At 32.0% G+C, this 114062-nt stretch overlaps 2 protein-coding genes across 4 annotated transcripts; both read right to left on the reverse strand.

Moving 5' to 3' along the window:
* Positions 1–14905: 14905 nt before the first annotated feature.
* On the reverse strand, positions 14906–40857 carry LOC148612166 (ATP-dependent zinc metalloprotease YME1L-like). Of its 2 annotated transcripts, none has more exons than XM_088593368.1 (20): positions 40713–40857; positions 37961–38125; positions 37159–37300; positions 36455–36559; positions 33580–33674; positions 32907–33183; positions 31111–31202; positions 29612–29702; positions 28671–28730; positions 27531–27623; positions 26578–26710; positions 25997–26059; positions 25074–25186; positions 24045–24089; positions 23636–23746; positions 22628–22779; positions 20184–20310; positions 19842–19915; positions 19055–19174; positions 14906–16390 (listed from the first exon to the last, which is right to left on the reverse strand). In XM_088593368.1, the coding sequence occupies exons 1-20, from the start codon at positions 40743–40745 to the stop codon at positions 16244–16246; spliced, it is 2238 nt and encodes a 745-aa protein (XP_088449494.1). In that variant the 5' UTR covers positions 40746–40857; the 3' UTR covers positions 14906–16243. The 2 variants fall into 2 exon arrangements, with proteins under 2 accessions (XP_088449494.1, XP_088449493.1); XM_088593367.1 differs by having other exon boundaries at positions 32901–33183.
* Positions 40858–45833: 4976 nt separating this feature from the next.
* Positions 45834–92496, reverse strand: LOC148612167 (glycosaminoglycan xylosylkinase-like). Of its 2 annotated transcripts, none has more exons than XM_088593369.1 (10): positions 92383–92496; positions 85412–85756; positions 69393–69516; positions 57994–58077; positions 57025–57134; positions 54464–54635; positions 52815–53003; positions 51785–51844; positions 50261–50489; positions 45834–49715 (listed from the first exon to the last, which is right to left on the reverse strand). In XM_088593369.1, exons 2-9 carry the CDS (start codon positions 85698–85700, stop codon positions 50264–50266), a joined length of 1254 nt encoding a protein of 417 aa, XP_088449495.1. In that variant the 5' UTR covers positions 85701–85756; positions 92383–92496; the 3' UTR covers positions 45834–49715; positions 50261–50263. The 2 variants fall into 2 exon arrangements, with proteins under 2 accessions (XP_088449495.1, XP_088449496.1); XM_088593370.1 differs by lacking the exon at positions 92383–92496 and adding an exon at positions 86784–87334.
* Positions 92497–114062: the final 21566 nt, after the last annotated feature.

Here is a 114062-nt window from a genome sequence, read left to right on the forward strand (position 1 = left end):
AAAATGAATCTCAGTAAAATACCAAGTATTTATATTGCCCATGTCATGAAATTATGCACGTTTTGACAATGCGAAAGGAACAAATATCACTGTTATACAATTCCATCGGGCGTTCATAGACAAAATATGCATCAGACATAATTTTGAGTCGAGTAATTCTTCCAAGAAGCAGGGATTGCTGAACTATCCCAGTCATCCAACCCTCATTTTTGTAGGGTTCACGCTGATTTTTTTAATGAGAATTTTCAAATTATTTATTATTTCATATCGGTGAAAAATCCAATTCGGTATTGACTGCGACAGCAATAATGACCTCACCTGCTGCTCGGGCATTATCGCTGTCTTAGTCAATACCACTGTCCTATGGGCAGTCTAAAATATCACGATATTGACGGGTTTATCAACAACTATTATATTTGTATACCGTATTACGCTGGACTGGTACTTTAGCTGTTGTTACTTTATTTTGCATTGTTGGATCCTTTGGTGTTTCATAAACAAGACGATATTCCTACATACTTTTACAATGGTACTATTTGTAAAGGTTCATAATACTCTTTGGCTATTCTCCTTTTCAGAAATATAAAAAAAAACATTTATGACATTTATAATATTTATGTTTTTTTATTATTATTTTTTGTTCAAATGCAAGATGCATGCATCATTGGAAGGGTTACAGATTTAACAAAGTTCAGCAAAGAACGTTACTGAGATTTAGCTTCCCGTTATTCTTTTGTTTTGAGTATTTCTTATATACAATTATTTTTTATTATAGAGCTTCCTATTTTTTGGTATTTGGTTCTAATGCTGCTAATGAGATGTTACTCTTGAAGCACGTGTACAGCATACCGAAATTTGCAGTATTCATTTGATTGGTATTTTTTTTATCTGCATGTATAGAATTTCATGTGTATTATTCAAATCTCAAAAAGAGACTATTTACGAAAAATAAGTAGACTCTACACTAACTACATATGTAACTACTCTCCGAACAGAACAGCAAATATTTTTAAATATAATATAACTCTGTCTGATCTGATCCGAAAGAAAGAATATCGTTTAGCTAGATTCTTTAATCTCAGTTTCCGCTATATAGATGACGTATTAGCTTTAAACACTCCTAATTTGGGGGATTTGATACATCGCATCTACCCCAAAGAACTTGAGATAAAGTATTCTACAGACACTGTGAAGTCAGCCTCATATCTTGACCTACACTTAGAAATTGACGGTAAAGGAAAACTATTGACCAAACTTTACGACAAACGTGATGACTTTTTATTCAAAATTGTCAACTTTCCTTTCATCTGTGGCAACATCCCATCACACCTGCGTATGGAGTGTTCATATCACAACTCATACGTTATGCCAGAGCTTGCCGAAACTACGCAGACTTTCTGTATCGCGCAAGAACTCTAACAAATAAGCTTCTGGAACAGGGTTATGTTGCTACAAGTTTGAAGTCATCACTACAGAAGTTTTATGGTCGTCATCATGAACTCGTGGATCGTTATGGTGTATCCATCTGCACCATGAAAACTGATTTATTCAACGGGTCATAGTTTTCCTTTCCTCGTTTGTTTATCCCGGACTTGACTTTTTATGAGCAACTCAGCGGGTGTTTCTAGAAAAGCAGAGGACGCTTAACCAACCGGTGCACTTGTTCCCAGTGCTCCCAGTTTTTAGTGGAGTCCGAGTTGCTCATTTGTTTTTGTTACTTTGTATGTATGATTTTAGTTACTTTATGTTCTTTGTTTTGTATGTCTGTTTTCCATTTCTGCTCTTTGTCCCTGGATTACATACTTTTGATTACCGCTATAACCTTGGTTCCCTTGATTACTCTTTCTGGTTAGTGGAAATGAATTTAATTATCAAACGACTCCTTCAATATAATGTGGACAATACTTTTGGCATTTTTACACCTAAACCTCTTCTGGTAGCATGCCATTGAAACAGAACTAACAAAAGCTTGACTTGCGTTGTCAAATATTATTGGATACCTATTTGTAACCAAAATTTTAATTTTCTGCTTTTCGAAAAAAAAACAACGTAAATCTTTAACCAAATAATTGAACTTCATAACTCATTTAAATGCCTTTTTTTTCGTTTGTTTCAGATAATAATAAAATTAACAAAATATTTCACCACCATTTTGCAAACTGGTACAGCAAGTTAAAGATCTTTTTTTCCTTCAATTTTCAATGCAATCAAGATGAAGAAGAGGTGTATTTTAAGTACTTTAATATAAATTATTTATGTTTCAATCGCAACAACTAACATCGGCTTTTTTCACTTTAACACCCCATCTCACCAACATATAAAAACTTAAGCTTTTGATGTTCAATACAAGTTTCTCTGACATTGAGGTCTCTAATATGAAAGGTTTTAGTGTCATCTTCAAAAGCAACGTTAATTAGTTAATTTGTTTAGAAGGCGGCTCGTCGCATTATACTTAATGTCATCAATATAATGACTCCATCACAAAGCTTATTTTCTGTACTTAGATGGAAGCCGATACCTGACTATTTTATATTCAGAAAGGTTAGAAAGGTTACTTTAGATTTAAAAGTACTTAACATTTTAGCACCTACATATATATAGATATATTTAGATATGTACATGAAATTAGTTCTAGCCAGTGTGTTAATCATTTGTTTTTTTACTTCAAGATCTTGTACTGAATATCATAAACATTCTCTAACAGTGTATGGTACCAGTCTATGAAACAATTCATTTGAAAACGTCAGAAATTGTAATACATTATCGTCTTTTAAAAATCGTATTTAGAAAAGTATTTTTCTAAATAAAGATATAGACGTCAGTTAATATGTTTGTATGAAAACCCATGATACAATTAACATTGTTTTACTGTATTTTTATGATGTATATATGTATTATAATACAGGACCATTATGTGAACTAGTATAATGTACTAATATGCGTTGATCCTGTCTAAATAAAGGCTGTTATTATCATTTTTATTATTATTATTATTATTATTATTATTATTATTATAGAATTATTGTGCTATACTTTTTTCATTATTCTTACTGTATTAAATATATTCCAACCCTCAAAAAAAAAAACAAATGATGGAAACATTAAAATTAATTTCATAAACGAAAACTGTCCAGTTTCGTGAATTTGTGTTTCAACAAATTAAAACAAAAGACTATAGGTATGAAATCGGATAAAATTATGTATAACATACTTCATTTGGGCATTTAAACAACTTTATAATAACATTCCTCAATATAGATTTACGTCTGTTTAATTTCACCTTGATACGCGTATGGAATGTATTTTAATAACAGCGTGCGTTGTCTCCGTTTGACCTGAATTTTTAAGTTAGTCTAACTTAAGTTTCTTAATATTTAAAGTAAAACTGGTCAATGTCTGAAAATCTGTTTGTCCTTAACAAAAAACAAAACACAACAAAATTAATTTAGAAGCGTTCATTGTCTAACGTTTTCAAATTATACCAAATGAAAATGTTCATAAGTGCAGAGTTCTATAGCTGAGATTACCTGTTTCGAACAGTCAGTATTAAGATTACGTACCAGAAAAGGCATAAGAAGACAGCATTTGACATATAATTAATTAAATTACAATTTACTAATTCACCTTTCATGAAGACGTCATAACGATATACTAACAAATTTGATTTTTCCTATCTAAACTTCGAAGTTTTCATGTTAATGTTTAAAAAAGTTACACTGCTAGATGACTCAATCATTTTGAAATATTACATAACATTCACTGTTTTGATTCTGCTATTCGTCCTCTCATTTTCCTTTGTTTGTTTGGGTTTTTTTTCTTTTCTTGGTTGGTGGTTGGGTTTTCTTCTGTTTGTATGGTTGGTTGGTTTTTGTTTTGTTTTGTTTTAGGGGAGAAACTGCCTTTCTTTCCCTTTTATACAATTATTAATACATTGTAAGAGTATTCAAGGGAACTAAGAGTATAGTGGAAATCAAAAGAATGCAATCCAGGGACAAAGACCAGACATAGAAAACATACAACAAAGAACATAAAGTAACTAAAATAATACATACAAAGTAAAAAAAAAGAAAACGAGCAACTCGGACTCTACTAAAAACTGGGAGCATGGACTAAGTGCACTGATAGGGTAAGCTTTTTAGAAACACCCGGTGAGTTGCTCATGAAAAGTCCGGGGTAGACGAAAGAGGAAAGGAAAACTATGACACGTTGAAAAAATCAGTTTTCATGGTGCTGATGGATACATCATAACGATCCACGAGTTCATGATGACGACCATAAAACTTCTGAAGTGAAGACTCAAACTTGTAGCAACATACCCTGTTCCAGTAGGCTAATTGTAGGAAGTCGCGATACAAAAAGTCTGCGTAGTTACGACAAGCTCCGGCATAACGTATGAGTTGTGATATGAAAACTCATCTGTATAGCGGAAACTGAGATTAAAGGATCTTGCTAAACGATATTCCTTCATTCTGATCAGATTAGCTATAAAGTCAGCCTCATAAGAGTAAAGGAATGAGTCAGCAAGTAGAGGAGCACAATTTGTTCCCACTGGAATGCTGATTGTTCACGTAACAATTTTTTCAACATACAGGAAACAACCGATTATTTATTATCAGTTTGGTCCACAGTTTTAAAGTCGAACCCCACTATCTAGAAATTCGATGTATCTTATTTTTATTTTAGTGGTCTAGCCCTTTTCGCAAAGGTCAGATTTGCTTATACATGTTCATGCATATATAAGTAGTCACCAATTTTGTGTCAACAACAAAAGGTATAAATAACGAAATTTCAATATTCATATATGTTTGATATTTATATAACAAGATATTCATATTGATGATCTTGTTTTATTTTGTTTTTTTGTTTTTGTTTATTCAATTCAAACTAATTCACTTGATTTTATGACAATAAATAAATAAATGATTCTTAAGTGTAAGTATTTGTACAAATCATGCAAATGGGAAAAAATGAGAAACATGCATGTCAAAAAATCCACTAATCTGGTAATATAATTTTGCTCAAGGATCGTTTCCCTTCCTGAAAAGACCACTACCTGATCTCTGTATCATTAGATTATGTTCAGAAAATTTTAAAAGCATGTAAGAATAAATTGTTTTTCAATGCATTTCAATAAAATTATAACTCAATTTACTAAAATGATATTGAAAACTTTGTCCTTTTTTTCCTTGGTTCTGATGGTACAAATAATTCAATTACTCTTTCAAAAAATGGTAGGATTTTTCATTCTATGTTTCATCCTCTGCCTGATTATTACACCTACACTTAATCTTCATTCATGATAATCTACAATTGTTGTATACAGTTTATACATTTCTGATATTTTTTGTGTCAAGTTTACAATTTAACGTCCTGACACGATGGCTTTTGACTAAAGTCTACTTTAATTTTCGTATTTCTAAATTAAGTTGTACAGATTGCTTTGGGGATTCTCATAGAAAAATGCCAAATGAGAAAAATGTTAACATTGTGTTTGTTTATATTTACCTCAAATTGAAATGTTTGATTAAGGAACTTCGTAAACAACAACAACGCAAAGTCAGTGTCATCTAGAAATTTATCTACACATTTTCTCCATGACTAGTAGACAGATTTCTGTTAAAATAGGCAAAATTCCACATTTATTTATTACTTAGATCAGCTTTTTATGGTGAGAACTAATGTTTGTAGTGATGTAAAGTAACAAGTTTGAATATCACTAACTTTTTTTGACAATTTATTTAGTTATTGCATAGTTCAACTTTATTTTTCAATGCAAACAGCGTTTTATTGCACATTCTGCCAAGTATAGCACTGAACCCCTTTCTCAGTTTTGATCTGGACAGCTGTTGAACTTGTTCTTAAAAGTTGGGAAAAGTTAAGTTGCTATGCTAGAAACAGGATTAATCAAATGTGTATTTGAAAAGCTTGAAAAAAACTTGTTGAGAATTCTAGTATTTTCGAATGCAAGAGCACAATCACATTTAATATCTCTACTCATCATACTTGTGTTCTGTTGTTCCATATAAATGACTAGTGAAGAGCAGATCAAAGATATTAATTCAACACTGCCTTTCTAAGAAAATTGGTAAACGCAAATACCAATACATGGTTAAAGGTAAAGATTATGCATACTTTATAACAAATACAAAAATAATGAAACTACCACTTTGTTGATTTCTTTTTGTAGACAACACATTTGTTTATTTTAGTGGATTAGAATATCAAATTGGTACACATTGTGCACCTCTTCTGGCCGATTATTTTGTACATTCATACAAGGCCGACACCACCCACAGTTTACTGGTCCAGTTGTTTTATGTTTTATTTAAATGAAATTCTTTCACTAAACATTACTAGATTTTGTGATTATATTCATCTTAATTATCCCTTTAAACTTTAAAAATCGTCTTTTTTTTTCTCTTGACTACAAATCTAGAAATATTCGAATTCATAGCAGAAAGATTTTGAGTTTTATAATGTTTATGGGATTCAAATTTAATAATTTCTTATATGAATTTAAATAAATCTAGATTTTATTCTGTCGATTTTTTTTCTTAAGTAACCCTTACCTGTATTTGTGGAGCATATTAATAGATTATTTACGTTATTAACGATTTGGTAGCTATACAATGATAGATAAAAAGATGAGGTATGGTCTTCAAGTTATGATATTGCATATAATTTATATAGCAGGATCAAAATCAACCACAGCTGTTACTATCTAAAGTATTCACATTAAAGATTTTTTCAAACCAATGTCATAATTAAAACCATTTAAAGAATGGAATTCTTATATCCTATTTTTGTTTTGCATGATACCAAGGTTACGTTATACTTCAGTAGTAGTCTTTGTAAGAATCATGCAAAATCTGAAAATGTGATACATCCCAAAAAAAAGGCTACATATTTTGTAATTAAGTTGTTTTATGGGTCTATATTATGAAATGTTCAATTATTCATTCCAATCTGCCTGCTTTTAGATGATAATCAACATTGAAAATCCTATAGATTCTATAGTATTTGAGTGCCATTTATAGAGTTATCTCCCTTATTTTGAAATCAACAGTGCATTCTATATAATTTTTTATCTCGTAATAACACAGATTATATGGAAAACCATATGTTAATTTCTGTTTGCTATGGCAATTCAAACAAAATATCAAAAATAAAAATATGTAGGCTTTTCTCCAATGAATCACATTTTGCATGATTTTGGCTGGAGTGCTACTTAATATCACAGACTTGTACGGTAAAACTTGTCAAACACTGTAGAACTTTACAATAGTTCTAACTTTCATTTAGAAACTGATATCGCTAGAAAACTTTAGACCTCGAGAAAGCATCAATCATAAATCGAGCAACGATGTTTTCATCATAGTCATAGTTTTCGTTTCCTTATTTGTCTACCCCGGACTTTACTTTTTATGAGCAACTCGGCGGGTGTTTCTAGAAAAACAGAGGACGCTTACCCTATCGGTGCACCTGGTCCATGCTCCCAGTTTTTGGTGGAGTCCGAGTTGCTCATTTGCTTTTGTTGCTTTGTGTGTATGATTTTGGTTGCTTTGTGTTCTTAGTTGTGTATGTCTGTTTTTCATTTCTGGTCTTTGTCCCTGGATTACATACTTTTGATTACCGCTATAACCTTGGTTCCCTTGATTACTCTTTCAAAGGTGTTTCGTTACGTAGAACGAAAAAAGAAAAGTACTTTACAAAAAGACAGCGGTCAGACCGTACGATATAGTCGACAATGCGGTAAACACATGTGCAGAACACAAATACAAATGTACGTACATGCAACATTCACAAACGAACGTCGACCAACCGACACTATGGGAGTGAGTATTAACGAAATCACTTTCAAGTACACATCGCGAACAACGAAGCCTTCAGGCCTAGTGGTGTATATTGGAGGAACTACGTTCCGTACAACAAAAACAATACTGGATCAAGACAGGATTAAATTGTGTAAATTATTTGTAACATATTTTTGTTGCCTTTGCCATGACTATGTGCATGGAATATGAGGGAAGCCATGTATGGCACAACATTTTTTTAATTTATGTTAGACAGTTCAGATATTAGTTTATTAACAGAATATTGGTTATATAAATCGGAAGTCTCATTTAAAAAAAAAATTATGATACTTTTGAAACTATTTGTTACTTTGAAACTGATATTCAAAGACGATCTTAAGGGTCAGGTGTAAAAATAATGTACAATTATAGGTGATTTTAATGTTAATATTAAAAACAGTCGTTACAGTAAAAAAGGTAGGTATATTTCAATGGTTTTTATTTTAGTTTTTAGTGGAATTCGAGTTGCTCATTTGCTTTTGTTACTTTGTATGTATGATTTTAGTTACTTTATGTTCTTTGTTGTGTATTTCTGTTTTCTATGTCTGGTCTTTGTCCCTGAATTACATTTTTTATATAACACTGGTTCACCTGATTACTCTGTAGCACTGACCTTCTTAAAATATCAACCAATTAGCGTAGAAAAATGTGTTTAAATGGTCTAATTCAAATGAATTTGAGTTTAAGATCAGACTGCGATGAGGAAAACTTTTGAAGTTCGAAATATAGTGCAAAAATGTGAATAATAACGATGTAAAATTTTAGACCTGTGTGTTCACTAATGTCTGTCATGTTTCCGCCAAAACATTCATTCCATAGCTTGCCGAAACTACGCAGACTTATTGTATCGCGCAAGAACTCTAACAAATAGGCTTCTGGAACAGGGTTATGTTGCTACAAGATTGAAGTCATCACTACAGAAGTTTTATGGTCGTCATCATGAACTCGTGGATCGTTATGGTGTATCCATCTGCACCATGAAAACTGATTTATTCAACGGGTCATAGTTTTCCTTTCCTCGTTTGTTTATCCCGGACTTGACTTTTTATGAGCAGCCCAGGGGGTGTTTCTAGAAAAGCAGAGGACGCTAACCCTACAGGTGTACCTGGTCCATACTCCCAGTTTTTAGTGGAATCCGATTTGCTTATTTGCTTTTGTTACTTTGTATGTATGATTTTAGTTACTTTATGTTCTTTGTTGTGTATGTCTGTTTTCCATGTCTGGTCTTTGTCCCTGGATTACATTCTTTTGATTACCGCTATAACCTTGGTTCCCTTTATTACTCTCCCAAAAGGAAAATTCCGCCCATGTTTGAAACCTTCCTGGAAACCGAACAATCTGAATGACTTTCACTTAGACAAAGGGAAGCTAGGCAACAATGGATTTCCGAAGGACGTCCTAGAGAACACAAACACGATAGTTTTGTGACTTACAAGCATCATAGACGGGTATTCAGGAAACAGAAAAGAACCACACAAAAGTGATGGGAAGATGAAAAGTATGAAGAAATACCAACGGCAGTAGAAATTGACATTGAATATTTTTTTACCAGCGCGGAAGAAAAATGAAAAACAATAAGTCATCTTTACCGAAACTAGTTTACGGTGACATAACTGATACTGTCTACGTAAATATCTGCGAACTTTGGGGGCGATTATTTCCATGATCTTTTTGCTGATTTGCTGATGATACCGATTCGGACGATCAGTTTGACGACATAATTTACTCGGACATTTCTGCTTGTTTAAACTTACCTTTCCTATCAGACCATAGTATTCAAAATCCGATACCTTATGGCCCTATTACGTTGGGGGGGGGGGTGGTTCAAGAAAAATTATTGCAAGTGGGGAAGGCTCCAGAACCAGATCATATTTGCAATGAACATTTCATTTATGGTGGAAAAGTTAGCGTTAACTCCATTTGTAGGTTATTTAATTTGGTCCTTCAGACTGAATATGTCCCGATGTCTTTCAAATACGAAACAATCATTACTTAGTTTAAAGGAAACAACAAAGACAGATCTGTTCCAAATTGCTACCGCGCAATAATGTTGACATCAGTTATTGCAAAAGTATTAGAGGAGATAGTGCTTAATAGAATTCAAGAATCTTTAAAGCAGACAAAAACAGTTATACCACACCCACCTTTGTCAAAGAACACGGTTCTATCTCCGCAATTTTTACTCAAAGAATCTACAAACCTTAACAACGAATGTAACTCCCAAGTCTATGCAGTATTTTAAGACAATGAGAAGGCATTCGATCGAATTTGGCAAGGCGGATTACTTTAACAACATTGGGAAATAGGAATATTTTGGACAATCTGGAAAATCATTTACATTTGGTACAAATAACCATAGTACTCGTGAGATACAAACATTTGTATTTCGTCAGGGACGCGTTATGTCTGCCTGTTATTTTCTCTTTTATCAACGACCTCATACAACATGTATGGCCTTTTTATTGAGCACTTGCATATTCCCTGTAGTTTTCTTGTGGATGGCACTACTCTGTTAAGTGGGACAACAGTGCACTGCAATCATTTTTGAACATTCAACTTCAGTATTCGACTAAACGTCAAAGAATGAATTTTCGTTTAATTTTGGAGATTAAGTAATAAACATGTGTGACCAATTGATTTATGTCGCAACTTTACTAGACAGCACTGACAGAACACTCGATAGAACTGAACAAGCTTGTAAAAAAGCTCAAACGCAATCTACATTCTCTTTATAATATTTGTGTTATCCGAACGAAATTACAACGATAACAACGATACAACCGTCTGTAAAGGAGTTATACTTTCGACTGAAATGAAATGCCAGAACAGACACAACGTTACTTCACTCGATTTGCCTTATGCATTGAAAAATGGTTCCCAAAAGACTCACGTATCAGTAACCTTGGCCTCTGGTCAATCTGTGGACTTATGGACAAACTTCAACTGCTCTTTTTCAGAAGGTTGTGTAGGGCGTCCGTCAACACAACACACAAGCAACCTTTCAACTTACGTCTTCATAAAATACTGCATGGTGACTATACTGAAACATCTTTAACAGATAATTTGATTGAAACTCTGGCGAAAGATGACATGCTCTCCTTTCTTGAAAAAGCTGCTCAACTGAAAGGATACATTTATATCGTTAAGGTGTTTCCATCTGCACAATTAGAATCGATTTGTTCAATGTGTCATAGTTTTCCTTTCCTCTTTCGTCTATCCTGGTGTTGACTTTTTACAACTACTCGGTGGGTGTTTCTAGGAAATCAGAGGACGATTACCCTAACGGTTCATCTGGCCCATGCTCCCAGTTTTCGGTGGAGTCCGAGTTGCCCACATTTACTCTTTTTTTTACCTTGTATGTATTATTTGTGTTATTTTATGTTCTTTGTTGTGTGTGTATGTTGTCCATGTCTGGTCTTTATCTCTGAATTACATTCTTTTGATTACCGCTAGAATCTTGGTTTCTTTGATTATTCGTTCATAACAGGATTTTAAAATTGAACACGACTACCGAGTATTTAAATACAAAAATATAATATTGATACATTTTTACCTTTCCCTTTTAGCTCGTTTAATGCCATTCAACATACCTAGTACAAAATGTTAAACAGCAGATTATGCCGGGTAAGTTCTAAAAAAAATGAAATGAATGCAACGATACTTTATTTACTTTCATTCATAAAAAATCGTACCTGTCGATGCAAAGCTGGCTACTTCCAAGCCAAATAAATATGATGGTTTGAAAGTACAGCCTCACAAATGAAATTTACGCTTGATTGAACATGGATTTGCAATTTCTTTTTTATTTGGATCGGTTACTAGACATAATAGTTGTTTATTTGAGTTATGTTTTGTTTTTTGTTCGTTTGTTTGTTTTGTTTTTATTTTTATTGTAGTCTCTGTCTTGTATTGTTTCATTGTAGTACTTTTATTTCAATTTTTTTTGTTCCAATTGTTTTCTATGTTCGCTTGTTTGTTGACGTCCCCTTTCCAATATCTCTGTTCTTGGCTAGATTTTATTTCCTTTGCATTCTATGTACTGTGGTTTGACCCTTTTAAGATTTTTGGACTACTATTAATCTGTTTTGCATATACATGATATATACGTCGAATTAATACAGTTAAATTTCTTTTTTTATGCAATGGCACTTTAGTCTATTTTCGACTCGATAAAAAGGCTTCAAATAAACTTGTCTGACTGAGCTTGTTCTTCAGCTGTCCTGATGTACACACACATTTTTGCCGTGTGTGTGTGTACATCAGGACAGCTGAAGAACAAGCTCAGTCAGACAAGTTTATTTGAAGCCTTTTTATCGAGTCGAAAATTCCGCAGAGGTGACAATGACCTTGAAAAAACACGTCTTATCATTATTATACAGTATCTTTTTCGCCAGATATGACCTTAAACTGCACTACGACAATTGTATTCGAATACTTCTTGGGCATTCGGGTTGTTCAGCTTTTATCCATTTATTTTCCAATTCAACACTGACTAGGCAACAGCAGTTGCAACTGAAACACTGAAAAGAAGTCCACCACTGCATATTACATTCATCACAAGAACATGCATGATCTGCGCTTATTGCATGGAATGTTACACTTCTTCACTTCTTAATAACAGTATATGATCTGTAGTAGGTCAACTAATGAATTTAAACGTGACAATCACTATATGAGTGTTAAAAGTTCAATCACTTTATCAATGTTAACGTTGCAATCCCTATAGATGAGAGAATCACACTGAAAACATCTCCAAATTAATGAGTTTTCATTGTAGAATTGGCATTTCATATGTTTCTGTATCAGGCTCTGAATATTCGGGCAACTTTACGAATCTTCTTGTCTAATTATAATTACCATCATTTGAACTTGAACTTCGGAGTTTACACCATTTTACACCTCCTACCTTGTTAAGACATCGTATAAGTGACCTGATAAATCATCTAAGCTAAGGGTTTATTGAGATAAAGAACATATTTTGGGGTGTGATGTTGTGATAAAAGCGCAATGATTTGTTTTCTTAATTTGATTTAAAGTGACCATATCCACTCTTCCTTCAGTCCCGTCCTTCCTCAAGCTTTCGAGGATTATCAACTTTCGGGGAGTGATTATAGGAAATACCTTTTGATCATGTCTTTTTTCATTTTTGAGCAAAATGAAAGTGGACGTTTTTAGTATTACTTAATCTGTGCCATTGACTCTAGAGGTGTACCCTATGATATCTGAACATTTGTGGAATTCCTTTTGAAATTTGAACTTTAATGGTTTAATGGATAGTCTAGAAAGCCTACAAGCATGTCACATGGGTGTGGGATATCCTTCATTGAGCTAAGACCACAATAAGTCTAGATTATTCGGTATTTGCGTAATCTATTTCAATCATCATGACTATGAACAGTTAGCAATAATATATAGACCCACCAACAGCATTAGTTTGAAAGAATTTGTAATATCCATTTTCTCGACAAAAAACTTCATAACCTCTATTGTAACATTTATTCCAACAGCTGCTTTAAACGTATTAGTTCATTATCTACCCTTACATTAAAGGGGGTGGTTTATGCCTTATATAACTAGTTTAACACCCTCGCAAGTGCGTCTCTGTCCACGGTCAGAAAATGTTGCACAGTGGTGTATGTGACTTTGTATCCTTACTTTTTAGTTTTATTCTTAAGAAGTGTCATCGTTCTTTTCCCATGGATTATATAACTTTAGTTGTCAGGGACTTTCAGAGCTTACTTCAACGCTGAAGACCTTTTTGTGATCTCTTACGTATTTACTATTTTGTACATAGGTTATAAGCTGGTACATTTGTTACTTTTTACCATACCTGTTCTTTTTTCAGTTTTAATCTAAATGTGTTCTAACAATATATATTGAACATACTTCAACACTGATTTTTTTTTCATAAAAAACCAAATATTACATCCTTTCCTTCACAAAATTAAGTGTGCATTTCGAGTTGAAATGTTCATTTGAACATAACAATAATTTTATGCACACAAAAATGCATTTAAACCAGTGTAAATCTTTCAGTTCAAAAGGTGTTCAGACAGGCTTCATTGTATGCTTTTCCATTTTCCAAGTGAGAAATTTTGTATAGGTTGGTACTTAGGGAGCAACCATTTGATTTCTAGGGGGCACAGAATATCCTGACTTGATAATTTTGATTCCAGACTGTCTGAATTTTTTTTCATAATTAACGGTGAAAGTACTTGCATTTGTGGATACCAATTTTCATGGATCTGGGAAGAAATACAAATTTGTGGATTCTTGAATTCGTGGTTTTGAAGTTTTCATTATACACGTCAATGGGAATCCCTTATTTGTTAGGAATCAAATTTCATGGTTTGGACTACCCACAAACAATAATACTTTCACAGCATACAAATATAACAAACAATTGAAACATTTAAGTTTTTACAAAACAACATATAATCATTTCTTTCAATAGATGCATCCTGCCTTTTTTTACCTGAATGGTCATCCTGGATTTTTTTTAACCATATGCTACCATCCTGCATATTTTTTTTTCAAATTTAATCCTAGTCCTCCCCATAAAAATAAAAATGGTTGCTCCCTTTATAAAAGAACCAATTCATACAAAATTCAGACACAAGTTATATAAGGTGCAGAAAAACCCACAGAAAAAAATGCTGGCAGTCTACATATCCTATATTTTCATGAATACATTTTCTCTTCTGAATAAAAAAATCTGTATTTTGGAGAAAACCAAATATCATCTCCCTCTTAAATAAACCACATCAAACACAACAACTGTTACCAAATGTCAGTTTGATATACAATCTCTTCGACCATATTTTTTATCTCATAAATACAAAAACTCAATGACAAACTAAGACAAGTTATGCAGTCTATAACCATTTCTGAATTAGTAATTAAAGTGAATTGTGTGGGTTATTGACATGAATGTTTCACCTCCTGTCAGTTATTTCAAGGAGTTTAAAAAGGGGTTATGAACTATTTTTAACTAAATATTGTGAAGATTTTTTTAACACTTCAGCAGGTATAAGGAACAGAAAATTGTCAGATTTAAATTTATGTTTTATTACAAACAAAAACAAGTATTTAATTTCTTTTAAAATACATAGTTTAGTAACTTACCATAAAATCAGTTCTTCATAACTTTCATTATAAACATTGAAGTCAGACATGGTTAACTCAGACATGGTTTTATGGAGCTAACCAATAAAGCGGAAATTGCCAATATTGTTTGAAAACATACAGTAAAAAAAAGAACTGTAATTGTACATTCTGAAATTTGAAAAGCAGATTTCCACTTCAAAGCAGAAGAATACCAGGTCGGTCAGAACTTCATACTCATTAACAAGAGATAGATTTGACTTAAATAAGAGAGTGTATTTAAAAAAAAAAAAAAAAAAAAAAAAAAAAAATTCATAAAATTTCTACCAATGACATAAACATGAAGTTTAACATTTTCATCAAAAATGAAAAAAAAACAAAAACAAAAAAAAAAACGGAAAAACTGTGAGCAGAGCTAATAAAGGATACTCCTAGTCAACTAACCACATGATTAATATATAAACTAAGTGGTCGAACAGGAAGTAGATATCGCTTCAGTCTATCATACAGATATAAAGCTTCTGTCAAAATATCAAGTGGCTGCGATAGGAAGTTGCAGAGAAAACTGTAACTAAAAAAATGTTGCCCAATGATTGGAAGGAAGGATGGACAGAGATCATGATCACTATTTATCTCCTGCAAAAACGGGGAGCAGGGTGTATAAATTAGCTTTTGCCTTATTTCAACAGTGTACACCTGACATTACACACAAGACTAGTAAAAAAATGATTTATAAAGAATATGTGAAATAACAACTGTCACTTCAAATGCCAACCCCCTCACCCTAATAAGTCTATTTGCAAAGTCTTCCATTAAAAAATATAAATAAGAATCATATTTCCTTGATTAACGCATCATTTCACAAAAACAACATGCCCCATCATTGAAAACATTTTTTATATTACTAAATTAAAATTTTACTAAATATCACAAAGAAAAAATATTATAAAAGACCAGCATCAGAAAAAAGTTGAAAGTGTAAAATTGACTGTAAGTCACAATGCTATTTCATATTGTGTCAACATAATTTTAAATTAACTTTACACTTGTAACTTATTGTGAAATTGACACCTGCCCATCATGAAAGGTTGTCAATTACAATGAAATCAACAAATATGCATGAAACAAAGATCAATGTACCTTACAATGTGATCACTTCCCTCTATATCATGCTGACACCATGACCTTTGAACCAACAACCTAGTTCAAGAGTATTATGGACCAATTTTTACAGTGATTAAAATGCATTGTTTTTTTTTTATTCTGATTAAAATCTTCTAAATCCATCAACTGCTCTTCTTCAATGGTTTGCCTTCTATCACAGCTTTGATCTCTTCTTTACTTAATGTCTCATATTTCATTAACATCCTGGCAAGTTGTTTGTGTTGGTCTGAGTGGGATGATATTATTCTCTTGGCTCGTTCATATGACTCCTGAAAAATGTAGATGAACAAGAAGTTGCATGCACTATCATACTAGATACACCATCACTTACACAGGAAGATGATACCATATAGGGGTCATTTTTGCAAGATGCAAAACTAGGCATATTTTAGTGGTCTGACTACAAATACCAAAATAAATTCTGTGAAATATTTACTGTGGGCTTAAGTACTAAATGCACATTCATCATCCGCCAAAATTTTTTGTATACCTTCTTGCCTTGAAATCTCCTTAATTTTACACACAGCTAAATAATCCACTATACATTATTGGACAGCAACTAATCAACTTATCATAAGGATCATGTCATCAATTAAAAGTTTCATTCTCTTTATTATAGTTTTCAAGATAATGGCTGAAAACTGCTAAAAACGTAATTTTTTGCCTTTCAAGGGCAATAACTCCTATATGGAGTCATCTGACAATTTTGATCCCTGAAGACTTTTGTAGGCCTTATAATAAGAATCATTTCAGCAACTGAAGGTTTCATTCTATCTATCATAGTTTTCAAGATATTGGCTGAAAATTGTTAAAAAAAAAGAAGTCATTTTTCATCTCTCAAGGGCAATAACTCTTACAGGGAGTCGTTTAACAACTTTGATACCAGGGAGACTGTTGTAGGCCTAATAATAAGGATCATTTCAGCAATTGAAAGATATTGGCTAAACCTAATCGTTTTGGAGATATATGCAAAAAAGTACTCTCTGACCCCCATATGTTCCATTTTTAGTAACAGCAGCCTTGTTTTTTTAACAGATCAAAAATCCTAACAGTCATTTCGTTTAGGATACCCTAAAAAACAAAAATACCAACTTTCATTGAATTCTGTAGAGTAGTTTCTGAGAAGATTTTTGAAAGCAAAAACTGCAAAAAAACCTACAAAAAAGGACAATAACTCCAACATGGGTTAACAGATTTTCACCAAAATTTGACCATAGATAGACCTTATCATGTTGAATACTTTTACCCTATGTCAGAATTAAACCTAATGGTTTTGGAGATATATATGCAAAAAAAAACTGCTGTCTGACCCCTATGTTCTATTTTTATTAACGGTGGCCAAATTTTTGAACAGATCAAAAATTGAAACAGTCATTTTGGGCAGGATACTCTAACAAACAATCATATTAAGTTCTATCCAAATACATTCAATAGTTTCTGAGGAGAAGAAGTTTGAAGAAATGTTAATGACGACAGACGACGCCGACAAGTGATGGCAATAGCTCACATGGCCTATGACCTGGTGAGCTTAAAAGGTAAGGGCCACTTACAAAAAAAATCTTCTTTAAATTCATAGAAGAAAATATCAAATTTGAGACATATAAACACTATAAAACTCAAATCTGATACTTTTTGCCATGCATTGAAATAATTAAAAAAATATGTATTTATTTTGATCAAAAATAATTTTTTAAAAGTGGCCCTTGACTGTTTTTGTGGAGAGTATTTACAGCCAGAAATCAATCCATCACTCAGGAGTCGAGATATATGGAATCTAATTTCGGACACAAGGTTGGAATGACTGATGAACAGAGGGACAAGGTTGACTCCGACGTACCACCCACTTGTTGAAAAGGGGGGGATAAAATATATAGTTCTGTTTGTAATGAGAAAATAACTTAATGATTGTAAATTAAATAACACTTATCAAACATTTTAAATTCATATAGTTTTTTTTTTATTTTGTTTTGTTAACTGCAGCAAACTAAAATTGTTCCCATATCTGAAATGTCACTGAAAAAGGTGAAACATACTGTTCTTTTTTTTCAAGAACAGCTACACCTAACCTTGTAGTATTAATTTGTGCATATTTGAATTTACTGGGGCTTCCATTTCAGTGTTGAAAGTAATACTGGTATACACACATACAATATATCAGGTGAGTATATTATTTTCAAAGTTAACAATCTGTCCTTTACTTATTTTTATTAAGTACTCAAAAAAAATGCATCAGAATACTGTATAGGATTTTTTATGGGTCTCAATTTTTGTGTGGTAAGTTAATTCTGTATTTCTGTGAGTTTTGAATTTGCAAATTTGTGTTTGAGCCTGTACATTTCAAGTGGAAATTTAATAGTCTTGGGAATTTAAAAAATTATGGATTAACCTGACAATGAAAACCACATTAATCACTAATCTTTAATTTGAGATTTAGGGCTGAAACGATTCAGTCTCCTCAAGATGCAATATGTATTATTGTTTCATTTTTCAATGAGAATTTTCAATTCAATATGATACACTTTCATATTTAAGGATTAAAATCATACTTGGGGAAGTTTTGTGTATTATTCCATCTTTGTTTAAAATTTTGAATTAAAAATACTACATGAGAGATCTAAAGGTTGCAGGTAGACCTTTCCGTTTAGTTTTATCAGAAATGAGTCCTGACTCTGCAACCAGGCTGTCAGAGTTTGCAATTTGGTTTATTTTACCTCCAAATTAAAGTTACCAAAATAAGTACTATATGCCCTACATAAGTTGCATCATTCATCAAAAAAGATCAAATACTCATTAATTTTCTGTATCTCCAGGTATCAAATCACCACTATTGAGATTATCAAGAAGTAATCCTTCTATTCTCAGTAAGTATCCTATTAATAGCCAATCAACTGTTTTTAAGTTCAATTTTTTTTTTTTCATGCTGTAATTCTCACCTGTAATAATCGTTTAATTTCAGCATCAATTTCTTTGTTGACAGATTCACTATAGTTGTTGATTTTCACAAAACTTAGACCAGCATCTTGTGCATCAGAGTCAAATACCCGTACACCAATCTGAAAATGTACCAAATGATTTAGGTTTTCTAGAAAGAGTAGTATTCCAGTAACTGACCTGGTTAAATGACAGTATGGCAGTACTGCAGAGCATTTATCAAAAAGTATCTGAAAAGCTGCTTTGAGACAAAGTACAAAATTATGTTTAAATGTAAATTTGGGTGAAAAACAGAAACAAATCTTTCTGCTAACAAAATGTTTAGGGTAGGTTTTTAGCTAGCATTGCTTGTGGAAAAAAAAGGGTTTTATCATTTGAAACATAAGAAGGTTTCTTGGAACTGTTCATACATTTCTTTGCTTTCAGCTTATAACCATTTCTTAATGCACAAACATTAGAAATTAAAATTCACATTATTGACATACTTCTTTTTAATACATGTACAAAAGTAGGACACTAATGGAACATTCAGTGAGAATGGCAAAATATTCAAAATGGCCTAATTTGAAAGCTAAATTTTGGATTTTGCTGAAAATTGAACTAAACCTGTATTTTAAGAAACATAACAACTTTGCAAAGTTTCACAACAATTCACTGGTCCGTTCTTAATTTATCATCTGGAAACCTTAAGGGGACAGTCAGACATAGAGGAATCTTTTCAAAGGGTATTGCAACACTGAAATGAAGTTTTAAAACTAAACAAAATTCTTGCTGTAAATCAAAACCAACCTTTTCAGACATTCCAAATTTTGTCACCATCAGTGACGCTATCTTAGAAGCTTGAGAGAAGTCACTCATTGCACCTATAAATGAAAAATGAACTTCAAATCTAAGTTCGATGTATTAGAATCACAATTCATAAAACTGGAAACATGAACACCTTAAACAACTAAATACACGTATGCTTTCAATCAAAGAAGTCTTTTTCATTTGAATTGACCATCACTAAATCTCTACTTCATGAACATGATAGAACTGTTATAAATTTTCCAAAAAAAAAAGTCAGAACATTTAATTTCTAAAAGTCTCACATCTGAAGAAATAAACTGATTACTTAATACTAAATCTGACCTGTTGTAACATTGTCACTACCAAACAGGACTTCTTCAGCCACCCTCCCACCCATACTGACATCCATCTGTGCTAATAACTCAGCCTTTGTCTCATTGTATTCCTCTTTATCAGGTATAAATGATGTCTGAAATAAAGTAATAGAATACAAGTTGTTAATAAATCATTTTCCTCTATTTTTCTTTATCACTCTTCCAAGTAGGTAATAATCCAACAAAGGCCAATCATCATAACCAGCGATCAAATTCATCAATCTGAAGGCCTAGCCCCTTCAACCTATTATCATATAGCAAATGATACCAATTTTTTGTTGTTGTCGGAAAATATTGCATTGTAAAAACTAGCAAATTTATTTCCATGTTAGTCAAACTTTAAAATTACAGAAAAAAACATATACCACATAATTTAGAGTGTCAATTTTGTGATTAAAATTGGTTACTGAAATGGTGTGAAGATGATAGGATAACCACTTATCAGAAAAGGCATGCAAATATTCCTTGAAATTATCAATTTCCTTCATGTCTCATTTGAATTTCATAAATATTCAGTGTAGCAAAATTAATGTTATCTTGTACAATAAAATATCAAAACATAGCACATGCTAAAAATCAACTCAATATTTTCCATCATATTAAAAGTGAAGAAAACTGTTTGTCATGGGTAACAGAATGGCAACACGACAGACAAGGGTAGATCTACATGATATGGGCATAAAATTTAAGGAAAATGTATTAATCCTTGTACAGCATGGAAGTACAACAGTGCAAATTGATTGGCAAATACAAACACCTAACCATTGCAGAATCCAGCAGCCCTTTTCACAAAAAAATCGTAAGATTAAAATTAGTCGTAAGTTGTGACGTCACAATTTCTTAACTCTATTATGACATCATAACTTATGACTAATTTTAAACTTAAGATTTTTTGTGAAAAGGACCCCAGTACACTGTAATCACACTTCATTTTGTGAAAAGGACCCCAGTACACTGCAATCACACTTCATTTTGTGAAAAGGACCCCAGTACACTGTAATCACACTTCATTTTGTGAAAAGGACCCCAGTACACTGTAATCACACTTCATTTTGTGAAAAGGACCCCAGTACACACTTCATTTTGTGAAAAGGACCCCAGTACACTGCAATCACACTTCATTTTGTGTAAAGGACCCCAGTACACTGTAATCACACTTCATTTTGTGAAAAGGACCCCAGTACACTGTAATCACACTTCATTTTGTGAAAAGGACCCCAGTACACTGTAATCACACTTCATTTTGTGAAAAGGACCCCAGTACACTGTAATCACACTTCATTTTGTGTAAAGGACCCCAGTACACTGTAATCACACTTCATTTTGTGAAAAGGACCCCAGTACACTGTAATCACACTTCATTTTGTGTAAAGGACCCCAGTACACTGTAATCACACTTCATTTTGTGAAAAGGACCCCAGTACACTGTAATCACACTTCATTTTGTGAAAAGGACCCCAGTACACTGTAATCACACTTCATTTTGCTTGGGATTCATTTTCTCTAATTTCACAAGCAAGAAAAAATCCCCCAAAAATTACCGCACTCACATGTTAGTCTCTTCATATCAGAATAAATTAAAAAGTCACACAATTGGATGATTTCATTAAGTAAGTAAAGAAGTATCTGCAAAAATAACAAATATCTGACCATTTTTTTACACTTGAAAAGTTTTTCAAATCAATGTTTTCTAACAACTAGTCTGATCTAATGTAACTTTATAATCATATGATGTAAAAGATTACAAAGGTTTACAGGATAACATATGCAAGGATGTTTTTTTTTAAGTTGGTGGAAAATATCGCATTGTAGAAACTGGCCACTTTATTTTCATATTATTTAAATTTTGAGATCACAGAATAAACCATATGCCACATAAGGAGGAATGACTCTAAATGGTTTTGGGTCGTATCATAATTTATGTAAGGGATCATACTTACATGACCAAGTGAAATGCCTCTTGGTCGTATCGTAACTTTACGTAAGGGATCATAATCACATGACCAAGTGAAGCGCCTCTTAGTCGTATCATAACTTTACGTAAGGGATCATACTCACATGACCAAGTGAAGCGCCTCTTAGTCGTATCGTGACTTTACATAAGGGATCATACTCACATGACCAAGTGAAACGCCTCTTGGTCGTATCGTGACTTTACGTAAGGGATCATACTTACATGAGCAAGTGAAACGCCTCTTGGTCGTATCGTAACTTTACGTAAGGGATCATACTCACATGACCAAGTGAAACGCCTCTTGGTGGTATCGTAACTTTACGTAAGGGATCATACTCACATGACCAAGTGAAATGCCTCTTGGTTGAATCGTAACTTTACGTAAGGGATCATACTCACATGACCAAGTGAAACACCTCTTGGTCCTATCGTAACTTTACGTAAGGGATCATACTCACATGACCAAGTGAAACACCTCTTGGTCGTATCGTAACTTTATGTAATGGTGTAGCCTCCTTGGTATAGTAAGCTACAATTGTGTGACCAGCTTCATGGACTGCTGTATACCAATTTGTTTTCTCATCAGGTATCTTTGACTTATTTTCTGGTCCTGAAATAGAAAAGATGTAATATATGTGCTCTATCATAGAGTTAAGTCAATATTATTAACAAAATACTTCTGTCAATTTTCTACTACTTCTCTTTCATCAAAAGGTTGAATGAAGATGCTGAAATGTCTTTCTTTTCTATACTTGTGCCCTGAATTTAAAGACATAGTCAAAATGTGAAAACTAGATAGACAATTCTCAATGTAGACAGCAGAATAAAATACAATTACATATGAAAAAAAAAACAAGTGGATTGTCAATCTTGTACAGAGAATGAAAAGTAATCATGTTGCTCAATACATATGACAATCATATAAAAATATACATTTCAGTCATATATGTATGATCATCATATGTTTGGTAAAAAACATAATAATCATGAGGTAATCAAATGTAAACTGAATCACATGTTAATCATCTCAACACTCAATTTATGTTACAATCATAGGTTGAACTTCATAAGATTTACTTAAGCAGCACTTTTGACTGTGTATAGGTTTCATTTTACTCATACAACTAATGACATGCCCATGAGGACTTTATCTCTGGCCCAGTACACTTACCTATAAGGACTTCATCTCTAGTCCATAGCCCTGTACACTTACACATGAGGACTACCTCTGGCCCAGTACACTTACCCATGAGGACTTTACCTCTGGCCCATTACATTTACCCATGAGTACAGTATCTCTGACCCAGTACACTACCCATTAGAACTTTATCTCTGGGCCTGGCTCTGTATACTTATCCATGAGGACTTTATCTCTGGACCTGGCCCAGTACACTTACCTATGAGGACCTTCTTATCTCTGGCCCAGTGCACTTACCCATGAGGATTATCTCTGGCCCAGTACTTACCCATGAGGACTTTATCTCTGGCCCAGTACAGATGTTTATCTGAGACAGCATCACTTTTATCTAGAGCTGCTTTCAATGCTGCAGTATTTACCAAATTTTGTATGTCAGCACCTTGAAATACAGACATTTTGTTATAGAAATGTGAATTCTTTATTGAACTTCTTTTTGTTGTTAGTATCAATTTTATAAAAGAAAAACGTAGTAGTTCAGTGTGTTTACATCATTTTTTTCTCTTTAGAACTCCCATAAAAACAATGTAAATTGGTATTCAACAAAAATACTTATAGTTTTTACATTTGCAATACACTCATGAATATGATTTTTAACTAAGTAATAGAGTAACTATATTGTGTCTTCAACAATAAGATTTCTATAGGTGACAGTACTCAAGAATCTGATTGATTCTTACCTGTAAAACCTGTGGTACCTTTTGCTAAACCATCTATATTTATGTCTGTAAAAGAATCAAATGACTTATCACATTTTAATAGTAATATGTAGAATTTTACATGATTCATTTGTCATATTTTGCCCCCCTCCCTCCAGCCTCATATTGATTCACTATAGGTAACCCATAAATGCCTTTTTGAAAATACATTACATGCTATTTCCTTATCCCAATACTATCCCTCAACCTAAAGACCTGTCTGATTTGGGGGTCTTGAGATGATTTTAAGGTTAATATGGAAAATGGCATGATGTAATAATCTATAATCATATGCATTGAACTTCAAGGAATCTACACAACACACTTTGATAGGAAACAATTTCCAAGTAGGACCAGCAGACTTCCTGTCTTTAAAGTAGATAGAAGTCTGAACTTGCCTTATTTGGTCAATTGGTATATTCAGTGATAATTTTATGAGGTCTACAAAGGGGAAATTGGCAAAATCAGAAGTAAATATACAGTAAAAAAAAGAATCGTAATGGTTAAATCCGGATTTGAAATAGCGTAATTCTGCTAAAAAGTAGAAAAAAATCATGTCTGTATATTCTTGTGGTACATCAAACTGTTTAAATACTGCAAAATTTTATAGAATGGTAACAGAATAGTTATATCTTAAAGAATTCAATATGAAGATTAGGTTCAACCAATAATATAATCCTGTAATATTGTGTAATCCTCAAATATACAGTATAGTTTATGAAATGTACATATATGAGGATATTTAATGCATTTCAGATGAAAAGGAACATGCTTTGAAGTCAATTAATACAATGGACAGGCTTTCTTAAAATGCAATGCCACTGTTGCAAAAGCCAATGGGAAAGAATAATACCACATATAACTGGTACAGAAACAGTGACTTCTTTACATGTATGATTAGAATCATGATCAACCCTAGAAGATATAGAATTCCAGACAACCATGCTACCATTAAACCATACAGATAGCTTATTGTCAGTAAAAAAATTTCTCACTTTGACAAACACTTACTAGGATCAGCCTTCACTTTACTAAGATACAAGTTAATTATTTCTTTCCTTCCTTTCAGATCTGGTGGGAACACTCTCACTTCTACATCAAATCTTCCTTTTCGCCGTAAAGCTCTAAAACAGAAATACTTAGCATAAGTTTCAACAGTATCACTAACTACTACACTTCTAAGGTAACTTTAAGTATTATGAAACATCAAAATTTCGGTCAACTAAAATATTGAGGGTTTTTTTTCATACATCTGTACACTGAATTGTAAAAAAAAACGTTTGTGTAAAAAATAGCATTGATCTGTTGAGTATTGTCCAAGAAATTTGAAATTGATTAAGTATTCCCTCCCGTAATGCACATAATTTTAAAAACCAACATTTTTACCTTATCAGGAAACATTTTGTGCATGAAAATTTCTTTGGGAAAAAGAACAGTCAGATATGGTGAAACGAAACAAAAGCACCATCATATAACCTGAATCAATAAATAACAGAAATAAAAATCAGCTACTGCTAGTTTCACAGGAATCACTTGATAAATAAATGAGCAGAGTAGGGTAAGTAATTTATTATAGTGTCACAGTCTAATGCACACAATCATATACATTGTTACAAAATACTTAATATATTAGATTCCTAACTTTAAGGCATATAAAACACTTTCATTCAATACTATAGTAAAAATAAATCACATATTCATACAATGCAGTATACATATTTACTATCATCATTAAAATAATAAAAGCATAATTAAAGTGGAAGTAAAATTTCAAAACAATCTACGTTCATAATGATAAATTAACTATGTATGTTCAAATTATAAAATGTAGAGAAAATTATGATGCCGATAAGAATTATCATACAAAAAATTTAATTCATACCACGATGTACATGTGTACTAAGTACTGCACTGAGAAGCTTTGTGGAACTTACTTGTCTAATTGGTCAACTCGGTTAGTAGCACCCAATACTATGATGTTTTCATTCTGTGAGAATCTTTAAAAATAAAAATATATATGCATAAGGCCATTCAAATCAAATTCCTTGGTTCAATGGCCATTTTCTTTTACCTTTTAATTATCCCAAAAAAGTGATGGCGCTTTTAGTACATATTTTATGAAGTAATGAAGTGTCCAAAAGAGTAACAAGGTAACAGTTGGATCTGGAAACTGAGAAATTATTTTATTTTACTTAAAAAAAAAATCCAGATTGTACAAGATTCTGATATACTCAAGGCTGTACCAATATCAATTTCAAGCATGAAATCTATAAACCAAGTCTTACTAGCGATAACCCCATCCTCCCTTATACCAACTTGAGGATTTGATAAGTTTTTGTCCCCAAAGCCAAAAATGGTATCCCTTTATATGACTAACCTATGTTAAGCTTGTAATATCATATACAGTTGCTCAGAATCACTGTTTCAAAAAAAGAGTGCAGAAGATAGACAGACAGATGGACAGGGCTAAAACAGTGTACCCTTTCTTTCAAAGTGGGAGTATAGTAATAATTACCCATCCATTTCTGAGAGAAGCTGATTAATGGTTTGGTTAGCATAAGGATGCATCTCAGTACTTGTTCTTTTGGCGCCTACACTATCTATCTCATCTATAAATATTACACAGGAACCTCTGGCCTTGGCATTTTCTGGAATTATGGACACAGAATGAATGACAACATGAAGAAACACATCCCCTAACCATGTAAAAATATGCACTAATCATGTATTTGGCAATCAATGAAGGTAAAAGTCAAATTAAGAAATAAATCACAGAAACTACATTTTATCATTGTTTCACATGAGCTGGGCATATTTGTTACCCGACGATAGAGAGGGGTTAATTAACGACCTAAATGGCCAGCCTGTGGCAAAATGATGATGAAATGAAGTTTTCCGTGATTTATTTATATTAGCTTCTTCATATTTTTAATAGACCCAGCCTATGTGTTGCATAAAATCTTGGATGTGTGTTTATCACTTTTTTACTATTGCCGAGTCTAAAGAGTTTTGAAGCACATCACAAAAGAATCATAATTAGACATTAGACCTTGTGTATTTATTACTTTCCTATGTGCAAAATAAATAGAAATTGGAAGGGCTAATTTTAAATAAGCTCTAAAGGTTGGTTCTCGAATGTTTACAAGGGGGATTGAAGTGTTCTCTTAGCAACTTAGTGTGGAGAAAACAAATATTTAGAATACCAAACCTGCTATTCCACTGACTTGTCTTGTTAAGTATGAAAGCATCGATAAAATGTTTTACAGTTCAAATATGACAGTTTCTTACTTCAAAAAAAAAAATCATGATTTTTCGCAATACCTCAAAAATATATATGAAGATAAAAAAAAAATTATATATGTGCATATACAGCATTGGAGTAAACCCTCCGTTCTTTTCACATATAGAACTGTTACAATGACTTTCTAAAGCACCCAAGTAAGCACTAGTAAGAATGTAAATACTCACTGAACAATTCTCGGATTCTCTTAGCACCAAGACCAACAAACATTTCATCAAACTCGGATCCAGAGCATGAGAAGAAAGGTACACCAGCCTCTCCTGAAAGCAAATTTAACTTTTGTTTTAGTTTAAGACTAATGAAGGCAGCACATGGTAAAAGAGTTCTGTAATAATAATGATGTGTAATAATGTCTTATGACTAAAGTATTTGTTCTCATGTGTATGTACAGTCAAACATTGGTAGCTGAAACTTCCATAGGAACATTAAAATGTGTTCAAATACTGGCACCCCTCCTTTTCAAAGCGTCTTGATCCGCCCCTGCTCTGCTTGGTTGTAGTCCAACAGGCTGTGCTGGATTTTTCCATGAGCTAGCATATAGAAGCAACAGCCCATGGATGACATACTATCCTACATTATTTTGACTTAAAACCAACCAGTTGTTACTCCACAGCCTATATGCCTCATGCCTCTTGCCAAGAACTACTGACTACACATTATTTGGTTTTAACCAATCAGGGATTAAGTCAATATCCTCTCCCACTGAAGATGAGCAAGATACCATGAGACAACTGAGGCAGTTCATGCTGTTGACAAATAGGGGATGTAACAAATTAAAGCATAGAACAAGACCTTAATTAGGCAAAAAAAATGTCTGTTTAGGGTTACATTCCTCCCAAAAATAGGGTAGATCGATAGGCATTTTCATTTTTTTTTTTCATTTTATTTTTTCTCGACTAAAGTTGAGCCTATATTTGTAAAATAGCATCATGTTTAAGTCATGAAAGAGTATAGTTTTAGGTAGAAAGTTTAATTTTTATCATACACACCTATTAATCATGTCTTTTATTACAATACACTTATTTTTTGTAGGAATTTTGAACAAAATATAAGTACACTGTATTTACGCTTGGATTTAGGTGATATAAATCAGTCTCCTATTCAAACAATATTGTGACCTGGTTTTAAACTTACTTTCGGTTTTACCAGAAATGACCTGTATTATACCTGAAATTGGCAGAAATTAACAATTTTGTCAATTTTGGAGAAAAAATGTATTAGGGTCGGGAGAAAAAATTAGGGTCCGTCGGGAAACCCGAAACAGACATATTATTTTTTGGCCTTAGTTTTTTTTCTCTGATTCATACCTGCAACTGCTCTAGCAAGAAGAGTTTTACCGATACCCGGTGGTCCAACTAACAAGACACCTATTAAAAAAAATATATACATTCAATGTGATTGAATCAAAACTAGAGCTGCACTTTAAGGAACTATAACCTACTCCTGCAGCATGCATAATGCCCAAGTCTATAATCATACTTATTGAAACCTAAATCTTTAAAATTTGCACATTCCAATATAGTGAACTAAATGAAGTTTCATAAAAGTTTAGCAAAGTGATTTAGAAGATGATATTAAGGTGGTAGACCTAGGGTAAGGGACATAACTCTTGGAAACGGTGATATGTTTGCATCATACTAAATTTTACCAAAGCCTATCAAGGTTTCATTTGAAATAGAATGAAATCAATCCAAGTTACTTTGATGCTTAGATGACACTGATGTAAAATGCTTAACACAAATGTTCCAATGATTGGTAAGAGTTATGTCCCTTACCCTAGATCTACCTCCTTAAGTCTGACAGAAAGGTAAAACAAGTTCACATCCAGTCATATCTTAGACATAACTTGAAGAGTCTTAAATTTCTAAAAATATGAAGCTATCCACACATTTACCGAGCAATGAAAAAGTTTATGAAAATCCAGTAAGTAATAAGTTGGACAATGTTATGTCGAAGAGAAAGTAAGATTGACTAATATCTACCGATATAAAATTTGAAATTTGTTTGCATGGAGTATGATAATTCAAAATAAAAAAGTTTCAAAATTTGCAAAAAATAAAATAAATTTATGATTTTTCAATAACAATCAAAATTAATGAATGTCATTTAGTATTTTGAAAGTCCACTTTTAAACAATACATTTATAAAAAGTAAATGATACGGGTGGCAAAAATTCACCCAAAACATTTTATGTCAACTCACTACAAGAAGTTTCATTAGCCATTACAAATTACTAAGAATACCAAACCTTTGGGCAGTTTTGCTCCTAAAGCTGTATATTTTTCAGGATCTTTCAAATAATCAACAACATCTCTCAATTCATCTTTGGCAGTGTCAATCTACCACATCAAAAAAAACATGCATGAAATATGCTGTTAAAATTACTTCCTTCTATTCTGACTCCACAAGAATCATTAAATGTCAGTGTTAAAATGGTGATGGCACTGTAATTTGTGGATATCAAGTTCTTGTTATACAGTGAAAAATGAACCCCTTTTTGGACCTTAATATAAATGAAATTTGGTTTGGTTTAGACGGGTGTTCAGTTCACTAACATTCATAACACATTTAACTTGATGTATAGAGACCTTGAAGCGTCTGGTTTAGACAGGTTTCAGATTATTCATAGGGTGAAACAATAATCTGAGGTACTGACAAATAACAGTATTTCCATTTTCGGTATACAGTGCAACTAACCACGTTTCTAATTGGGTACATGCTCGGGACTGGAAGTAATTATTTTTTGTAGTTCCCTATGAAACTTCTTCAAAGCAGAGGTTAGAATGAAGTTAAATAACAAAATGGTGACCTCAAATGGCACATCAGAGCTGGGGATGATCATTTCTGATCAAATAAAAAAAAAAAAAAAAAAAAGGATCCTTCTGCTACTTGTGATCGCACGTTTGGAAGTACTTCGGATTCAAATTGATTACGGAGGATAAAATAATTCAATGAAAACCCATAAGTATAGGTACAATCACAAAATGATAAAATGTATCATATTGCATAGAAAGTATGGTTTGGAAGTAAAACAATATGTATTGTATCATGAGGTAACTGTATTGTTCCAACCCTAATTATTCTGGGTTTGTTTTCACTGTATAGCAGAGTTCTGTTGGTTCTTGGTAGTAGAGTCAGAAGATGTCATTATAAACATGTCACTATGCATGTTTTTAAAACAAATTTCCATATGGGTGAAAACTTCAATAAGTACTTTGATCCAGTCACAACAACATTTAAAACAGGTGTCAAACAAAAAACATTTCACAGTATTAGAGAAATTAAGTCTGCTCAGGACTATATTGTCACAGGAACTATTTCACTGTTAGTACAGCTGATATATGCAGAATATTAAAAGTATACAACTTTATATATTGTTTTGGATGAATCCCATTTTCAAAATTCCAAAATGGTTGTCATTTTCAAGATAAATCTGATGTCTTCTGATACATCTGGAGGTACAACTTGAGTGTCAATGAATATCACTCATATTATGTAACCATGAAATTTTTGCAGCATTTTTATTTTAGGTATGTTCAGGTTAATACATGTAACACAAAAATTAAATTGGTATGAATATTTTCTTAAAAGAACATTACAATGCCATCTGAGGAACAGTGGCATATTAAACTGCTTAAATGTAGATTGATCTCAGAAGCTGCTATAAAAGATGATGCAATAATAACTACTATGCTGAACTTTGACTCCTATGGTATTATCCAATTAAACATCTTTATAAGTACTCACTCCTTTAACATCATCAAATGTAACATGAACATCTTCTGGCATAACTTCATATCCATCTTGTTTCATAATACTCAATCCTGGTACACCAGTACCTAAACCAAATATATAATAATTCAATGAATACATCATTCATTAAATCTTGATCTCTAAGACACTTCAGAATATTTTTTTTTTGTTCTCAGGCCAATCAGGGAGGAATAAAATTGAATCCATTTTATCCTAACTAAATTTTACAATGTGTCTCCCTCTTCCTCCAGGTTACCAAACCTAACTTTCAATTTTCAGATTTATCTTTTTTTAACCAATATGCATTTTATTATCATCTACTGGTTAACTTAGCAACCTCTTTTATGACATTTGAACACCGTCAATGTTTACATTTTAATGGGAATTCAAATATTTGATTGCACTGAAAAAAACAACAAAAGAAAGTAAGTACTCCTCTTATGACATTTTAAAACGATTAATATTTAATTTTTGTTGGGAGTTCAAATATTTCATTGAACTAAGAAACCACAAAAATCGGTACTCTACAAGTAATAGTTTTTTTCACAGTTTGAGTAGTCAATACAATGCACCATGACTAAATTGTATGAATGTAAAGTTTAATGTCACTGATCAGTTAACTCTTAGATAGCAATAACAAAGACTATATGGGTAGCTAATTCCTGGAGTACTAGTACATGTACATCTATGCCATGGTCTCAAACTAGTAATACTGTAACCCAACTCACAAGGTGAATTTCCCCACTTCAAGCGGAATTATATTATGATAAATCTTTAAACAAGATTATCTCTCCATGCAGAGACCTGACATTATTTATCTTCCTTCATGCACATTTCTACATATGATGGCTGAACTGCCTATAAAGTTTCATCAAAACCCATTGAGCAGAATAGGAGTTCCACTTCCAAAATTTTAATGTATAAAACTCTCAAGTCAGATTTATCTCCTATCAGAATTATCACACAATTATACACATTTACACTTCTTGTCCAAACTACATGTACCTATAAAGTTTAATCAAAATCCATTAAGGGATGTGGAAGGAGTTAGACTCCCAAGGTTTCAACATTTAAAACCATGAAATTGATTTATTTCCTCTGAGTAAGACAACTCATTAGTTATATTTGTTCATGCACGTCTTCATATGATGTCCAACCTTCCAATAAAATTCATCAAAATCTGTTTGAGTGGCTAAAGAAAAGTTGCAGTTACAAGACATATGGAAAGACAGACAGACAGACAGACAGACGGGTGATTCATACATGTAAATACTCCATAACTTAGTTTGATGGGATACAATCAGACCAACTATTTGTCCCATTCAGTTACTGCATGTAAGATCTAACAACACTTAATTACACTTTCCTCAAATGACCTTTCTGATCAGCCAATGATATTTAAGTTCTCATGATTGCGAAAGGATGATTTCAAGGAAAAATCCCAATGTTTCTGAAAAGTCAATCTAAACAGTATTTTTAGACCCTACATGCAGTGACTGAATGGAAAAATTAGAAGTAGAAGGTCCAATTTTAGTTGGATTGGGGTTTTCCAGGAGTATGAGCCAGGGATGCCATTTACTTTTAAAATAATATGCGAAATTACAAAGAGCTGCAAAGAATTAACAAAGAAAGTGAGCAAAATCTTCATGATAGAGAACACAATTTTCAAAAGCAGACAGTTGTATAGCAGTAAGGGGTGTCAGTTTTCCTTGCTATTAGCAATTAATGACATCCCTGTTAGCCATTGCTTAACTCAAATTTTCTCCTTCATAAGTATTACATACCCATACCCACTGACACTGAGAAAAAAGCCCTCAGTAGGAACAGAAATATGATGATGGTTAGGACTGTTCCTATCTTGTTGCTCAACTGCTGCATGAAATTTAATCGTTGCGGTACTCTGTCCTTTGCCATGTAGCCTTCGGCGAATGAGACTTTGATCATTTTTTGCATATCTTTATCATCTCTGTGTTGTGTCAGCATTTCGTCCAGTTTTTCTCCTGATGATAATTTGTTTGTTTTTCCTTTATGACTGAAGTCCCATTTTTCCTGCAGCTGTTCTCCAAGCTACAATAAAAGAATAAATACTTATTTCCAAAGTTAAAATAAGAGGATGTTTAAACAGCAAGGCTTTCTAACATACACAATATATTTTTTTTCTCTTAAAAAAAATTGATTTAAAGTTTGTTTTAAAAAATTTTTTTTTTTAAATTCAGTGGATCATAAATTCCTGCTAAACTACATATCATGTTCTACCCACCAACAAAGTTTCAGTGCAATAGTAAAAATGAAAAGTAAAAAGAAGGAACATCGCCATCTATGACTTTGGAATTCATTAGTTCAGCTGCATGTGTGAGCATATTAATTTAAGTTCTATTAATTTCTTTATACTGTCGGAAAATTTTAGTCAAAAGACTTCGTCAGTAATAATTTATTGACATACCGATCTCATGAATAACTTACTGTTTTCATTTCATAATCAATACCAGTCCTCTTTGAACTTCCCAAACCAACTGATGACATTCGTTTTGTTTTAAAGCCCCTAGTCTGTTGATAAACTAGAAAAATAATATACTCTAATGAACAAATTTAATAACATATAGAAACATAATTGAAAAAAAAACTTTTATGTTCCATCAATTCATTTTACAAGAAACATGTCCACTTCCACCAGGAGTACTTTCATTCAATACTTGGATTTTGTTGGATTTTAACTACTTTTTCATATAAACTTAATTATAAGGAATGACAAGTAATTTTAGTCTTCATACTTCAGTGATTGTATAGCAAGAACAGACAAAAATTTCCGTATAACTCAATGAAAAAGAAATTCTGTGAGTGACAGCACACTATACTCGGCGTCACATAAATAACATACTGTTAAAATTTGAATAAAAATATTTTCTATGACTTTATTGACACCAACCGTCGTTTAAATTGTCTTAAATGACTTGCTCATTCGTTTAGCCAAACAGCTTCTCAAAAACAAGTCGCTTATAAGCTTAAATCATGCGTAACAAATCCTTACGGGAAAATCCCATACTAATATCCGCCATGTTGGTTTTTACAGGACGATTTGTTTACAAACGAAGTTCGTAAGTTCCTGTCGAACTCCGGTGACAATCGTCTGCTTGATCAACTTCTCGGTATTGTACGTTGTTCGCGTAAAATAAATCCGAGATATCTGAAATAACGCCGAAGTGCATTCTGGGTTCTTCGGTTTTTGGACAAACCATTTAAACGTAAACAACGTCTCCTAGCAACCCGATCACTGTAAACATGGCCGACTTTTTAGAATGTAAATATTGGCACCTAGAATTAAAATCTGACCGGAATTTAACGATTCAATGTTTAGGGAGAAGCCGTTTGGCTAAACGAATGAGCAAGTCATTTAAGACAATTTAAACGACGGTAGGTGTCACTAAAGTCGTAGAAAATATTTTTATTCAAATTTTAACAGTATGTTATTTATGTGACGCCGACTATAGTGATACCCCATTTTCCATGGCAATAGGAAAAATATTTGTGTTTTTTTGTTTTTTGTTTATTTTTTGGCAAATAAGTAAAAGTTACACAGTGGATTCCTGTTAATCGCATCACCAATTTGTCTAAAAAAAAAATGCAATTAACAGAAATTGTCGTTTCAAGGTAAAATACATGATAATTTCAATGTTTAAGTGGGGTATATTCTTTCCTCATGTCTTAATAGTTTTCTGCTTTAGTGTCTAGTCAAAAGAATGGAAAAATATTATTGTTAAAACAAATTTCTTAAGAAAACTGACGTATTTTACTAACAATGTATTGTTTTACTCATTTAGGTACATTTTTTAGTAAGTTTTGAAAAAAAAACATTTATGCAATTAAGAGGAATTTTCTCATTTTTGGCCTTATGTTACACAAGGAAGAGGATTTTTTTGCATCAATAAGATGGGAAATTTTTTGTTCTTTGAGTTTTTATACAGTTAACAAAAATATGCAATTAACAGGTATGAAATTAGGTTGAATACACTGTATTAGTACAAAAATGTATTACAGGATCCAACATCCATATAGTAAGCTTAGCAGGATATATCAGCAATTTGTGATTAATAGTAGACAAGATAAATGTGACAAAAGTTTTGTATATTACCATTGTATAAGGAAATTTCAAGTTTTTTTGGCAAACAGGAAGTAGATGTCATGCACATATGAAAAGGTATTCCACTTTTTCTGTATACATATGTACCCATATGCAGCTTTGTATAAAATGTCATTTACAAAAGCTGTGAATTCTGTTATGAAAAAATATGTTAGGGAGACACAGATAAAACATTTCCCCCTCTTCCAGACTCGGAAGTGTCGAAATCTAGAATGATTTCAACTTATTTCAAAGTTCCAGAAAAAATCACCCTACTCCAATACATTTTAACTTCCGATGACTCGAAATCTTGGATAACTTTTAACGTTTTCAATCAGTCCCCTTGAAAGGACTTCGACGGTTCATTAACCCTGATGTCTTGAAGTCAACTAATTAGTCCAAAAACTGACTGCTTAATTACAAACAAAGATCGAAGTGTGTTTTTACAATGATTAGCATGGCTTTTGAATTTATTTGTTGACACTTTTTACTGCTCAACTTATCCAATGTAGTGTATGTAGTGAAAACAGACAAACTTTATTTATAACAAATCAGAATTCACACTAACAGTGATATTGGATATCATGATAAAAAATTTAAAAATTACAAATGAATTGTAATGGTACACTTATCTGAAATTTAATTAAATATAACACTCGGATCCGTTCAGTTTTTAAATCATGATAAACGACACACAAAGTATCTTCTGATGTGAAACACAAGTCATCACAAAGACCCCAGTAAAGTGAAGAACAGGACCTGTCAGGTACATGAATAAGCATGACAAATGATGTAAATGCAGAAACAATTATCTGTCAAACTATTTCCAGGTTATACTTGACCTCGAATTACTCAAACCTTTGATAACTCCAACATTTTTGCCTGGTCCCTTCAACTTTGGCTTAATGAGGTTCAACTGTAATTAAAACTTTGAAAGTACAGAGAAGGATGCAAATCCAATTAAAATTCGTTCTTCTCTGGGATAAAACACTAATTTAGTATCCTATTACACTCATCTCTGAAAAGCATAGGTGTAAATTTGGTTCTTACATGGAACCTTCAGTTTGGTCGACTGATAGAAGTTCCATCACTACTATCTTTATCAATTAAATTCGATTGTTAAAGATATTCTTCCTTTCTGAAAATTTCTCAAGTACATTTACATTTTAACACAAAAATAAACATCCTATGATGCATATAAACCTGTATCTGAAGACTTACATAAATTATTAACACTGGCTTGAAAGAGATTTCGAAATGGTTCTGATCTTATAATTCTTCTCACTTCAATCTGCACATCCTTATGCAACATAGTTTCTGAGAAACCTAGAATAAAAATATGCATACATATAGCTAAGCCAGACATAAAAAAATTGTAAAATTGTGAAAAATAGATTTCGCAGATGACTTTTTATATGGCATATCCATATTGGTAAATGATACTCTGAGGTACCAAAAAACAACTACATTTTCATTACTTTTAGTTTACACTAGAGCTTACCGCTGATCACTTAAAGGTTGAAGTACTTATTTTTGGTAATTGCTTTAAGAAATTTTCAATGGGGATAAAAAATAAACAAAATGGTGACCTCAGATGGCCAATTCACAGTCAGGACTCATTTCTGATCAAATTAAACAAGAAAATCTGCAAGCTTTAGATCTCACATAAGAAAATACTTTGGATTCTGTAAGTACAAAAAAAGTACATGTAATACACAAATTTCCTCAAGTACAATTTTAATCCTAAAATATGAAAATGTATTGAATCCTATTGAAAGCAATAACACCACTGAAAAAAAATAAAACAATACATGTCATACTATGAAGTGACTGTATCATTTAAAATTTTTGCAGCAATGAGCTAGTTTGTTAAGGAAAATGTACATGTACATTTGTATAATATCAGAGAAATACAGGAAACATACCAGATTTATTCTCAAAAAATGTTTCAGCTGATACATGTGATGGGACATGCTTATTGTTGACGCAGGTCAAAAGGGGGCATAATTTATCAATGTTGATCCTCTCTGGCAGCTGAAGTAATTCATTCACATCAATGTTGCAGTTCTAAGAATAAACAAAAATTACTTCATAAAGAAAATATTATTGTTATTTCATACAACAATATTATTTGAGCTAAAGGAAACTGAATATAATTTTAAAACAGCAGATCAAAAACACACAAGCACATGAATGACGTTGAAGCTTGCTCTTTTGCCAAGGATCAAATGGTCATTTAGAGTAGTAGAAAAATGAATTGTACTTGCCTAATGACCATTTCAAGACAAGCTTATATCATTTTCGGGCAAGTCAAATTACTTTCAGAATGTCCAATTGGAACTTTTACAAAAAGTTTATATTATTTACTTCCTACTCATTGGACAGAACATGTATGCTTTACTAGCATTAACACAATGTATATTGGAACCTGTTTCCGGACTTGACTTTTTATGAGCAACTCCGTGTTGGCCCATTTACTTTTGTTACTTTGTATTATTTTGGTTATTTCATGTTCTTTGTTTGGGTGCCGTTTTCCATGTCTGGTCTTTGTCCCCGGAAAACATTCTTTTGAAATCTACTAGAATCTTGGTTCCCTTGATTACTCTTTCACCAGAGTGTTGAAATTTTTGTCTCAATTTTTTTTTCAATTTTGACATTGTCCTTTGAAATTCCTCTTCCAAAAAACTATATACATAATATTTTCAACTCGATCATACTTTACATTACCTCATTTGTTTTTTTAATATTATCTTTCTCTTTGTCTCTTGAAGCAGTAGTGTGTTGAACTTTTCTGGAGGTTCTTTGGGCAGTAACTCTTCTGTATGATCTTGTATTAGTTCCTGATCTTGCAGATGCAAGTAAATTTGAAAACTGTGAAAGGGCAGCAACAACCTAAAAACATATACAACAAATTTATTGCGATGTTTATTTTTTTTCTTTCCATACATAAGCAATCAGTACTCACCAAACCATGTTGTTGCCATATCATTAAGCAACAGTGAATTTTCATCCAATATCTCCTCCTCACCTACTTATAAAGTATATAATAGTATAGTACATGTATAAATATACGACATAAAATGAGACAGTAACAGGGGTTGGGAAGGCAAGGGACCATGAGCCATTCACCCTTTCAGGCTGGAATTGGCCCCTTCACCTAAAAGAAAACTACATGGTTTCTTAACAAATTTTCCCTTCAGATTGTAAATACATGTATTTTTGAAAAATCCTGAAAAAAGCCCCTCCTCAATATTTCCTTCCCAATCACTGCAGTAACAATTTAATCCCCTGACTAATGCTTGACAACGACTAGTGCTTGATAATAAATACTTTGTTTTGTATTCTTCCTAAATCGAAGTGTAATTGTCCTCCCATTCTAAGCCAGTGATTACAAAATGCATGTGACTTTGTAACCACCAGGTGGTGATTAAATTAAATAAGAGTTTTCCTGCTATTTTACATTATCTAGTTTTCTGGAGTTTCATGGGAGAAACAGATTCTCCTCCAATGCAACTCTGGGATAACAAGATTTTTCTCCAATCTCAATACTTAATGAAAGATTTAATCCACTATCTGAAGATTTCTCTACTCTCGATACTTAATTTAAGATTTAACCCACTACAGAGTTAAATCATAAAGCTAAATAGCATGGTGTGGATGCCATGCACTTTTTCCAACATGCAAAATGCCCTTTTCAGTCGCGAAAATGTTCCCGTTAGAATTTATGCCTTCTCAAAACAACGAAACTTTGCCACCATTTCTGTTGTTTACCCAACACGATTTTTAGTCAAATTTGACACAAAACCCAATTTTGTCAAAATTACCTGAAAACTCTGAAATCGAGCTCCTAATTCACATTTCAATCTCATTTCTTTAATTAAAGGTCATTAATCTGACAAAAGGGTACATTTTAGTGACTACCTAAAGATTTCTCCACTCTCGATACTTAATTTATATTATCATGTTCATATAGTCCCTAATTTTAAAGCATAATCATTGTTGACCTTTGTCCTTTGTGGTCTAATTAAGTTTACCTTAGAATATAATTCTGTTTTTTATTTATAAATCTTCAACAAACTTGATTCTTTTTTTCAAGTGGTAAAATTTCTAGCAAACTAACATTGACCATTAATTGTGTCCCTTTTCAATTATCTTGAATTCTATTTATCTGAATATAATTAGAATTTGGGAATCCCCATCAAATTGTTTACCGATAAAAAAAAGGCATATGACAAAAGTGTAAACAAATGTCATCCATTGTCTTTTATCAATTTTTGCTTTTTAAAGTGTTTTAGACACTTCCTGATCATGGCTGATGGGATAATCATTGTTAATTGGATTTAATTTATTCCATTATAAGGTAAATCTGTTTCTGAATGTATCATGGTTTAACAGGGCTGTGAAGCTTGTATGTAGCCACGTGCACATGGCCATAATTGCATTTACCTTTGACCAGAGGATAGGAGTTTTGATTGGCTCACTAATATATTTGCATCTGATTGACACCTCCCAGGAGAATTTGTGAGTCATGATCACCTGCTCTAATTACTTATGATTGGTTTCAGTCGTAAATTGGTTATGGTCAATTAACTTTGACTAGGTGTCAACACAATTGTTTACTTGGAGAGAATATCCATTGCTGATAAACTTTGTCAATTTTCATATACAAAACCTAGGCACCAAGAAAATCTCCAACTTGTTATTTTTATCGCCAGATCAAATAAAAAATCTCAAATTGCAACATTGGCGAAGCCCAGCGCGATCCCTGAATGGGGTTGGGATTTTGGAAAAACATTTTTTTCATGTTACTCATTCATTGAAAAAAAAACTCCCCCATTATTTTACAAGGCAGATTTTCAAATAAAATTACGGATTTCGCTTGTTGCTTAAATAAAAATATTGCATAAGGACCCCCTCTTTGTAATGTCCTTTATTAATTTTACGAGTCTCACAAAGACAGCACATGTATGGTAAAGCTCACAGTGCTCGCTGATTTAGGAATTGCCTACTCCAAATTATCATTATATATTACAGGATGTTTTCTTTCCTGTATGTTCTTCAAAGTTGATAAAAAGTGCACTATCTAAGAAGTCAAATACAAGTATAATAAGCAGTTTTATTTTGTGTTTGGCTCACTGTCCCAACCCTACTGGTACTACGTTTACTTGAAGTGAACATTTCAATCATTTGAATATTGAACTAAATATCAAAATCACTCCACATGCCACTGTCAGCTGAAATTTTCCTAAAACGTGTAATAACCTCGATTCTTCCACGAAGGATAACAACCCTTTTTATCCTTCTTGAAAATAAAAACATCGATCCACGGATTGGGGGTTACGAAACCATTATTGGCATCAGCCATCAGGCATCACATGCAACAATCCGAATCGTTGTATTTTGATATAGACAGGAGTTTAAACGTAAATGCGGCAAACAGCATTGATATTTACGACTGCTAAATGGTTTTAATCATTACCTGTGGCTGATAAATACTGTGGCTAGAAAACATCTTGAAAAATATTCAGATGTCTTTCGTCAGTCAGGCCGGATCGGCAACCTTAACCTTATATTTTGTAACGTCTTCTTTCATTGGTCAAATCTTTCCCAAGATAAACCTAATAACCCAAAACCATTTAGAAGTATAACAACTACGCAATTTTATTACGTAAAAAAAGTTACACAAGATTGCCATTAGCAGATTGTTAAAAAAAATAATAAAAAAGTAGAAAAAAGTTATTAAGTCTTCTTTCTTTTTTCATCTGTTCTTATTTTACATATTCTAGACGATATTTAAAATAATAATAAAAAAAGAAAATAGGTGTGGTCTACTTCGATCTGGGGCTACTATAAATATCCTTAACTAAATATAACTGTTGTTTTATTAGTCCAGGCTTGGATATATTGACAAATCATATCTTTTTCAATCAAAATTAAATTCCAGTGACAAATTCAGAGAGTGCAGGGGATTGGCACCCCTCCTTTTTATTAGAAATTTCATCATTTTCAGTTGTAAAATTTACATAAAATTGTAGATCCTAGCACCCCCTTGTCTGAGGACCCCTCCTTTTCAAAGTGTCTGGATCCGCCCCTACATTCCAAATACTCATAATAAATATTTCTGTCAATAAGTCGAAGCCTACAAGGTCGCAAAAACAAATATTAGGAATATTTTTGTCCGACTATACTCATCTTCATTCTTCCTCAAGCTAATAATAATAAAAAAAAATAAATAAAACATTCAATACATTTGATCATATACTGCACAATAGGACTCTTTTATACATAAATGTATTAAATGATGATTCTTGTCACCTCTTACTAAAAATATTTGGTTCAATTTAACAGAAAATATAGTTGTTTGGTTCCCTTAATTACTCTTTCAAACTCCAAATCTCAGTTTTCTAATTTGTTAGTAATATAGCGATGCCATTAATAGCTTTTGAGTTTGAATCAGATGCAAATAAAAAAAGCGACTGAACTATTATGCACCAATGGAGTATTTATGCTTGAGTGAAAAAAAAAGGCTGTACTTGCATGGTACTTATTCCTTTTTTTTGTTTTAGTAGTACATCGCAATTGTTTAGTCCATGGGCTCGGAAATACTCTCGGATTCTTTTTCAGTATAATAATGATCTTGGAGGATCCACTGTGCAGCCTTCCTCATTAACTTCAGGATACCTCCCATTGACTTCAAAAATATTCTGTGTTTTTGGCAGCTGAAAACATGTCAATATAAGCAATTTTTCGGGTTTTTAGGGTTACATGTTTTTTATTTTACTCCGAAACCACCAAGTGTTACCACCACTTACGTTGGTACCATTTGAAAGCTGAGATATTTGGCTGCCAGATAATATCTCGATATGTCAAGTTACTTCGTTTTTGTAGATAGTAAAAGTTAGGGGAAAAATGGATTTTTCTCTCAACGAGGTACAAAAAGTGACAAAATTTTAAAAATGATTCAGTTTAATTTTTTGGCGACAAAATAATTCATAAATGGGAGGTATGAAGGTATCTGAAAATCAAATTTTGGATGATGAAAGGAGCTAGGGAGTGCCTCGAGGGGTTGTCTCAGCATATGTACTATAATGGCATATAAAAGAAAAACTGAAGAACAAAATTCCCCAAAAAAGTACACATGGGGATAACAAAAGCAAAAACAAGAGGCTCCCAGAAGCCTGAATCTCTCACCTGCTTGAATTTTGCCTGTCAAGGACAATAAATTTAACAAGAAGTTGTCCAACGACTTTGACTCAAGAAGTCTTTAGTAGGACTTATCATAAGGATCATTTCAACAATTGAAATTTTCTTTCAATCTATCATAGTTTTCAAGATATTGACTGAAAACTGTAAAAAAAGTCATTTTTTTCCTTTCAAGAGCAATAACTCTTACAACTTTTATCCCTGAAGACTTTTGTAGTCCTAGTAATAGGATAATTTGAAACTATTGGAACTATTTCTTTTGGAGATACATGTATATGCGAAAAACTACTGTCTGATCCCTATGTTCTATTTTTAGTAATGGTGGCCATGTTTTTCGACAGATCAAAATGAGCACATCAGTTCTATGCAGGATACCCCAAGGAACATTCATACCAATTTGGGTTTCAATTGGTCAAGTAGTATCAGAGATTTTTGAAAGAAATAACATTAAAAACAGAAAAAATCGTTGAAAAAGGTAATAACTCCAACATGGCCTACCGAACTAAAACCAAAGTTTGACCAGAAATAGACGTCATCATGCTGAATACTTTTACCCACTCAGAATTTAGCTAAACCTAACGGTTTTGGAGATATATGCGAAAAACTATTGTCTGACGTCTATGTTCTATTTTTAGTAACGGCGGCAATGTTTTTCGACCAATTACAAATTCCCACAGCAGTTATATGCAATATACTCCTAGGAACAGTCATACCAAGTTGGTTCTAATTAGTTAAGTAGTTTCAGAGGAGAAGACTGAGTTTGGTATAATAGCTAACGACAACAGACGCCAATTGATGGCAATAGCTCACATGGCCTTTGACTAGGTGAGCTGAAAAGGAAAGCCATGGCCAAAACACGTTCAAGAACAATGTTTAGACAAATATATAAAGCAAGCTGTAAAAGGTCCCGAAATAAATGATGTGAAACATTCGATAAAGGCGAAATTTGACTAATCTGTAGAATAAAACATAAAACGAATAAGAATGAACATAAAAAACAACGACAACCACTGAACTAAAAATTTCTGGCTTGGGACATGCACATTAAGTATGTGGCTGGTAAGACATGTTAGTGAGAGCTTAACCCTCCCCTAACCTGGGACTATTTGTAATTGGATTTTGAGGAACATCTTATCTCTCCATGGTATTTATATCTGCCATAACCTTATTGCATCAAAGCAACGATGAGTTAAAACATTTATTGAGGAATAGTAGTATAGATGGAAGAGAAAACAAAAATTTTGATATCCTTGTATTCAGAAAGTGATACAGATGTAAGCTTATCTGCAATTTAATTCCTTCAGATTTTTTATCCACATTTTATTAATCAAGTGTGCATCCAGAGGGCTGCATGAGGTTGTCACCACCTTTTTATTGGAAAAATTGTCATTCTAATGTGTAAAATTGACAGTGTCCTAGAACCCCCTTTTTCTGAGGAACATCGGCTGGCACCCTACCTGTTCAAAGTGTCTGGATCTCATGGATTGCCTAGTGTACCACTTATTGCAAGTTCTTTATAATAAAAAATAATATAATGTATTTTACAAACACTGTTATTGAGTGCTTTATCTGCAGGGACAACATAATTTTCTGAAAGGTTGTTATTGTTTCATTAAACAACATTGATTTTTAAATTTTGACATTTCTTATGTTATAAACAAGTATTTCATTCATATGGTGAGGAAATTAAGAAGGGATGTGGATATCATTATAATGACTAAATGGCCTTGAATGATTTCATATATATTCATTAGACTCAGTCTAAATTGATAAAAGCTAAGACAACATAGAAGTATGTTTTATCATGTACGAGTTTGTTCAAAATTTTATAATTGGGAAAATGTCAATATGCAGTGAGATGGAAGATATCTGAATTTCATTATTAAGTCAAAATTGAAACTACCTAACAGATAACCAAGAGTGTGACATGAAGCCATTATCTTACCTATCTTGTTTCTTGTATCAGCAGACAAAAATTAACTTCAAACTAATGGAGACAGAGGAATTTGATAGGATCAAGTTACATCTTGAAGAATTTGAACAGATGCCCTTGTTATTCTTTCAAAAAAGCATCAAGACAACACTCATCACCTAAACTAAGTGACCATGTAGACAGGCTTGTATATCAGCACAGTCCAAAATAAAGTCATGGCCATCAATAATATCCCAGATTCACCAGTCAACAGCAACAATTTAACAATTAGGTGTAAGTTTATTTAAGAATCAGGCAAAATGAGAAAAATCTGAAACATGCATGTCTAAAACCCACCAATTTGACAGTATAATTTCACCCAAGGATGCTTTCTTGAATTAAAAAGACTATTATTTGACCTCTGCATCTCTTGATTTGCTCAGATAATTTTCAGCAGAATGTTTGAAAAATGAGGTTTTTGACAGAGTTATCTGCCCTTAAAATGATCATTTACAGTGCATTTCAATGAAACTATTACTCAATTTAAAAATAAGATATGGAAAATCTTTTCTTTTTTCCTTGATTTGATGGTGCAATTAGTCAAATTGAACTTTCAAAATAGTGGGTTTATTTCATATCATGTTTCACTCACTGCTTGATTCTTCCAGACTGACAGTTGAGTATATATAAGTATACTTGTATGACTAATTTGCATTGAAACACAGCACAAAACAACATAGTCAACTTGCCAAGGCTAAAAATGCATTTGTAATCTTGTGACAAATAAAAACCCAGCCAGTACTCTACTTACTGAAAACCAAGATAAGGCTGTTCAATGATTGTAAAGCCTGTGCTATTGGAAGGCTCTGATTTTTCGTAACCAATACAATCTCACATGAAAAAAAAAGTTTTTAAAAAAAATGTCTGAAACCAATATGCAAAGTATGATGGAGACTCTATTTACCTGAAAAAAAAAAAAGAACTTAGAAGGCCTAATACAACCTGAAAAAAAAACACAGTATAAGCAGAGCAGAATAATTTTTTAAATGATTAAATGGTTGGTGCCATTACCCCCAATATCAAAACAAATTATCCGTTGTTAGAAAAGATTCCTTGACTGCAGAGATTCAAATTTACTTTAAATAGTAAAAGATTTTGGACCTTTTTGCATCTTAAATGAGAGGTCATCCAGGAGGTAGCGAAAGGTCCCCAATAAGAGTAAACATAAAGTATGGTAGGTGGAGGACATAGTTAAATTTAATTTCAATGGTTCTGCATAAAAAAATTAGGAGTCCCAGACCTAGGATCAGCACTTAAGTTTGAACCCCTGTTGTGCTACAACTTAATACAGATTCAATTACTGAAGTTATCCCACTGACATGGCAAAGCCCTGCAATATAACACTGAATTGTTTGCAGTTCCATAAAGCATCATATTGTATGAATTGTTAGGTAAAGAAGCAAATCAATAAAAGTCAACTCTTAATTCTGGTTTCATGTACACATTGTGTACATGCATTTACTTTAAAAAAATCATTTGAGATCTCATACATGTAAGTATAATTTGATTTCAATATCCCCAATTTCATGATCCTAATAATCACACATGAAAATTTACAAATACCATTCAATAAAATAGTGAAGTAAAGAAAAATGACAAATGTTTTAACATGTTTTGATTATTATGTATTAAAATAACCAAATGAAAAAAAATGTCACTTTGTAAATGACACAAAAAAGCATGAAAATTTAAAATAATTTTCAGGAGCATGATCATTAAAGTATTGTTTTGGTCCTACTATATACAATCAACCTAAAATTCCACATGGTTGTACAAATCCAGTGTAAAAAGTCAACATTTTTCATTGAGGGTGGTTTGCAATAAGATAAACCCTCCAGCCACCAAAAAAATATTTTATTAAAAACTAAAAATCTTCATTACATAAATAAATTGTTTAACTAAAAATTTTTGCAGCAATATAGTTTTGGCCTAATTTTGCAGTTACATGTAGCAAGAGAATATAAAAATTACAATAATAAAATACCAGTAGTTTCAATTAATCTTCATAAAAAGAAGATTGATATTTCTGACAAAGTTACAAGACAATGCTATTGAAGGCAAAATTTTGATTCTTATACAATTAAATACACATTTTTAAACCAAATATCAAAAGTTTCATCCCAGAATTATTTACAGTACACTAGTCAAACAATCTTACATGTCTTAGTGACCATCTGCATTCAGCAATAACCTGTCTTAAGGAGGTAGACCTAGGGTAAGGGACATAACTCATGAAGTCAGTGATATGTTTGTGTCATGTTCAATTTCACCAAAGCCTATCAAGTTTTTATTTGACACAGAATGAAATCAATTTAAGTTACTTTGATGCTTACATGACATTGATGTAAAATGCTGAAAAGAAATGTTCCAATGATTTGTAAGGGTTGTGTCCCTTACCCTAGGTCTACCTCCTTACAAGACTACGATAAAAGTATCCTTCAATAGTGATTTCAATGTAAAATTAACCTTCTTATAAAGACCAAGTGTTTTACGTGACCAGAAATTTGGTAGCCCCATGGAAGTTCATTTAAAACAATTTGTGTAACTGATAATTAAACACTTTCAGAAACCAAGGTCATATCACAGTAAGTACAGTTTTCACAAATAAAAAAATCCATGCCTAATGTGAGCTATGAGCATTATTTGAATATTAATAATGGAATAAGAACAAAAACCACAAAAACTTCATTCAATCAAGTTTTATAAAACATAAAACAAAACCCTCAAAATATCAACAAAGTTGTACAAGAAAAGAGCACAGGGTAAAGTCCCACTTTTGATATAATGCACCAGTGGTCTGTTGGTTGATAAAATTCTTAAATACAAAACATATATATTTAATGGTACCTGCCATTTAAATGCATAAAAAGTAAAACAATTTTTAAAAGCACAAAAAATATACACAAATGCCACTTAAGATTTAGAAAATCATGATCATGCTCTGTGCCAAAACCAAAAGTGCCACACAATAAAATGAAGTGATTATTATATAAATTAAATGTGAAATGATTATCATATATTTAAGTTTACATATGATTATAGCATGTTTATCATTACATGTATTTCAATCACCATATTTTCACAAACATATGATAATCATATATGAGTAAGGCAATACATGTATTTACATGTGAAAATCATATTATAATCATATAGCTATCATGTGCAAATTATTGTATGAATCAAGCATCATATGATTTTCATATGAGACATTTATTATGTTAGACTTTCAGAATTAGGTCTCAGATATAAAGTTGGCAGCACTCTTTGAAGTTATGTCCTGTATCTGAACCCCTTTTAAACATGTAAATGATAAATAAATGTATTGAAACATACAGGTGACACTTTCAGTGTTTGTATCATGGTTGATGGATGAACATTTGTATTGCAATGATCTTCAATAAATGATTCATTCACATCATGGATATTCTTCTGGTTGCATGTTTTATGATAATAAAGGAACGAGCTTAGATTTGCCTAATATAGCATGATGTGGAGATTCTAGTGCAGAGCAGACCTGGAGGTTTATAAAAAGATAGGGTCCAATCAAGGGGTTACAGGCTATCATTTGTTCATTTTGCCAAAATTTTCCAATAAAAAGGGGATTTCAACCCCTGAAGCAGTCACTGCTAATAGCAAGTATACTTTTACCTATGACAATTATGTTTAAAAATCCTGCTGTAAACAGAAAAATATTCATTTATAAAACTATAAAAAAAATATACATTCATCTAAAAAAAAACAACTGGTGTATGAAATCATATAATGCTCCCAGTGGTTCGTCTCCACAGAAAGATAACTCCACACAAAAACAAACCTGAGTTATGACAGACAAACAGACAGACAGACCGACAGACTTTATGGCTTTGGTTACTCAATACCCAATGAAGGGTCTCACAAGGCTGCCCCTTGTAGGAATTCGGTTAGACTATGTTAAAACAAGTGCTAAACTTAAAAATGTGAAAAATAATTCTCATAAGTATGTTTGGTTTGTAAAAGTAAGTGGCTCATTTAGGGTTCATTAAACTCATGGGTTTCTGCTCATGTACGTATAAGTGCATAAATATATTATCAAAGTCGAACAATAAATAAGGAAATGGAGAGTAACTAAGTACCACTCCATCTAAGAATCATGCAAAATGTGATTCATGGTTGGAAAGCCTACATATTTTTATTGCTGATATTTTGTTTGAAATACTATAGTAAACAGAAACTAACATGTGACTTTTCATATAACCCTTCTTCATAGGAGAAAAAAAATTATAGAATGTACTGTAGAATTCAAAATTAAGTGAGAAAAACTGTAAATGACACTAAAATACAATATAAACTGTTGGATTTTCCATGCAGATTATTTTCTAAGAGCATACAGATTGGAATGAATATATTTCATCACTAGACCTATAAAGCAACTTAATAACAAAAATAAAAATATGTAACCTTTTTTCAGGTGTATCACATTTTAGAATTTACATGATTCTTACAAAGACTGCTACTTAATATTTAATGGCATATGATACAAAATTGGTCCCAGTTGTGAATTTTTAATTAAAATTGTACCATTTAGTCATATCATAAAGGATTTAACAAGAGTCCATTCAGATGACCTTTTCAGGAAACTTATGTAAAGCTGAAATATGATTAGCTGACCAGAAAGGTCATCAAAACAGAAAGTAGAATTGAGTGTTGTTAGATCCTACATACAAGAACTGTATGGACCAGTTGGTGGGTCTAATTTTAATCATATTGTGACTTTCATCTCATTGATAAAAAATAAATAAACTACAAATCCTCCCTAATGGATATTCAGGGTCTGTTCTTAGAAGTTGCCCTATTGCCCTTAACAAGTCAAATTTCCAATCAACAAGTAAAAGTTCAATTATTCTTTCCTAATTACAGGACGCCAAAATTATATGTAAATTATATTAAATGAATTAAAGGACAACCTAATTTTCTATTTGGGCAAGTAGAATTTTCATCAACTTGCCCGATTGGACAAGATTCAGAAATTGTTAGTGTCATATCCTAAATGTTTGATAATTACAAACTGAAAGTAGAGTGACAGTCCATGAAAAAATAGTCCATATCAATTATAATATTAATTAAAAAAAAACACCCTGCCAAAAAAAAAAAACCAAAAGAAAAGAAAAGAAAAAAAGAAAAAGAACAATGAATGACTCCATCTCAAAAACTTCCCAACATTAAACTAGAGGTATATAAATAACAATTAAGTGGAAGACTTCAGAAGATCACAATTGGGTATCACAGACTAGGAATCACTTCATCTGTCTTAAATTCTTAATGCACCTGAAAAACAAAGATAGTCACAGTTAGGATCATATTACAGGGTGTAGTGAAGAGTACAAAAGGTTAAGCAGCCCCATATAACTTTACACTAAAAATTAGAAAAAAAAGGTTTCTGAACTACATGACTACTGACCCACCATTTAACAAGCCATCCGACTTCCTGTACCAATATATATTTGAGAACTGTCTCTGTCAAGGAATAAAGACAAAGCAAATAAAATGGAAAAGAAAATAAAAAAATATGCCAACATACAAAATCAACCAAAAAAATCAGCATAAATATAGAAAAAATGAAAACAAGGCCGCTCGTCATAAAAAGAATTAAATCTAAAAGCAATTAAGTTGGATTGTCTCCCTTTTGAAATTTATTTCTTTCCTTCATACACAACCTTCAAATGAAATATCGTCAAAATACTTTGTGCTATTTAGGACAAGCAGACTCCAATATACCCCTGGAAAGGAATAAAAAAAACAATCTCCCACATCAGTTTCCATAAAAAATGGCCTGCAAAAAAGAGAAATTAACCTTCTACAGCCCAAAATACCTGTTAATATATTTCTGTTTTGTTCGTAATCAAGACATGATCTTGTCCTTTGGTTGCTATACATCCTTGTACGACATTCAGTATGTGTAGTAACCTCCTATCTAAAGCAGTGTAATATTTCTCATCGAGAACTGGAGCTATTGAGTCTTGGTCTAACATCTTTCGTAATATAGAACTAAGTACTTTATCTTGAAGTATCAACAGTGAATGCCAGGTAGTCTCTCTAATCCTGATATTAAAGATAATCGAATTTAAATATTAAGAAGCAGTCTTTGTTAGAATCATGCAAATTCTGTAAAATGTGATACACCTAAAAAAAAAGACTGCACATTTTTATCTTTGTTATTAAGTAGCTGTATAGGTCTATATAACGAAATGTATATTAATTCACTCCAATTTGTCTGCTCACATGGAAATTAAAATTGTTTCTAATGTATTTTAGTGTAATTTACCGAGTTATCTCCCTTAACTTTGAATTCTACAGTACCATCTATATACTTTTTATCTCCTATGAACAAGGCTTATATGAAAAGCCACATATTACTTTCTGTTTACTATAACATTTTAAACAAAATAAAAATATGTAGGCTTTCAAACCATGAATCACATTTTGCATGATTCTTATGATGAGTGCTACTTAATGCAAAACTGGAAACCCCAAAATACTGACACTTCATTTCTTTTATTAAACAATGGGCTATAATGTTGCAGCTCCTTTGACATATCCTGAAAGAACTCATTGGTGCTGGAGTTGGCTTCCTATTTCAATATTTTTTGGGATTTGAGTACTTCTTGAATATAATTCATTTTTTAATCTTGAACTTCCAAAATTTTTTATTCTAATGCTGCTAATGAGAGGTTACTCCTTAAAACATATGTACAGCCTACTGAAGTTTACAACATCTACATGTAAATTAATGGTATTTGTGTGTTATTTTCATGAGGTATCAGAACTTCTTTTTTATTGTGTGAAATCGACTTTAGCAAGTAAGAACATTTTAAAATTGTTAATAGATAATACACTATACAGCAATTGCTTTAGTGAAATATTAACATGGAAAATGAAAGTTTCTCATTGACTATTTTTCTACCACAAATTTAGAATTCTTATCTTAGACTACTACTAATGATAAATACTTGGATTAGCAATTGACAGCAAAACCCCAAAGAAGCATGTAATAACAAAATGAAAAAAAAAACACAGAGGAACTCAAGTGTCAAATCAAAGAGCTGTTTATTAATAAGGATAAAATAGACAAGTTAAAATTAAAAAGGTATTCAGTGAAAAAAAATGTGATTTTTTTTTAATCGTGAAAAAAATTTCAGTCAGTTATCATAAGATGAAAGACTGACAGCAATACAGAATCTGATCCAAAAAGGGGAGTTGTCGGGGTTTGAAACTATGTTTATCTGAAAATTTCTTAATTTCAAAATCTATGGATCTGCCCCATCAATATACCATACATTACCATCAAAAGACAACCTTACAGTTTAACTGCAACAGAATCAATAACATATTCTTACCTACAACATTGCCGTAATGGTGCTAGAATGCTGGCCTCATCATGGTTTGGATCACCAAAGCTAAAAAAAATTTAGAAGATATTTTTAACATATTAAGCAAGCCACTCTTACTGTCTTACTTGTACATGCAATGCAAAAAAAAAATAATCACAAAAAAAAACCAAACAAACAAAATAAGAACGAATAGTGAAATCACATAAACTGGGTGGCTGTTACATATAAGGAAAAATTCTTTTTATGTCGTATTTAATTGTTGATATGCATGAATTTTTCTTTAACAGCACCCTTTTTACACAGGCAAATGTGCCACACATGAGAATCATATGGTTTGCATCATATGATTATCATATGAATTGAGCACCATATGAAAATCATATAATTCGGTTTACATATGACAATCATATATTTTTCACAAACATTCGATAGTCATATGTTTTCAAGCCAAAATTAACATATGAAAATCATATGATAATCATATGACTATCATATGTTAATTACCATACGATTTTCATATGATTATCATATGAATTGAGCACCATATGATTATCACACATTTGGCACATTTGGCTGTGTAGGGGTTGTTTCTGAAGATCTCAGTTTCACTGTAACTTGATATTTAGGACTGGTTTGTAATCTACATTCTCTCTTTCATGTTTTGTTTGTCAGAGATAAATATGAATATTCTCTTTTAGTATTAAAAGAAAGGAAAAATTAAGTAGCACACCAGATAAGAAGCATACAAAATGTGATTCATGGTTGGAAATAAAAAAAAAAAACTGACCTTAGCCTGTTAACCTTTGATACAGTTTATGTGGGAGAGTATCCCCTAATGATACTGACAATTTCACACAGAAAAACAAATCTTTTACGTAAAAATTCAATTCTTTAGTTTATTTCACAGAAAGTTTAGTAATTTTAACCAAAACCTCTCACAATTTGTGGGAGTCTACCACCTAATGTAGAAGGGTTAACAGGTATGCAGAGCCCTCTCCCCAAATAAAACAAAGTTTTTTTTAAGTAGAATATGAACCTCTTTCCATTATCAAGAATAAGAACCATGCTTCCTGGTGACTTTCCTAAGAGCTCAAAGTGATGACGATCAGCATTTCCAGACAAATAATCAAGAATAGCAGCATCCACAACATCCATCATTCTTGGTCCCTTATCATAGGGTTGGGTTGTAATTATCTTGTCACAATATATGTCCTCGATCTCCCATCTATAATTATAATCAGGAAACAAAATAAGATTCTCATAGTTCTGCTTACTGTAAACATACTAATTTTGTGATGTAGTAAAATTCTATACCATTTTGAAAGTTCAATTTGACTATTTGCATCATAAGAAACAAGGGAAAAAAGTCAAAATTTTCAATATCATGTTGGAGCATTGAGTTATAATTTCATTGAAATGCACTGAAAATGAATATTTTACGGACAGATAACTCTGTCAAAAACCTCCAATGAAGCAGAGATTGAATAATGGTCTTTTCAAATAGAGAAAGTAACCTCGAGTGTGTTTTTGACATGCATGTTTCTAATTATTCCCATTCTGCCTGATTCTTACAAATACTTGCACTTAAACACATTTAAATCGATATAAAGGGACTTCTTAAAGTGTTTGGTTTAGGCAGGTTTCACTGTATTTGAGTACATGTATACACTTTTTTTAGCAATTATTCCTGGTAGACGTAGGGAGGCAAAAAGATATGGAAGTTTATGCATATAATGGTAGATTACAGGATAATGAAAATCATCCTTTTTACAATGTAGCTATGAAATTTTGAAAAAAAACAACACTTTTACAATATATAGTTTATACATTTTTTTATTGATATGGAGATAAAAATGGGTAATAAAGTACCTTCAAAATAGAAGCAGAACGACTGAAAACCAGAACATGACTTTTAGTTGGTCTAATATGAGATATATATATATATATAATATAATAATTACTTTTGATCTTGATACTGATAATATCATGTGGAATATCTCGATGAGCATGTGAGCACGAGTAGAGATGTTCCATATGATATTGTCAGTATCAAAATTGAAAGTAATTATCATTCTGTTTTTCGGTAATCCATTAATTACATTTTTTAATATTTTAATGTACTTTTAGCAAATAAATCTAGTAGTTTGACTACACACTTGGTACCTGGCATTATTTTCATTCAAAACTCTAAAGAAGACTCTAATGACATGACAAATGTTTTGACAGATAATTTGAATATCTTGTCATGTACAAAAGATAGAAAAATATATTTCAATAAGATCAAAGGAAAAAGGTACAGAATACCAATAAATACAAAACAGAAAATATCACAGTGAGCCTGGAAGAGCGAGATGTGATGTTCTGTCGAGACATTAAAAACTGATGTTATTTTGTTTATCAACGATGTCACAGTCAATGTCACATAACATTGTCAATGGAAAACAGATTTTAAGTATCACAACAGTTCCCTAAGATAAGAAATTATCAGGAAGTTGGAACAATGGAAAATTGATAAAGTTACCAATAAAAACAAATTATCATTTACAGCTTGCTTTATGGTATGGGTTTTTCCAATCATTAACGACCGTGTGGTGATATGTAGAAGTTTAATTGTTCATTGCTTGGCTTTTGGCGGATGACTGTCTCATTGGCAATCATACCACATCTCAAATTTTTGAATTATACCTTTTATGGACATTCTGTTTGTAGGACCTTATCCATGGACTGGGTACTCTCCCTATTTTATATCTTTCTGGAAGCCACAGTATAACAACACCCTCTAGAATATCTCCATCGGCACAGACTGGCTCGTCCGGCTTACAGAAATAACATTTGCCATACAAACATTGGTTACCATCTGTTTATAAACAAATAAAATTCTTTAAGTTCAAATAAGTTCAAAGGTTAACATAACGTCTAAGAAAACACGGGAAGGCTACTATTTTTAACTCTGCTGATACCAAACTAGCTTATTCTATATTCTGTTCAGTTTTCTCATTTGAAAATATTTGTTCATTTTTCTTGCACTTTACAATTACCATTATGAGGACTTTGTGCCCTATTAGATGTGGGTTATGACTTCCTAAAGGAAAACAACATTGTAGCGACCTAAATAATGACAATATTTTTTTTTACATATTTGAGATTTTGTAAAGTTTACCACTGCACTGTAAATAGTAAAGTATTGTTTCTAAATACATTGAAATATATTGTATTTCAGCAAAATCTTCAAAAAAAAAATGTTTTCAATATATCACTTACTATAAGACTTGCCTAATAAATGTAAATGTTATTTCCATTGATTCCCAATTCCAGGCAATTATTTCAACAAAATCAATACTGTGAAAGTACTATTGTTCGTGGTGGTTGAGCCAGACCACAAAATTTGGTTCCCATCGAAAAAGAGAATCTCATTGACACGTTTACTGAAAACTTCAAAACCATGAATTCAAGAATCCATGTACTTGTGTACCGGTGTCTTCCCTAATCTACGAAAATTAGTATCCCTGAATTAAAGTATTTTCACAGTATTATATCATTTGCTTTTAATCGTTGGATAATGCTACAATAACCTTTTACGTATGAATTAAAAAAATAGGGTATTAATGGAATATTCAGTGATATCTTCCACATAATGGTGACAAATGGGGGGATGACAAAATATTCTGTATATAATTTTTTAAAATTCATTGATTCATCTGGAAACTGTCCAGGATGGACAGACTCGCAACTTTTCAGAAGGTATCAGATAATACCTCACCAGTGGTGAGGTAAAAAAAAAAATTTACTCCTAAAAATGTAAGAAGATTCAGGATACAAGATGAAATCAACAAAAAAATCACATGACTTCTATAAAACAAACTTATATTTATGTTTTTAAATTATCTTTCAACTTTTATATACCGACAACTTCTTTTTACACTTAAAACAAAGAAATCTGTGTAAGAACCATAAAAACGGAAATTGTCAAAATTTTGGATGCCATTGTTTTCCCTCCTGAAGAAAAGAATAATGCTTCTTGAATGAAAAAATTGATATGCAGTGTATAATGATGTGATAGTCTACTAAACTGTTAAGTAGCACTCCAGTTCAGAATCATGCAAAATGTGATACATGGTTGGAGAGCCCACATATTTTTATTTTTGATATTTTGTTCAAAACGCTTTAGTAAACAGAAACTAACATTTGGATTTTCATATAACCTGCGATTTTAGGAGATAAAAATTGTATACAATGTACAGTAGAATTCAAAATTAAGGGAAATAACTCTGTAAACAACAGTAAAATACAATAGAAAATGTTGGGTTTTCAATGTGAATTAAGTCCTAAGAGCAGACAGATTGGAATGAATGATTATACATTTCATCAAATAGACCTATAAAGAAACCTAATAACAAAAATAAAAATGTGTAGCATTCTTTGTGGTGTATCACATATTACAGAATTTGCACGATTCTTAAAAAGACTGCTACTTAAATTTACACCATTCCACTCCAGACAAATTTCTCTATTATAATACTATCAGGTGTGCTTGACAGTTTTTTTGGGAACCAATTTTTTAGTTTATGAAACTTCAGACAAACGATGAAACTTTACTGGAAGTAAAGTGATGATTTGACATGATAAAAGTAGACAGTTTTGGCAACAAAAGCTCGCAACTAAAAAGTTAAATTTGCAATTTAATTGAGATTTGATTGTTTCAGTCTAGCTTATTTAAAATTTTATGTTGGTACCATAAAATTGTTAATCTTGCGGCATTTCCATTTAAGTAGCACTCCAGCTAAGAATCATGCAAAATGTGATTCATGGGTAAAAAGCCTACATATTTTTATTTTTGATATTTTGTTTGAAATGTCATAGTAAACAGAAAATAACATGTGGTTTTTCATATAACCTGTGCTCTTACGAGATAAAAATTATATAGAATGCACTGTAGATTTCAAAATTAAGGAAGATAACTCTTGAAATGACATTCAAATACAATAGAATCTACCAGATTTTCAACGTTGATTACCTCCTAAGAGCAGGCAAATTTGAATGAATAATTACTCATTTCATAGTATAGACCCATAAAACAACTTCATTACAAAAATAAAAATATGTAGCCTTTTTTGGGGTGTATCACATTTTTCTGATTTTGCATGATTCTTACAAAGACAGCTACTTAAAACCAAATATTTGTTTTTATGCAAGTAATGCTAATACTGAAAGCCGTTATGAATTAGTCATTACTCGGGCACATTCACCTTTCATGACAAAAGTTTTCAACAACTTTTGTGAAGCGACTGGTATAATGTCTGTTTTTAAATTAATTCTTCTACCGACAGCTATTGGGGTTCTTCTCAAATCTAATAATCTACAATATAAAGCAAACAAAATTTCAATATCTAAAACAGGAAATTGCTTGTCCTTCATTCCTGATATTGTCGCAACAACAATTAATGAAATCACAGGCCTTCTTGTGATGAACAAATTAACAGACAGGAATCGGTTTATAGACTATGAAATGCAATCTTGATTTCTTGTTTCTAATAAAAATGACAATTCAGGAAGTAAGGTACCAACTGCTTATTACTCAAAAGTCATAATTGTAAATTGGTTGATAGTTAGGATAGAACAATTTGAAGACATCGTGATGACACAACTTAAACTTTCTACTTCATTGTTTTTTTTTGTGAAACTAAATGAAGAAGATGTTGTTAACACCAATAATAATGTATTTATATAGAACAATAATTTAATTATTTCTAAGATTGAGATTGCAAGTATATTTTTTTGAAATATTTCGAAAGCTTAAACTTTTCTTTCAGTAATCGAAGATTAAAAAAAGACTATTTTTATTTAAAAAAGCAAAACATTTTCAACAATTAATCACAGAAGAACAAATACCAAATTTTTAAAGTACAAAAAAAAAACAAAAAAAACTGAAGAGTGAATATCATATACACCATAATCCAAATTGATTTACATTTTATAGACCAAACCAAAGTTTTATAGTATGAAAAGGACATTTGCATTGGTCTAAAAATAAAAAGTTGTTCATGACTTTATTTCAAGACCCACTGGCCTCTTTGTTTAAACATGTCATAAAGATTTCTTCCAATTTCATGCATTTCTTGCTCTAACTACAGAAAGCCAAAATTCCAGTTTTACAAGTAATGACTAAATTGGAATGATATATGAACCAAATAAATTGCTGATTTCATAAGAATTACCTCCCAAGATGAAAGACAGCAATTTCACCATTGTGTCGATCCCAGCCTGAGACAATGGTTTTTTGGATGTAGTCTCTAGCATACCTGAGGGAAATAAGAGAACAAAAACATTCAATACTGTACCAAGTGTCAATAATTAATAAGGCAAAAAATAATCTGTGAAAGAAAATCTAGTTTAGGCTTTTTTTCCTAGCAGAGTCAAACAACAAATACCTATGGAGTCTTCATTTTTGGGCAAATGAAAAAAAATGAACTGTGAAAGAAAAATCATGTCAAAAATTTCTTTTTAAACAGGGACAATTCAAAAAGTACAGCAGGAAACCATGCTGTTAAAATGCCCTACGAACTACCAAATTTGCAAAAATCTCTAATGCTGATACCAAATAACTTGACTTAAAACAGATATAATGTCTGTATGATGTAACAACTCCATTTAAATCACAGACATAATAAACAGTTACATGACTGACAATCCAGCTTGCAAAATATCAGGTCAAGCCCCTGTGATCAGGCTCCAACTGTGGACAAGGATGATAAAAAATTAACATTTAGAGAAAATGTGTTCATAGCATGTATTGCCAAGGTAACAAAGTGTAATGAGTATCCAATTAAAATCAGGAGTGGATCAAGAGTTTTTGAAAAGGGGGTCCTCGTTTTTGTCCAAAGCTTGCACAAGATTAACAAAATTTTCCAAAGCTAAGGTGGTTCCAAACCCTGGGCCAAAAGATGCCCCCTACTATGATCCACTTCTGAAAGTCACTGACATTCTTACATACTGGGTCCGACACTTTATCTCATCGGTCATTGAATCCTTAGGATAATTACATTTGTTACTACTAACTACAATTTTAGGAATAAATGAAATTTCTATCAAGTTCCAGTAATGACATTTCCATGGCTGTTATAATGCAATTTAATAAACAGATTGACAGACAACAAAAACCTCGACTGTAATCCAATCCAAATCTATTGCAGATATTGTTGCTTAATCTTTACTCTATTAAATCAAACATAATAACACAATAATAATTATATTACCAGCAATAAATCTGAATATAAACCATGAAATATAAAAATATGAAATATGAAACTTGGAAATTGTGTCTAGCTAACAGCTTCAACTTGTGTCTATTAATCCTACAGTGGATTATTATTTTTTTTGTTTTAAATTCAGTATTTGTTTTACTTTTGTCTTTTCCATTAACTTTAGGAGAGAGAAATAACTCTGAGATTTTCAGTTTTAAAGAGGTAGACCAAGGGTCTACCAACTCTTACAAGTCATTGGAACATATGTATTCAGCATCAATCTCATGTAAGCATCAAAGTAACTTGGACTGATTTCATTCTGTTTCAAATGAAAGTTTGATGAAGGCTTTGGTGAACTGAATATAATACAAACATATCACTGATTTCAAGAGTTATGCCTCTTACCCTAGGTTTACCTCTTTAAGTATGGCCAGCCTTTTTTGTGTTTCTTATTTTAAACCTTGTGGAAATTTTCTTCTACATGTATATGGTAAAACAAGAGGAAACATAAGCTACATGAAAATGATTAAAACCCTTGAAATGTTTTTATGGTTTATTTTAAACATGGAGGGACAGATGTACAGTAAAAACTGTCTAAACTATACCCTTGAAAAAAAAATAACCTGTTTAAACCAAACAACTATCATCTCTCAGTCTGACATTTACAGGACTGAAAGTTGCCTGAAATTTGACTGAAATTTACAATACTGAAAAATGACTGAAATTCAAAGTACTATTAAAAGGCAGAAAATGGTCAGTACTGAAATTATTACCAAAAGAACTTTGTGACTGAAATGTTTTGTGAAAGAAACATACTGATATTATAGCGGCATTCAAATTACATAAAATCTGTTGTTAAATTCCTGGTAGTGTAAAACAGGTTTCAGTATCTATCATAATGCATCCATCTAAATAGGAGCACATTAAAATTGGTGAACGATTATATATAGTAAAGGTGGATTGATTTTACTTTGTTATGGTAAAATGTTTAAGTTGCACTCCAGATAAGAATCATGCAAAATATGATTCAAGGTTGGAAACCCTACATATTTTTATTTTTGATACTTAGTTTAAAATGTTATAGTAAACAGAAATTAACACATGGCTTTTCATATAACCCTTGTTCTTAGGAGATAAAAACTATATAGAATGTACTATAAAATACAAAATTAAGGGAGATAACTCTGTAAATGACACTAAAATACAATAAAAACTGTTGGATTTTCAATGTGCATTATCTTCTAAGAGCAGACTGATTGGAATGAATGATTGTTAATTTCATCATATAGACCTATAAAGCTATCAATAAAAATGTGTAGCATTTTGGTGGTGTAGCACATATTATAGAATTTGCATGATTCTTACAAAGACAACTACTTTAAAAGTATATACTCTTATGAGTCAAAGAATTTTCTTGGACTTATAAAGTATTATCATGAAAGCAATATTAACAAACTAACAATACAGATCTTGAATTGGCCATAGAATTAAGAAATTGCCGAAGCTTAATAATGCTGCCACACTCTACATTATACCAATGAGATCAATGATTTATGATGATTAAAAAACTATTTGCTGACAGTCTCCCCAATTAATCTCTCACAGTTTATATAAAAAATATCACTAATATATAAAATTAACGTATTTTGAGTCATTAGAAATATCATTATTAACTACAGCAAAACCTGTTGTACCAGAAACTAATGTCACACAACATGTTAGGACACTGATTTAAATATAGTGTAAGTCATCAATTTAATTATAGGACAATGTAAAGTAAGTCAGGTAATATTCTGTTTAAGTACTATTATTCATTGGTGCCAATATTTGTCGTTAATCAGTTCTTATATTCTTGAAAGAGCAATCAAAGGGACCAAGAATCTAGCAGAAATCAAAAGAATGTAATACATACAAAGCAATAAAAGTAAATGAGCAACTCAGACTCCACTAAAAACTGGGAGCATGGACCAGGCGCACCAGTAGGGTAAACATCCTCTGCTTTTCTTGAAACACCCACCCAGTTGCTTATAGAAAGTCAAGTCTAAGGTGAACGAAAGAGGAAGGGAAAACTCATTGACTTGACAATTCCATTATACAATTGAATGGGAAGTTTCATGGTTTACCAAGCCTATGAAATTCATGAAAATGTCTATCACATGAACAATTATACTCCCACAGAACATAATTATAACTCTTAAAATAAGACAATTGTGTCTCAAATCTAGCTTTAGCCTATTTTAGTGTTTGAGCCTTGGAGTATCAATTGTCAGTCTACAAGCAACAGTTTCCCATATTTAAGGGTTGTAAAGTCTCATCAGAAATGTAAAAATCAAGGGATGTCTACAATCATCTGTGTTTCAATTCTGAAAATGATATTGAAATCTAACTAAAAAGTTACAAGCCTGAAATTCAATGGCAATGGCACAGGTATAGAAATGATCACTTATATTACTCTATCAGATTTGATAATTACATGATGGATAAGAAAATGATTAACGGTAGGGGACTAAAAACACTATTTTGACTGTCGGAATCAAGGCAAAAAGACAAGATTTTCCATATCATTTTGGGAAATTGTAAAATAATTTCATTGAAGTACATTGAAAATGAAAATTTTAAGGGCAGATAACTCAGTTTGTTTTAGGTCTCACTAACCACTTCCGGGTCAAATGGCCACCCCACTATGTAGTACCAAAAACACACTGAACCTAGACATATGCATTGTAAGTGCATTATTTGTGTGTATTATGATTAAAATAGTCAAAATAAAGCTGAGAATGTGTACTTTAAAATCATACATGTAATTAACTACAAAAGTGTATGAATATTGTTTACATGTGTGAGTAATTTGCCTCCATGCTGTCAGTTAGCAGAACAGGTAAAAATGAGGATTTTCAGTATTATTTATTCAAGTAAATTTTGTGAAGAATTTCTACAATCATCGTACCATTAGCATAATGATTTTGGAAGCCTTCTTTTCCAAGCTTTGCAACGGTATGCAACTTTCAGATGTCACTTGTCCTGGGAATTCACAGTGAAACTTTGAAAATTACTTTTTTAACATGTAAAGTAATGGAAATGTTAGAAGTGGTTAGTGAGACCTTACCTGATTCTTAGAAAAACTTACACTTAACGATCAAAGGAAAAGATGGAAGCAGTAACATTGTAGACCAGTAGACAAAATACCACAAATGATCATCAAACGGACAAAAGACAGAGTCGCAGAAAAGAGAAACTATTGTTTATGTTGGAGTTTTAAATATAAATAGACATAACTTGCTTAAACAAGGCATCCACTTTTCAAGTAGACTAAAGCAAGAAAAGAAATTATCAATAACAATAATGATATAAATGTTATGAATTAATTATTAAAAATAATGCTGATGCAGCAATTCTATCCTACCTTTCTCACCAGATTTAAAAAAAAAACCATAGCATTGGATGGCTATGAAATGAAAATTTGAAAGCATTTTTTTACATTTCAACGTATATTACCTTCTACATTCTACTGGAATATCCACTATCAGCAAATTCATGATATTCTTTTAATGCCTAAGTTTCATTTTAAATTATTGATTGGCTTCTAAAGATCTAAACCACTCTAATCTTTATTATAAAAAAATCTCAAACTGAGATTTTCCTTAAATCCTTAAGTTTGTTCTCAAGTCTGTAATTTCAAGCGATTTGATTGGTCAATAACTGAGTTGTCCAAGAAATTTAGAAATCTCAATTTGAGATTTTTTATGAAACCAGGAATACCAAACAACAACAACAAAAAATCAAATCAAAATGTGAGTTTACATCACATACTTGGCAATAAAAAATCTGAACAGCTTCCTTGGATTCCTCTACAAAACAACTTTGTTGAAACTCTCTTCAAAACAACTTCCTTGGAACTCTCTTCAAAACAACTTCCTTGGATTCCTCTACAAAACAACTTCCTTGAAACTCTCTTAAAAAAATCTCCATGGATTTCTCTTCAAAACCTCCTTGAAACTCTCCCAAAAAAAATTCCTTGGAGCTCTCATCAAAACAACTTCCGTGGAAATCTCTTCAAAATGATTTCCTTGGAACTTTCTATATAACAACTTCACATATTGGAAGCAGGAGTTAAGTACGCTATCAAACTTGGTTTCCTTAAAAATTTCTACAAAAAAGAACTTCCTTAGAACTCTTAACAAAACAACTTCCTTGAAGCTCTTAACTAAACAACTTCTTTGGAACTCTCTTAAAAAAAATCCTTGGAGCTTTCATCAAAAACAACTTCCTTGGAACTCTTAACAAAATGACTTCCTTGGAACTCTTAACAAAACGACTTCCTTTGAACTTTCAACAAAACAACTTCCTTAGAACTCTCTGCAAAACAACTTTCTTGGAACTTTCTACAAAACAACTTCCTTTGAATTTTCTACAAAAACAACTTCCTCTGAACTCTCTACAAAAAGAACTTCCTTGGTACTCTCTACAAGACTACTACCTTGGAACTCTCTACAACATAACTTCCTTTGAATTTTCTACAAAAACAACTTCCTTGGAACTCCCTACATAAAAAAAAAATGTACTAGATCTTCTCTCACACTAACTTAATTTTCTACAAAACAAATTCAATGGCATTGTATTAAAAAATAATTTCCTTGGAACCATCTGCAAATAATTTAATATTTAAAAAAAATAAACTCAATAAACTGCTCAGGTAATTCAGTGCCTCAAATAAAAATCTACAAATGTCATATTTTGAAGCTTTATGTTTCAAGAATTCAAATGTAAAACTACATACAGTACATAATACTTTGTGAGGTACATATTTTCATTATATATATTGCAACAGCTAAATACAATAATGCATGAACCAATCTTATCCTTATTGTCAATTTCAGTATTCTGTACATGTTTCAAGGAGAAACCTCTCAATACATCAGAAATAACAAAAATAGGAAAAACTTAATCCAAAAATAAATTGCATACAAGAAATACAGTACTCAAAACCAAAAATATCAAAACAGGAAGCCAAATCCAGCACTGTAAAATCTCTATACAGTTCAGTTAAATTTATCTCTGAAACAATGTAGTATTGATTATCCTTTCAAAACTTTATAAATTATCCCAAGTGATACAAATTTAGTTCAATTAACCCCCATACAATGGATGACAAAGTGCTAATTAAATTGTAATATCTCAAGAGAGCTATCTTACAAGATCATGAATTAAATTAGGATTTTATCTAGAGATAATCTGCAAGCATTACCAGGAACAAGTTTCATGTCCATAAGCTTTAACAAATCAGAACTGATATTGGAAATAATTCTAAATTGGATAACAGCACATTCAACAGTGATGTTAAGGGGATAAAGTTGGTCTTCCTCCAATAAATTGCCTTAGATAGTTTACTGGACAATGGTGAAGATTGATTCTTCCAGAAACAGCCCTTTGCGAGTTGAGATGATCCATGTAAGATGAGGTCATGCACATTCATCTTAACTTGATCTCCTAAACAATAAAATGTCTTTAAAACATCATAAATATATTAAAAAACAAAGGCAAGAGCAAATTTGACGTCCTATATACTATGTTTCCAGAAATGGTGGTGCTCTCATAAGAGGAGCAAACAAAATATATATATTTTCACAGACAAAACAGGTATTTATACTCATCACAGACCATGTTATCTTTCTCTTGTAACAGAAATTCTTGGACTTTTCTCTCTTTTCATTATGCTCCACTCTTGAAAACAACATGAATTTTCCAAACTGGCGAAAGATAATCCAATACCAAATCTTCACTCATATAAGAAACCCATTAAACTGTTTACATAGATATTTGAAACTATATTTGAAATTCAGTTTAAATCTTATTGTCTAGTTCCTACATGTAAAAGGCAGTTCATCAGGCAATTGTCATTTCTGTATCAGATAGTTCATTAGGGGATTGTCGTTTCAGTATAGGAGAGTTCATCAGGCGATTGTCGTTTCTGTATAAGGGAGTTCATCAGGTGATTGTCGTTTCTGTATAAGGCAGTTCATCAGGCGATTGTCGTTTCTGTATAAGGCAGTTCATCAGGTGATTGTCGTTTCTGTACAAGGCAGTTCATCAGGCAATTGTCGTTTCTGTATAAGAGAGTTCATCAGGCGATTGTCGTTTCTGTATAAGGGAGTTCATCAGGCGATTGTAGTTTCTGTATAAGGGAGTTCATCAGGGGATTGTCGTTTCTGTATAAGGCAGTTCATCAGGGGATTGTCATTTCTGTATAAGGGAGTTCATCAGGCGATTGTCATTTCTGTATAAGGCAGTTCATCAGGCGATTGTCGTTTTTGTATAAGGCAGTTCAACAGGGGATTGTCGTTTCTGTATAAGGCAGTTCATCAGGCGATTGTTGTTTCTGTATAAGGCAGTTCATCAGGCGATTGTCATTTCTGTATAAGGTAGTTCATCAGGGGATTGTTGTTTCTGTATAAGGCAGTTCTTCAGGCGATTGTCATTTCTGTAGAAGGCAGTTCATCAGGCGATTGACCTTTCCGTATAAGGCAGTTTATCAGGATATTGTCCTTTTATCACAGGGCGACAACTCTGTACCCTGAATATCATCATTGTATAAGCTACAGCACAAATTGTCCTAGGACTACTGGTATATTTGGTAGCAATATACAATATATTTAGTGTTGTATGCGAGCAAATCTTTCATTATCAGCAACTTTATATAGCTATGTGTTATCGTTGAAAGGGATATCAAACTAGAGGCTCTTGGGAGTTAGAATAGCCCACCAAGATATAATTTTCACCATAATTTTTCAACCTAGTGTCACCATAATCAAAATTATTAGCAGAGCTCCTTGATATCAGTAATTCTTCAAAGTCATTTGTAGTTTCAGAGAAGTTATTCAATCAGAATGTAACCCCTTGCTATAACTCAACACAAACTGAATAATAAAGGCTTAAGCCATGACTGAATGGATACACATTTATGATTGCAGTGCCATGAATTATTTCTTCCATTATATGAGAAAAAACTTGTATCATTGGTGATAATACTAAGAGAAATATATTTCTACATTATCTGAATACAAATAAATAGTGGCAAGCAGAGTGTTCTGATTTGTCCCACGTATGCAAAATTGATTTGTGAGGAAAAAAAGAAAAAAAAGGACACAACAACTGCAAGACTAGGAAATACCAGACACCTTTAGATAAGATTTCTACACTTTTTAACTCCATCATCTTGTTTGAGAACTAAAATTTTTACCCTTGGAACTCTGAGATTTCTCAGTCAGCATTTTCATGAAAGTTAGCTTTATTTATAACATCTTTAAATAAAATGCTTCACAAAGCACAGCTAGATACACCCACTGAGGTTGAACCCTGATGAGGCAAATATGGAAACAAAATTCAAGATCGATACAACTCTGAATTCAATTGTGGTTAAGTATTTGACCCAAAATATATAAAAAGAAAAATCAAGCATCCATGATCAAAAAAAATCAAACAATTCAACAAAGTTTCATGATAAATGCTTGAAGCGTTTTGAAGTTACTGTGCAATTATGGGAAATCCTCCTTTTTTTTTATTGAATAAAAGTGAAAAAACTCCAAAACAGAAAATCGTGGCAATTAAAGAGGTAGCTAATATCAATAGTAATATCCTACCAGTTACATTTTTTTCTAAAGTTTCATTAAAATGGATGCAACCCTTCTAAGTTATAGTCCAAAAACTATACATCCCCAATTTTTATCAAGAAATTCCCATAACTCTAAATCGAAAATTTGCAAATTTACACAAATTAAAAGGGAGTAATATTAATAAACAACAGACAAAGATTGATAGGAATTGTTGCAAGTGTTTTTTAGTTATGGTAAAAAAACATAGAATTACCTTGTAACAAAGAAGTCCCTTGTCAAAAACTAAAAGTGACAATTTATAAAAATTAAAAGGGAGCTCAAATCAATAGAAAGAAACATTTCACCAAAGTTTCACAAAACTGGTGGCAGAAATTTGAAGATATTATACAGTGTGAATAACAGACAAACAGATGAAAACCCTAATACCAAAATGTGTCCAGTAAAACAGGCATTAAAAAAAAAATTCTCCATACAACAACACTTTTGTTATCACAGAATTAAAATTCTGAGAGTATTGCCTGAATAAAGCTGAAATATTGCTGCTCGGGCTTAACCCCAACAATCAATCAATCTGAGGATACTTTCTACAGAAAACAAGACACAAAGACAAAAAAAACAACAAAACAACAGCACAACAATGGCTCAAATATGTCATGGCTAAGACCTAAAAGAAACAATAAACTTAATAAAAGCAGACTCTGACAAAAAGACCAATATTGATAGGTTAGGAATTGTAAAATTTTATTTTTTTTTAGAAAGATCACAGATGTCTAAAGGATTAAAGGCTTCATGTCATGATCTTATGTGGATTTATTTCTGAATGGAAACTGATAAGAGTTCAAATTCCCATTTCAATCTATCAACATAACACTTGACTGCTTGGTTGGGTTCAGATTTGAAATGAGTATGATCACTCACTGCAGCTTAAAAAAATACAAGAATTTTGTTCGGGCATCTTGCAATCTAGTAAAGAAATATGTATTTTTTATACAAAAAATAGTGTCAAATATAGTGTGAAAACTTATCTTTAAAATATCTTAAAAGAACTTTTGACATAATACATTAAAAGGTAAAAAAAAATTGTTTAAGAACCATTCAAAGGGGAGATAAGTGAAAAAAAATGTAAAGAAATCAAAGGATTTCTTTTTAAATAGCAAAAAAACATTTTGACTCCTCAATTTCTATTATAGAAACTGAAAGAATATCAGACAATTAAACTGTGTTTACAAATCATAAGAATTTTGTATGTTCATGATATATGGAAATTCCTTGATTTATCCATATAACACCATGTACAGTGGAAACTGTCTAAACAAAACCCTGAAAAATTTGAAAACCTGCCTAAACCCAACTCTGAATAATCTGAAAACCTGTCTAAACCAAACCCTGAATATTCTGAAAACCTGTCTAAACCAAACCCTGAATGATCTGAAAAATGTTCTTTGGTACTTCAAAATTATATCACAGCCAAGAGAGCGAGAGAGAGAGAATCTATACTTATTGCATTGCTTTAAACATTAACTTCCAGTCTAATTATTTAAAATCATGCTATAGCCAAGGGAGAGAATCCATACTTATTACATTGTGGACTGAATTCTCCTTAGTTTCTGCTGTCATGGTACCTCAAGTTTTGAAGTGTAATAAATAAACTGGTAAGTCGTAATATTTGCAGCTGAGAGGCATGGTGAGAAATTCCATTAACAACAGTTATCAGACTTTCAAAGTGACAAAAGTGTACAGGTATGAAAGGATTTTTTCCTGCTATTTAATGCATGGTTACATTCTGACAGCTTTAGCATTCAGAAACAATATACCCTGCATTAGATTGTGCAATATTAACTTTACCATGTGATGTAAGATCAATACAATGCACATCAAGAGTTTCAGTGCAAGGCTTTAGGGTTAATGAACTGTTTTTTTTTATATGTTGCACTCCAGATAAGGATCATGCAAAATGTGATCCTTGGTTGGAAAGCCTACATATTTTTATTTTTGATATTTTGTTAAAAATGTTATAGTAAACAGAATTTAACATGTCTTTTAATATAACCCATGATCTTAAGATATACACATAATATAGAATGTACTGCAGAATTCAAAAATAAAAGAGATATCTCTGTAAATGACACAAAACAATAGAAACTGTTGGATTTTCAATGTGAATTATCTCCAAAGAGCAGACAGATTGGAATGAATAATTACATATTTCATCATATTGACCTATAAAGCAACTTAATATAAAAAATAAAAATGTGTAGTCTTTTTGGGGCATATTACATAGTTTGCATGATTCTTACAAAGACTACTACTTAAAAATATGTAAAATTAACTTAACTGCTAAAACAGATTTCATTATTAAAAATAAAAAAAAATACTAAGTTCTGATAGTTAGCTAATAATATTAATTTTAATCACTCCCTTTTTCAATGGGTACAAGGACTTACAGGAAATGATATCAAGGTAAGAGTGAACTTGTTTTTGTGATTAACACCAGAAAACTGGTGTTTTAACAAATCTTCTTATGAATACTTTAATGACAGGCTACCCCTTGTGTGTGTTCCAGTTTTCTACCAACCCTGAGATTTTAAACAAAATCTAAGGAAGCCAAATTGTCATAGTTTTTTGTCATCAGATTTTATTATGAACCAGTGACATTCAAAGCACATTATATAAAATATTTTTTTTAAGTATCTAATAACAAGTTTGATGTGAAAGAAAAGCATTTTTACACACATATATTTAACTTGGAACTTTTTTACCTACCATTTAGGTTTGAATGCCACTATTTGTCCTCCTTCTAACACCAATGACAATTTGAGTTGTGTCCCTTTGATTCCAGTATCTGCTGCCAATATCTTTGCAGATTTTAAGGAGTGAAGAACACATCCTAAAAGATAAGGGACCAAAGTAAACAAGCAAAATTCTAACCATGTTAATTATGTTAAATGTTAAACAATAAAGTGAAACCAAAAATCAATAATCAAAGAGAGATAACTCCCAAAAATATAGCTTAGTTACAAAATCATTAATATACTGGTGTAACTCTATTCCAGTGGTTTGGTTACAACTTTACCAGAAAGAACCATTAGTTTTTTTAAGGTATTTTTAAAAGGTGTTGATAAAGCATGCAGCTGCACACTTTTAAGCGCTACAAACTGTAAGTATACCACCACATGAACAGGAAGTTGATATAAGACAACAACCAAAATCACTCCAACATATGCCCCATCTACATAAAGTCATATACATATGTATCACATTCGGACTGGTGTTATATAGGAGCTAGATTCTTCTAATGAAAATATATATATATATAGCCACATACCAAATTTGAAATCAATCTATTCATTTGAAGGTGAGATATTAGTGACAAAATTTTGACAGACAGAATGACAGACAATTTTATTTGCCATGAAATTGATGTTACTATACCATAAACCAAGTTTCTTTTTCACAAAAAAAAACTTTTAAAAAGTGTTATTAAAAACTCTTCTGTGATAGAAAGTAATAGCAAACAGAAATCAAAAAAAACTTTCATGAGGGGAGGACAGACAAAAGAACAAAAATGTTTTGACTTTTCAGTTTCAGGTACATGTACATACTCAATCAAATTTTGCCATGCAATTTTTCAATGTTTGCACAAGTATGAAAAAGTGTGTTACACTGTTGTTACCGGTATTATATCTGAACCAATAAACATTAGTATAAAGAAAGACAGCCTTCAAAGTAAAACATCATGCTAAGAAATTACAAAAGCCCCAATAAAATCAATTTTCCAAAAAGTTGCCATGACATGGATAACATTAAAGAAATAAAAATTGGGAATCAATACCTACGAATTGGGATAAAAATATAGAATCAGTTCTAAACGAGGGTTAGACAAAAATGGATATTGATCCTTGTGTAACAACTGTATTCCTTATAAGTTCAATAATATCCAATGATAGGACATTCATTATTTATCAAAACAAGACTAAATATATACAGCCATTCTCTGAGGCTTAATAAACAACTTATTCTGAACATAATGAACTCTGGCAGAAACAGCTTCTTAGGATTAAAATAAATAGAATTTCAAGTTTGGAATAAGGGACTAATCTTGCAAAGGAAATCTACTTAGCAATTGTAAGTTAGAAAATAAAAAGAGAAGCTATATTCGTTAATAATTCAAATATTTGTGCTTCAATGAATGGAGGCAACAATGAAAAGAACTTTGATCAATTAACTACAGCTGATGCGGATAAAAAAATGAGTAATGAATCGATAGACATCAATACAATTAGACAATAATGTGTGATAAGTAAATTGGGAAATCATAGGGGAAACAAGCGGGTAAGATCAACATTGTTTAACTATTTGTTATTTTGTGTCATGTTTGTTCATGACATGAATATCTTCTCTTCTGTTAATTTTGTTATAATTACTAACTTATTGATGAGGGCAGTATAACATACTCAACTAGAACACCTGTTTATTCAAACTTGTGTGAAGGCTTTGTGATTTAGATGATATGGATCTTACCCTACCAGTGCACCTGGTCCATGCCCCCAGTCTTTAGTGGAGTCAGAGTTGCTCATTTGCTTTTGTTACTTTGTATGCATGATTTTAGTTACTTTATGTTCTTTGTTGTGTATGTCTGTTTTCCAAGTCTGGTCTTTGTCCCTGGACCCTATAACCTTGGTTCCCTTGATTACTCTTTCATAAAAGTGACATATTGATTAATACCATTGATTGCTTGATAGGTTGATTGATTAAACGATTGATTGTTTGATTGGTAACTTGTAATTCAACATCCATTTATATCGCAAAAAAACATTGATCAAGACTTGTATTAGTTTAAGTACTAAAACTTTGGCAATATTTCAACTTTGGCTCAAAAGGATGACATCCACCTGAAAAGCATACCAAAACAACTTGTCATCTCTTTCTGCTAAACGTGTGCTTTGTACAGAAATAGCTCAGCAGATTGCTATTGATTCAATACTTCAGGTATGGCTTTGTTTGGGGGAATGAACCTGATTAGAATTGGAACAATAAATTTTATGACTGCTTTATAGGAAATATCACATATATATTATCCTTGTCAATCATTAATGATATACATGTTTGTCAGAACACATAACTTTTGAAATCTTTATACATGAATTACAAAATTGTTTTATATTACAAGTACATGTATACAAAAACATGTACATGTACACATACCCAATGTAGTATATAGACATTTCCAAGGAATATTGATGTTTTTATTTTTGTCAAGGAATAGTACCTTTTAATTTTGTCAAAGAATAGTAGCCTTTAACTTTGTCACAGAATATACATGTAGTCAGGTTTTTTTTGTCAAGGAATATAGTTGCTTTAACTTTCCATGATAGCTACAAAGTCAGCACTTTTTTAAACTTAAACAAGATAGTCACTGTTCATGTAAGTGGATGACTATAGATTTATGAAAAGCCAAACTAGAGAATAACATCTTCATGATGAAAAATTTTATCATGATATGATTGGCATGTAGATGTTTCAATTATATCAAAGAGCCTCTTACATGTCTAAGTTCAAAGGCAAAGAGATTGTCAGAAAAGTGAATCTGTTTTTATCACCATTACTTCAGCTCACTTGCCTTTACAGTAAAACCTTCCTCAACAGAACCTTGATTAAACAGAAAAACCTGTCTATACCATATATAATCTATAGTCTTTCCATATCAGTTTCAATAGATTTGATCCTATGTAAACCAGACATCTTCCTGTATAGAATAAAACCTTAAGTCTAAAATAAGTTCTGTTTGACAAGGTTTCACTGTACAAACCAGCATAAAAATGTATAGAACTCTTTATCATTTCAGTTAAGTGCAAACAATGCAGCATAAATTAGAAGTGACAACAATAAAATTGTTCTATATTACAAGTACATGTATACCTAAACTATTTAATATAGCCTTCTCCAGGGAATATACTTGCGTTTATACCATTGGAATTATTATGCGAGTATCTAAGGTAATTATAAATTATTACAAGGAGTAATATAACAACTGGTAACTTCAGAGAATGGAGGAATTCATTTCTATTCCCTGATGAAATATTGTATCACTGGACAATGAACAAAGAAATCAAGCCTACAATTAAATACATATGACATGATAGAAATCTCTCTGTACCACGAGAACAGATTTGTTCAATGTGTCATAGTTTTCCTTTCCTCTTTTGTCTAACATGGACTTGACTTATTATGAGCAACTTGGCATATATTTCTAGAAAAGCATAGAATGCTTACCCTAATGGTGCACCTGGTCCATGCTCCCAGTTTTTAGTGGAATCTGATTTGCTCATTTACTTTTGTTTTTTTTTGTACATATTATTTTGTTTATTTTATGTTCTTTGTTGTGTGTGTCTAGGTTCCCTGTCTGGTCTTTGTCCCCGGGTTGCAATCTTTTGATTTCCACTATTCTGAATGCAGACAAGAGAACTAAAAAATCCCTCACTCAAACATTAACTTTTGACACTCAAAATGCCTAATAGCCAATTTCTTTTTATGTCTTAATTGGTTTAAAAAAATAAATAAAGCTTGAAAACTTTATGGTTACTGTACTGAATTCTAAATAACATTAAATACTACAGTACAACTTAAATAAAAATACTGTAAGCAAAGAGAATAACCCCCCCCCCCAACTTCATATGGACACAAACCTTTAATTTGGATTTATCTCCCTTTCGTATCATCCAACAGTAATTATATTCCTTCAAGTACATCTACATATCATACCCAATCTCCTTTTAAAATAGCATCAAAATACCTTGAGCAGTTAAAAAGATGGACAGACTGACAGACAGACAGAGTGATTTCTTTACACCTCCAAAAAATTTTGTTTGTAGAGGATATGATAATAATAATTTCATTTGCTGTGCATATCATTAAAAAAAACTTATATAACACTGGACTAAAATTACATTTACTGTGCATATTATTAAAATATGCTAAATCTCATTGGATAATCGGCTGTACACATGATATTTCAAGAGTAAATTAAAGACTACTTTGAGCTATTTATAATTAAGTAGTATACAATTATTGATCACTGTACATTGCCTATTTTCTATGCATATCTAAAATAAAATAGAAATAAAATCAGAAAAAAACATGAATGTAATTATAAGAATTGAATGTTATATTTTTATTATGATTCATTGGCTGGCAAAAACGTTGTTTTCCACATGAAATGCTAGCCAACTTCATTAAAAACATGCTACGATCAATGCTTTTATACTTTATACGCTGATGAAACATCAAAAATGAAACATTCAATTCTTAATAAGCCTTATAAATGATGTTTCATGAGACACTAGGAGGAAGAATCTTTCTAAAATTTGTCCGATTCTAAAATTACATTTAACCTGGTTGAACTTTTTTACCATTACTTTTTATCTTAGCTCCTTGCTTTGTGCCAAAATTCTTGAAAGAGTTATTGTTCTTTATTTCTAGTGATATTTACCAATTTTTTAGAGAGTACCTGGTGGACAGAACTACTTTCAATTGCAAATGTCTACAATTCTAGCAAATTTTTTAAGAAGAAATTCTACTTTCTATATTCGAAATTACTGTAAATGTATTAATTTTGTGGCAGCTAATTTTCGAGGATTCTGTCAAGTGAACATATTCTCGGGTATCAATTTGCATGATTTAAAAAAAAAAAGATTTCCATAATATAATGTTTAGAATCAATATCATGGGTACTATTTTTTGCAATTTTCTATCCACTGCAAAAATAGTGAAAATTAGTACATTTACAGTATTTTTTAGTGTAGTGCAAATGGCTGAGTAGTTCCGACTACATAAAACACATTTCTAGTAATTTATATAGGCCACTCCCACAACTACCATGTGTATTGCATTTCTAAGACTATAACAAAAATAACTGAAATAGTTCAAAATAAGAGAGACATGTCAAATGCTATCCCTTATTGAATGTTTCATTGGAGTGTAAAAATGTTGACTCATTCATTTCAATGAAAAATTCCAAAATATGCAACTGGTCAATGCATCTACACACTAATGAAACATCAAAAATGAAAAATTCAATTCCTAACTGAATAAAAGGAATTAAATTTTACACCCTAGTAACTATAATGGATTCTTCTACTTGTAAAGGCAGTTAACGATTTCCAGAACCCCACATTGCAACCAAAATCCAAATTTACACGTTTTTTATTTGATAGAGGAAATTAATAAGGAATTGCAATGATTCTAAAACCTATTTGGTTATCAACATTGTAATTTTCAGAATCAATTGAATGTTTTAAGTAGAATAATTCTTAGTTGGTATACCAGGATATTAAGTGAAGTTGATGTGTTCATTGTAATGTTATATGATTTTATAACAGATTTGGCAATTAAATATCACTGCAAAGATATCAAAGCAACAGAATGCAATATCCTCTTTGTGTATTGATTCTCCATTGTTGCTTTTGATAGAACAAGCATTGAAGTACCAATAGATGAAAACTTTGTTAGGGTTTAAAGCTGGCATTGTAATAGAAGCATTTATGTCAGTAGGAAAGGGTGAATTTGCAATGCCTTGGTCTATTGATTTTGTCAGCCTATTTCAATCATTTGTTGGTCCTTAATTTGTATTTTTTACCAATTGCTTGAAGATTAAGTAAACTGTATTACAATATAGAAGGTAATTTTTACAGGTAACCTTTGAAAAAGATTTTTTTTCCTTTTTAAATTGGTGTTTTGAAGTGCCATTCAATTAAGAAAGGTTGTTTCATGATGTACAGTCTATTTTAAGAAGTAAGAAGTCACATTGAGCTAAATATTACTGGTATACCTGATTTCATACTAGTCAAGTGCACCCTTTTATTGTAATTAATTATTGTAATTTCTTGTATTAAGGGGCTTCAGAAAAAGCCTGCTGTAGAAAGGATTCTGGTATATTCAGGGTTTGGTTTCAACAGATTTCAAAGTACAACAAACTACAGTATTGGTGTTTTTTGTTTTTTTTTTTGTTTCTTGGCAATTTGATATTGTGCTATATTCCATGTAGATATTGAGATGTAAGAATAAAAACATTAAAATTCATACGTATATGTATATTGATGGTACATGTAGATTACAGGATCATAAAAATTTTATTATATGAAACAAAATCACCCTTTTTACAACATAACCATAATATTTTCGACCCATGAAAAAAATCACTTATGATTATGTAATATACATTTTGTACTTGATAAATAAAAATAAAATTCCTATTATTCAATACAAACAATAAGCAATATGGAAACTGAAACTACAGGATCTATTTATTCTTTGTCTTGCTTCAATTGACATTCCATTAAAATGAGACAGATTAAAGATTTCAAAGAGAAATCCGTACATTTTTTGTCGTTGATGTATTGATTCTGAATTGTCTACTCATCAAATTGATACTAAATATCATTTTACAATGGTTTAATGGACTAAATTACTTCTCAATCAGCCGAAAATTATATAATTGTACAGGCATATGCTGCAATCTTGCTTTTATTCCATACAGGCACAAGCTGCAATCTTGCTTTTATTCCATACAGCATCATTAGAATGTCAACACTACATAAATTATTTTTATTGTATCATTTCATGATAGTTATTTTTATTTCTGACAATCTGAAAAAGCATGGCATTGATTTTTAAGATGAACAAACTTAAAGCAGTCAAGAGAAATGAAAAAGAACTTAATTGTCATGAGAAAATAGAAAAAAATAAAGACCTGGCAGATTTCAGGCCTTTCTATTTATTATCAATTAAAATTTCAAATCATATTAATCTGGGGATGCTTAAAAGGGCAAAGCAACAAAAACTTTATGAAAAAAAAGAACAGGTTAATAGGCAATCAAACTGTAAAACATATAAGTATATAACTGAAGCTGTACACAAAATTTCAAATAATTCCCAAAAGGTGTAGCTGAAATTAACAGGATAGATATATAAAATTCACACCAACACAAGTAAAACTTGATGCCTCAGATGCTTTAAGACAGGAGTATAACTAACTAAAGCTGTAATTTTCCTGAGTGATTCCTCCCACTTGCATTACATTCCATAGAAATTATGAAGTTAGAATAGATTATCTTTACAAGATATTTGCTTGATGTAAATGTACTTATGATGCCTGTAAGCCACCTTCCTTCCTTAAAATTTCAATATAATTAAAGGAATTGTTAGAATAATGCTGGACTTGCAAGCTTTAGTACATGTAAACTCCATAAATTGGATTATCTCCTTTAGTAAGCACTTGCAACAAGTTTAGGGCTTGCAAGTTTATTTCTGCATTAATTTTTTATTCCGAAATTTGTACTTCTGAAAGTGTTCAAAACTGATGACCAGTGAGTATTTAGTTTGCTATTTCCCAGTGCATCAATACACTGAACAGTTATAAGAATTTTCTATTTGATGTAATTAACAAACTTGTTATACTAGCATATAAATAATTTTATCATCAAATTTACATTCCTGGGTTTTTGTTGATGAGACTGTAGCTTTTACCTCATAAACAACCAATTCCTAGCCTTTGAATGGGATTTAGGAATCAATTCTCATGAATTCACATGGTCAAGTGATGAGACTTACAAGCCCTAAGCTGAAAAAGTCAAAAATATAGTCTTTGTGAAGTCTTTTGTGTATAATAACCAAAGCTAACAATGCACAGCTTTATGAGATAATAATAAACTACTGTTAAAAAAATTCATCCCTTGTTTGCAAAGTTTCATTCTCAAAGTCCTTGATCTTACTGAAAAAAGAAGTACATGTATTTACGTAAACATACCCCTGCTTTGATGCTGTCTGTCTGATCATCTGTCTATTTTTCGTTCCCAGTACCAATCAATGACTCCTCTCAAACCACTAAATGTAATTTGGTAAAACTTTCACACATTCTTTACAACATGAAGCAATTGTGCATCTCCTATTTAGTTTTTCCATCTGAATGATTTCAGTGGATGCTTACATATTTTATATGGTGGGAAGCAAGAGTATTACTTTGCTAAGATTTTCTAGTTTTAACCCTAATTTGCTTAGCTTTATATGGTAAGTAATAATGAATTTCAGTGAAATTTTTAATTCATTGCTGTACATAGTTTACGAGAAATCCTTTCCCTGAAATCTGGGTTTTTTAACTCTATTCCCAAAATATTGTCATTATTGTATGCATTAAAAATAGGTACGGAGAATTAAGTTAAGGCTACCTCTAAAACAGCGAAGTTGTTGAGGTATTTTTAGTATTAATTTTGTAGGATTAGATGCAATGACTTCCTCTTTGAAACCACATAACTTGGATAGTAGAGGTATTTTTATTTTGATTGCAGGCACTGATTAAGGCGGGGTGCACCAGGTACATACCCCCTAACTAAAAATTGGGAATTTTTTTTTACAAGATATCTTGATTTTCACCTCCAAAACGTGTTTTGCCTTGCTTCACTTGGTACTTTATTGTGTAAGCACCCCCTCTTACCTGAAATCCTGAATCCCCCCTCTGGAATGGTTTGATGAGGTAATCATATGACAACCTCCAAAAAATGTTTTGCCTTGCTTCGTCTGGCATTTTACTCTATAAGCACCCCCTCTCACCTGAAATCCTGGATCCGCCCCTTTGGTTGGGTTGATGAGGTAAACATCATGGCAACCTCCATAACAGTACACTATTATTCAACTTTGTTTATGTTTACCAATAGATGAGTTAGCATTGTATCTTGTACCTTTGCAGGAGTAAAGACAGAGGCCAACAGACCATGTGAAATAGCAAAAAATATCAAAGACTCACAGTTCTTGCGTGCTTACTGAATGGATTTACTTCTATAGCATGCTGAAAAAAGTGTCTAAGTCATCTGCGTAAATCAGATATTCATTTAGAAAAATAAACTTCAGAATCAATCATTAATCTTTTTAGAATGAAAAAACTGCATTAAAGTTTGACTGCAATATCTTTTGAGATACTGAAAATTCAATTGAATATAATTATTGTTTGGAGAATAAACTCAAAGTGATAGATCCGAGGAAATCTATGAATTAGCCGATTATTATGAAAGACTGCATTATACCAACACCAATGTGACTTAATCAAGGAAGATTATTTATGTAGTAATGAAATTACTCCAGATTCAAGAATTCTTTGCCTGAGGATAATGAAAAGTACTAAAATATTGAAGCATCTCATCCCAAAGTGAAGGAATTTCAATTTGTTTCAGAGTGGAAGACTTGGCAATAGTTATAGTCCTGAAGTAATACTTCAGAAACAGGCTTAACTCACAACAAACCAACTACTACTACCCATTTGAAATGAGAATTATGTGAGAAGCAAAAGTTTCAAGATAAAGCTGACAATGAGAAATAAGGAAAAGACATCAAGCTCTGGCTGTAGGGTGTTGAAGAGGAATGATGGAAGAAATCAAAAGTACACGAGTGTACCGATGATCAAGATAAATCGTTCCAAAGCTGAGGATCAACACACTGAAGATGATTCAGATACTGATTCTTACAACCCACACAAGTAAGTCATGTGACTTTAACAAATGGTTAAAATATATTATCCCTCTTTCTCTTTAATGATGGTAAATCAAGTAAAATTTAAAAGCACTCTACTGTAGTCATCATAATATTAGCAGAGAAATTCCACTGAATGAAACTCAGTGCTTTAAAATCATGAAATAAAATAAAATTAAAATTAGTTTTATAAACTAGAAAAAAAAAACAAATGAAAGCCAATTAAAAAAATATACATGAAACTACATGAAATTTGGATCAGTTAGCTTAGAGACACTTAAGAAAATACACAGCAACAATATCTTAGCAGATATTTTCTTTTTCAATTCGAAGTGTTAAAGAATGTATCTGATGGAATAAACATTGTGTTTTGGGAATTTGATATGTTCCTGAAGGTAAATCAGTTTCTAAATGTTGAACAAGATTATAAACAATCTTTGCAAATGGGTTGAGATGGTAGCTTCGGCTATAGTCAATTTTGATTGATTTGAGATTTACACCTGACTGACACCTCCATTTAAATCAATTTGTAGGGTAACTAATTAAGAATTTTGGAGCAATGCTGTAATTACCTTTAGCTGGTTATTGGTTCAACCATTTCATTAGCAAGGAGGACTGGGATTAATTTTTTAATTCCTAATTTTTCCCCAAAAACTGTTTTTAACTCAGCTAAGAACTTAAAAAAAACATATGATTCAATATTTTCTCCCATTCTAAAATAATGTAAATTTTCAATAAAAGTTTTGTTCCCACTGCTTCTGAAAAAAAAAAATCATTTTCACAATTGCCCAAAAATATGCTCTCACTAAACAAAAAAATCCAAGGCCTCCTTTTCTATGCCTGATTGTGTTACATATTCTCAGTCAGTAATTGACAGTTTCCTTACACATAAGGTACAAATCGGTCATTGCAATATCAATTTAACAATTGAGGTGATTTTTCAATCAAGTCAGTTTGCTATTGAGAAACAGTTCATGGATAACACTGCAAATATCAAACTACTTAAAGTTGGCATCAGTTGTGAAGACCACAAAAAATTAAGCAGAATTTTTGGGGTTTTTTTGGCAAATGAAATGCTCCCCTATTGCAGCTTGATATGACCATAATGGCCAAACCCTGAACAGTGGTTGTTAGACACTATTCTTTGTTTGGAACAGTTAAAATCTTTAGCCCAATAGAGCTTTCTGATTCAGTGTCAATGTGATTATTGAGTTTGAAATAGAATTATCTCATTTAATCATTATTGTTCATAAATGAAATACAAACTTCAAAGGGCAATAACTCTATAAGTGCATAAGTTGTGGAGAGTAATTGTAAATTACAATGCAAAGAGATTTTATCATTTTGTTAAACATTTTTGAGTGAATTGCCAAAAACTATTTGTCTTATTTTCAAGCAATAGAGGCCTTGTTTATCAAAAAGTGAAAAACATACTCAATATATGTTCTAAACAAAAATTTTCCCATTCTATATGGACATTCCAAGTTTTTCTAATGATAAATCTACACATGTTGAAATTTCAGCTCCAGACTGTTCTCCTGGAGTAAAATGATGCAACAACCAGCCATTTCCCCCTATGGATACAATTTAAACAGTCAGAATTCAGCCATTTCTGCCTATAGATACAATTTAAACAGTCAGCATTGCTGTGAAACCTTGCGGTTTGACTGTTACTAAATCTCCTTCATTGTATTTACAATGTATTTGTTTACCTTATAACTATCATTCTGATGCTTAATCGTCAGTCTCTGTAAGCATCAGGCAGTGGGTGAAACATCGTATGAAAAAAAAAACACCATTTTGAAAGTTTGATTTGACTATTTGTACCATCAGAATCGGGGAAAAAAGACAAGATTTTCCAAATCACTTTAGTAAACTGAATTGTAACTTCACTGAAATGCACTGAATAAGAACATTTCAAGGGCAGATAACTCTGTCAAAAACCTCACTTTTCTAACATTCTATTGAAAAATTTCTAACAAATCCAGAAAGGCAGAGATCAAATAATAGTATTTTCAAATAGAGAGAGCATCCTTGAGTGAAATTATGTTGTCAGATTGGCGGGTTTTTGATATGCATGTTTCTGAATTTTCCCATTTTGCCTAATTCTTACAAATACTTACACTTAACTAAGAAAACTGACAAAACTGTCATTTATACCTTTGTTTTTAATTACCAGCTCTAATCATTTATAACACCCTAAAGTAAATTACTTTGGTTTACATGAGAAAAATACTAATTAAAGAAGACAAAATCAATATTAACTTGATAGGAAAATACCTATTACTGTTATAATTGATGGTATTATCTCAATGAAAATAGAAAGTGATTTTCTCAACAGATACTGCATAACAAAACCCAGGGTAAAAGTGACACTAATTTGATTGATGATTGTGCAACCTTGGAATATTTTTATCTCATATATACAGGCAAAGCAGCAGGGCTGATTAACTGTCAATTGACCCAATTTATAAATAAAATATGAAGAAACTGTTATTCAAGTTTTGCCCTTATTGACCAAGATAAAATATTATGAGATAGGGGACAGTTTTTCAACTGAAGCCTATTTAACTAACACCCATGGAAAATTCTGATGTTTGAAGGGAGTGAGGTAGAAGTCTTGTTCAATTTTAACTTTCCCCTGCTGGTAACTGTGATGAAACTTGAACGAACAAATTGGTGGAATGTGGAACGAAGTTGGGGGTGGATGGACAAGGTCATTCCAATATACTACCTAGTCTTTGAGTGGGGGTATAATATTCAACATTAGGAATCTTTCAAAATAAACTGCTACAGATTTATAGCATGTCCACTCTTTTGCATGACATCTATAAATACGGTGCTCACTATGCAAACAAGAATGCTACGCGTAGCCATATGTCCCCCACCGCTATAGACAGAGTTGAATTACAAATGTTTGACACTTGTCAACTTATGTACTTTCATAAGTCCATGTGGCGATTTAAAGTTAATGTATCTTAATGAATCAAATTAAGTTAGGTTAAGAATTCTTCATACAACAACAAAAAAATCCGCAAAAAAAGAACGTGAAAAATGAACAAAGTCCTATAACTCCCATAAAAATTGTCGAATCAAAAGAGCGGTTAAGTATGATCAACTACATATGGTGACAAACAGTCCTACAAAATTTGGTCAAATTCCATTCAGTGGTTTCTGAGGAGTTGCTTCCACAAGGTGTTCCTATTGCGAATAATGTGAAAAATGAACAAAGTCCCATAACTCCCATAAAAATTGCTAAATCAAAATAGCAGTTATGTATGGTGAACTACATATGGTGACAAGAAATCCTACAAAATTTGGTCAAATTCCGTACAGCCGCTTCTGAGGAGTTGCATCCACAAGCTTTGGACGCACGGACGGACAACAGCATTTTTATGTCCCTGCTCTGCGTTGTGGCAGGGATCAACTAGCAAATGTTTACATAATGTGTAATACACCAAATACACCAGAGATTGACTGTTTATTTCAATCATCTGTCTTGAGTTTGTTTTCAAGCCCATATAAATATTTTTTCCTGTAAATATCAAAACCTATTCTGCATACATTAACGGTCTCAGTCTTGCATATTTTTTACAATAGGCTTCTTTTGTTAACCTTCAATTTTCCGAATTATAAATTATAAAAAAAAATAAGCAAGGTTTTTCAATCTACATTTTGATCATGTGTTTCTAAAAGAACATGATGAAGAACATTGTATGGTATATTTAGGAAAAAAAGATGAACTTAGCACAAAAACAAAAGCAGGAAAAGGTAAAGAGAAAACGCACAAATAAATAACATCCTACATGTTTTGACTTACGTGTTTAAATACAGTAAATATGCATGACATATTACGACCGACCCATTTGGGCAGAATAGTTTATCCCGAAATGAAGACCAGTGTCATGGGATTGAATAATTAATATGTTTTTCAATTTAATATAATTTGAAGGATATTCCATTTTTGTAGTTCAAAATATGTCAGTTCTTGATTTTACATTTCATGTTTTTTTCACACCACTTTAAACAGGAATGTGGGCTAGGGTAAAAATTTAGCACATTTTCAGATTGTACATGTATGTATGTATAAACAAGCCATGGAAATTACAACATTACAGAGATGATTTTACAAGGTCAACAAAGTGGGAATTGGCAAAATCAGAAGTAAATATACAGTAAAAAGAGAACCATAACGGTAAAATCTGGATTTGAAATAGCGGAAATCCACTAAAAAACTGAAGAAAATCATGCCTGACATTAAAAGCAATTGGAGTTTTTTTTTCTGAATTGATCTCTCCAATGATTCTCAGTATGTTTTACAAACTAGAGTTATCTCTCTTAGAATGATTTCCTTCTCAAGTTCAAATACAGAGTAGCTTTAATACTTCTTAATTTTATCACTAGAGTTACACATCTCTCCAAAAATCGGCCTTTCATTTTACTGAAATCACAATTGTAATCAAAGTGCCATTAGCACTGGAGGTTTTTGATTCTTGCGAAAATTGTAGCAAGAGCAAAATTTCAAAGAATATAACACGTAGATTAAAACTGTGATCATACATATGTATCTTGCATTTTTCATATCATTTAGAACTATTTTTCTTAATAAGTATAAACTGAATGTCAATCAATACTACAGATTTCTGAAGTATAAACTGTAACCAGTAGTTAAACAGAATCCAACTTCACACACTTTTACAAATTTTGTTAAATTTCACCTGTTTCCCTAATTTTTAAACCTGTCCAAAAGTTAGTTTGCATTTATGTTCAACAACTATATAAACAGTGTATTTAGTCTACACTGAAATTAAATTAAATAAAACCAACTTCAGTTTAAGAAAATAATTCCCTTGATGGTTAAAATCACTTCTTTTCATTTCCAGTTCATCAATTGGTAAAATATTAAAGATAGAATGGAGATTTGTACTGACTAAGGGGTTAAATGGAACATGCTCAACACATGTAATACTTCTTGACACATTACTGCAGGAACCAAAGTCCCTAAATGCTAATTTACTACTAAATATCTTTCATGAGGGAGGAGCAAACAACGTATTATTTCAGCCTAAATGCAAAATATTATTTAGAATCAAATGTAACTGATTTTTCTGAGTTTACCTTAGACTAGCTGATTCCTTTAATGATACTGTATCAGTATAAAAAAAATAAATTGTATTGTATTAGATTGTTTGTTCATTTGTTTGTTGGGTTTAACGTCCGAGCAGCAATATTTCAGCTGTATTGTATTAGATAAATTAGACCATAAAGGACAAAGGTGAACATGTTTTAAAATCATTGACTATATGAGAATAGTAATATAAAGTCTTTGATAGAAGTAAAATACCTGTTTCTGGAGTAGTACTTTTTTATTTTATGCATATGAAAGTGACAGACTAGAGCAAAAAACCTGCTTTATACATGCATCAAGAGTGAATGTTGGGTACATGTACAAATGTATGTCATGAATGGAGAGGTTATTTTGATGAATTGACAGAGATAATTCATCAGTGGCTTTTACTGGCTTTTTTTTTTAAAGTATAATTTTTTTTGGCACCCTTTGGCTCTAATTTCTGAAAACTGGCGACAAAAAATGGCAGCTGGCGATTTTTTCTGGCGACAGAATTTTGGAAGCAAGAGCAGCCCCTGGATACATTGTATTAAGTAGCAGTCTTTCTAAAAATCAGGCATAAGGTGATTCATGTACGTCAAAAACCCACTGAATTCAGTTCAGTTACTGATCACATAACCAGTCTTTGTCTTTCATTTTACTGTTGCACTCTTGAGATAAAAATTCAATAGATTGTACACGAACTTGGCACTATGGAAGAGTTAACATTCTTGATTTGGTTTCATTTGGTTGATTTTATTGGGAGGTGAACATTTGATTTTTTCAAAATGCGGATCTGACTGCAGAAATGATTATCGTTAAGTGAAAGTATAGCATATGAAGACTGAAAAGTACTGTTGGTTTGGTAGGTTTTTCTACACCATGAATAACTTTGCCAATGGCAGTGCCTGAATTTTATCAGAACTGGTATTTAATATTTCACAACTGATTGAACATGATGAAAAACTGTCTATAACACACTTCTATATGATACAGGTCAAATAAATTAATTCAAAAGACATAAGGAAGGACAGCTTGTCCTGAGCAGGATATCGTCATGGCTCCTTACATCAAATATTCTGCAATTCGTTGAAAATTTTTTCAATTTTTTTTTTTTTTTATATCATTTTTCAATTAATGTTGTTTATATTATATGTACCTAACTCCGGTGCCTCCTCAGGAATGACTTCTCTATCTTTCACCCAACCAGCAGCAATCTTCCATGGATTCTGTTCAGCCTTGCAATACTCAGTATTAAGTAGGAACTTGTCTTCTAAAACCTTCAACAATTGTCTTCTTTCTTTAAGTTTGGGTGAGGATGTATACATCTGGTTATCTCCCCTTTCTTCATTTTCCTGTTCTATGATATCAGGTTGAAGGATTTTGAAGGACACAAACAGGATGAAGATAATGTTGACAACCACTATGACTTTCCATTTTAACTTCATGTCACGGAGCTTACAGCATGGACCAAATCTCTTAGCATCCCTCTTCTTTGAAAGAGCTTTGAAAAAGACACATGAATATAAGCTAAATCTATAATAAAGTGGTAATATGTAAAGATTGGTGCTCATACATATGTACATATGAATCAAATTAGCTAGAGGCACAGTGATAATGATAGCCTTTTTCATAACTTCCTCATTCTTTTTTATTTGGAAATGTGTATCATTTCTAAAGAAAAGTCATAAACAATTAATATGTGGAAATTTAAACAGAAACACGGTATCCTAACCTTTGGCTTTCTATTTCATAATACACGTTGATTATTTTAATTGGGATTATTTTTGAGCCACATTTTTGACAAATTTGGAACTTTCATCAGGGGAAACAGCCTTATGGAGCTTCCAGCATGGACCAAATATCTTAGCATCCCTCTTTGAAAGAGCTTTGAAAGAGCTTTGAAAAAGACACATGAAAATATGCTAAATCTATAATAAAGTGGTAATATGTCAAGACTGGTGCTCATACATGTACATATAATTTAAATTAGCTAGAGGCACAGTGATGATAGCCTTTTTCATAACTTCCTCATCCTTTTTTATTGGAAATGTGTGTAATTTCTTAAATTGAGAAATTTTTAATACCATGTAAAAATGTAAAACCTTGAATTTTAAGTTAAAATGAATAATTTGATAATAGATGTCAAGAAAAGATAAGTCATAAACAATTACAAATGTAATCAGTGCAATTTTGAACAGAAACACCATATCCTAACCATTGACTACCAATATCGAAATAGATTATCTTAATCTGAATTATTTTTTAGCCATGTTTTTGATAAATTTTGAACTTTCATCAGGGGAAACAGCCTTACCGAGATAATTTAAACACACAATAAAAAAGGCATGGTAGACTTATCAAAATAAAAGTCACCAATATCTGGAAAATTCTAATACAGTGAGTGAAATATTTAACCTTCACAGGATAGAGTTTGTCTTCTTATGATTGGATGACGGTTACTTTAAGTCCTATTTATACTCCACCACATGGAGTGGCTACATGTAGGTACATTTTGTATTATGTAATACCCTCAAAAACTTGTGTGTTGTAGGCTGTCCATCTGGTTGTCCCCCAATGGCTTCCATATTGATATCTTAAAAATGGATCAGTGAATTTGTTTGAAACTCTTTGCACAGTTGTTTAGTTCTATAAATAGTTAAATGAAGGTCGAGTTAAGTTTTCAGCAAAATCCAAGTTACCTAGAACATTTTGCCGTCTTATATTGATAAAGCTTCATAAAATATATTTTATGTTGCCTTAAGGTTACATGAATGTTTTACTCATACATAAACTCTACCTATTGAAAACAGTAAACTAAGAAAAATCTAAGTTCTCATGTACTGTGTCAATTACTATCAAATGAAAAACATGTACAGCAATCTCTCACTATTTGAATAAAGAATAGCTATATGCAAAATGCTAGTAAGGTATCAGTAAGAGACAGAACAACTTGTGATACTAGTATGATCAGTATTGTCCAAAATATTTATTCCTTTCAATCTGCACAAGTTATATTGTCCTCATATGAAAATCACCACTGTGATTTAAAAGATTAAAGATCCTTTCATTTCACATACATGTAACTATGTATTGACGATGTTCACTCTTTTAATAATCCTAAATTTGGAGAATGGCTTCAGTTTATTTATCCACCAGAACTAGAAATTAAAGAGACTACTGACACAGCTTCCTTCAAATCATTTTTAAACCTTCACCTCAAATTTGAAGACGGTCCTGATATTAACATTATAAATATTCTTTTCTTGTGCAGTAATATATATATATGTACCAGCTTGCACTGCAATGGCCTACATATAGTTGTTAAGAGATGTCAGAGCTAGTAGCGACTATTCTAACTTCTTAAGATGCCACCGTTACCATAGAGACAGGCTTTTGTACAGGGTTATAAGAAAATTTGTCTCATACACTACCTACATGTATAAAAGTTTTATTTCTGATATCCACATCTTATTAAAAAAAATATTTTGTTTCTGACAAAGAGATTATAGATGATGGATTTTTAAAATGTCTACCAATTAATTTTCTATAGTTTTTACTTGTACAATGTATATTATTAATTCATTTTGAACTTGACACACCTTCCATTCAAAGTTCATGACTTTTTGAAACTTGTGGCATGGATTTACATAACTTTGATTGTATTTAGTTCATTTGGTGTTCAATTAAATATCCATATCTTCTATATTGTTTTGACTGATGGACTGGTGGCAATTTTATGCTGCGTATTTGTGTTGAAATATATCTTGTATATCTTGTGTTTATTTATGTAGATTTTAAAAGCTGTACAGAGCTTATGTTTTCTTCTTTACTATATTGACTTTAAATAAAATTTACTTGACTTGGCACAATAAACTGTATTAAAAGCGGGAGGTTTAGCAGGCTATACAATCTGTTTTAACCAACCTTTTATTTTGAAATGCCTATACCAAGTCAGGAACACTGCGCTGGTTTCCAACTTTCTGGGTATTACCCTAATAATGCTATTTGTTACATAGAATTTCCATTAAGACTACTGCCTAGATTTACTCAGTTCAGTAATTTTGTTGTTATCCTTCATTTATGAATGATTAAAATTTATCAATATGTACATTTTGTATCTGGAAGTCAGATTTTAATAAAGAAAACTGAGACTCGACGGATTCTAAATTATAAAGCAAATAACCTTACATTGTATGTGTACATTGGTAAGTCTCGTGAAATAAAATAAACCTTACATTGTACGTGTACATTGGTAAGTCTCGTGAAATAAAATAAAATCATTTCAAACAAAAATTAATCTACATGTGTAAAAAAAGTTATAAATCCAATGGTCTCAAATAAACTGAACTTGTAAATGGCAATAAAATCCATTTTTCAGTGGAGGATGCTAATAGGTTTTGGAAATCTCACCAATTAGGCCACTTGATTCACAATAAAATGCTTTGCACGGTGCATCTGGATACGACTGTAGAGGTCGACTACAGAACCATTGGGGGCAAGTTAGATACAACATTCAAGCTTGATACAGCTTGGATTGCATGAATTTAAAATTTGACACAGGGTAAAAAATTTTTATCAGAATTGAAGTTGTCCTTTTGCGTCCACTAATTCCTGCAGGGTTCCAGTCACAATTCCTAAAAAGGTACAATCTCAATGGAATCCATTCGTTTAGGCTTGTTCCCATTTTGCCTTTGCTGTCAAATTTGATACATAAAATTATTCCCATTTCGCTTTAGTGATATTTGGAGTGATCTAAGGCAAAATGAGAACTTGTGTAATCATGTGATTAAGTGCTACTTGTGTTTGTATAGTATTTAAACCTTATTTACACATGTACATTGTATATGTAGATCTTTATATTGTTTGTTGGTATTTTGGGTTATTTCACTTATTTTTATTTTTTGAAATGATTAAGTGGATTGTTGGCAGGGTTTCTGTCTTAATAACTTATTATGAATGACATTTTCATTTTTTTCTGATTTTTATCACCGGTTTCCTTTTTTTACTTAATGGATACTACATGTATAGATAAACTGAAGTATAAAATTCAAAATAAATATGATATGACTGAGGACTTTGATAATAATTTGACTCAAAGAAGCACATCCCCATTTTTATAAGCATACAACAATGAACGTTCATTAACATACAACAAAGACTCAGCAAAATTGAAATAAAACCTTGATCCCAGTAGAACAAAATTAAAAGCACAGAAGATAGTATCAGGCTGAAATCAGCAGAAGACAGTTTCAGGCTGAGATCAGCAGGAGACAGTAACAGTCTGAGATCAGCAGAAGACAGTTTCAGGCTGAGATCAGCAGGAGACAGTACCAGTCTGAGATCAGCAGAAGACAGTATCAGGCTGAGATCAGCAGAAGGCAATATCAGACTGAGGTCAGCAGGCACAATTGTGAAAGTTCATAGACCATATATAATAATCAGTGTATAATCAAGATGTGTGATGCTGCATCTTCAAAATGGATGCAGTTCTTCTTAAAAGAATAAGAATAATAATAATATTAATGAAGAAAGTAAAAATCATAAATAGAATTAATGATTGATTGATTGTTGGGGTTTAATCCCCGAGCAGCAATATTTCAGCTATATTCAGGTGATGAACATGAAATGAATGATAAAATGAACATGAAATGAAAAAAGGGATGGGACACAAGGATAATAGGGTCAACAAATTTTGATTGCCATTAGAAAAAGGGAGGGATGGGTAGGGTCGGGCAATTTAGCCTCCTGTGGCGGAGCGCAAAGGGTCCTACTCCTATGGAATACCACAGCAGTGTTCTTTAATGTGCGAGGAACGTGGCATCTTTCCCAACACCATGGTTTGCATTCAGGTTTTCTGTATTACAGCCTGACAACCCCAGCATGTAACATGCTAGGGGTACCCCATTCCACCACCTGGGGCACACAACCCAGTTACTCTGTGGGCAAAGCGCCCCTAGCCCCCAGCTAGGATTCTGAACACTATTTAGTCCCCTTTTACAAGCTTAGAGCTGCTGCAGGTCTATTTTTTTTTACACCCAGACCTGTACGGGACAGAATTAATGAAAATACAAAAAGTAAAAGCAAAAAATTTTAAAATAACAGTTGAATAAAGGAAATAATGAATGCACAAAAATAAACGAAAGCTTTCAGCGTGGGTTTACATAAATACTACCAGCGTGCATTTACACCAAAACTTCTATCATACATTTAAAAGAATGTAAAATGATGTGTAAATGCATGATAAACGATGCACAAACCCTAAAATGGGTAAAGTGAATGTTTCAAGGAGTGTAATTACAATGCATGTATTTCAATCGCATTATCAAGCAATAAAAATACATCATTTTAAATAGGGTAGTTTAACCTTTCAATTGGTAGTAAGTTCAAAAGGTTGAACAAATTAACAGAAAGACACAATGATTAACAGCTAACTGGAGTAGTTTTTCAAAATGGAAATTTTTATATAGCTTTCTTACGATGTACATGTAGGTACATTAATTTAGTCATAATTTTATAAATATTCAAAACACATTTATTAAAAGTAACCATAGCCATTCAGTAGTTTTTTTTCTCATTTGTTTCACAAACACTCAATGACAAATCAACCTATATGAACCTTGAAAAAAATTAATTTTATTAGTCAATTGTGTTTTAAATTTATATTCCTCTTATTTTCAATATATTGCAAAGATATTTTGCCATTTTCCATGTGAATCTTTTTAATTTGGTATTACACATGCATATGTATCATTCATCAAAATCTATCCAGTGCTTTTAACAAACACTTATAGTAAAGTTACTCTACAGAGAAATAAAAAAAAATTTGCTAATAGCAAGCACCGCAAAGCCGTGTGAGCTCTACGGTTATTACATGTACTATCTAAATTTCCCTTAAGGTTCCCCAATATACTAACCAAAAAAAAGTCATGTCCCAGAAGTAACAAAAAGTGACTGTCCTTATGGAGAAAATTCATTGCTTCTTTAAACCAAATAAAAACGCATTGATTAAGATTATGTTTCAGTAAAAAAAATTCATTTTTTCTGATAGTTTTCGAGTCTTTCTCTATTTTTTTTTTACTTATTGAAAGAAGTGAAAATGATGTTTTTAAAAAGTTCGGAAAACATGTGGAAGTACATATGTGTATCTACGCTGTTTCCTGTCGCTGTTGTCAAGAACCAAACCCGCCTTGGAAAAAAATATAACTCCCATTAAATTATAAAAATCGAAGTATAGCTTTTCTGAGATAGGAAAGGCAATCATTTTCTTGTTTGGAATTTGCAGCTGTTCATCTGAATTTTGTTTAAGTCACATGATTTGTGTAAAATATTCCCACCATCTGTGGAGGACTGTAATATTTCCAGCATCTGTACAGATTGATCTGACCAGCCAAAACTGAATTAGATGTTGCTAGAGATGCCCTTAAGGGATAAAAATGTGAAGAAGTGCTATAAAGTTATCGACCATTTTGAGAGCGAGGGGAAAGGGGGGTAGGGGATTTGAATTTTGGGACAAAAATTTCAAGTTATTCATTTATTGAAAAAAAATTCCCCCATTCATTCACAAGTCAGATTTTAAAATAGTAATTTTGATTTCGCTTGTTGCTTAACTAAAAATAAAAATTTTTGCACTTTCGAAGCAAAAATTTTCATCCGGGTTGACCCCCCCTCTTTGTAAAGTTTGAATCTCACACAGACGGTACATGTGTGGTAAAGCTCAAGGTGCTCGCTGATTTAGGCAATGCATACCCCATATTATATAAACAGTAGTGTTCAATATTAATTATTACAAGTGACTTTTCCCATCAATATTCACTCCACAGGCATTTATTTCATATAAAATAAATAGGTGGTCACCTCCTCTTCCTAACCTAGTTTTGTATGAAACAAATGCCTGTGATTCACTCCCTGTTGACTGTGTTGTACATACATGTAAGTTGTAACGTGAAATTATAAATAAATAAATATCAACTGAATAATTTTCGATGGGTATCTAAACCTTCGAAAATTTACCTAATTTATTATTGCCCTAGAGTAGAATAATTTAAAGATCGTATTGGTGTGATCTAATAACACAGAAAACAAAAATCGATGATAAAATTGTTGATGTTCTAGAGTTATAACATGTACCTGAAGGAAACTGTCGCAATCTTCCAATTAGGTCGCTACACAATTTAAAATATTCAGTGGAACGAATACATATAACTGTTTTAAAACGTCTGTTGTTTTGCTACACACTTAATCAATTATCCTCGATAGATCGATTTATTATCTGTAAAAATAGTTACAACTACTTCATATGCCTGCTTGTAATTGATAGCAAGATTATGATAAACATAGAGTTGCGCAATTCGGTTCATATAAAAGTTTGATATATTAGAGCACCTGGATACATGATGCTGAGCAAAAATGGAGAGTGATTTTGATGTTGTTCCTCCTCTTCCCCCCAGATATAGGTTCAGAGATCTTGTTTTGGGGGAATACGGTGACCATGACAGGTTTGTGTATTTCATTTATCGTTTATTATTATTTATATGACATATATACTTATGCATATGCTTTCTTTTTTCTTCTTAAATTTAGTTGAAAAATAAATAACCTGAAACTGTTTAAATTGAATCATTTTTTAACATATAATCCCTTGTTATTTTCAGTAGTCTTAAAGGCCTTTTGCAATTAGTTATTGCTCTCAATATCTTTTCTCATTGTCATTTTTGTTTAAACAACTCCTCCATCATGCATCCCAGATTGGCAGATAACACTAACAGTAACAGTGTATTATGTTATATCAAATTATTAATTATTTTTGTCTCCCACTTTTCCTGGCAGCATAGAGAACTTGATCATTCTGCCTGCTTTTCCTTTAGGCACATATCATTTTCTTTTCAAGGGGGGGGGAGGTGCTGGGATTTTACATGTATGTTGAGTTAGATATTATTTTTTCATGCTACTGTGGAAATATACCTGTACAATGTAACTCACATTTTCTAGCAAAAGTCAGAGCTCAAATTTTTAATTGTAAATCTGCATCAATAAGTAATAAGGGAATTTTCTTTCTGTCCATGTCCCAACAAAATTCACGAGTCCTTCTGAAATTTATGGCTTGGATTTACATATTTTTTATTGTATTTAGTTCTTTTTATTTTCACTTATGTTATTGTTCATATCTTCTGATTTCTGAACTGTTTTGACTACTGGTTTTACCAATTTTGATTGGTAGCCATTTTATGCTGCTCATTTGTGTTGAAATATACTGGAAATAATGAACTGTAATGGAAATGGGAGGTTTAACCCACTATAAAGCCTGGTTTAATCCTCCTTTCATTATGATATGCCTGTACCAAGTGTTGAAGTGGGGTCCATTATGGTGGTTCCCAACTTCCTGGTTTCTACCCTGATATTGTTCAACAGACTTTCCTTTTGACTATTCCTTTTATTACATGTACTTTTGTTGTTGGGGCCTTTCAGAGCATACTTTTATTTGTCAGTCTCAGCAAGAATCAGGCACAGAATGAAACATGGTATGAAAAAACCAACCATTATGATACTGTAGTTTGACTGCACCATCAGAATCAAGGAAATAGGAAAGTCTTCAATATCATGTTGGTAAACTGTGTTATAAATTAATTGAAATGGACTGAAAATGAATATTTCAAGGGCAGAAAACTCTTTCAAAAATCTAATTTTTCTAAAATTCTAGTAAAAAATTATGAACAAATCCAGGGATACACAGGTCAAATAGGTAGTGGTCTTCTTAATTCGAGAAAGCATCCTTAAGTGAAATTTTATTGTCAGATCGGTGGGTTTTTGACATGTATTTTTCTGAATTGTCCCATATTGCCTGATTATTACAAATACATATACTTAAAAATGTGTTTACTTTTACACTTAATGAAGACCTTTTGGTGATCTCTTTAAGTATTTTTCTGGTTGTTTTTTTTGAATTTTTACGGTAATACAATGGTGCATTTGTTGCTTTTCATCATACATGTATATGTTCCTTTTGCTATTTTGACTACTGCCTAGATTCTATCAGTTTGGTCGTTTCGTTATTACCTTTTATTGAGTACTATGAAACCTCTCTAAACCAATCCTTTCCCAACTGAGAGATTTATTTGGTTAAGGCAGGTGTTCACACAGGTTCAAAAAGTACATTTATTGCATGACACTTTCATGTTAAATTTGGGATAGTCGATTAGCATCCATGAAGTATGGCTTGGGGTAGGACAAAAAAATTTTTCTCCAAGAAGTTTGTGATAAGCATGCTCAACGACTACTCAACAGTTACCATGAAAGGGTCTATGTTGTCTGGTTTACACAGGTTATATATTGTCTGGTTTACACAGGTTACATGTTTATCAAGGTTTTGGTTTATACAGGTTTCACTGTATTTTGTGGTGCATAGTTGAGTACATGTACTTAAAGGCAAGTATTAGATGTACAGATTATATGTACATTGTACTTATATATTTAATAAGTATAACAAGCCCTGTTAAACATAGCAACTTTCATTTAGCTAAATTCTTTCCCAATGTACCATGATTACTGAAATAGAACATCAAGTTTCATTTGTATAATTACAATGTAATGAGGATGAAATTCATTGCAGTTGAAATATGAAGAGCAAAATGTGATCAATATATAGATAAGGTGCCATGGTTATTGACTAACTAGTATACATCCTTTTAAAAGTCAAGGAGACAAATCATATTTAAGGAAAAAATGAAATAAAATGTCAGTTCATGTGCACTCCATAACTCTTTGATGAAAAAGTAAAACAGTACCTCAGTCCCAAGACTTATTTCAAAGATGCAGATTACAGACCATATGTCCAGAATTGTTTTTGAAGTTGATAGTACTTCCATAGTGTGCAGATTGGTAAATCCTATTTTGAACCAGTGAGAATATGAGTTTCAATCAACCAAATGTCTTGAATAAACATATGAAGATATTGCATGGACTGAAATTCATTCAAATAAATTAAATTGCTTAAAATGATTGAATTGCCATTTAGATTTTACATCAAATCTAGGCATGTTTTTTGTTTCACCTTCAGCTATAGACTTTCCTCAGCTTCTTTGTTCTTCATTCATTGAAGTAAGCCTGCTCCATTTCAGTGGCCAAAATGTGTATAACAGTAGGTGATGAGTGTATTCCATTTATGACATTTCTAACTTTAGGTAAGCCAGCTTTATTTACTCAGTCATGAGATTCCCATCTTTAAACAAGCCTGTTTCATGTAACCCATGTCATGCCGTGATGTAGGTAACATTGGTGAGATTTCTAACTTTAACCAGCATGCTTCATTTTAGCGCAGACTAAGTCATGATGCTTCCATAATCAGGCAGGCTCCCTGATTGGCAATAACAACAATATGACAATCTACAACTTTCACATTCACCATTTATGTGAGATCTGGTAAAAATTGGTTTATGGTTTTATTTTAGATAAGGAAAGGATTTCTGATTTGAAGGCTACAAGAACAGTAGTAGTTAAGTGGAAATGAGTCTCTGAACTTAATAATATCTGAAATGGTTCGATATGTATCCTTTAAAGATTCTTTATAGTAATCAAATTAAGTTTCTGTTACCTTGGAGACCATTGTGATGTTTCATGACCCGGATTTCATAAAAAAAAGCCTCAAATTTAGATTTTCCTTAAAGTCTTCCTCAACTGAGACTTTGACCAATCAGATTGCTTGAAATTGAAGTTCAATGATTGAGGTAAAATCAAATCAAATTTCTGTTACCTGCACTCCCATTGTGATGTTTCCTGACCCTGGTTTCATAAAAAAAACCTCAAATTTAGATTTTCCTCAAAGTCTTTCTCTCCTGAAACTTTCACCAATCAGATTGCTTGAAATTGAAGTTCAATGATGAGGTAAAATCTCCATTTGAGACCAGGCCCTGATCTTATGCCTGGTTGACAGCAGTTGACCTCCTTATAATTGAAGAAGTTTTAAGGAATGGAAGTGAATGTGAAAGTTATCTACATGTATATGATATTAGTTTTGCCTGATTCTTAGATCAATTTAAGATAACCCGACAAGAGTGGTTATTGATATCTCAATTAAATGCTATTGTTCAGGCTACTCAGGGAATTGTTAACTCCAATGGAGTTTTTCATTTTCCTATGTAGGAATCAAATTGTAAATAGCAACTTCTGATAATATATAATTGAAAGCTTTTCCAATATCTGGTATTTTTGTTTGCTCAAATACCTAATGGCTTTTTCAAGGTTTTATTGGAAAACATATTGTGAACAAGATTAGTTCAATTACAGTCATTTTTATTGGGAAATGTTGTTTGTCTTTTTTTTTTATGGTTCAATATGTAGGTCAATGTAGTATCATCATGATTCATTGTAATTGTTACTGCTGTCAGCTCTGTTAATCCACTTGTCCTGAAATTCAATAATTCCATGGTTTGAAATGGAGACAATTGAAAAAAAGTTGAATTATTATTCAGTATGAAAAGGAACTGTTGGGGTACGCAGTGATAGGGGGGGTGTCCATCCTTCCCTCCTTTCCATTTCACATCAATCTCTTATCAATAACTCCTTCTACATAACTGCATGGAATTAAATGAAACTTTCCCAGAATCTTTATTACATGACCCCATTGTGCACCTCCTATTTAAGATTCGATCCAAATCAATGTAGAGATCAAAGGTGCCGGAGTGGGGGTATCAATTTAGTGAACATTGCTCACAGTTTTTTAAGTAGCTATTCTCTGATGACCAATGACACATAAACTGCATTTTATTCTTTTTAAAAATATTAACAATTTGTGTAGAAGGAAACTCTGGTCTTAAGATTAAAAATGTATTTCTGTGAGTACAAATTCTCCTCTTTCTATCATTAGGAGAAAAAAGAATAATTTGTTGTGGTTGGCCTGACACTGTATGCATCTCAAGATGTGACATTTGTAGTGTATATTGATATCTGTAATTGGTGATATGTATGTATGACAAGATAAGATCTTAAAAGAATGAAAAAAACATTCGATTTAACCTGTCAGGAGGCAGGGTGGCCAAGTGGTTAAGGCACTGAATGGTAATATGAGGTCAACACTACTGTGGGTTTTCATGTTTCTAGGCTTCTACCCTTTCCAAGGGATTTTAACTGATTTCCTGGACTGGAATATTGGGCTTTCCTCAGCCTAAAACCTGGCATCCATGCAAGATGCTCATGACAGTCAATCGCTCATAATCCTCACTGTCAATAAACTTATGTAAATTGTCGACTTGTATGTATGTCTGTATACATGTGTCTTCAAGGCTGTTGAGCAAAATTTACTTTTACCTTCGTAGATTCCGTCTGTGTATGCCACATTTACATGTAACTATATAACTTCACCTGGAACTCTAAATTGTGATGTATGCTTGTTCCCACTTAAGTCACTGAAAGCAATGTATTAATAAAAATCAGACTATTCCTAGTTATTGGAATTACAGAATTTGCATTTTTAACAGAGGTATAGATTTTTCTTTCAGTAATGAAAATTGGTATCACTTACTGTGCCATCTGAGGCTTTAATGAGCATGTTAAAATCTTAATTTTATCATAAACAGTGCAGAAAGTAGTCAAAATCAGGAATTTCTTGAAGGAGAATCCATTTATCCAATGAAATGTTTAGAAAACTTTGAAAATGTAAAATGCAGGGAAGTCTCTCGCAGAAAGTCAATCATCACCCCCTGGAATCAGGCAGGGACTGTATTCTCTACTGGACAAATTGTTTCAGGCAGGGGACAGGGGCAGATTCAGGCAGGGTTATGGCGGGTGGCATGGGTTGTCAGGGGTAGATTTAGGCGGTTTTTGTTGAAACTTTAATATTTCGCTAATTTTACCACAAAAGATAGCTACATTGAACCTACTCTAGAAGAATATTTAAAAAATTTAACATAAAAAAATTTTAAATGTGCACCCCCACTAATCTATAATCCTGGATCCGTCCCTGGGGCCCCGTGCAGGTCTGGGTGTTAAGAGAATAGGCCTGCACAGCGCTAAGCTTGTCGTAAAAGGTGACTAAATAGTGCTCAGAACCCTAGCCGGGGGCTAGGGCACTCTGCCCACAGAGCAACTGGGATGTGTGCCCCAGGTGGTGGAATGGGGTACCCCTGGCGTGTTACATGCTGGGGTTGTCAGGCTATAATACGGAAAACCTGACCACAAACCATAGTGGTGCAACGTGTTGGGAAAGATGCCACGTTCCTCGCACGTTAAAGAACCCTACTGTGGTATTCTCCCGGAGTAGGAACCATAGGGCTCCCCTACAGGAGGCTAAATTGCCCGACCCTACCCACCTCTCCCTATTTCCAGTGGCAATCAAATTTTGTCGACCCCATTGTCCTTGTGTCCCATCCCTTTTTTCATTTCATGTTCATTTTATCATCAATTTCATGTTCATCGTCTGAATATAGCTGAAATATTGCTGCTCAGACGTTAAACCCCAACAAACAAAACAAACAAACCGTCCCTGGGGGATATACTAAATACTGGACAAATTGTTTCAGGCAGGTGCTGTACTTACTAGTGGACATATTGTTTCAGAGTCTTGCCAAAGTTTCGTCGGACCGTCGAATATCACCGGTAAAAATGTGACAGGACCAGTAAAAAAATCCAGAACGCCAAACGAAAGTCTGGAAATTTTCCGATATTAGTCATTCTTGATTCAGGTCAAAATGGCAGGTAAAACTTGGTTCAGTCCTGAAAATAGTGTCATCACAGGACCGAATGTCCTGGAAAAAAAAAACTGAACCTTTAGAAAGACTGGTTTCAGGCAGGGGATGTACTCAATACTTGAAAAATTGTTTCAGGCAGGGGCTGTACTCACTACCGGGCATATTGTTTCAGGCAGGAGCTGTACTCATTCTGTTCAGTGTTCTAGGATTTTTCAGAACTTGAGGTTTCCTCGGGAAAAATCCATATAAAATCAACTTTCCCACAGTCAATGACTGCTTTCCGAACAAAACAAATCCTTACAGTATATGAAGTTTTCAACTTGCCACCGGAAAGTGTAACTAAGTACCTAACTTTCCCTGACCCAAATTTCACTTGCCCCGGGTAACGGGAAATTGGAATCCTAGAACACTGCTTTGTTAAAATCAGTTATTGCAAATATTGTTTTCAACAATCAAAAGATTTAAAATAATACAGTTGATGCATATTACTCAATGTTACATGTACATATATCTTACATAATAACTTCCAATTTTTTTCATGTACATGTACTGGTATTTGTTTGTTTAATGTTGATAGCAGTTCTTTACTTCTGGCTATACCTGTACATGTACCTTTGGTCATGCAGTTCCTTTTTTCCTTGTCTATATTTTTCCCATTAGAATTTACTGATGTATGTTAAGATCTTTCTTTTTAAGATAAAAACAAGTAAAAACATCTGCTGCTTACACATCCTAAGTTAGTACTATACAGTTCGGTCATTTTTGAAAATTTTGTCTCATTTTGTTGAAATAAAGCAGTTTTGAGACAGTCCGCACAGAAATGTCTAGTGTTTTGTCATAAAAAAGTGCATATTTTTTAAATCCTTGGTGTGTGGAGATTCAAGTCATTTATTAGTAATTTAGTGATTATTGTTACAAAATCCAGTAGCCATGGTAACATACCAAATCAGGGGTGCCTTTCCAAAACTAACAGCCAAATACTATGTTTAACAAAATGTCAGTCACTTAGACACTACCATAGGATGAAAGCATACATGAAGTATGTGGAAAAAGAGTAAAAATAATCAGACCTATGATTCATTCTCTCACAATTTTAGCTCCAAAAGTTTCATGCAAAATAAGGTATTTTGAAAATCAGCCATCTGATGCTGAGGAGAGAACCTAATACGGCAGTGGACTGAAACATTCTGAATACCATTCTTCATTTAAGTTGCACATGTTTACCATTACATATATTACATCTGTCTATGTATAAATGCTTATCTTCATTTAAACAATATAACCACCAAATTTTAACTTTTAATTTTAAGTTCTACAAAAATTGACCGTGGTAACTTGGGGTGCGAAACAGTGCGCCATAATGTAACTGTATAGTGCACCCTAAAATATCCAATAACCTTTTTGGGTTTTTGATCCTTCAGGATCAAAATATCATGTCACTGGTTCATGTCAGGAACTTCCCTACTAGTTCTGAACACTACACAAAAATATAGTCCAAATGTAATTCTTTCGTATAATTCAATACATCTTTATAAGTAGTATATATGTTTCTGGCAACTATTCAGCTCAATGGTATACTATTATTTCTGCAAATAAAATTAAGATCTCTGTGTATGTGTCTTCAAATCAACAGAAGATTTGAAGGACTCCTTTTTGGCCTTGAAGGATGTTAAAGTAATAAATCAACGTTAAGGGAATTTAGTTCTCGAAAATGGGTCTAGAAACACTAAATGTGTTGAATATGTTCCATTAAACATACTTCTCCCTCAGAATCTTCATCCTTTCATCAATATTTTACAATATAAACAGGAAGTGGAGAGCATTGATTACGACCAAGTAAAATTGGCAGAAATAATTAAAGTTGATATAGAATGTCTAGGTTTGGAAAATCTATGGTCATCAAGGAAATTATTGTCTTAAGCTAAAATTGTTTTTGTCTGATTATAATTATTGTGTTGGATATATATCTTTTAAAATAATTTTTCAATGTACTGGGTAAATGCAAGTTAACTCTTTTTCAGGTGTAAACCTTTGTGAAAAAGATGAAATGGAATGAAATTTGTACATGTGTCTGAAGTTGGATATTGTTTAACTATTGATTACATTTTGTACATCAGAAATCAGCAGTAAAGATTGACATTTAGTCCACTTATATTAGGAAAAAACAGTTCTAAATACATGTAATATGGGAAATGCTAATGAATTAAATTACAGTATTATTTTACGTCATGTAATCTTTGAATTTTGTTCATGCTACAGTTTTCACAAGAATCAAAACCTTCAGTGCTTACAGCACTTTGATTAAGAGTTTGTCTTGGGAACATTGTGCATGTATTTTGTGAATCATTTGTGCATATTGTGGCAATATGTTGTTTATAGCATTTCAATTGCACCCTTTACAGAGTTCAAAAGTTTTGCACCTCCGCACCATCACTTCACCAGGGTAGGAAACTCACTCAAATTCTAGCCAGTCCTGAATACAATTTTTCAATATATTTATTATATGGCTATATAGATTTTTGCTAAAATCAGCCAGCCCTGCCAAAAAATAGCCAGTCTCGGGCTGGTGGGCAGGCTACTATTTCCAACTCTGACTTCACACCAGAAACAGAGTAGTGACCATGTTATGTGATTTTTTTCACATTCTGTTGAGCAAAGCCTATAAGTTGGCTGAGTGATTCATAGGAAATCAGGAAGCAGTTATAGGTCTTCGGAGGATATTGACCTGGATTGAAGGTCCATCATTGGCATCTTGCATCATATACTTTTTCAAAAAATTTTCGCCTCTGAAACCGCTGAGTAGCTTTACTTTAAAATTTGGCCATTTATTATCCTTAGTATGTTTGCTTTAAAAATTACGTTACTTCAAGTTATATCTTAAAAACTATGAGAGATGAAGGAAAAAAAGACAAACTTCTGTTTGGTCTTGATGAGCTTTACAAAAGTTTAATTTGGTTAAAGTTATTGGAGAACTCCTAATAGAGTTACTGCCCTTCGAAAAGTTTAGGTCACAGATAGAAACTTCAAAATGATGAAAATGATCCTTATGATTGAGCCTACAGTCTCCATGTGCTTACCCTTACGGAGCACCTGATGTCACTCCTGGCTTTTTTTGGGAGTTTATATTGCTAGTGCTTTAGTTTTTTGTGTTACATTTTGTTTTCGTTGTCTTCAGTTTTTATACCTAATCTGTTTAAGTTGATTCACTTTATTGTGTACAAAATGTACATAGATTGTCTCTCATTTAGGTACTTATTGGGTGAGGATGTTTATAAGTTGAAATAAATTTTGTCCAATCCCTTTGCTCTTTATGCAATTAAATATACCGGCATTCAGTTCAGTTGTCATTTAGGCCATACTTGGTTTTTGATGTATCTGGATTGTCCCATTATTGATTTTTTTGGTAGATTTCGCCGATTGTATGATGACTCCTTGTTACAGTTATTGCCCTTTTAGGCAGAAAATGATGTATTTACCTTCTAAACTAACATCAATCGCATGCCAAATTGGCAGATAAACAAAATAAAGTCCAAAGAAACGATGTCTTTTTCAATTTAAAAAAAATGTACTAAAATGAATTGTATCATAAGTTTATCTCCCTATTTCGTCATACAGTTTACTCTGGCAAGCTTGATGCATTTTGGTGAAGGGATAAATGAAGAAGATTGAGTTGCAAAGTACTAAAACCTAAAACATTTTCCCTTCCTACCTCATACCTGTTAACCTTTCTAGCGAGACTCCCAAAGAAGAAGTGAAAACAAATTTAATTTCCTACATTACAATGTAAGATTTGTGGGAGGTACTTTGGTTACAAATGACTGTTTTTCTGTGAAAAATACTATAAAATTGAATTTTTTTAATAAAAAAAAATTAGCTTTCATATAAAAATCTCCCACATGAGAGACTGTATCAATGGGGAGAATCTGCCCGTGAACTGTTGCAAAGGTTAATAGATATACCTACCTACCCAAATAGTATGATATTTCAAAAAACATGTCTAAAAATAGAAATTCATGTATCCTTAAGGATAATTTTGGCCTGGGAATGTTAAATGCTTAAAAAATAATTTCAGCCTGGGGACAAGGGTGCCAAAAGACACATAATTTCAAAATTTTAATGAATTTGAAGTCATGAAAAATATTTCAGACTAATACTAAGTGCTCATTGTGTCTCAGTGATTGTAAAGAAATGGTGCAATATTCTGTATAATCCCTGGTTACTGTAACTGCATTGATTTTGCAGATGCTTTTGTGTATTCTCTCAAGTTTACTCATTCTCAGGTATCTAACTTTTGTGTATAATCTCAAGTATACTCATTCTCAGGTATCTAACTTTTTTGTATTCTCTCAAGTATGCACATTCTCAGATATCTAACTTATGCTCATTCTCAGGTATCTAACTTTTGTGTATTCTCTCAAGTTAACTCATTCTCAGGTATCTTAACTTTTGTGTATTCTCTCAAGTATGCTCATTCTCAGATATCTAACTTATGCTCATTCTCAGGTATCTAACTTTTGTGCATTCTCTCAAGTTTACTCATTCTCAGGTATCTAACTTTTGTGTATTCTCTCAAGTATACGCATTCTCAGATATCTAACTTTTGTGTATTCTCTCAAGTATGCTCTTCCTCAGATATCTGACTTATGCTCATTCTCAGGTGTCTAACTTTTGTGCATTCTCTCAAGTTTACTCATTCTCAGGTATCTAACTTTTGTGTATTCTCTCAAGTATGCGCATTCTAACTTTTGTGTATTCTCTCAAGTATACGCATTCTCAGATATCTAACTTTTGTGTATTCTCTCAAGTATGCTCTTCCTCAGATATCTGACTTATGCTCATTCTCAGGTGTCTAAATTTTGTGTATTCTCTCAAGTATGCTCTTCCTCAGATATCTGACTTATGCTCATTCTCAGGTATCTAACTTTTGTGTATTCTCTCAAGTATGCTCATTCTCAAATATATAACTTTTGTGTATTATCTCAAGTATACTCATTCTCAGGTATCTAATTTTTGTGTATTCTCTCAAGTATGCTCATTCTCAGATATCTAACTTTTGTGTATTCTCTCAAGTATACGCATTCTCAGATATCTAACTTTTGTGTATTCTCTCAAGTATGCTCATCCTCAGATATCTAACTTATGCTCATTCTCAGGTATCTAACTTCTGTGTATTCTCTCAAGTTTGCTCATTCTCAGGTATCTAACTTTTGTGTATTCTCTCAAGTATGCTCATTCTCAGGTATCTAACTTTTGTGTATTATCTCAAGTATACTCATTCTCAGGTATCTAATTTTTGTGTATTCTCTCAAGTATGCTCATTCTCAGATATCTAACTTTTGTGTTTTCTCTCAAGTATGCTCATTCTCAGGTATCTTACTTTTGTGTATTCTCTCAAGTATACTCATTCTCAGGTATCTAATTTTGCAGTTATAAAAAAATGATAATCATTATACAGTGTTAAAAATCAATTGGGAACCTTTTTTGTGCTTCTCTGTCCTCTGCAAAGATAGTGAAAATTGATACATTTATTGTGTTTCAAACATAAAAAGTTTCTTCTTTTGCTGATTTTGACAAAATAAGAGTCTTTACTTAATATGTAAAGAATGTATTATACTGTTCTGTATTCTGCATTCTTTAGATTATAAAACAAAAATTCTATTTAAAAAAAGTTATTGTATTTTCCAATTTCGTAAACTGCTCTAAAGATGAATCATAAGTTTATCTCTTTATTGCATCATGCAGTTTACTCTTTGGCATATTTCCTATTGCTGATTGGTAAGTTTTGTTTGATGGAAAGTAATAGAGAGAATTACCAGTAGTACATGTATTTGGATATTAATAAATCAAGCCAAGTTTTATGTCCTAAAAGGTTCTGTTTTTTTTTGTTTTTGTTTTTGTTTAAAATATGAACTTTTTGTCTCTAGAGGTTCAGGTATTATGGAAGGGAAAAATTGTGAATTATCACATATTCTTTTGAATTGGTTAACAGCTAGTTGAAATAGACCAGTTCCAATTTCAATACAAGTAGAAATCTGCTGGACATAATACCAATGTGTCCTACTTAACTACTTCAGAATACCTGTGTGATCTTTTGGACACTGCCTTTAAAGTTTGAATAGTTGTCAATTATGATAACCTTAATCTTTAAATTTGCCATCCACCATCATAATTGACATCTATTCAAAATTAAAAGACTGTGTCTTAAATATCAGAGGTGTTCTGAAGTAGTTAAGTAGGACACATTGGTATAATGTAGGGCATATTTTTTACCCAGAGAGCTATTTAAATTACTCACTAGCCTAGCTAGATTTGTATTGAAATTGGAAATGGTCTATTTCAACTAGCTGTAAATAGACAACTTTCAACACATTCGCTATTTACTTCGAATCTAGTAGAAACAGTTTGCAGATTTGATAACTACTAGACAAAGAAAGGATATTTGATTGGAAGCTTCATGAACACTAATAGTTATGTGGAAATATATGTACGTCTCTGTACATAAAAACATCTGAAATGCTTCTGTAACATATGCATCATTCAAATATTTTTTTATAGTAATCAAATCAAGCTTCTGTTCCCTCGGATACCATTGCAACCTTCGACCTTATGTCTGTAGACCCATGTTGACATCCATATAATTGGACTTCTCTGAAATGGAAGGGAATGTGAAAATTGTCTACACTTATTATCAGTTAACTTCCTGGTTGATTTTATTTTTCCATAGTTCAGAGTTGTGCTATGATATAGTTTTTGAATTATCTCCCTTATAATACATGACAAGATACATGTAACATTCTTTCATTACATGTAAGAGGTGATACCTGATACTCTTTTAATCTACAGAAAGGTACCACAGAATCTTTAAGTTTAATTTATTTTTATAAAAGAAACATCTCCTTCAAAGGTTAAAGGGAAAGGTACCTGAATTCCAAAAAAAAAAAAACCCTTTTCATCCCTTTTTGTGTTTTTTTTTCTCTTTGACATTGTTTGACATATACACCATTCCTATTCTTGTTTTATTAAAGCCCTGGTCACTTTAAGGTAGTTAAATGTTAGTGGATTGAAATAGTATAAGTCCAGACTTTTGGGAACATATTTTTGCAGTATGACTCATACTATTTGTGTGGTAGACAGAAAAGTTAGAAAATCGTAACCACAAAAATATACATGTAATATCATTCAATGAAACACTCATTTTTAAAACAGGGAAATAAATACACACAGATAAGTGTGACAGAATAATAAAAGATAAATAAAGAACTAAATAACACCTGTAAATAAATAATTTGTTTACTGTAATACATTTCTGTATGCTCTAAACTATTGTTTCAGTTGTGGATTTAGAACAGGCATTCAGAATTAAGAATTTCTCAAAACAGGTGCAGTAGACAGATAGGAATCCAGGATTTTCAATGAGAGCAAAATGCTTGCTGGGATTTGCAATGCATCAATGCTGACACTGCCTAGATCTGCGGTTTAACCATTTCCATATACATACATGTATGTATAATATGCTTGTAAATATCAAGCATAAATCTTGTTCTTGCAAGATCACAAGAATAATTCTTAGTGGGAAGAGTGTCTATAGATTAAGTAGTTTTTTATTACTAAAATATCACATTTTTACTTTTGATCTACTGAAATAGAGATTCTAGAAAATATCAATTACCAGTATCACACAAAGGAATGTATTACAACTAAGTTTGATAATTCTAACCTCTCACAGTTGCAAGGGTTCATGGGGGAAACTAGTAGTTGTATGATGGGAAATGATGGAACCCCTATTAGCTACATGTCTTTGAACATTAGTTGTATTCAAAGTGGCAATTTAACTATGATACCTTAGCACTAATCTTGCCCCATCTCAGTTATGGTCCTCTGATCGTGGTTAGTAACACATTGATATTGCCCAGAGTGAAAATTTCCATTGATTTACCAGATACTGGTAGGATATTTTAGTGTTCAAGTGAACAGATGTAGACAAACAGTCTTAGAATGACAAACTTCAATTTGGCAACTATATTGAAAATTTTACATGCTTTTCACTAATTTTTTATACTCTACCACCGAAAGTGCCGAGGTAATATGTAATGTCCTCTGAAAACTTACGTTTCCGTCCCTGGAGGGTTTCCGGATGATAACTGAAAAACGGATCAATGATTTTTTTTAACTTTGCATAGTTGTTAAATACCATAAAATGTAGATTAAGGTAAATTTTCAGCAAAATATTAACTGTAGTTTTTGAGTTACAGGCCATTTTGAACATTTGCCACTCCCCCTTCTTTTTACTATTACATGCCGCGGTAACAGTTAATGTCCCATTAATTCGCAATTTTTTTCAGTATTAATTTGATCTTCATTAAACCTTTAACAAGTTTCTCAAAACTGATCATATAAAGGTTTTCTTCTTTTATATACTTGTACATGTATTTTATATGTAGTTTTTGTATAGTAAAACAATGTCTCCTTTGAAACACATCATAATTGTCCACTCCCAAGATGTAGTCTCCGTTAGAGTAAACAATTGTGACATCAGCTTCAGATAATAAAATGAAACAAACAAAACCAATTTCAAAAATGCAGTATAACTTCCATGTCCATATCATGTGTTTGGGATTTGATGTTGTCATTGACAGGCTCTAAGTCTATAAAGTGCACTGTATACACAATTAATAAAATGTCAACCTAAATAATGACACGGTGTTGTGGGCATTGCTGTCTATTCTCAATTATTTGTCTGCTTTTACTCTTAACTTTTCAATAGGGAATAGCTGTTAATTTAGGTTTTATATATTGTCTGTGGGTCCAACATTGGTATTAACTATCAGAATGAATTTAATAAACTTTTTTGTCTGATATATATATACTGTTTATGAATGCAAATATTGGATTGTTATAACATACAGGAAAAAGCTTATTGGATTGAAAATGCCTGTCATGTTGTATTAATGATATTTTAGCCAGCAATAAAAAGTTTTTTGTTTTTGTTTATTAATGTATCTCTAAAGACTTTCATCAAGGGTGTTTGGGTACATTGGTATTACCTGTATTACTTAAAAGCTGGTCTAATAGAGCTCAGCACTGTCTGTATGTCTGTCCATCAGGTTTAGGGGTTATACCTGTATGTGATTACAATTTTTTGTCTGTCATACGTCTGTGAGTCTTTCTATTTCTGAGGTGCCTTAGATTTTAATATGTGTTTAAATTAATAAACACCCTCCCAATAATGTTGCATTACTGCCCATATGTCAGTTCAACTGTCCTTCAACTCAGATGAATTTTAAGGTCATAGGTCAAAAGTCAAGGTCACAGGATTAAATCCTTAATTTTCTGTAAACACTTTCAAATCAACATATTAGAATTGATTTACTTTGTTAAACCTATAAGAAAATCTCAATCTGTAAGATTAAGATACATGTATTTTTTTTTAAAAAAGTGATGTTTGCCCATTAGTTCCATTAGTAAAAACTTTTGATAAAGTATTTGAGTCAAGCTATTAAAATTTAATTGTTACCAATTTATTAAACAGTTTGAACCTAAAAGCTGTATTTAATATCTCATTTAGAAGTAATTTGCTGCTGTGATGTTATGTAACATTGCATTGGAATTTAGTTTATTGATCTGTGCAACTCGATACAGCGACCTGCTTAATGAATCTTTCAATTCTTGTAATCAAAACTTAGAATATTCAATTAAATGAAAACAATTGCGCTTTGAAGTCAGAAACTATTCATGCATTTTGTTATTTCAGTCTTGGTATTCTAGTTCACATTGCTATTTATTTTTATCATTTTCAAATAAAACTCCAAAACAACGTTCGCAAAAATATATCCTGCTGTTTTATAAATCATTTACCTTTTCCCTATTCAAAGCTAGAATTTCAAATTTTCGTATATGTTTTGTATTGAAAAAATGTTAATGCATTTTTTATTATTATTATTTCAATCTTGGTATTTTATGCTTGCAATGCATTTCTTTATTTATTATTTATAAATTGAAACTCAGACACAATACCCCCCCAAAAAAACCAATTAATTTCTTATGTCTTTTTACTTTTTAAAAATCAAAGCTAGAATTTTATAGCTAGTTTTTCTTTGTATGATAAATGATGCACTTTATTATTTGTACTTTAGTCTAATATTAAAAAAAATAATAATCATTCATACTAAATGTAGTCAGAATTTAATCTGTCCAACCCAATATATCAATATCCAAATTTAAAAAAGGCAGGATGAAGGTTTAGAGGAAATATCTGTCTAACTTGATTGCAAATGATGAAATCACCATAATTTTTTTTCGAAACACATCTGATAATAGTGGCTATTTGGAAATGGAGAATATTATCAAACTGGGACTGATTCTGAAACTGTGTAAGTCTATTTCAGGATTTGTCGATCAAAACATATAAGCCAAGAAGAAAAAAGTTTGCTCGCATCCAACCCATTATTTTTTTGTATGTTACTAAAACACACAATTGTTTTGGTCTTACTGAAAATATTTGCAATATGGACAGAAACATCATTGGTTAAAAATTGAAAAGTCTATCATTTTTTTTCAATTCCATATTTTCTTTGGGAAATCATGAACTCTCTCATCAATAACATCTTGTTTTTATAAGCTGATAGATGGACACTTCATGTAGGTGAAGATAAAATTGAGTATAGAGTATAAGAATGAAACAAAAGAATGAAATTTTAATGTTTAAAGTTAATATTTTGAATTTGAGTTTCATATTGCATATTTACCTCATTAATAAATATCACAGTGAAATATTTATGGAAGAAAAAAACCTTTGCATGCTTTACCCAGACTCCTCTCAAGAGTAATTTCCATTAGTCCAAGCCAAAACTTCACTCCAGTTATCACAGGGCACCTAGGGAATGGAAAGGACATCTTTCAAACAAGAGGAACTTTTAATTTGCTGACAATACATCTTTTATGACTGAAATCAGCACTGAGTGAAACATTTTCATGACATGAACACATTTATACTTCCATTTAAAATTGGATTCTTACTTCAGTAAAATGCACCGAAATGGCTTAATGTCTTACAGCATGAAATAGTTCTGTGGGAAAAACATATAGATTGGCACTTCTGATTTCATCAAGGCATCGAAGAGGAAACTTTCTGTCTCTAATTAAAGAACATCTTCTATGTAATTGACAGTATTTATTAAGTGTTAGTATTTGTAAGAATCAGGCAAAATGGGAAAAATCAGAAACCACTCAAATCTGACAATATAATTTCACTCGAGGATGCTTTCTCTATTTGAAAAAAAAAAAAAAACATTGATCTCTGAATCACTGTATTTGCTTAGAAATTTTTCAATAGAATGTAAGAAAAATGAGGTTTTTGACAGAGTTATCTGCCCTTGAAATATTCATTTTTAGTGCATTTCAATGAAATTATAACTCAATGCTCCAACATGATATGGAAAATCTTGCCTTTTTTCCTTGTTTCTGATGATGCAAATAGTCAACTTGAACTTTCAACATGGTGTTTTTTTTGTACCATATTCCACCCACTGCCTGATTCTTACAGGGACTGACAATTAATTGTCTTATTTTTTTTCAGGCAATATCTCAATTTTTCATATCAAAATATGCTCTGTTGGATTTAACTTGGCAATTAAAATTCTTACAGATTTTGTCACATGTGGTTGCTTTGATCTGCATTTGGCATTATAGGTAACTAAACTTGTTACAATCAGGATTTTGCTTTTTTTGCAGTAAAACCTGTAAAGCAAAATGAAAATTGAATGAATTTTTTTTTCTTCAAAGTATCTTTTAATCAATTTTAGGAATTATAAAAAATTTGAAACTGCACGGAAATAGATTGATCAGAGACATCATGAAAAAAAATAGTGTGAAAATTTATGGGTATACTGTATAGTGATGGAGTGACATCTGATTGGCTCTGAGTAAGAATATATGTGATTTTGGTGACAAGGCTTCCATTCACATTTAGAAGTAGGGCTCAAGATGGCTGTGTCTTGTATCAAGCATGGTTAGTTTGAATAATTGATTGCTCTTTTCATGAATTGTCTAGCAATAACAATCAAGTTTTCCAATAGTGAAATCTGAAATCTAGATTCCATAGAACATTTAGATGAAGCGTAGAATATAGAGACAAAAACAAAAATCAGAATACAACATACAGAATACAGATACAACATACAGAATACAAATACAACAAACAGAATTCAGGTGCAACATACAGAATACAAATTCAACATACAAAATACAAATACAAAATACAGAATACAAATGCAACATAGAGAATATAGGTACAACATACAGAATACCAATTCAACATACAGAATAAAAATACAACATACAGAATACAGGTACAACATACAGAAAACAAATACAATGTACAGAATACAAAATACAACATACAGAATACAAGTACAACATACAGAATACAGGTACAACATACAGAATACAAATACAACATACAGAATACAAATTCAACATACAGAATACAAATACAACAAACAGAATACAGGTACAACATACAGAATACAAATACAACAAACAGAATACAGGTACAACATACAGAATACAAATACAATGTACAGAATGCAAATACAACATACAGAATACAAATACAACATACAACATACAGAATACAGGTTCAACATACAGAATACAAATACAACGTACGGAATACAAATACAACATCCAGAATACAGATACAACATACAGAATATATATACAACATGCAGAATACAAATACAACATACAGAATACAAATACAACATACAGAATACAGATACAACATACAACATACAGAATGCAACATACAGAACATACAAAATACAGGTACAACAAACAGAATACAAATACAACATGCAGAATACAGGTACAACAAACAGAATACAAATACAACATGCAGAATACAGATACAACATACAGAATACAAATACAATATACAGAATACAGATACAACATACAGAATACAAATGCAACATACATAATACAACATACAGAATACAGATACAACATACAGAATGCATCATACAGAAAGAATGATTACTACATACAGCTACAGGAAACAGAAACAGCATTCAGATACAACATACAGAATACAAAATACTGACATAATATTTGCAAAATACATAATAGTACAAAAAAAAGAATATTGCAACGAACTGATACATTTACAACATACAGATTCAGCATACAAAATTACATACAACATACTGAAATGACATTTACAACATACAGGTACAGCATACTACATACAACATACCGAAATGACATTTACGACATATAAATACAAGATACAAAAACATACAGGAACAATATATGACATTCAACAATTACCTTCTACATGCAGAAACAATACACTACATACAAAAAACAACATCCAACAGACAGAAATCAAATGAAACATGCAACAAGTAAATTAGGAACTTGGACTCCACAAAAACACTTAGAACAATATCTACCAACAGTGTTAGTATCTCTTGCAGGCTTGATCCATTGCTTATTTAAACATTTATGAACTCACAACCATTTATGGGTGTTCCCTTGAATTTACTGTCTTTTAGAGTTATCTCTTTTTGATGGTGATAGGATTATAAATTGGCTTGGGTGTATTTTCATCCTGCTGTTTAAAATACACACTAGGCTAATGATAAACATTTCTAACAGCGAAAACCAGGAAGTTACCGATAGTCCATCATGAAGAGATACTAAATATCGTGATTTTGGTTTCAGGAAGTTTTCATGTTTTGGTGGTACATGTATGGTAAATTCGTAGAATTTTGAGTAGCACAAAACTGAAAACCCCTAAAATACTGAAGCTTCATTCCTTGCATTAAACATGGAAGTTATGATAATATAGCTCCTTTGGCATACTTTGATAAAAAAAAATATTGGTGTAGGATATGGTTATATCTTTGGTTTTAAGTTATTCAATAATTCCTGTATATACTTAATTTTTGGATCTTTTTCTTCCTAAGTATTTGCTCTTATTGTTGATTGGAGGTTGTTTCTTGAAGCATATGTACAGCATTCTGAAATTTGCAGTATTTATATAATTGGATTTTTGAATTCTAAAAGACCATCTATTTTTTCTGTGTAACATTTTGTAAGGAACATGGATTTAGCCCCATAAAACCTCAGAAACATCAAATTGTCAATTACAGTTTTGTTGATTACTATCTAGATGAACATTATTCCATTTTGACTTTACCTCAAATTTATTTATTATTTTTTTGACAAACCGTAATTTTATATGGATTGATTTTGTCAACTATTTAAATAGTGGGTAGCTGACTTGAGGCTTATAATTATATGCAATGTCTTCCAAATGTAGGAGTCTATAACATTAAAGGCCGAAAATTGTTCTGTTGGAAATGACATGCATACTGTAATTTGGAATTAATTGTTTGAACTTTTAAAGCAGGTGTAGAGCAATTGTTCAAGGAAATCTCCATTTTCCTGTTGGTGGTATAAAACAAGCTGTCAGTATATCATCAGTTGAAGAGCTCAGTTAAGCTCATGTTTATTGTTATTTGTACATATGTACTGTCTTTAAATGAATATTACTTTCTTACTTATATCATCAAAAAAAATTCTTATTTGAGTACAGTTAGCTCCATCTCTCATAGGCAAAGCCTATGTGGAGATTATTCTGGGAAAACTGGCATTCATATCTTGGTAACAACCCAAAAAATAATTGGAACCTAAAATCTTAATATGATTTAAAGCTTTGTCCATGATGGACGGAGCTCAATGTCGTATTAAAAGACAAAACAGGGCCTCCACACTTGCAAAATCGTCTACTTCTTTGTCGACTAATTTTGTCACTTCTGTCAGAATATTTTTTAGCCAATCATAGCTTTGGTCTTACATTCTTCATATATAGGACATCACTGAGGCTCCATCCATATTATTCTTTGGACTTAATCTTCTGAAATAATAATAGTGCTTTTTTTTTAAGGACTACAGCTACCTTCCTGCAGTCATTACCATATGAATAAAATATGAACAGTTCAGGAATTAATTTTATGAGCCAATTATTTTTAAGAAATATGGTACCCCAGTGTTAGGCTATAATTATATCCAGTAGTCATTTAATGGAAGCTAATACTTCACTACTTTAAGTTTTATTGTCTA

Source organism: Perna viridis, chromosome 7, assembly GCF_037379345.1.
Source record: "Perna viridis isolate PV_CMFRI_1.1 ecotype Kerala chromosome 7, ASM3737934v1, whole genome shotgun sequence".
NCBI classification, from domain to species: Eukaryota; Metazoa; Mollusca; class Bivalvia; order Mytilida; family Mytilidae; genus Perna; species Perna viridis.

What these genes read in the sequence shown, in the direction of transcription:
- LOC148612166 (XM_088593367.1), bottom strand. Translation starts at nt 40,745, where the DNA reads ATGTTTTCTAGCCACAGTATTTATCAGCCACAG. An exon ending in GAGAATCCGAGAATTGTTCA is followed by an intron (nt 26,711 to 27,530) that starts GTGAGTATTTAC and finishes CCATAATTCCAG; the next exon opens with AAAATGCCAAGGCCAGAGGT. An exon ending in GAGGTGTTTCACTTGGTCAT is followed by an intron (nt 20,311 to 22,627) that starts GTGAGTATGATC and finishes ACTTTATTTCAG; the next exon opens with ACATCATTTATACCTGATAA.
- LOC148612167 (XM_088593369.1), bottom strand. Translation starts at nt 85,700, where the DNA reads ATGAAGTTAAAATGGAAAGTCATAGTGGTTGTCAACATTATCTTCATC. An exon ending in GCTGTCTTTCATCTTGGGAG is followed by an intron (nt 57,135 to 57,993) that starts GTAATTCTTATG and finishes TTTATATTGTAG; the next exon opens with ATTATTAGATTTGAGAAGAA. An exon ending in ATTCTTGATAATGGAAAGAG is followed by an intron (nt 51,845 to 52,814) that starts GTTCATATTCTA and finishes AATTTTTTTTAG; the next exon opens with CTTTGGTGATCCAAACCATG.